Source organism: Carassius carassius, chromosome 48 (genome assembly GCF_963082965.1).
Source record: "Carassius carassius chromosome 48, fCarCar2.1, whole genome shotgun sequence".
In the NCBI taxonomy this organism is placed as follows: domain Eukaryota; kingdom Metazoa; phylum Chordata; class Actinopteri; order Cypriniformes; family Cyprinidae; genus Carassius; species Carassius carassius.
In genome coordinates this window covers 21,382,867-21,527,045 of record NC_081802.1, presented here as the reverse complement: position 1 = coordinate 21,527,045, position 144,179 = coordinate 21,382,867, and the positions used below count along the sequence as shown (strand labels likewise).

Here is a 144,179-nt window from a genome sequence, read left to right as displayed (position 1 = left end):
TAGTCTGTTTCTCTCTTATTCCGAGGTCACCGTAGCCACAAGATCCAGTCTGTATCCAGATCAGAGGGTCACTGCAGTCACCCGGATCCAGTACGTATCCAGCCCAGATGGTGGATCAGCACCTAGAAAGGACCTCTACATTCCTGAAAGACAGCAGACACCAGGACAACTAGAGCCCCAGATACAGATCCCCGTAAAGACCTTGTCTCAGAGGACCACCAGGACAAGACCACAAGAAACAGATGATTCTTCTGCACAATCTGACTTTGCTGCAGCCTGGAATTGAACTACTGGTTTCGTTTTTCTCCATTCTGTCACTGATGGAGTTTCGGTTCCTTGCCGCCGTCGCTTCTGGCTTGCTTAGTTGGGGTCACTTCATCTGCAGCGATATCATTGACTTGATTGCAAATAAATGCACAGACACTATTTAAACTGAACAGAGATGACATCACTGAATTCAATGATGAACTGCCTTTAACTCTCATTTTGCATTATTGACGCACTGTTTTCCTAATGAATGTTGTTCGGTTGCTTTGACGCAATGTATTTTGTTTAAAGCGCTATATAAATAAAGGTGACTTTAAAACTCGCTCTGGGAGGCTTTTAATGCTCCAGTTTAGCGACCAAAGGTGCAGGGACCACAGTTTGGATTGAGAGTGCAATGTTGTCCCGTTCGCTTGAAAGAGGAGCTCAATGGAATGGGAGCTGACACCAGCAGCGGCATTGTCTCTGGTAACCAAAGTTGATTTTTCCAGGGCGGGGTGACCAAGAGAACCCTTTGTACCTGTTTCCTGATTTGACTGTGGGATCAGGGTTATCAGGGCAAATGCGTAAAAGAACAGGTTGGGCCAATCGTGGGCCAAAGTGTCCCTGACATTTGAATAATGAATAGGGCAATGGGGGTTGTCTTCAAAGGCGAAGAGGTCTACCTCGGCCTAGCCGAAGATCTCCTCCGTGGCGACATTGCTCCATGATAACATTTCTGCTGCATGGTTCAATTTGCCCAGAATATGCACTGCCTTTAGAGAGCTCAGGTTGAGTTGAGCCCATTCCAGAAGGCGCTCTACCAGAATGAAGTTAGGCCGTAAACTGTTACGGCCTGTGCCTTGTGAGTTCTTCTCCTTATGTAAAATGTCCTGACTCTGTTTCTTTTTGTTTCTGCATCTGAGTTTGATTGCTAGGTCTGCCCTGTGCACCTGCGCGTCATTGTACACCTGCGTCTCATTGTACACATTGGTGAACGTCGCTATTAAGGATGCTGAACCAGAGCATGATGAGAGAAGGAGAGAGAGAGGAGACTCTCCAGCAAACAGCTTGCTTTTATTTATTTTTTCTTAATTGGAATTTTTGGTTGATTTTCGTTGTCTTTATATTTTGTAAGTGTCTCGTTGTTTGTTTATGTCTATCATAGTTTGGTAATTATTGTAAAAGTATTTTTGTCTTTATTCCGTTATGATATGTGTTTTCCTAGTTTTGTTTATTCTAGCATTTCATTTAGGTCTCACGTGTCCTTCTTTATGTTATGGAACCCTTTAAGGGGTTCATAACATAAATTGGGGGCTCGTCCGAAATGACTTTGTTTAATTGATTTGTGTGAGAAGATCATGATGATGGTGGTGGTACTGAGCGATCTCTGGGTAGGCAGAGTAAACCAGGGGGACCGTGTTTAGCGCCGGTTCTCACTACGGTTTACCGATTTATTATTTTCTTTATTATTTTAGTTTGTTATTTTTGGAGTTATTCCGGGGGAGAGGCTTGCCTCTCAATTGGTACCCTCTGAAGATTAGAGAGCTCTTAGTTAGGTCTTGGTTAGGCAGGTGTAGGTCCGGAGTCGTTTATAGCCTACTATTTTATTATGTTAATTTTCTGCTCATCAATTCATTATGCCGACTTTTGATGTAAATGAGTTTGTAAATCAACCTAGTGTTGTGTAGTTAGAAATGTGTAGAAAGGACGATTTGATCCTTATTGCTCAACATTTTAAAATACCTGTTTCTAGAACATTGCTTAAGAAAGACTTAAAAGCTTGTTTGGTGGCTGGTTTAATTAGTAAAAGGGTGTTGCCTTCAGTGGAGGATGTTCCTACAGCAGCAGAATTGGTTGCAGCTGTTATGGATGAAGAGGAACAAGCCCCACTACGTCCTCTTACCTTACGGCATTCTCTTGTTGACGATCCAGTTACTCCGGGTGCCGGTGGTGGTGCGAAGGTAGGACCACCTCTTTCTTTGCCTAAATTTGAGCCTTTTTCCCTCTCTACTGAAGCGTCACCCACAGATCTTGGAGATATGCATTTCAAATTACGGTTGGCTCGATTACAGTTCAAGACGCCGGACAAAGCTCAAGCACGGAAGGATGAATTGCAGCATCAGCTCCAATTGCACTGTATTGACGTGGAGATGAAAGTTAAAATGCGGCTAGAGTTAGAGGCTGTTTAAGACGTTGAACATTGTAATAGTGCCACCATTTCGTGAGAAAGAAGTTGAGGATTATTTTCATTTTGTCATTTGAGCGAATGGCTTCAGCTTTGAAGTGGCCAACTGATGTCTGGTCATTAATCTTACAATGCAGGTTAACAGGGAAAGCGTAAGAAGTTTTTGCTTCTCTTCCTTTGGAAGAAAGTGTTCAATATGAGACTGTAAAAAATGCGATTATCCATACCTATGAGTGCCTAAACATTATAGACAATGGTTTCGTACCATGAAAAAATCTGCTTCCCAGACATATGTCGAGTTTGCCCATGAGTAGGGTATACATTTTGATCGATGGATAAAAGTGCATAAAGTCATGAACTATCAATCTTTGTGTGAACTTTTGTTCATTGAGCAGTTCAAGAATTGTGTTCCGGAGCATACTGCTTTGTACCTAAATGAACAGAAGTTTAGTACTGTGCAACAAGCGGCTGTCCTGGCAGACGAGTATGCATAAATTCATAAACCTGTGTTTGTAAAGCATCCGAGGGACTTATAATGGAATACACCTCCCAAAGGGTGAATGAAGTTAATTCTTCTGACTTTAAATTTAGCCCTAATTCATCTAGTCCAAAAACTCGTAAGGAATGTGGCTCATGTCACAAAATGGGACATATTATCGCTGAGTGTCGAATTTGAAAATGAAAGCAAGAGCCTTAGGATGGTTCAATTCAACCTCGTGGGTCAGTTTTAGTAAGTTGTGTCTCAGCAGCCCACGACTTCTGTAGCTCCTGACGAGTGTTTTCAACCTTTTGTGTTTGAGGGTTATGTATAGTTGATGGGTCGTGCTGGGGATCAGAAGGGGGTTTCCAGTCCTTCCAGACCGAAACAGGAAACAGGGCAAGGACAGGAACACAGGAGCACGAACAGACATCAACACGAGGACCTCAAACAACGATCTGACAAACAGGAGACGAAAGACAGGGCGTTAAATAGGCGGTTGGGATGAGATGCACCTGCCGCTGATCAGGCAATCAGTGGCAACACCCACATGAACCAATCAACATATAACAAATAACATGGCTACAGCTGGAGACGGTGCATTCACGAACCGTGACAGTACCCCTCTCCTCCTAAGGATGCCTCCTGGCGTCCCCAGAATCTCTTACCTGTCGATTGTAATCATCGATAAGGGAGTGATCCAGGATGTCCCTAGCAGGTACCCAACTTCTCTCCTCCGGACCGTAACCCTCCCAGTCCACCAAGTACTGAAATCCGCGTCCCCTCCTTCTGGAGTCCAGAATTCGATTTACCAAATAGGTGGTCTCCCCATCTACGAGACGCGGCGGGGGAGGGACCGGGGTAGGCGGATTAATGGGAGAATGAAATACGGGCTTAATTTTGGACACATGAAAGGCGGGATGAATTCTCCTGTACGTAGGAGGGAGTTTAAGGCGGACTGCCACCGGACTAATGATTTTGGTGACAGTAAACGGACCAATAAATTTGGGAGCCAATTTATTAGATACGGACCGGAGAGGAATATTCTTGGTAGAAAGCCACACCTTTTGACGCACGACGTATACGGGAGGCCTAAACCGGTGGCGATCGGCCTTGGCCTTGGTGCGCACCCCCACTTGGAGTAGAGTCTCACGGGCTCTGGTCCAAGTGCGCTGGCACCTCTGGACGAAGGCGTGAGCGGAGGGGACCGCAACTTCGGATTCCATACTGGGAAAAATAGGTGGCTGGTAACCTACACTACACTCAAAAGTAGATAGGCCCATAGCTGATACTGGTAAGGTATTGTGGGCGTACTCCACCATAGACAATTGTTGGCTCCAGGAGGAAGGATTCTTGGAGACCAAACATCGCAACACCCTTTCCAAATCTTGGTTGGCTCTCTCGGTTTGACCATTGCTCTGGGGGTGAAACCCTGAGGACAGACTTACAGTCGCTCCCAGTAGTCTACAGAATTCTCGCCAAAATTTAGCCACAAATTGGGGTCCCCTGTCGGAAACCACGTCTATCGGGAGGCCATGTAAACGAAAGACGTGGTCTACGACGGTCAACGCTGTCTCCTGTCTCCGCCTTCGAGAACCGGTCCACCACGGTTAAAACTACCGTGTTGCCCTGGGAGGGCGGGAGGGCGGTAATAAAATCTACAGCGATGTGGGACCAGGGTCTCGAAGGAACCGGCAGCGTTTGGAGTAACCCATCAGGGGGCCGATTGTAAGTCTTACCAGTGGCACAAACCGAGCAAGCCAAAACAAAACTGTGAATGTCGCGAGCCATAAGTGGCCACCAGAATCGTTGCTTGACTAAAAATCTAGTACGGTTAACCCCTGGATGGCAAGCTACATTCGAGCAATGTCCCCACTGGATAACGTTGGACCTTAATCCCTCTGGCACAAATAAACGGTTCGGTGGGCACGCGGGCGGAGGCGTTACCCCTTCTAAGGCCGTTCTGACCTTCGATTCGATCTCCCATGTGAGAGTGGAGACCACTAATGTCTCAGGAAAAATACACTCGGGAGTGGACGGGCGTTCGGATTGGTCAGAAATACGCAACAAAGAATCGGGCTTGATATTTTTGGAACCCGGGCGGTACGAGATAGTAAAGTCAAAGCGTCCGAAAAAAAGTGCCCACCGAGCCTGCCTGGAGTTCAACCTCTTGGCGGTGCTAGTGTACTCTAAATTCTTGTGGTCAGTCCATACTATAAAAGGATCCCCCGATCCCTCTAACCAGTGTCGCCATTCCTCCAATGCCAACAATTCTCGGTTACCAATATCGTAATTTCGTTCTGCCGGAGATAAACGATATGAAAAATACGCGCAAGGGTGGACCTTGTCGTCTAAGGGAGAACGTTGAGATAACACCGCTCCTACCCCCACCTCTGATGCGTCGACCTCCACCACGAACTGACGTGTAGGGTCAGGGGTAATCAGAATAGGAGCTGAAATGAAACGGCTCTTCAGTTTGGCAAACACAGCCTCAGCTGTGTCTGACCACCTGAACGCAGTCTTGGCGGAGGTCAAGGCGGTCAGAGGTGCGGCTAATTGGCTGAAGTTGTGAATGAAACGGCGGTAGAAGTTAGCGAACCCCAGAAACCTCTGTAGGGCCTTACGGGAATCTGGGCTTGGCCATTCTACCACAGCCTTAACCTTCTCGGGATCCATGCGTATTCCCTCAGTCGACACGATATACCCCAAAAATGGAATTGACTATGCATGAAATTCGCATTTCTCCGCCTTGACAAAAAGCCCATTCTCTAGCAACCTCTGAAGCACTCGTTGGACGTGCTGCACATGTTCCTGGAGAGAAGAAGAAAAAATCAATATGTCGTCCAGGTAGACATAAATGAACTGATCGATCATATCTCGCAGCACGTCGTTGACGAGTGCCTGGAAGACCGCTGGGGAGTTGGAGAGCCCGAAGGGCATAACCAAATATTCAAAGTGCCCTCTGGGGGTGTTAAATGCGGTCTTCCATTTATCCCCCTCCCTGATCCGAACCAAATGATACGCATTGCGTAAGTCCAGTTTTGTGAAAATTGACGCTCCCTGCAACCTCTCGAAGGCCGAAGACATCAACGGCAAAGGATAAGTATTCTTTACCGTGATGTTGTTCAGTCCCCGGTAATCAATACAAGGTCGCAGAGATCCGTCCTTCTTTCCCACAAAAAAGAACCCCGCCCCCGCAGGAGAAGAGGAAGGGCGGATGAATTTAGAAGCTAGAGAATCAGAAATATATTTCTCCATAGCCTCCCTCTCTGGAACAGAAAGTGAATAGAGTTTGCCCTTAGGCGGAGACTTACCTGATAGTAAATCTATGGCACAGTCGTAAGGACGATGCGGAGGAAGAGAAGCAGCCCGAGACTTACTGAACACTTTCTTCAGATGGAGGTACTCAGCGGGTACGTTAGACAAATCCACCGCCTCCTCCTGCAACACAGACACAGACACATACGGACAGGCAGACACTAGACAAGACTCATGACATCTTTTACACCAAGACAAAATGGAGTTAGAGTGCCAGTCAATGCTAGGGTTGTGGAGGAGGAGCCAAGGGTGTCCGAGGACAATGGGTGCCAGGGGAGAGTCAGGGATGTGAAAAGAGATGGTCTTGGAGTGATTGCCAGAGGTGATGAGTGTAATGTCTTCAGTGATGTATGATATGATGGGAAGTTGCTGACCAGTGAGGGCGTGAACCGTGATGTGGTGCGGAAGCGGTCTGAGGGGAATGTGGAGCTTGTGGGCTAATGTGCTGTCCATGAAGTTACCTTCTGCCCCAGAATCCAGTAGTGCCTGACAGTGATGTGTCTGTGCTGACCACCGCAGCCATACCGGGAGGAGCGTAGAAGATGATGGTGATGATGATGATAAGGTCTTCTCGGCGGAGATCCCACCCGATAGTAGCCTCATACGTACTACCGGGCCTGGCCTTTTACCGGACAGGCATGGGCTTGATGTCCGGCTCCCCCGCAGTAAAGGCATAGGCCCAGGGACCTCCGCCTCTCCTTCTCCTCCCGGGAAAGCCGAGCTCGCCCTACCTCCATGGGCTCGTGATCGTAGACGGGGCTGGCCACGTCCCCGCCGCTGAACCGCACGTCTGCCGGTCCCCTGGATGGGGTGTTGAGTAGCCCCCTCCTCTCCATCCGTGCCAGACGTGCTTCGACCCGAAGGGCCAGCTCAATAAGTCCATTGAGCGACGGGGGAAGGTCCAGGGCGTAGATCTCCCTCTGGACGCGGTCAGCCAGCCCATGCAGGAACATGTCCCACTGCGCCTCCTCGTTCCAATGGCACTCCACCGCCAGGGTCCGGAACTCGATGGAATAGTCCGAGACGGATCTCTCGTGCTGGCGTAACTCCGCCAGCTTCCTGGTCGCCTCCCATCCTGCGGCGGCCCGATCAAAGACCCGTCTCATCTCGGCGGAGAGCGCCTGGAACGAGGCGCAGCATGGGTCCTGGTTCTCCCACACCGCTGTTCCCCACAATGCCGCCCTCCCAGAAAGCAGGGTCAGAACAAAGGCCACCTTGGCCCTCTCACTGGCGAAAGTTCTAGGCTGGAGGGCAAAATGCATATCACAACGGTTAAGGAAAGCTCTACAATAGTCGGGCTCACCCGAGTACGCTTCCGGAATCGGGAGGCGTGGTTCCGGCTGGGAGGGGGCCTCCGATGGTGCTGGTGGAACAGGCGGTGTGAGTGGCGCAGTGGGAGCTCGTAATAGCTGGAACTGCTGGGTGAGCTCGGACACCTGCGTCACTAAAGCCTGAACCGCGCGACCAGTGTCGTTAAGAGTCCTCTCCTGGGAGTCCATCCTCCGAACACTGGCGCTGAGGAAATCTTCGAGGGAGGAAGGTTGATTACTTGCTACCTCCATGTTGGTCAGATCAATCTGTGACGCTAACAATGGAGGACAGGAGGCAGATGCAAGTAAAGATAGTTTATTGACAGGAGGTGTGATGGATGAATGCTGGTGAGTGACGCAGGAACCACGATGGCAGCACAGACAGGTGAGTAGGTGATTTGAGTGCGTTGGTAGCGATGACGGTGGTGGTAGATCGGTGATCTGCGGTGATAGTCCGTGAGTGACTGTGATAATCCAAAGGAGACCGAAACAGGAAACAGGGCAAGGACAGGAACACAGGAGCACGAACAGACATCAACACGAGGACCTCAAACAACGATCTGACAAACAGGAGACGAAAGACAGGGCGTTAAATAGGCGGTTGGGATGAGATGCACCTGCCGCTGATCAGGCGATCAGACCACATGAACCAATCAACATGACATAACATGGCTACAGCTGGAGACGGTGCATTCACGAACCGTGACAGAATGTGTGTCCCTTTTTTATCTATGGGGTCGCTGTTCATTGTGGTTGCTTGCTTCTAGCCTCAGCAATATCCATCCTGTGGTTCCAGTGTCTGGTGCTGTCCTGAAGATTGTGGCTATCCTCGAACCTCCCTCTACGCTCGCTAATGTTGCCTGAAGGGCCTTAACTATATTTTATCACATTGCAGTGTGTGTTACCTCTGGTATCTGTGATGTTGGTGGTCATTCTTGGTGCTTTATTTCTAGCTTTTGGCTTATCCACTTTGGGGTTCTGGGCCCAGTGCTGCTGTGAAGACTGCCTTGGTTATGCCGGAATCTCCGTCAACGTTTGCTGCCTAGAGTATTGTTCCCCTGTGGGTCTGATGACTGCCGTGACCCTCTGGATGTGTCTGCTCAACTGTTGAGGGGAGGACAGCTGCAGTGAACTACCTAGAAGCCTCCAGTCACTGAAACCTGACCTCTTTAAAGGGTTTTAGAGACTTGATCTTAGAGGACTTTCCTTTACATTAGTATTTAGTGCTTACTGGCCCATTAATAGTGCATTTTGTATTTCAACTTTGAATGTCTGTTGTGTTTCTGTGGCTGGGACAGTCAGTTATTTAACATTGGTAACTAGGTGACAACTGTACCTCTTTATCACGTCTGGGTGTCGTCTGAATTTGTCCCTGGATGTTTTAATGTAGCGGCTCGTTCTTACCTACCTGTGAAAGGTATTGATTTCATCATGGGAAATGATATAGCTGGAGGCAAAGTAATGCCAGTTGTGCATGTTACTAATTCTCCATTTACTGATCAACAACCTGATGTGCTTGCACAACATTTTTCAAGAGTTTTTGGTTCTAGTGTAGTTGCAACACGCGCTCAGGAAAAAAAAGTATTTTTTCCCCAGAGATGTTTGAGAAAAACTTTCTGAAGGTTCGGATGTTAACCCAATCAAAAAGTCTGTTTGTCCAGATCCTGACGTATTTTTGCCTATTTCGTGTGATGTTCTTATTGAAGCTCAGAAAAGTGATCTTACGTCAGAGAAGTGTCGTCTCAGTGCTGACAGTGAAGTGTCACCATCACATGGTGGATCAGCACCTAGAAAGGACCTCTATTGCCCTGAGAGACAGCGGAGACCAGGACAACTAGAGCCCCAGATACAGATCCCCTGTAAAGACCTTGTCTCAGAGGACCACCAGGACAAGACCACAGGAAACAGATGATTCTTCTGCACAATCTGACTTTGCTGCAGCCTGGAATTGAACTACTGGTTTCGTCTGGTCAGAGGAGAACTGGCCCCCCAACTGAGCCTGGTTTCTCCCAAGGTTTTTTCCTCCATTCTGTCACCGATGGAGTTTCGGTTCCTTGCCGCTGTCGCCTCTGGCTTGCTTAGTTGGGGTCACTTCATCAACAGCGATATCGTTGACTTGATTGCAAATAAATGCACAGACACTATTTAACTGAACAGAGATGACATAACTAAATTTAATGATGAACTGCCTTTAACTCTCATTTTGCATTATTGACACACTGTTTTCCTTATGAATGTTGTTCAGTTGCTTTGACGCAATGTATTTTGTTTAAAGCGCTGTATAAATAAAGTTGACTTTGACTTTGACATAACCATCAGTTTTATTGGAACAACACTGTGTTAATGCGTAAATGGAATGCTCGTTTATCGAGTGTTAAAAATTCAGATGATTGGAATGTGGTCCATCAGAGTGTGGTACCCTCGAAAGTTTGACAGGATATTTTGAGTCTGGCACATGATCATCCTTGGTCTGGGCACCTTGGTATAAATAAAATGTACAATAGGGTGCTCCAACACTTCTTTTGGCCTGGGTTGAAAGCTGATGTGTAGAACTTGCCATACATGTCAAGTGGTAGGAAAGCCCAATCAGACTGTGTCACCAGCTCCACTTCGTCCTATTCCGACTGTAGGTGAACCATTTGAATGCGTCCTTTGTAAATTGCATTGGTCCACTTCCACAAACTAAGTATACTTTCAGTATATTTTAACAATTATGTGTACTGTCACACGATTTCTGGAAGCAATACCTTTAGGGAATATAACTGCCAAATCCATCACCAAAAACATTCGGATTGCCGAAAATTGTTCAAATGGATAAAGGTATTAATTTCTTGTCTAAAATATTCCGAAATGTGTTGAAAGCTTTGAGTGTCACATGTCACCTCCAGTGCCTATCATCCAGAATCGCAGGGGGCTCTGGAGTGGTGGCATCAGACACTGAAATCTAGTTTGTGAAAATATTGCCTGGAGGTGGGAAATGAGTGGGATGATCGAGTCCCTTTGGTTTTATTTGCTCTGCGTGAAATGCGACAAGAGTCACTTGGTTTTAGTCCGTCTGAATTGGTCTTTGGACATAATGTACGGGGTCCTTTTAAAAGTAGTGAATTTTTTTTTTGCTACCGGCTAGACTGAGAAACGTAATGTGCTCTCTTTTGTTTCTCGTACTCGTAAACTATTGCGAACGGCTTATGCTGTTGCGAGAGAAGCTCTTTCTCTCGCAAAAGAAAACAAAGTGTTTTGACAAGCGAGCGGTTGTGTGGAAGTTTGTGCCTGGAGAAAGAGTATTAGGTATATGAGGTAATATAACTGAGGTATATTAAAATGCTCATTTTAATATACCTGCCATACATTGTCAATTTGTATATTGTCAATCCTTACCCACCTATTTGTATTTTTTATTCCTTATTGTGTTTTTTGTTCTGTCGCTGTTATGTTGCACTGCGGAGCTCTGTCACGAAAACAAATTCCTCGTATGTGTGAACATACCTGGCAATAAAGCTCATTCTGATTCTGATTCTGATTAGTGCTGCTTCCTTCACCTGGTTCTGCTCTAGCTGCACGATTTGCAGGTCCTTATGTGATTTAAGAGTAAGCTGAGTAACACTGATTATATAGTCCATACCCCTGAACGACGGCAGAAGATACGTTTGTGTCATGTAAATATGTTGAAACCATATGTAACCCGAATGGAGAAAACTGATGAGGTGAGTAACTTGTCTAAGTTTGAGATACAGACTGTGTCAAACGTGAAACGAGTGTCTTTGATGAACCATAAAATGAATGCTGAGGATGTAGATGATGGGTTGAAGATATCCACGGAAATGTTAAATGGTGGTCACTTAAAGAATTCTGAGGTTTTAAGAGTTTTACCATCTCATTTATCTTATTTATCTAGTGACCAGCATCAGGATGTTATTGACTTGGTAGAAAGTTATCCTAACCTGTTTAGTGATGTTCCTTCTGGTACCTCTATCATCCAGCATGATACTGAGGTGGGTAATGCAGTTCCACTAAAACAGCATGCCTATCACTTTCCAGTAGGTAAAAGGGAGATCATGAAATGTGAAGTGAATTATCTGGTCCAGAATGGTTTTGCCAAAAAGAGTAATAGCCCTTGGAATTCATCATGCATTTTGGTACCTAAAGCTGACGGTTCATTCCGTTTTTGTACTGATTTTGCAAAGTGAATTTTGTTACTGTACCAGATGCATTTCCACTGCCTCACATAGAGGACTGTATTGACAATTTTGACACTGCTCGGTACATTACGAAACCTTTTAAAAGGCTATTGGCAGGTGCCATTGACTGAAAGTGCTTCTGACATTTCTGCCTTTGTGACTCCCGATTGTTTCTTACAATATACGCGGACTACGAAACGCACTACGAAATGCACCGTCAACCTTTCAAAGATTAATGTCTATGGTTTTGGGTGTTGTTCCAAACTGCAACATTTATCTTGATGACATAGTTATTTATTCTTCCACGTGGACTAAGGACATTTCTACCTTACACAATTGTCTTGTCGATTGACAGCTGCCTACTTAACGTTAAATTTGATGAAATGCGATTTTTGCAAAAGCCTCAGTCACATATTAAGGAAAACAGGTTGGAAATGGTCATGTACGTCTGGTAGATGCAAAGAGACTCTCTCTCCACTGCTTTCCATCTAAAAATCATGGATTTGATAACTGGTCTCTCCAAGCAATTGACACCATCTTTTTGGTTCGGGGGAACCTGACTACCCTGCCGGAATGTTCGCAGCTGGGTACATGATGGACACGTGGGAGAGGTGGCGGGTGGTGTGTCTGGTGGCTCTTTCCGCGGAGGACATTATATCTACCTATTCGGAACCATTATAACAGGTATGCTGCTGATCGGATTAGGCATTGCCCTGGTTTATCGAGGAATTCAGAAAACGGTGACAGCTGTCAAAGGCTTACAAGGCTGCCCATCATGATCGAAGCAGTGGGCAGAGTGGTCAGCATTGAGACTGAGACTATTAACTGCAATATGGATAACAACATGGAGATGAAATGCAAGATGGATAAAATCATGGAGAAGCTCACTGCTTTGGAAAAAGCAATTGGATCGATCGGAGACCAGAAATGGACAAATAGAATAGCCGTGGAATTGGAATGCGTTTACTCGCCCCAAGACCAAACAATTGCAATCTTATCTTCTTTCGGCTTCCCTCTAACAGCACTGGTCTCGGCCAAGGCCACTGCTGGAACAACAACAACAACCCTGGAAGAGCTCTGGAGCTCTGTCTTCCACCTGAACAAGGCTGTCTCCATGGCAACTTGCTCTGACGCTATCACAATCCGTGGACTGAGGCACCTAGATTGAATCGCAACTCTCCATGCCTACAAATACATGAACTCTAACACACACACAGATACAGATATACATTCACCCCCAACCTCCCCCCATCCCTCGCCTTCGCTGCTTTGTACCGCCAGTCTGTCAAGCGGGTCCGTGACCAGCGCTTTAATAGCTGCAGGGTAAGACGGCTGCTGCCTGCACTGGATTACCTCGACCCCCCCAATTTCCGTCCCCAGTTGCAAAGTCTTGTGTTTATGGTGTATGTGCTTTTGTTGCTGAGGTGTTTTTTCGGTTCCCATACTGTACTCCCAAAAGGAGCATAGTCTGGGTGTTGTTGTTTTTCTCCTCACTTCCCTAATGTTATGCTGTATTTCTTCCTTAATTTCCTGTCTTCCTGTTCTGTCTACCACATTGTATGTATGTTGTGTATGTATGGACAGGTTGATGGCTAATTTTGCTGGTACTTGTGACTAGTGACAATAAAGGGCTACTACTACTACTACTACAATGTTTAATAGGTAGCCAGTGCAGTGTTGACAGAACTGGGCTAATATGGTCATCCTATCTGGTTCTAGTAAAAACTCTAGCTGCTGCATTTTGAACCAGCTGGAGTTTGTTTATTAGGCATGCAGAACAACCACACTATAAAGCATTACAATAATCTAACCTTGAGGTCATGGATTAATACTTCTGCATTTGACATTAAGAGCGTAGGTCGTAATTTAGATATATTTTTGAGATTGAAAAATGCAGTTTTACAAATGCTAGAAATATGGATTTCTAGTGAACGAATGCTATCAAATAGCACACCTAGGTTCCTAACTGATGACAAAGAATTAACAGAGCAGCCACCAAGTCTTAGACAGTGTTCTAGGTTATTACATGCAAAGTTATTAGGTCCTCTAATTAACACCTCTGTTTTTTTTATATTAGTAGTATCCAGTGATTTTTCAGGCCTAAAGCCTCTATATAGCAGTTTAGAATATGGATGGATGGATGAAGTTTTTTTTTCTTTTTTTTTCACCCAGATAAATTAAAACCCACTCATTTGAACCAGTAAGTATTACTGTATTACTAAGAAATAAACATCATATATAAAACCTATTAATATATATTAAACAATCTCTAGATACATTGTCTGATATTGACAGTATGCCAATGTAGTGAAAGCCACTGGCTGGTGCAGAGAAGCACACAGAAATGCTGTTCCTCTAGTTGGCAGTATACTCTAAAAATGATTTTTTTTAGGAAAATGCCTCTTTTTCCAATAAATGGCAGCATAGACTTTTTAGATGGAGTTCAAATTTTATCTCACATCCTCATTTAAAATTTCTTTGCATTGGCATTATCAGCTAATACTTTGATGGGTCTTTTGTGGTCATTGTCTTTTTTTACTAGGAATTAAAATATGTACGAGTATGATTTTACACTGTAGTTTCAGTTGCTGGGAAAATAATAATAATAATAATAATAATAATAATAATAATAATAATAATAATAATAATAATAATTATTATTATTATTATTATTATTATTATTATTTTTACTATTATTATTATAAATTATAATAAACACTACTAACTGAGTTGTGTGAATAAAATATATATTTTTTCATAATTATTAGTATTTATTACCTCTCAAAATTGTACACAAATGATTTTACATATTTATCATTCATATACTGTAGGTCAAATCTATGGTGTAAAATGTAAAGTATGACATTTGCAGATGTTACTATAATATAAGTTTGAGACCCTGCCAAGTTTGTTGTCTCTTTTAGTGCCCTAGGTGTGTGGACCCCCTAATTACAAAAGGAAAACTGTAAAACCCCACCTCAGGTTTTGCTTGGTATTCTGTAGCTCTCTCTCTCACCAGAAGACACTTTTCTGGAGAATATAGTCCGTCCCTCTAATGGTGAGAAAAGCCTTTCACAATTTCTTACTGAAGTAATATTTTCCTCTGCAACATTACTGTCAACTCACTCCACGTGCTTTAGCTGTGCCTTTGGAGTTGATCATAATCACATATATAATCTTTCAGTTCTCTGGGTTTCATAAATCAGTTTATACTGTTGTATTCCAATGATTTCTTTCATATCTTTCATATGGGAATTCATGCAGTAAATTATCTGTTCATTGAGACTACATATAGTTTATCATCTTTTATAAATAATTATAAACCACTGTTATATACTAAACGGCGTATACATTTGTATGCAGTTTTAAGATTTAGGGTTGATTGATTTTGGAATAAAGAAAAAGTCAAAATACTTTCAACAAGTTTATTGCTGTAACTCACTTTTTCCTTTCAACTTTTCAGTTTGGACATTTTCTCATAGACAGACAGGTATACTAGCTGACGTTTTAATGTGATTCAGTCCCATCCATTCGTATGTGCTTCTGCTGCTGTTCATCACTGTTTGCTTTGACATATGTAGTTTTTAGATCAGTAGAAGTGATTTCTGTTATCTTTTAATTCACTCTCTGCATATTATGTTTTTTATTTGTTCAATTTTCTCATAGTTTCTAATAGAGATGTATGCTCTGCACTAAAGAGTGATAATGCCGTAAAATGATAAGCTATTTCTATAATCATGCCTGCTGGTGAAATCACATTATCGTACAAAATTATTTTTTTTTTTTTACATAACACCTGCCGCTATCCCTTTTCGTCCGAACCATTCTTCCAGTAAGCCATGTACGGGATCATGCAGAGCCAACCACTCGATCCTTCATGGCCTTTGCGAGGACGCGGATTAGCTCAGCATCTGGCTTTGGCCTCGGCACCTGAGGGGCAGGGCTGTTTCTGGCTCCTCGCCGTAATCACCCCAATCCTCTGTTTTTGATGCCACCAAGGACAATGAGTTGTCGACGATGTCATCGATGATGATGTCCTCCTCAGACATGCCAAATGAGACCAGAGGGCCACAGGTCCTCATTCACAAAGCACACCGGCATAAAAGGACGCAGGGAGGGTAGGGCATGCGGGCACTGAGCCGACCTGACACTGAATAATTAATATATTAGTCCGACCAGAAACCAGGCTCAGTCGTGGAGCCAGTTCTCCTCTGGCCAGATGAAATCAGCAGTTCAATTCCAGGCTGCAGCAAAGAGTGCAGAAGAATCATCTTTTTCCTGTATGAGGAAGGTCTTTACAGGGGATCTTTATCTGGGACTCATCTAGTTGTCATGGTCTCCTTTGTCTTTCAGGGGTGTAGAGGTCCTTTCTAGGTGCTGATCCACCATCTGGGCTGGATACATCCTGGATCTGGTGTCTATGGTGACCTCGGAATAATAGAGAAACTGACTAATATAAGCGTAGATGCTGTAAGGTCCAGGCACTCGGCCCAAGGAAGGTATCCGGTGCTGGATGAAGGTTTCCTGTGTGTTCGGTCTTTCAGAGCGTAGAGTTATTCAATTTAGATTAAACTCAAATCTGACTCCATTATTTATTTAATCTGATTCCATTTTAGTATGACCTCGAATTTAGGTTGGAATGCAAATTGGTTGTACGTCTGTTTCTAATTAGTAGGCCTATTCTTCTGACATTTGATTATTCTAGTTAAACTCTTTAGTTTATATTAACTTGTTCATTCGGGTGCTCATGTCTCTAACAAGGATTCAACGTAATTATTCTACTAGAGTCAATAATTACAGAGTAAAACAGAATAAAATCAAATGTAACAATTTATTATCAGTCAGGTAAATATGAATTCTGCCAATTACATATCCAATTGAAACACATCAAATCATATCAATACAAAACATCAAATTCTCAAAGATGAATCTAAAAGTAAAATATGCATACCTGACCTTAGAAAATACATAGTATGAAGTGAAGAGACACACAACACACTACGGGCTTTCTGGCTACAGAAATCGCCCTGATCCTTTTGCTGCAATCCTTTAAATACCTCAGACCAAGACAAACATCCCCCGAGATGAAGACAGAAACTAACAATTGGAATTTGATTAAGTCAGGTCCCAGACCAGGGTAGTTTACACCTCAATGGGAACAGAAGGTAATTTACATGGAAGACCCTGGAAAATGGCACTCCCATTACAATAATCAAATTATCTCTTTACTCTTAAGATCTGTATCAAAGGCAACCTGCAAGCGTAGACGGGAAAGGCTTATGTTCTCCCAAAAAGAGCACGAGCCCTCAGCAAGTGAGTGCCCATCTCCATCGTGCAAGAGCCCCTTGCATGAACCATACTCGTGGTGCAACATTTGGAACGCACTGAAAGTTTGCTCTTTGGAAATTGCTTTTTGCTCGGATGTTGGATACCTGCAGTTGGGAGAAACCAGGCTCAGTCGTGGAGCCAGTTCTCCTCTGGCCAGATGAAATCAGCAGTTCAATTCCAGGCTGCAGCAAAGAGTGCAGAAGAATCATCTTTTTCCTGAATGAGGAAGGTCTTTACAGGGGATCTTTATCTGGGACTCATCTGGTTGTCCTGGTCTCCTTTGTCTTTCAGGGGTGTAGAGGTCCTTTCTAGTTGCTGATCCACCATCTGGGCTGGATACATCCTGGATCTGGTGTCTATGGTGACCTCGGAATAATAGAGAAACTGACTAATATAAGCGTAGATGCCATTCTTCTGTAGCAAGTACATCGGGTTTTATGAGAATTGTTCCGGTTCTGGTTTACCTAATTTAATGCAGCCTGCCTAAAAATCCTTTAATTGATTTGGATATTAGAAGCGTATTAGTGTGTTAAACTAGATTTAAACTGCAAAAGCGTGTCTGCCTCCCGAACAGTGTTAAGTAGGTTATTCACAATCTTTCCTTAGAAAGCCACGTTTCTAGCATTTGTAAAACTGCATTTTTCCATCTCAAAAATATATCTAAATTACGGCCTATGCTCTCAATGTCAAATGCAGAAATGTTAATCCATGCTTTTATGACCTCAAGGTTAGATTATTGTAATGCTTTATTGGGTGGTTGTTCTGCACGCTTAGTAAACAAACTACAGCTAGTCCAAAATGCAGCAGCAAGAGTTCTTACTAGAACCAGGAAGTATGACCATATTAGCCCGGTCCTGTCAACACTGCACTGGCTCCCTATCAAGCATCGTATAGATTTTAAAATATTGCTTATTACCTATAAAGCCCTGAATGGTTTAGCACCTCAGTATTTGAATGAGCTCCTTTTACATTATAATCCTCTACGTCCGCTACATTCTCAAAACTCAGGCAATTTGATAATACCTAGAATATCAAAATCAACTGCGGGCGGCAGATCCTTTTCCTATTTGGCGCCTAAACTCTGGAATAACCTACCTAACATTGTTCGGGAGGCAGACACACTCTTGCAGTTTAAATCTAGATTAAAGACCCATCTCTTTAACCTGGCATACACATAACATACTAATATGCTTTTATTATCCAAATCCGTTAAAGGATTTTTAGGCTGCATTAATTAGGTAAACCGGAACCGGAAACACTTCCCATAACACCCTATGTACTTGCTACATCATTAGAAGAATGGCATCTACGCTAATATTTGTCTGTTTCTCTCTTGTTCCGAGGTCACCGTGGCCACCAGATCCAGTCTGTGTCCAGATCAGAGGGTCACTGCAGTCACCCGGATCCAGTATGTATCCAGACCAGATGCTGGATCAGCACCTAGAAAGGACCTCTACATCCCTTAAAGACAGCGGAGACCAGGACAACTAGAGCCCCAGATACAGATCCCCTGTAAAGACCTTGTCTCAAAGGAGCACCAGGACAAGACCACAGGAAACAGATGATTCTTCTGCACAATCTGACTTTGCTGCAGCCTGGAATTGAACTACTGGTTTCGTCTGGTCAGAGGAGAACTGGCCCCCCAACTGAGCCTGGTTTCTCCCAAGGTTTTTTTCTCCATTCTGTCACCGATGGAGTTTCGGTTCCTTGCCGCTGTCGCCTCTGGCTTGCTTAGTTGGGGACACTTCATCTACAGCGATATCGTTGACTTGATTGCAAATAAATGCACAGACACTATTTAATTGAACAGAGATGACATAACTGAATTCAATGATGAACTGCCTTTAACTATCATTTTTTCATTATTGACACTGTTTTCCTAATGAATGTTGTTCAGTTGCTTTGACGCAATGTATTTTGTTTAAAGCGCTATATAAATAAAGGTGACTTTGACTTTGACTTTGACTATTCCTGATAGGGCAATATGCTAAATAGGAAAATGATCTGCTGCCCGCAGTTAATTTTGATATTCTAGGTATTATCAAACTACCAGAGTTTTGAGAACACAGTGGATGTGGAGGACTATAATGTAACAAGAGCTTGTTCAAATACTGAGGTGCTAAACCATTCAGGGCTTTATAAGTAATGAGCAAGATTTTAAAATCTATATGAAGCTTAATAGGTAGCCAGTGCAGTGTTGATAGAAATGGGCTAATATGGTCATACTGTACTTCCTGGTTATAGTAAGAACTCTAGTTGCTGCATTTTTGACTAGCTGGAGTTTGTTTATTAAACTGTTAACCTGCACCCAGATGTAGGCATCCTCCCCGTGTTCGCACGTGTCAATATTTACGAATAGATTAAATGAAACGGGACAAATTTAATCTTGACAAACTATATATCATCTATCATAAAGATCTAAGCCTCAAGCATAGACGACAGATCGCTGTTTTTCAATGGAAAGCTTATAAAAAGATATATTTGCTAAATTTGAGTAAGCAGTACACATCGAAACATGAAGAATGAAAACGCAGTACATACCAGAGTCGTCATAATAACGAGTCATAAACACATCCACAGCTGTAAATCATGATTTTGATGGTTAAAAATTCAAAGATGCTGGAAACTGAAGAATCTGCAGGACTTTAAAATTTTTTCTGAAGAACAGTTCTCAGTTTAACTGTTCAGAACAAACAAGGGACTGATGCACAACCATCACAAAACAGAAAGACAGTCGTGGATCATCCAGGTGACCACACACAGTATTAAGAACCAAGGGTTCCCAAACTTTTGAATAGGGTTATTTTATTAATTTCAGCATTTTGTATGTGTGTGTGTGTGTGTGTGTTGTGGACTAAATGTAAACATCTTTTATGTACAATATCTTAATCAGGACAGAACTAAATAAAAAATTATTCACATTTTCACAGGGTTCCCAAACTTTCGCATGCCACTGTTTTTTTGCAGTTTTACAAATGCTAGAAATGTGGCTTTCTAAGGAAAGATTGCTATCAAATAGCACACCTACTGTAGGTTCCTGTCACAGTTCATGAATGCACCGTTTCCTGCTCGTCTCATGTTACGTCATGTTGATTGTTTCATGTGGGTGTTATCTCTGATCATCTGATCAGCGGCAGCTCCAGCTCATTCCACCAGCCTACTTAATGCCCTGTCTTTCATCTCTTGTTTGTCAGATCGTTGTTTGAGGTCCTCCGTGATTCTTGTCTGTGTTCCCTCTGCTCAGCTATGTTTGTGTCTTGTTCCTGTTCGGTCGCTATTGGAATTAGCAGTCATCATACGGATCCCTCACCATCACCCACCTGTGCACTCAATCACCTCCTCACCAGTCTGTGCTGCCATCGAGGTCCCTGCGTCACCCACCATCAACCCAGCCTGGCAATACTTCTCTAATAAACATCATTTACTTGTAGCTGCTTCCTGTCCTTAATTCGAACGTGACAGAACGATCTGACCACCCATGGAAGCAGCGAGTAACCCATCATCGGCGTTGGAAGAGTTCCTCAGCGCCAGTGCTCGAAGGATGGACTCCCAGGAACGGAATCTTAATGAGACTGGTCGCGCTGTTCAGGTTTTGGTGGGGCAGGTGTCCGAGCTCACCCAGCAATTACAGCTTCTGCGAGCCCCCACTGCGCCGCTCACACCGCCCGTTCCTCCCACACCATCGGAGACCCCCTCCCAGCCAGAACCACGCCTTCCTATTCCGGAAACCTACTCGGGTGAGCCGAATTTCTGTAGAGCTTTCTTCACAGGATGCGATATGCACTTCTCTCTTCAACCCAGGACCTTCTCCAATGAGCAAGCCAAGGTGTCATTCGTGTTGACACTGCTCACTGGGAGGGCGGCATTATGGGGAACGGCGGTGTGGGAGAATCAATATCAATGCTGCGCCTCGTTCCAAACACTCTCCGCTGAGATGAAGCGGGTCTTTGATCGAGCCGTCGCCGGGAGAGAGGCGGCTAGGAAGCTAGCCGAATTATGTCAAGGAGAGAGATCAGTTTCAGACTTTTCTATCGAGATCCGCACCCTGGCAGTGGAGTGTCAATGGAACGAGGAGGCGCAGTGGGACATGTTCCTGCATGGGCTGGCTGACCGCGTCCAGAGGGAGATCTACACCCTGGACCTTCCGACCTCACTCAGTGGGCTCATTGAGCTGCCACTGAGGGTAGATGCACAACTAACACGAGTAGAATGACGTAACCTACCCAGTCCCACACCGAGAGCCACTACGGATTTTCGAGCTAGCAGCGGGGACGCGGTCAGCCCCTCCTACGATCACAAGCCCATGCAGGTAGGGCGAGCTCGGCTTTCCCGGGAGGAGAAGGAGAGGCGGAGGTCCCTGGGTCTGTGTCTCTACTGCGGGGGGACCAGTAATCACGCCTACATCTGTCCGGTAAAAGGCCAAGCCCGGTACTAAGTATGAGGCTACTATCGGGTGGGATCTCCACCGAGAAGACCTCATCATCATCTACGCTCCTCCCGGTAAGACTAAGATGGTCAGCACGTCTTCACGATTGTTAAACACATCTGGACTCCTGGGCTGAAGGTAATTTCATGGACTTTGCACTCGCACGCAGACTTCAAATTCCCCTCAGACTCCTCACTCACCAGATCATGGTTCACGCCCTCAATGGACAGAGACTGCCAGTCATCTCACACATCACTGAAAACATTACCCTCATCACATCAGGCAACCACTCAGAAATCATCTCATTCTACATCCTTGACTCTCCCCTTTCACCTATAGTACTTGGTCATCCCTGGCTCCTCCGTCACAACCCCAAAATAGACTGGCAATTGCATTCCATCCTGGCCTGGAGTAACAAGTGTCATGAGTCTTGTTTAGTGTCTGCTTGTCCGTCTGTTTCTATGTCTGTGTTTCAGGAGGACGCAGTGGATTTGTCTAACGTGTCCGCGGAGTACCTCCACCTGAAGGAAGTGTTCTGTAAGTCTCGTGCTGCTTCTCTCCCTCCGCATCGTCCCTATGACTGTGCCATAGATTTACTGTCAGGTAAGTCTCCGCCTAAAGGCAAATTATATTCACTTTCTGTCCCAGAAAGGGAGGCTATGGAGAAATATATTTCTGATTCTCTAGCTTCGAATTTCATCCGCCCTTCCTCTTCTCCAGCGGGGGCGGGGTTCTTTTTTGTGGGGAAGAAAGACGGATTGCTGCGACCTTGTATTGATTACCGGGGACTGAACAACATCACGGTAAAGAATACTTACCCTTTGCCGTTGATGTCTTCAGCCTTCGAGAGGTTGCAGGGAGCGTTGATCTTCACGAAATTGGACTTACGTAATGCTTATCATTTGGTCCGTATCAGGGAGGGGGATGAATGGAAGACCACTTTCTACACCCCCAGGGGGCACTTTGAATACTTGGTCGTGCCCTTTGGGCCTGACACCTTAAACTTCCTCCAGCGTACAGGAGAATTCATCCCGCCTTTCATGTATCTAAAACAAAGCCTGTATTTCATTCTCCGATTATTCCACCTGTCCCGATCCCCCCCACAAATCCCCCCCGCCCCGCTGCAACTCGTAGATGGGGAACCTACTTATTCGGTCAATCGTATTCTGGACTCAAGACGGAGAAGATGCGAATTTCAGTACTTGGTGGACTGGGAGGGTTACGGTCTGGAGGACAGAAGTTGGGTGCCTGCTAGAGACATCCTGGATCACTCTCTTAACGATGATTACAATCGACAGGTAAGGGCGTCTGGGGATGCCAGGAGGCGTCTTTAGGAGGAGGGGTACTGTCACGATTCATGAATGCACCGTTTGCTGCTCGTCTCATGTTACGTCATGTTGATTGTTTCATGTGGGTGTTATCTCTGATCATCTGATCAGCGGCAGCTGCAGCTCATTCCACCAGCCTACTTAATGCCCTGTCTTTCGTCTCTTGTTTGTCAGATCGTTGTTTGAGGTCCTCCGTGATTCTTGTCTGTGTTCCATCTGCTCAGCTACGTTTGTGTCTTGTTCCTGTTCGGTCGCTATTGGAATTACCAGTCATCATACGGATCCCTCACCATCACCACATGTGCACTCAATCCCCTCCTCACCAGTCTGTGCTGCCATCAAGGTCCCTGCGTCACCCACCATCAACCCAGCCTGGCAATACTTCTCTAATAAACATCAATTAATTGACAGAGCAGCCATCAAGTCTTAGAGAGCGTTCTAGGTTATTACATACAGAGTTCTATAGAGAAAAATGGTATATGTGAGGATTTCCAGTCAGGATTTAGACCGTATCATAATACTGAGACTGCTCTCCTTAGAGTTACAAATTATCTGCTCTTATCATCTGATCGTGGTTGTATCTCTCTATTAGTTTTATTGGATCTTAGTGCTGCGTTTGACACAATTGACCACAACATTCTTTTGCATAGACTTGAACACTTTGTTGGCATTAATGGAAGTGCATTAGCATGGTTTAAATCGTACTTATATGACCACCATCAGTTCGTAGCAGTGAATGAAGATGTATCATATCGATCACAAGTGCAGTATGGAGTACCTCAAGGCTCAGTACTAGGGCCGCTACTCTTCACGCTTTATATGTTACGCTTTATATGTTACCCTTTATATGTTACACACCAATTTGAAAAACTAATGGAATGCATAGTCAATATAAAAAACTGGATGACGAGTAATTTCTTACTGCTAAATTCTGAAAAAACAGATGTGTTAATTATAGGACCTAAAAACTCTGCATGTAATAACCTAGAACCCTGTCAAGTCTAAGACTTGATGGTTGCTCTGTCAATTCTTCGTCATCTGTTAGGAACCTAGGTGTGCTATTTGATCGCAATATTTCCTTAGAAAGCCACGTTTCTAGCATTTGTAAAACTGCATTTTTCCATCTCAAAAATATATCTAAATTTAGGCCAATGCTCTCAATGTCAAATGCAGAAAAGGTATTTGATCGCAATCTTTCCTTAGAAAGCCACGTTTCTAGCATTTGTAAAACTGCATTTCTCCATCTTAAAAATATATCTAAATTACGGCCAATGCTCTCAATGTCAAATGCAGAAAAGTTAATCCATGCATTTATGACCTCAAAGTTAGATTATTGTAATGCTTTATTGGGTGGTTGTTCTGCACGCTTAGTAAACAAACTACAGCTAGTCCAAAATGCAGCAGCAAGAGTTCTTACTAGAACCAGGAAGTATGACCATATTAGCCCGGTCCTGTCAACACTGCACTGGCTCCCTATCAAACATCGTATAGATTTTAAAATATTGCTTATTACTTATAAAGCCCTGAATGGTTTAGCACCTCAGTATTTGAATGAGCTCCTTTTACGTTATAATGCTCTACGTCCGCTATGTTCTCAAAACTCAGGCAATTTGATAATACCTAGAATATCAAAATCAACTGCGGGCGGCAGATCCTTTTCCTATTTGGCGCCTAAACTCTGCAATAACCTACCTAACATTGTTCGGTAGGCATACACACTCTTGCATTTTAAATCTAGATTAAAGACCCATCTCTTTAACCTGGCTTACACATAGCATACTAATATGCTTTTAATATCCAAATCCATTAAAGGATTTTTAGGCTGCATTAATTAGGTAAACCGGAACCGGGAACACTTCCCATAACACCCGATGTACTTGCTACATCATTAGAAGAATGGCATCTATGCTAATATTAGTCTGTTTCTCTCTTATTCCGAGGTCACCGTAGCCATCAGATCCAGTCTGTATCCAGATCAGAGGGTCACTGCAGTCACCTGGATCCAGTACGTATCCAGACCAGATGGTGGATCAGCACCTAGAAAGGACCTCTACAGCCCTGAAAGACAGCGGAGACCAGGACAACTAGAACCCCAGATACAGATCCCCTGTAAAGACCTTGTCTCAGAGGACAACCAGGACAAGACCACAGGAAACAGATGATTCTTCTGCACAATCTGACTTTGCTGCAGCCTGGAATTGAACTACTGTTTTCGTCTGGTCAGAGGAGAACTGGCCCCCCAACTGAGCCTGGTTTCTCCCAAGGTTTTTTTCTCCATTCTGTCACCGATGGAGTTTCGGTTCCTTGCCGCTGTCGCCTCTGGCTTGCTTAGTTGGGGTCACTTCATCTACAGCGATATCGTTGACTTGATTGCAAATAAATGCACAGACACTATTTAAACTGAACAGAGATGACATCACTGAATTCAATGAACTGCCTATCATTTTGAATTATTGACACACTGTTTTCCTAATGAATGTTGTTCGCAATGTATTTTGTTTAAAGTGATATATAAATAAAGGTGACTTGACTTGACTTGACTATAGAGTCCTATAATTAACATCTCTGTTCTTTCAGAATTTAGCAGCAAGAAATTACTCATCATCCAGTTTTTTTATATCGACTATGCGTTCTGTTAGTTTTTCAAATTGGCATGTTTATATAGAGCTGAATATCATCAGCATTACAGTGAATGCACTTCAATTAATGCCAACAAAGTTTTCTAGTCTATGCAAAAGAATGCTGCGTTCAATAGTTTTGCATGCAGGGCTAAAATCCAATAGCATTAATAGAGATATACCAATCTCAGTACTATGATACGGCCTAAATCCTGACTGGAAATCCTCAGAGATACTATTTTTCAGTAAGAAGGAAAGAAGGAATATAATTGTGAGGATGCTACCTTGTCTATTATCTTGGACAGAAAAGGGAGATTAGAGATCTGTCTGTAATTAACTAGTTCTTTGGGTTGATGACTTTCTTTTTTTGATGAGAGGCTTAATAACAGCCAGTTTGAAGTTTTCGGGGACATATCCTAATGACAATGAGGAATTAATAATAGTCAAAAGATGATCTATGACTTCTGGATGCACCTCTTTTAGGAGCTTATTTATTTAATTGGGTCTAACATGTTGTTGGTTTAGATGATTTAACAAGTTTATACAATTCTTCCTCTCCTATAGAAGAGAATGAGTGGAACTGTTCCTCAGGATATACTGATATAGAGATCTATATTGTCTGATGTGTTACTGTAGCTGACGAATGAATAGTTAAAAATTTTTCTCTAATAGTATCGATCTTAGAAGTAAAGTAGTTCATAAAGTCAGTTCTGCTGTGCTGTTTGGAAAATGACAACACTTGTTGATGCTTTATTTTTCCTTAATTTAGCCAATGTATTGAACAAATAGCTAGGGTTATGTTGGTTTTCTTCTAAAATATACGAAAAGTAATCAGATTTTAATGCTTTTCTGTAGAATAGATTACTTTCCCGGCAAGTAATACGAAGTACCTCTAGTTTTGTTTTCCTCCAGCTGTGCTCCATTTTCCAGGCTGCTCTCTTTAGGGTGCGAGTGTGCTCATTATACCATGGTATCAGACTTTTTTCCTTAATCTCCCTTAAGCGTAAAGTAGCAACTGTTTTTAAAATGCTAGAAAAGAGAGAGTCCATACTTTTTGTTGCATCATCAAGTTGTTCTGAGGTTTTGGATATGCTAAGGAATTGGGATACATCAGGAAGATTACTTACAAAATCTTTTGAGATAGAAGTGATGGTTCAACCATACGAAGTAGAATGTACAGTTTTAGCTATATGAAGTTTGCACAAAACTAAATAATGATCTGAGAAATCATCGCTTAGCTGCATAATTTCAACACAATCAATATCAATTCCATGTCACAGTATTAAATCTAGAGTATGATTTCGACAGTGAGTAGGTCCTGAGATGTGTTGTCTAACCCAAATAGAGTTCAGAATGTCTATAAATGCTGATCCCAATGCATCTTTTTCATTATCAACATGGATATTAAAATCATCAACAATTAAAACTTTATCTACAGCCAGCACTAACTTGGATATAAAATCAGCAAACTCTTTAATAAAGTCTGTATGTTGCCCTGGTGGACTGTATACAGTAGCCAATACAAACAACACAGGGAATTTATCATTAACACTTGTTATATGAATGTTATATGAAGCACCATTACTTCAAATGAGTTATACTTGAAGCCTGCCCTCTGAGAAATACTGAAAATATTTTTATAAATTGTAGCAACATCTCCTTTACCTTTTGGACGTGGCTCATGTTTATAAAAGTAATCTTTCATCAATTAACAATTACATTAGAATTACAACTACATTAGAATTAACTCAAATGATATATAGGGAATTTTAATAATTAATCAGGAATATGATTAATATATATATATATATATATATATAGATATATATATATCTCATATGACCGTTACATTAAAATTATTGAAGATGAAAAATAGGTCAATTGTATACATCAATAACTCATCACTGTAATTTACTCATTAATGTCAATATTCCATTCTTCATATCAATTATAGTGATATCTCTTACTGTAAATTACCGCAAATCAAACAGTGGTTTGTCCAGCAAACGGTCGTAAGATTAACTTATCAACTTTCAATAAAGTTATCACTTCTTATAATTCAAGGAAAAATATTCTCTGGCCATGAAAACATTATCCTATCATTATGAAATTTCGGTTACTAAAAGTAAAGAGCTTGTAGCTAAAGATCAGACATTTCATTGACTCGTGATGTGAGGCTTAGACAGAGGCAATAATGAATATATATTGTTTTTTAATTAATTGAACTTATAATACATCAAACTACAAATCACACAGAGTAAATACGCGTACGACAATACAGACAGTAAACTTTGTACAAGACATAACGGAATCCAAATGAGGGATAGAGAGAGAGAGAGAGAGAATGAGTGAGAGAGGATGAATGAGAGAATAGGCGTGATCACAGAATTACGCGCTCAGATATGCAAACTCACAGACAGTAACCCTTGAAAGACAACAACGAATCAAATCACCTTGAAAAGGTAATAGACAAACTTTAAGCAGCATTTAAATCTCCATAGAGAATGATACTTGCATGTGGTCACTTTGTAACTCGCCAGACTAGCGTGCGTGTGAGCGTGGTCCTTTGTAGCTAGGCGTGTTCTTTCGTGTCTTCCGGGGCTGCTGCGGAATCTGCTAAGTGATAGAAACACGACGTTACATTCATATGCAGAATTACACACATTTAAAGTTTGATTAACACATGATAAAACTGCAGATACTCCAATTTATATGGGGAAACATCTACTGCACAAAAGGCTATACTCAATACATTTAGAATACATTGAGAAAATAAAAGGGTACTATTCTCTTTTCTAAGAGTTAGCTTTCCTGTCCTGTTTGTTAGGTCATAAAGTTTTACGACCTGGTCAAGGGGGTAGGGTTACAACTCATGATTCTATTTGAGAACATTAAAATTAGGAGAAACATATCCAATTTACAAGTCAGCAACTTATAATCCTCGCATAAAAGGATTAACCACTTTATGCAACACACCATATATATTCAAAATACATATTATTAAGGACTTACATGTGGTGATTAGGTGTGTTTCCTATGATCGTCCTCTAGATGACAGTAATACCTAATAGAGTGAACAATTACCTAAAAGGGTCACAAAGAAGTGACAGGGAGCTAAGCTCATGTTAGAATTGTATGTTCTGATAATAAAGAGGCTACACGCCAGTTCAAACAATTTATTTGTTCAGAGTGTTTGATCAATAAACACTACATGGTACCAGGAGTGAACTGTCCTGTGATACAACAGAGATGGATGCTGTCAAACCCCCGCAATCGCTGAAACTCACCGGGAGTGTTGATAGCAGCTGGCGGACATTCAAGCAGCAATTCACGCTATATATGCAGGCTGTTGGTCTGGATGGTAAGGCGGATTCACGGAAAATAGCGTTGCTCTTGACTGTTGCTGGACCTCAGGCGATTGAAGTATACAATACTTTTACGTTCGCGGACGCTGCGGACAGAGAAAAATATGATGAGGTCATAAAGAAATTTGACGAGCACTGCTCACCCAAGAAAAATGAAACATACGAAAGGTATGTGTTTCGTTCACGCATTCAATCTCAGGGAGAAAGTTTTGACTCATTCTTGACGGACTTGAAGCTAAAGGCAAAAACATGCAACTTTGGAGTCTTAGCTGAATCAATGATCAGAGATCAAATTGTTTTCGGAATCGATGAAAAGAAAATAAGAGAAAGACTGCTCAGAGAAACAGAGCTGACATTAGAAAGTGCTATTAAGATTTGTCATGCGAGTGAGCTCGCTCTGTTGCATTCTAGGACTTTCACCGGTAAAGAAGGCATTACAGGTGCTGACTGTCCAGTAGTTGGTGCTGTTACCCACAAAATGAAAAGGCAGAGTAAAAAAGCAGTACCTAAGGCTGGCACAGATTCATTTTGCTGTAAAAGATGTGGCTCAAAGCATCAGCCTAAACAATGCCCAGCATATGGAAAGCAATGTGCAAAATGCAAAGGCATGAACCACTTCGCTAAGCAGTGTTTTTCGAAGAATAAAACAAAGCAATCGTCATTTGTTCATGTTGTGGATGAGACAGAGTTGTCTGACACTTTCTTTGTGGGCATGGTCAGTGGAGACACAGAAAATATTCAGCAAAAACAAGAAGAAAATAAAAAAAATGACTCCGATGTGAACTGTGTATCTGATGACAAATGGATTGTGTCACTACAAGTCAATGGAACCATTGTGCCTCTTAAACTTGATACAGGAGCAAAGGCCAATCTCATAAGCATAAGTGACATAAAGGAAATGAAAATCAAGCCTCAGATAAAAAGAAACACTGTGTCGCTCAAAACCTACAATGGACAGGAAATAAAGACTCAAGGTGTGTGCAGACTCCGAGTATGTGTCAAGAACAAAATTCATCACCTGCTCTTTGTTGTAGTTCCAGATAATCATCAGTCTCTCCTTGGTGACAAAGCCTGTGAGGAATTAGGACTGGTAAAAAGAGTGTACTGTATCAATAGTCATGGTGTAACAGCAACACAGCAGGAAACTACAGATGACATTGTTCGCAGATTTGATGATGTTTTCAAGGGACTGGGAGCTCTACCATTCATTTACAAAATTCATCTCAAAGAAGATGCTCACCCTGTAGTTCACGCTCCGAGAAGGGTTTCTGCGCCACTGAAAGAGAAACTAAAAAAGGAGCTGGATAAGATGACAGCTCTAGGAGTAATTAAGAAAGTGGAGGAACCCACAGACTGGGTGAACTCGATGGTCTGTGTGAAAAAGAAAAATGGTGATCTGAGAGTATGCATGGATCCTCAAGACTTGAATGCGAGCATAAAAAGGGAGCACTACCAGATTCCCAAACGTGAGGAGATCACGAGTGAAATGACTGGTGCACAGTATTTCAGCAAGTTGGACGCTTCACAGGGATTCTGGCAATTGAAGCTTCATGAAGACAGTACCAAGTACTGTACGTTCAATACTCCATTTGGACGGTATTCATTTCTTCGTCTACCCTTTGGCATAATTTCAGCCTCAGAAATCTTTCATCGTGCCATGGAGCATATCATAGAAGGACTGGAGGGAGTTCGTGCATATGTCGACGACATAGTCGTTTGGGGATCCTCTTTGCAGGAACACAATCAGAGACTTTTCCAGCTACTTCAGAGAGTTCGGAAATATGGCCTCAAGTTAAACAGAGCCAAATGTCTGTTCGGTGTCACTGAAATGACCTTTCTAGGTGACAAGTTGTCTGGATGTGGTGTTGAACCTGACAAAAGCAAAATTCAGGCGATTCTGGACATGCCGAGTCCTGTGGACAAAAAAGGTGTGCTGAGGATAATGGGAATGGTAAATTTCATTGGCAAATTCATACCAAACCTCTCCGCAAAAACTGCGAACCTCAGGGAACTGTTGAATCATAAAGCTGAGTTCAAGTGGACAAGTAAGCATGAGCAAGAATGGAAAATGCTCAAGTCAACCTTGACAAATGCACCAGTGCTAACCTACTTTGATTCCTCTAAGTGTATCAAAATATCCACGGACGCATCAAAAGATGGTCTAGGTGCAGTCTTGCTCCAAGCAGATGTTGATGGCTGGAAACCGATAGCCTATGCCTCTAGAACAATGACACAATCTGAGTGCAGATATGCTCAGATCGAAAAGGAATGTCTTGGACTTGTTTTTGGATTTGAGAAATTTCACGAATACGTCTATGGCTTATCGTCATTCACAGCAGAGACGGACCACAAGCCTTTAATTGCAATCATCAGAAAGAATCTGAATCAGATGTCTCCACGTATTCAGCGTCTAATGATGAGACTGCAACGTTATGATTTCGAATTAGTCTACACACCAGGGAAATACATAGTCCTAGCTGATGCGCTGTCCCGTGCACCATTAACATGCACATCCTCAGATGCGAGTTCCACAGAAGATGATGTGAACACACATGTGAATCTTGTTGTTGAATCTCTTCCCGTGTCTGATCAGAAGCTCAAGCAAATAGCTGAGGAGACAGCAAAAGATCCAGTTCTCCAGGCTGTAATTGAAAATCTGAACAATGTCTGGGTCAAAAGTTCCTGCTCGCAATTCTACAATGTTAGAGATGAGCTCAGTGTGGCAGATGGCATTCTTCTGAGACGGGACAGAATAGTTGTTCCACTAGCGCTGAGAAAAGAGATGCTTTCCAGGATACACGAGGGACATCTTGGGATGGAAAAGTGCAAGAGGAGATCCAGGGATTCAGTTTATTGGCCTGGAATAAATTCTGACATTGAAAAAATGGTCAGTACTTGTGAAGTTTGTCTGAAGCATCAAAACAAGCAAGCAAGAGAACCAATGATCACAACAGACCTACCTCAGCATCCTTGGCAGAAAGTAGGTACTGATCTGTTTCATTTCCATGGTAAAGAGTATTTGCTGGTAGTGGATTATTTTTCAAATTTTCCAGAAATAGCCCTGCTGTCTAGCTCCTCAAGTGCATGTGTGATACAGTAGATGAAGTCGATTTTTGCCAGGCATGGCATTCCTCTGGTTGTAGTGAGTGACAACGGCCCGTGTTACAACTCAAAGGAATTTCAGGACTTTGCTGCTCACTATGATTTCAGACACGTGACCTCAAGTCCCCATCATGCTCAGTCTAATGGGAAGGCAGAAAAAGGAGTGCATATAGTAAAGCAATTGTTGAAGAAAGCATCTGAAGGAAGGTCAGATCCATATCTAGCTCTTCTGAGCTATCGAGCAACCCCTCTGGAACATGGTGCATCTCCTGCAGAGCTCTTAATGAATCGCAAGATAAGAACGACACTTCCCTGCCGGATTGACACAAAACAAGACATGATGAACAGTGCAGCAATAAAGCAGAAACAGAAGGCTCTTCAAAAGAGACAAAAAACAAACTATGACAAGCAAACCAAAATGCTGAAAGTGTTATCAAAGAATGACATTGTGAGAGTGGAAGATACCAACTGCTGGGACAAGAAAGCTGTTGTTTTGGAAGAGGTGAATCCGAGATCATATGTTGTCAGAACAGAGAATGGGCAGGTCCTTCGGAGAAATCGCAGAAGTCTTCTTAAGACGCAAGAAACGAGCCAGACACTGACTGACATTAAAGGAGAAGAAGTTCTGGTCTCACCTGAAGATGTAACACCACCCAGCATGCAGTCTTCTTCATCTTCTTCCATTCCCCTGGAAAATGGTCATTCTGTAAAAACAAATGACCCTCCTATAATAAGAAGATCATCACGCATAATAAAGAAACCTGATCGACTTAATTTGTAAATAACTCTGCTCAGTTACCTTTGAAATGTGATAAACAAATGTGTTGTTTTGAAATTTCTGTTTAGTGTCAAATGGATAATTGTGTTATATTATTTCTATTGTTTCATGCATTTTAGTTTATATTTTTCTTCTAAAGGAAAGGGGATGTGGTGATTAGGTGTGTTTCCTATGATCGTCCTCTAGATGGCAGTAATACCTAATAGAGTGAACAATTACCTAAAAGGGTCACAAAGAAGTGACAGGGAGCTAAGCTCATGTTAGAATTGTATGTTCTGATAATAAAGAGGCTACACGCCAGTTCAAACAATTTATTTGTTCAGAGTGTTTGATCAATAAACACTACATTACATAAAGAGCGTAAATTGTGTGTGTGTGTGTGTGTGTGTGTGTTGTGGAATGTGTTTCGTTTCTCCTTTGAGGCTGCTCACGTGACTATGGAATTTCTCGTCCAGTGTCGTAAATAACTTAATTCCAGCCAGGCTGGCGCCAGGCCAGGCATTTAGTTTAGAGAGAGTTGGGTTTATATGCCTGAATTCAAAATCTACAAGCTTTGGGTTTGCATTGTTTTAGATTCAACGAACCGTGATTCATTAGTTCAGAACCCATGAATCGATGAACTGCCAGGTTTCTGTGAAACAGAGCACATCTAGGTTGTGGATCCGGTGGCTCCGGTTAAAATATTCTTCTGCGTGATGCATGCAGTTCTGTTTATTAATCCCTAGAGCACTAAAAGCTGCATAGTGCTGCTTAAAAGGAAAATCTGGTCTAATCATCTAGTGTACGTTCAGAGGATTCTAAAGCTAAAAATGGGTTGAAACAGTCTCCATGTCTGTGGATTCCCCATGGTTTTAAAATCGGTCAAGATTTGAAAATCATCTAGTGTGTCCCAGGCCTAAGGCTGGGGCTGCAGTTGTAGTTCTTGTGTTTCTCTTTTTTTTCTGTGATTCTTCTTGATAACAGCAGCTGTTCATCATTAATGCTCAATCATCACTTAATCACTTAATTATGTCAATAACTTTAACTTTGCTTCAGTGTTACTTTAACTCTATTTAGAGTGGGACCAAATGGTCTCTTAGCAGAATTTATTTAACTCTGGGGATTTTACTGTGTAGAAAATTACAAAGAATTTTTTTCTTTCTTTAAAATAATGTGCATAGATGTATTACTAAGAGCAGGAACTGGAAGTAAAAAAAATAATTGGGTCATTTTCAATTTCATGTAAAATTTAAGCACACAAACACACACAAACTGTCCTTGGTCTTGGTTTTAGCGCAGACTCGTTTATTTAATCCCTTGGAGGAAGTTCAGACTCAAAGCCATAGTTTTTCTGGGGCTTTACGTAGCTTCAGTAGCAGAGCCTGTAGCGGCAAAGGAGTGTCAGAGCAGGAGATTAGAGTTCTCTCTCTCCATCTCTCTCTCTCACTCTCACACACAAACACGATTCTGTTTCCCACAGCAGCAGCAGAGAACACCTGTGCTGGGCTTGTCAACATAAGTTATCCATTCTTTCTTGCTGCTGGCAGAATACAGTTAAAGCCTAGACAGTGTGATAAAGGGTTAAGGTGCTTCTGCAGCGTAATGAGGCAAATGAAAATGAAAATTCAAATTTAGGTTTAGTGTAGATTAAGTAGACATGTCAACATGACATGACAAGGTAACGAACTACATGGACTGACTAGCCAGTAAAAATGCAACATGAAATTAAATATTGAGCAACGTAACATGATGCTAAAGCTTAAATACCATGGACCATGGAGGCAAAAGGAAGGAATTGGTATGTGGAAATGCCAATTTCAGAAGCATGATTCATCTTGCTCTATTTGTTTACCACTAGTTCATACAGATGATGTTTGTTTTTCTGTGCTAACTTGTTTCATAGCCTATGATTCAATAGGTGTCATCATCACACAGTTTATATACATGTCATATCCAAGTTTATTAGATCCAAGTTGCAGTGTTCTTTAAATGATCTTATAAGATAGCTAAAATTGCAGTCGGTAGAAGGCATAAGACCATTTTAGGACTGGCTATAATAAGTGTCCTGTATCATAAGTCACGATGGGTAAAATATCTTCTAAATATAAATTATTGATTAACTACTTCTTTCCTTTCTTGCAGGGCATCAGCAGCCTCTTCAGCTCTCTGAAGGTGGTACGTTTGTTGCGACTTGGCCGTGTGGCCCATAAGCTGGATCATTACATTGAATACGGTGCGGCGGTGCTTGTGTTGCTGGTTGGTGTGTTCGGCCTGGCGGCCCACTGACTGGCCTGCATCTGGTACAGCATTGGTGACTATGAGGTCATAGATGAAGCAAATAACATGGTCCGTAGGGATAGCTGGCTGTATCTTCTGGGAGAATCCGGTGGCACACCATATCGCTTCAATGCCAGTGGCACAGGAAAGTGGGAAGGAGGTCCAAGCAAAGATTCAGTCTACATCACATCATTGTACTTCACCATGACCAGCCTGACCAGTATCGGCTTCGGGAACATCACCCCCACCACTGATGGAGAGAAGATCTTTACCGTGGCCATGATGATGATTGGCTGTGAGTAAAATCCAGTTTTTTTTAGCTCTGCATGACTTTGGCACTACGTAACCTGTATATTTTAGAACAAAAAGACATGAGAGATCCATTACTTTAAGGATCAATTTCCCCAAACAACAAACAGTCAGAGAAAGATACTAGGCTTTAAGCTATCAGTTATAGTTCAGAAAAAATCCTGTAAAGATGTTAAACTGTGTTTGTTGTAAAGCTTTGGACTGCAGGTGTGTTCTCACACTCTCAGTGGAATATCAGTTCTATATAGAGCCATGTCATGATCTAGATTACATTCTGTCCAGACTGTGGCCTGGAGAACACTATGATGAATTAAATAATTGCTTAGTTTTGGGAAAGCTCTAATTTCCTGTACGGCAGAATTCAGAAATACTTCAGAAAAGCCATTAACAGATTTACAAGCCAAATTCCAGATTAAATACAACTGGGCTGCATCTGTGACATGCTGTGACTACCACAGTAAATACAAGGTCACACTTTATTTTAGTGCTTCATTAGGATAAATTATTACAGAGTAATTCTAATTAACTACATGTATGGGTAACAATTTATTTCCCCTTTAGAAATTTGGTTGACTATTAGTAACTTTGCATCTACATGTCAGCCAGCAGTCATCAGAGTATTAATAGACTGTGAATAGATCTGCTAACTTGTTGTTATTGCATCATGCAGTGTATTCCTGAAGTAAATGCATATTTTATTACTGAATTTTACCCACTTCAAACCTAAATGTGCTAATGCGTACAGGCCTAGTTAGTGCGGTTGTGTGGGGTCTCTGTGGGTTTACCCGTTCAAGGCTTGAGTGATGCTGTTGGCCGCCTGAGGGTGACGGTGATGTGGAGTGTCATAAAAGTGGGTTGAGACTGACAGAAAGACAGAAGATCACAGTGTGAACCTGCTGATGCAAAGGAAACACTGCAGGCACACATTCACTGTGACAGCGCTTTAGCCACACACACACCTGGGGAGAAGATGCTATTAGATTCCACTAAAAGAAAATTAAGTCTTTTGCATTACAACAATGAGTATTTGAAATTAATTTAGGCTTCATTTTATTTATGCTAAGCTCTCTATATTTCTCTCTCTCTATAGACTATGGAATGAATTGTAAATAAATAAATAAATAGCAGTGATCAGTGTTTTTTCTGTTCTGCTGTTTGTAAACAATGGAACAGTCGGTTTGTAAATGGGAGCAGCAAAATTGCAAGGGCCATTGCAATAATCTGTCTGAATACAGGACAGGACTAACTAAAGTCGACATCTCTCTCTCTCTCTCTCTCTCTCTCTCTCTCTCTTTCTCTCTCTCTCTCTCCCCCCTCCCTCTTTCTCTCCCTCAGTTGAACAAAATTTTATTTGTGCTTTATTGGCATGACAGTTGTTATAATGTATTGTCACAACATACTGTTTACACAGAATCTAGAACATATATAAACCATGAATATAGATTTAAGAAGTAGAAATAAAAAAATCTACATTTTAGTATTCTGTGAACAATTAAAAATCCAATGTGGTTTGTGAGTGCATCACTGATTTGTTGACCCCTCCCACTTGTGACAGGCATCAATGTATATTGCTGCTAGTAATAACAGTCTCTTTTTTCCCCCTAATGAATATTTAAGTAGTGTTTTATAATTTAATATTTCAAAGACGGCAAATTTTGGATGAAACGTATTTCTTATTTTTTCATAGTTGTCTATCGACCCCCACGACCACTGGGTAACTTTTTGGATGAATTAGATGTGTTGCTCTCAACCTTTTCTGAGGATGGTACTCCCCTACTTATGCTTGGAGATTTCAACATCCATCTAGATAAACCTCTGTATGCTGATTTCCATACTCTGCTTGCCTCTTTTGATCTCAACCGAGTGTCAACTACTGCTACTCACAAATCAGGCAACCAACTAGACCTTATTTATACACGACACTGCTCTACTGATCATGTTCTGGTTACTCCACTGCACACGTCGGATCACTTCCTCCTCACTCTTAACCTCAACATGATCCCTGACACATCACTTACCCATCCACATGTCATCTTCGACGTAACCTATGCACACTTTCACCCTCCCGGCTTTCTGCAATGGTTTCATCTTCACTTCCTTCCCCCAAACTGTTTGCATCTTTGAATGCTAACAGTGCTACTGATACTTTCTGCTCCACTCTAACATCTTGTTCAGACACGGTTTGTCCCTTATCTTCCAGGCCAGCCCGTAACACCCCTTCTTCCCCTTGGTTATCTGATGTTCTACGCGAACACCGTTCTAAGCTTAGAGCTGCTGAAAGGGTGTGGCGCAAATCCAGAAATACTACTGACCTTAATATGTATAAGTCACTCATATCTTCTTTCTCTGCTAATGTCTCCACTGCTAAAATGACATACTACCATAACAAAATTAACAAAACTCTCGCATGCTTTTTAAAACATTTTCCTCACTTTGTCCTCCTCCCACCTGTAATGATGAGACAGAGACGTTCGGATCCATGTGCAGAACTTTAATGATGAGAATGGTCAGACAGGCAGTGATCAGTAACATCAGGTATGTAGGGATAACCAGAATCGATAACAGAAACTGGCAGATGTCGGGGGCAAGCAGCAGAGAATCAGAGTTGGTATAAACAATCCAAAGGTCAGGTACAGAAGGAAAACACAAGGAAAACGCTCGGAAATGTCAGACTGTCTAAACAAGACTTCGCAGAGAGTGGGAGTGAGTGTGCTGCTTTTATGTGTGTGTAAATGAGGTGCAGGTGTGGCAAGGAAATTGGCTGATGAATGATGTGCAGGTGTGGCAGGGTGATTGTGATGCGGTGATGGGCGGTGGAGCGGAGGCGGAACAGGGGGAGGGACGGAGGGCCAGGTCCATGAGGAAGTGCAGTGGTCGAGGACCGGGGCAGAGCAGGCAGAACTGGGCCTAACATGGAGATCAGGAGCCTCTCCTGGACCTGACATGGGAAACATGGGCCCTTCCTGGGCCTGACAGGGGAAACAGGGACCCGCCATGGGCTTAACTCGGGAACAGGAACCCGCCATGGGCCTAACTCGGTAACAGGAACCCGCCGTGGGCCTAACTCGGGAACAGGGGTCCACCAAGGCAGAGCAGGTGGCATTGGAGCCCACCAGGGTGGGGCAGACGACCACCACAGCTGAGAAGAGGAGACAAAAGCCCTCCAGGGCAGAGCAGACAACCACCACAGCTGAGAAGAGGGGACAGAAGCCCACAGGGAACATAAACAGGTTAATAGCGGCCTCCGTGGCCGTGATGAGATGGTAGCTGGCCTCCATGGCCGTGACAGGGCAGGCGGTGAGTTCATGGAGGACCTCTGTAGCCATTACCGGAACGAATGAGAGCTCATAGATGGCCTCCATGGCCGTGACAGAATAGGACGAGAGCTCTGGAAGTGCGGCTAAGATGTGATGAGGCTCTGGTAGATCAGTGGTGATTTGACTGGATTCATGAAGATCGACTGTGACTTGACTGGGTTCCTGAAGATTGACTGTGACTTGACATAGTTCACAGATGTTAATGGTGACTTGGCTTTGCTCATGAAGATCATTGGTGACTTGCCTTGGTTCCTGAGGATCAACTGTGACTTGACTTGGCTCAAGGAGGTTAATGGTGACTTGACTTAGTTCATGAAGATCAACTGTGACTTTACTATGAAGATCAACTGTGACTTGACTTGGTTCATGAAGATCAACTGTGACTTGACTTGGCTCATTAAGATCATTGGGGACTTGACTGTGCTCTTGAGGATCAACTGTGACTTGACTTGGTTCCTGAAGAATGACTGTGATTTGACTTAGTCCTTGAAGATCACCGGTGACTAGACTCTTGAAAAGCGTTAGCACTCGTTAGCTTGTCATTAGCGTCTTCATTCGAACCTATCGCTGTTTTCTTTTCTCCTCTCCCTCGCTCCAGTTTTTCACAAGTTCATCAAACAACCGCAGTAAGAATTTTCATCAAGCACGGTGAGTAATGGCTTCTCCTATCATTGTTTCTTGCACCTCTTGCCACATGTACAGTTTATCTATCTCTGTCGCTGATGAGGGATTCACATGTGATAAATGCAGGGAAATAGTTAGGCTGACAGAGAAGATTTCAGAATTAGAGACACGCATCCAAACTTTAATTGAGGACAGTAAAAATGTTAGGGCTCTAGATACGGCTTTGGATGCGTCTAGCTCAGGGATTCCTGTACATTGTTCGGTTCTGGAAACAGAGCCCCAGCAGCAGGGCAACTGGGTGACGGTGAGGCAGCGTAGTCGTGGGTCAAAACACCGCTCTTCTGTTCCGATCAAAACATTAAACAGGTTCTCCCCACTCAGTGATGCACCCACTGAGAAACCTGATGAAAGTGCTCTAGTTATTGGTGATTCTATTGTACGGAACGTGAATATAGAGACACCAGCCACCATAGTCAAATGTTTACTGGGAGCCAGAGCGCCTGACATCTTGGCAAATTTAAAAGTGCTGGCTAATGCTAAACGTAAATACAGTAAGATTGTTATTCATGCCGGCGCTAATGATGTTCGACTTCGCCAGTCGGAGATCACTAAAAATAACATTAAAGAGGTGTGTGAACTTGCAAGCACGATGTCAGACACTGGTCCCCTCCCTGCTTACCGTGGTGATGAGATGCATAGCAGATTGTCATCACTCAATGGCTGGATGTCTAAGTGGTGCCCACAGAATAACATAGGTTTCATAGACAATTGGACGAGCTTTTGGGGCAGACCTGACCTGTTTAAAAGAGATGGTCTTCATCCGTCCTGGGGTGGCGCCACTCTTCTCTCTAGAAATTTGGCAAATAGTCTTAGTGTTTATACTTGACTAACTGGGGCCCAGGTCAGGAAGCAGACAGACTGGCTAAACCGACCGTCTGCTAGCTGCCTCCCGTCACAGAGGTCAGTTAATTCTCAGCACATAGAGACTCTTTCACCTAGATATCACACTATAGAGACTGTGTCTGTTCCCCGAACTAGAAAAAACAAAAAACGTCCAAACCAAGTTAAGATTAACAATTTAATTGAGGTTCAACAAATAAAAAACAGAAGCAATATGGATAAACAAATGATAAAGCTTGGCTTATTGAATATCAGATCCCTTTCTACGAAAACACTTTTTGTAAATAATATGATCACTTATCATAATATAGATGTACTCTGTTTGACAGAAACCTGGCTAAAACCTGATGATTACATTATTTTAAATGAGTCCACCCCCCAAGATTACTGTTATAAACATGAGCCACGTCTAAAAGGCAAAGGTGGAGGTGTTGCTTCAATTTATAACAACGTTTTCAGGATTTCTCAGAGGGCAGGCTACAAGTATAACTCGTTTGAAGTAATGGTACTTCATATAACATTATCCAAAGAAACAAATGTTAATGATAAATCCCCTGTTATGTTTGTACTGGCTACTGTATACAGGCCACCAGGGCACCATACAGACTTTATTAAAGAGTTTGGTGATTTTACATCTGAGTTAGTTCTGGCTGCAGATAAAGTTTTAATAGTTGGTGATTTTAATATCCATGTTGATAATGAAAACGATGCATTGGGATCAGCATTTATAGACATTCTGAACTCTATTGGTGTTAGACAACACGTTTCAGGACCTACTCATTGTCGAAATCATACTCTAGATTTAATACTGTCACATGGAATTGATGTTGATGGTGTTGAAATTATTCAGCCAAGTGATGATATCTCGGATCATTATTTAGTTCTTTGCAAAATTCATATAGCCAAAATTGTAAATTCTACTTCTTGTTACAAGTATGGAAGAACCATCACTTCTAACACAAAAGACTGCTTTTTAAGTTATCTTCCTGATGTATCCAAATTCCTTAGCATATCCAAAACCTCAGAACAACTTGATGATGTAACAGAAACTATGGACTCTCTCTTTTCTAGCACTTTAAATAAAGTTGCTCCTTTACGCTTAAGGAAGGTTAAGGAAAACAGTTTGACACCATGGTATAATGAGCATACTCGCACCCTAAAGAGAGCAGCCCGAAAAATGGAGCGCAGCTGGAGGAAAACAAAACTAGAGGTATTTCGTATTGCTTGGCGGGAAAGTAACATATCCTACAGAAAAGCATTAAAAACTGCTAGATCCGATTACTTCTCTTTTAGAAGAAAACAAACTTAACCCCAGGTATTTATGCAATACAGTGGCTAAATTAACGAAAAATAAAGCCTCAACAAGTGTTGACATTTCCCAACACCACAGCAGTAATGAGTTTATGAACTACTTTACTTCTAAAATCGATACTATTAGAGATAAAATTGCAACCATTCAGCCGTCAGCTACAGTATCACATCAGACAGTGCACTATAGACCCCCTGAGGAACAGTTTCACTCATTCTCTACCATAGGAGAGGAAGAATTGTATAAACTTGTTAAATCATCTAAACCAACAACATGTATGTTAGACCCTATACCATCTAAGCTCCTGAAAGAGGTGCTTCCAGAAGTCATAGATCCTCTTCTGACTATTATTAATTCCTCATTGTCATTAGGGCATGTCCCCAAAACCTTCAAACTGGCTGTTATTAAGCCTCTCATCAAAAAACCATGACTTAACCCCAAAGAACTAGTTAATTATAGACCAATCTCGAATCTCCCTTTTCTGTCCAAGATACTTGAAAAGGTGGTATCCACACAATTATATTCCTTCTTAGAGAAAAATGGTATATGTGAGGATTTCCAGTCAGGATTTAGACCGTATCATAGTACTGAGACTGCTCTTCTTAGAGTTACAAATGATCTGCTCTTATCATCTGATCGTGGGTGTATCTCTCTATTAGTTTTATTGGATCTTAGTGCTGCGTTTGACACAATTGACCACAACATTCTTTTGCATAGACTTGAATACTTTGTTGGCATCAGTGGAAGTGCATTAGCATGGTTTAAATCGTACTTATATGACCGCCATCAGTTCGTAGCAGTGAATGAAGATGTATCCTATCGATCACAAGTGCAGTATGGAGTACCTCAAGGCTCAGTACTAGGGCCGCTACTCTTCACGCTTTATATGTTACCCTTGGGAGATATCATCAGGAAACATGGTGTTAGCTTTCAATGTTATGCTGATGATACTCAGCTCTATATTTCTTTGCAGCCCAGTGAAACACACCAATTTGAAAAACTAATGGATTGCATAGTCATTATAAAAAACTGGATGACGAGTAATTTCTTACTGCTAAATTCTGAAAAAACAGTGGTGTTAATTATAGGACCTAAAAACTCTGCTTGTAATAACCTAGAACACTGTCTAAGACTTGATGGTTGCTCTGTCAATTCTTCGTCATCAGTTAGGAACCTAGGTGTGCTACTTGATCGCAATCTTTCCTTAGAAAGCCACGTTTCTAGCATTTGTAAAACTGCATTTTTCCATCTCAAAAATATATCTAAATTACGGCCTATGCTCTCAATGTCAAATGCAGAAATGTTAATCCATGCATTTATGACCTCAAGGTTAGATTATTGTAATGCTTTATTGGGTGGTTGTTCTGCACGCTTAGTAAACAAACTACAGCTAGTCCAAAATGCAGCAGCAAGAGTTCTTACTAGAACCAGGAAGTATGACCATATTAGCCCGGTCCTGTCAACACTGCACTGGCTCCCTATCAAGCATCGCATAGATTTTAAAATATTGCTTATTACTTATAAAGCCCTGAATGGTTTAGCACCTCAGTATTTGAATGAGCTCCTTTTACATTATAATCCTCTACGTCCGCTACGTTCTCAAAACTCAGGCAATTTGATAATACCTAGAATATCAAAATCAACTGCAGGCGGCAGATCCTTTTCCTATTTGGCGCCCAAACTCTGGAATAACCTACCTAACATTGTTCGGGAGGCAGACACACTCTTGCAGTTTAAATCTAGATTAAAGACCCATCTCTTTAACCTGGCATACACATAACATACTAATATGCTTTTATTATCCAAATCCGTTAAAGGATTTTTAGGCTGCATTAATTAGGTAAACCGGAACCGGAAACACTTCCCATAACAACCTATGTACTTGCTACATCATTAGAAGAATGGCATCTACGCTAATATTTGTCTGTTTCTCTCTTGTTCCGAGGTCACCGTGGCCACCAGATCCAGTCTGTGTCCAGATCAGAGGGTCACTGCAGTCACCCGGATCCAGTACGTATCCAGACCAGATGCTGGATCAGCACCTAGAAAGGACCTCTACATCCCTGAAAGACAGCGGAGACCAGGACAACTAGAGCCCCAGATACAGATCCCCTGTAAAGACCTTGTCTCAGAGGAGCACCAGGACAAGACCACAGGAAACAGATGATTCTTCTGCACAATCTGACTTTGCTGCAGCCTGGAATTGAACTACTGGATTCGTCTGGTCAGAGGAGAACTGGCCCCCCAACTGAGCCTGGTTTCTCCCAAGGTTTTTTCTCCATTCTGTCACCGATGGAGTTTCGGTTCCTTGCCGCTGTCGCCTCTGGCTTGCTTAGTTGGGGACACTTCATCTACAGCTATATCGTTGACTTGATTGCAAATAAATGCACAGAAACTATTTAACTGAACAGAGATGACATAACTGAATCCAATGATGAACTGCCTTTAACTATCATTTTTGCATTATTGACACTGTTTTCCTAATGAATGTTGTTCAGTTGCTTTGACGCAATGTATTTTGTTTAAAGCACTATATAAATAAAGGTGACATTGACATTGACATTGACTCTGTCCTTGAAGATCACCAGTGACTTGACTCTGTCCTTGAAGATCACCAGTGACTTGACTCTGTCCTTGAAGATCACCAGTGACTTGACTCTGTCCTTGAAGATCACCAGTGACTTGACTTGACTCTGAAAGGTCAACGGTGACTAGCCTCAACTCTGGAAGGTCCACAGGAACTAGCCCTGACTCTGGAGGGTCAACGGTGACTAGCCTCAACTCTGGAAGGTCCACGAGCACCTGACTTGACTCTGGAGGTTCCACCGGAACCTGACTCAACTCTGAAAATTCAACGGTCACCTGATTCGACTCTGGAAGGTCCACAAGAACTAGCCCTGACTCTGGAGGGTCAACGGTGACTAACCCTGACTCTGGAGGGTCGACGGTGACTAACCCTGACTCTGGAGGGTCCATGAGCACCTGACTCGACTTTGGAGGGTCCACGAGCACCTGACTCGACTCTGGAGGGTCAACCGGAACCTGACTCAACTCTGGAAAGTCAATGGGCACCTGACTTGACTCTGGAAGGTTAACCGGAATCTGACTTGATTCTGGGGAATCAACTGGAACGTTACTCGACTCTGGAAGGTCAACAGGAACTAGCCCTGACTCTGGAAGGTCAAAGGTGACTAACCCTGACTCTGGAAGGTCGACGGTGACGACTAACCCTGACACTGGAAGAACGCACAAGGAAAACGCTAGGAAATGTCAGACTGGCTAAACAAGACTTCGCAGAGAGTGGGAGTGAGTGTGCTGCTTTTATGTGTGTGTAAATGAGGTGCAGGTGTGGCAAGGAAATTGGCTGATGAATGATGTGCAGGTGTGGCAGGGTGATTGTGATGCAGTGACTCATGGGGAATGTAGTTCGGGTGTGGTGCAACAGATGAGAGGTGCTAGAGTCCGAGTGACATCTGGTGGTTGATGTGGAATGGTCCTGATTGGAGTGCCCTCTACTGAAGTTCATGGGCACTCCATCTAATGATCGTGACAGTCCCCTTCCTGCTTCATCTCTAATAGCTGACGAATTTGCAACGTTTTTCATTAATAAAATTAAACACATTCTCTTCACTCTCTGAGTCAGAAGTCTCAAAACTCATCCTTTCTACTCACCCTACAACTTGCCTGCTTGATCCTATTCCATCTCATCTCCTTCAAGCCATTTCTCCTGCGGTTGTACCTGCACTCACTCACATCATCAACACATCCCTCCACACTGGTGTTTTTCCCTCATATATTTAGACAGGCACGTATAACTACACTACTTAAGAAACCCAACCTCCACCCATCTCTTTTAGCGAACTACAGACCAGTTTCCCTTCTTCCTTTCATTGCAAAAACACTTGAACGAGCTGTGTTCAACCAAGTCTCTACATTTCTCACACACAACAACCTCCTTGACAGCAACCAATCTGGCTTCAAAAGTGGACATTGGCAGCTGAGAGGACAGCCTTTTCATGGCTCCTCCGGGAGCATTTATCCTCCCAAGGCCGCGCAGAGGGACGAGCAGAAGTGCAGAAGCGAAAGGGCAAGAGAGTAAGAAAGCCGGGAGGTGCTTCCTGTGTCAGTCCTTTATATCTTGAAATGGTTCACGCCTCTGTTCACGTGAACAACCAATGACCGTCCGCGATCTGAAGCCGGAAAAAGTTCCTTTGTCTCTGGGGAAACACCCACTTCAAGTGAGTTATGGTACAGTCGAGTTCAGCAGTTTTATTCCAGCAAGTTGGTAATTCCAGAATAATACATTTTACTGTAATTTCCTTTATATAAGTGAGTCCGTCAAAGCATGACGATTAAACAGATACCAAAAATAACATATATAAATGATAAAAACATGAAGTTACATTCAAATGCAGAATTACACACATTTAAAGTTTGATTAACACACGATAAAACTGCAGATACTCCAATTTATATGGGGAACATCTAATGCACCAAAAAGCAATAGTTAATACATTTAGAATATATTGAGAGAAATTAGCCAGTGAGCTGGCTTTTTCCTGTCCTGTTTCCCAGTGGGATCACTTTGTTTTATGAGCTGGTCAGGGGTAGGGTTACAACCCATGGTTCTATTTGAGAACATTTCTCCAAAAACATTTCCCGTAAAACTCAAAGTCCTGGTTTACTCACGTTCTGGTCTTTGAGTGCAGAATGTGTTAGAGTTAGGATTCATTAATATGGAACAGATGGCTGAAATACCATCAGCTCATTAGTGTTACTCCTGTCCGCTGCTTTTGACACGGTTAACCACCAGATCCTCCTATCAACCCTACTGGCAAAAGGCATCTCAGGAACCACACCTCAATGGTTTGAGTCTTACCTCTCAGATATGTCCTTCAAAGTATCTTGGAGAGGTGAGGTGTCCAAGTCACAACATCTAACTACTGGGGTGCCTCAGGGCTCAGTTCTTGGACCACTTCTCTTCTCTGTCTACATGGCATCATTAGGTTCTGTCATTCAGAAAAATGGCTTTTCATACCACTGCTATGCTGATGACACTCAACTCTACCTCTCATTCCATCCTGATGATCCGACTAAAGCTATTCGCATCTAAGCTTGTCTAACAGACATTTTTTCCTGGATGATGGACCATCACCTTCAACTCAACCTTGCCAAGATAGAATTGCTTGTGATTCCAGCAAACCCATCGTTTCATCACAATTTCACCATCAAGTTAGGCACATCAACCATAACTCCTTCAAAACAGCTAGAAGCCTTGGAGTTATGATTGATGATCAGCTGACTTTCTCAGACAACATTTCAAAAACTGTCCGATCCTGCAGATTTGCTTTATTCAACATTAAGAAGATCAAGCCCTTTCTTTCAGAACATGCTGCACAACTCCTTGTTCAAGCTCTTGTTCTGTCCAGGCTGGACTATTGCAATGCCCTCTTGGCAGGTCTTCCAGCCAATTCTATCAAACCTTTACAATTAATTCAGAACGCGGCAGCAAGATTAATTTTTAATGAGTTAATGAATACATGTCACACCTCTGTTTATCAATTTGCACTGGCTTCCAATAGCTGCTCGTATAAAATTCAAGGCATTGATGTTTGCCTACAAAACTACCACTGGCTCTGCACCCATTTACCTAAATTTGTTACTTCAGACTTATGTGCCCTCTAGAAGCTTGCCTTCTGCAAGTGAACGTCGCTTGATTGTGCCATCCCAAAGAAGCAGAAAGTCACTTTTACGGACTTTTAAATTAAATGTTCCCTCCTGGTGGAATGACCTCCCCAACTCAATCCGGACAGCTGAGTCCTTAGCCATCTTCAAGAATCCGCTTAAAACACATCTCTTCCATCTTTATTTGACCCTCTAACTTTAACACTCACTATTCTTATTCTATTCTTTAAAAAAATCTGACTACCTTTCTAATCTTTTTGTATTCTATTTTCTTTTCATTAATTATGCAATTGTATGTGTATGTGTGTATGTGTAAAGACCTCTAACACTAGCTTGCTCTATTCTTTTTTTTATTCTATCTGTTTTCTTTATATTATATTATTTGAAATCCCATGCTATGTGTACTGTGTTAACCTAACTGAGACTTGTTATAGCACTTATATATCATTGCTCTTTTTGTTGTTTTTGATAGCTTCCACTGTCCTCATCTGTAAGTCGCTTTGGATAAAAGCGTCTGCTAAATGAATTAATGTAAATGTAAATGTAGTTAGGGGAACCACTTCTCCGTGGTTACAGTATGGGCAGATGGAGCTCTCTTTAGGCAGCCAGTGCTGTCAATATCTGCCTGTTTCTGTAGTCAGAGTATGATTGCTCTGTCTGTACCTCGTTATCTGTCTTCTTCATTTACAGTTTGTTAGATAGCTGTTGTTACTCATGTTAGTTTGTTTTTGCAGCTTCAGGATCTGAATCAGGGGACATTTATCAGTGTTCATTTCATGGGTATAAGGGCTTTAAAATGGTAAGAGCTGGGGTCACTCATGTCTAGGTGTTTCCAAAACTTGAAGGCTCTTTTCTCAGAGCACATTACTGTTGTCAAGTCAAGTCACCTTTATTTATATAGCGCTTTAAACAAAATACATTGCGTCAAAGCAACTGAACAACATTCATTAGGAAAACAGTGTGTCAATAATCCAAAATGATAGTTAAAGGCAGTTAATCATTGAATTCAGTGATGTCATCTCAGTTCAGTTAAATAGTGTCTGTGCATTTATTTGCAATCAAGTCAACGATATTGCTGTAGATGAAGTGACCCCAACTAAGCAAGCCAGAGGAAACAGCGGCAAGGAACCGAAACTCCATCGGTGACAGAATGGAGAAAAAAAAACTTGGGAGAAACCAGGCTCAGTTGGGAGGCCAGTTCTCTGACCAGACGAAACCAGTAGTTGAATTCCAGGCTGCAGCAAAGTCAGATTGTGCAGAAGAATCATCTGTTTCCTGTGGTCTTGTCCTGGTGGTCATCAGACAAGGTCTTTACAGGGGATCTGTATCTGGGGCTCTAGTTGTCCTGGTCTCCGCTGTCTTTGAGGGCAGTAGAGGTCCTTTCTAGGTGCTGATCCACCATCTGGTCTGGATACGTTACTGGATCCGGGTGACTGCAGTGACCCTCTAATCTGGATACAGAGTGGATCTGGTGGCTACGGTGACCTCGGAATAAGAGAGAAACAGACAAATATTAGCGTAGATGCCATTCTTCTAATGATGTAGCAATAGGGTGTTATGTGAAGTGTTCCCGGTTCCGGTTTACCTAATTAATGCAGCCTAAAAATCCTTTAACGGATTTGGATATTAAAAGCATATTAGTATGTTATGTGTAAACCAGGTTAAAGAGATGGGTCTTTAATCTAGATTTAAAATAAAAGAGTGTGTCTGCCTCCCGTACAATGTTAGGTAGGTTATTCCAGAGTTTAGGCCAAATAGGAAAAGGATCTGCCGCCCGCAGTTGATTTTGATATTCTAGGTATAATCAAATTGCCTGAGTTTTGAGAACGTAGTGGACGTAGAGGATTATAATGTAAAAGGAGCTCATTCAAATACTGATGTGCTAAACCATTCAGGGCTTTATAAGTAATAAGCAATATTTTAAAATCTATACGATGTTTGATAGGGAGCCAGTGCAGTGTTGACAGGACCGGGCTAATATGGTCATACTTCCTGGTTCTAGTAAGAACTCTTGCTGCTGCATTTTGGACTAGCTGTAGTTTCTTTACTAAGCATGCAGAACAATCACCCAATAAAGCATTACAATAATCTAACCTTGAGGTCATAAATGCATGCTTTAACATTTCTGCATTTGACATTGAGAGCATAGGCCGTAATTTAGATATATTTTTGAGATGGAAAAATGCAGTTTTACAAATGCTAGAAACGTGGCTTTCTAAGGAAAGATTGCGATCAAATAGCACACTTAGGTTCCTAACTGATGACGAAGAATTGACAGAGCAACCATCAAGTCTTAGACGGTGTTCTAGGTTATTACAAGCAGAGTTTTTAGGTCCTATAATTAACACCTCTGTTTTTTCAGAATTTAGCAGTAAGAAATTACTCGTCATCCAGTTTTTTATATCGACTATGCATTCCATTAGTTTTTCAAATTGGTGTGTTTCACCGGGCCGTGAAGAAATATAGAGCTGAGTATCATCAGCATAACAGTGAAAGCTAACACCATGTTTCCTGATGATAACTCCCAAGGGTAACATATAAAGCATGAAGAGTAGCGGCCCTAGTACTGAGCCTTTAGGTACTCCATACTGCACTTGTGATCGATATGATACATCTTCATTCACTGCTACGAACTGATAGCGGTCATATAAGTACGATTTAAACCATGCTAATGCACTTCCATTAATGCCAACAAAGTGTTCAAGTCTATGCAAAAGAATGTTGTGGTTAATTGTGTCAAATGCAGCACTAAGATCCAATAAAACTAATAGAGAGATACACCCACGATCATATGATAAAAGCAGATCATTTGTAACTCTAAGGAGAGCAGTCTCAGTACTATGATACGGTCTCAATCCTTTCTGGAAATCCTCACATATACCATTTTTCTCCAAGAAGGAATATAATTGCGAGGATACCACCTTTTCTAGTATCTTGGACAGAAAAGGGAGATTCGAGATTGATCTACAGTATAATTAACTAGTTCTTTTGGGTCAAGTTGTGTTTTTTTTTTTGATGAGAGGCTTAATAACAGCCAGTTTGAAGGTTTTGGGGACATATCATAATGACAATGAGGAATTAATAATAGTCAGAAGAGAATCTATGACTTCTGGAAGCACCTCTTTTAGGAGCTTAGATGGTATAGGGTCTAACATACATGTTGTTGGTTTAGATGATTTAACAAGTTTATACAATTCTTCCTCTCCTATAGTAGATAATGAGTGGAACTGTTGCAATTAAGTAGCTGACGGCTGAATGGTTGCAATTTTATCTCTAATAGTATCGATTTTAGAAGTAAAGTAGTTCGTAAAGTTATTACTGCTGTGGTGTTGGGAAACGTCAACACTTGTTGAGGCTTTATTTTTCGTTAATTTAGCCACTGTATTGAATAAATATCTGGGGTTATGTTTGTTTTCTTCTAAAAGAGAAGAAAAGTAATCGGATCTAGCAGTTTTTATTGCTTTTCTGAAGGATAGGTTACTTTCCCGCCAAGCAATACGAAATACATCTAGTTTTGTTTTCCTCCAGCTGCGCTCCATTTTTCGGGCTGCTCTCTTTAGGGTGCGAGTATGCTCATTATACCATGGTGTCAAACCGTTTTCCTTAACCTTCCTTAAGCGTAAAAGAGCAACTGTATTTAAAGTGCTAGAAAAGAGAGAGTCCATAGTTTCTGCTACATCATCAAGTTGTTCTGAGGTTTTGGATATGCTAAGGAATTTGGATACATCAGGAAGATAACTTAAAAAGCATTCTTTTGTGGTAGAAGTGATGGTTCTTCCATACTTGTAACAAGAAGTAGAATTTACAATTTTGGCTATATGAAGTTTGCACAAAACTAAATAATGATCTGAGATATCATCACTTGGCTGCATAATTTCAACACTATCAACATCAATTCCATGTGACAGTATTAAATCTAGAGTATGATTTTGACAATGAGTAGGTCCTGAAACGTATTGTCTAACCCCAATAGAGTTCAGAATGGCTATAACTAATAACGCTAATTTTTGTCATCACTAAAAATATAAAAACATTGTACATTTTACCAGGATCGGGAAAAAAATATATATTTTAACAGGCCAAACGGTAAAGGTTATCCCCGACATGTCCGGACATGTCAAATGTTTTATGGAGGCTTTACACTGACATAATTCAAATCAAATTAAATTGATGCAAAGCAGTTTCTACATTATATTTATATATTTATATTTACATTATATTAATTAATTTTATACACTATTATCCCTGAAAGCTACCCATCACAGTAAACTTTCTAATTTTCAGAAACATATTTTTTTATAATTTCTAATTTAGAAAAGCAAACAAACATTTGGAGTATTAATACACTCCACTGTGACATTCCATAGACATAATGATTTTTTTACTATACAAACTGTATAGTACACCTATCCATCACAGAAATTCTACAAACAAACATTTTTAGTTAAATATTGTTTTTAAGTGATCTGAATTATGAGAGCTCAAGAAATTTCATAAACTACATTTACCTTTGTTATGTTAAACTTGTGTCATTATAGAAATTGTTGCTTTGATAAATCATATAAACTAGCACACACATATGTAAACTCTACAGGCTAAACGAGACCCATCCCCGTTTTAAAGAACATGACAACATGTTACTAAAGCAAATCATTTTCAACATTTATTTATTAAGTTTATTGAACTTATAAAACACATTTTAAATTAATATTTTAGTTTTTCACTAACTAAGCATAAACATTGTTTTCACAGAAACATAAACATGTACAATCATGTCAAAACATATCCAGTGCACCAGTGATTGAACATAGCATGCTTTATAAAATAAACATTTACCTTTTTAAATGCTTTACATTATTAAGCCAATGACATTCTTACCCTCGGGTAAAATGTTTTAAAAAATATTAATAAGTTGGAAAATTAAACACACACACAAACTCACACACACACACACACACAAACTCACACACACACACACACACACACACACACACACACACACGCACACTACTTTGTTTTTGTTTGCTGTGGACGTTCCATAGGCATAATGATTTTGTACAGTAGAAACACCTACCATCACACAAAACATTCTACATATGCTTACATTTTTTTATGTAATATTGTTTGTAAGCAATCATAATTATGAGGACTCAAAATTTTGAAATTTCATCATAAACCAAATTTACGTTATTATATCAGTGTAATAGCCATGTCATCATACAAATTTGCGTCCTGATAAGTCATTATGAACAAGCACGCACATACATAACCATTTTGAATTATAGAGAGGCTTATCTCTATTTTAAATAATAAAACATATTTTACATCCTAGTAACATGTTACTGAAGCAAAATCATGCATTTAAACATATATTCAACATTTATATAAGCTTATTGGTCTTATAAAACACACTATTCTCTTCTTTTAAAAAAGATAGTAAAATATATATATAATACGCTGTATAAAATAAACATTTAATATAATTTTAGGTCACAATAAATATGAAAAATTATACCTTATATTTTTAAGAGTGTTAAGAGATTACTAAAATGACATTACTCAACAACGTCGAAAACACGGATGAGTGATTTAGAAAATAAAAAGTTTAATTTGAATCATAACCAAAACCTGGCAGGTCCTCCCTAGGGGAGTCCCAATGTAAGACTGATGGGCCCACTCGGAGACGGGTTGGTGAGGGAGGAGTTAGACCAGATGATCTGAGATGTAGTCTGTTGACCCTTTTCCAGATTGAATCTTAAGATCTTAAGAGTTTAAATAAGATCTTTCAAAAATTAAAAGATTGTTTAGATGAAATCGTAAATGTTTTAAATAAAATATTTTACTCATTTACTTTCAATTTAACCTAAATTATGAAATGTACTTAGTTTTATTTCAAATCATTTTACCGCTTAAAAGCCTAAATAAAAAAGCTATATCAGACTTTTCTGAACAGTCCTTTATCAGTGTGATATATATAATATACTATCAATATACTATTGGTTATCCACTGAAAATATATGTAGAAATTTACAATATGTGATGTATCCACTTTGTATGCTGGTCTTTTTTATGCTGGTATTTGAAGAGGGTTAAAGTAAACTACAGACCTCTGAAAAGACTTTCCCAAAACATCCATGACACGCATTCTTTGGATACCTGTTGAGTCGTAAACTGTGCTTGAATGAAAGAGCACATGTGAGAGACTTCTGGATTCACAGGGACTCCTGAGAATATTTAATTGCACACCCCACTAGACTCCTGATGTCCTGTGGTAGAAAATACCTAATCCGTTAAAAACTATATACAATATAAGGTTTACAATATTTTTTACTTACATATAGAATAGTTACAGAAAAAACATTATTGTCCATGAATCCCCTCTATACAGATCCCTTACAAGTTCTAGGGGGGCACAGTTGTAAATTCCTAGTTACTCAGAAAGTGTATTTCATTTAAGAAATGGGTCATAATGTATATACTACAGAAAAGCCTCTTCTCGATCTACAGTGGCTGTCATTTTACTAAAGCAGATTATCAGGAAAACAGATGATATTGTACAAATTTTGTTTGTTTATAGTCACTTTATGTGACTGTAGGCGAAGCCTTCTTTCTAAGACCGGCCATTATTCAGCATTTATAGAAATACATTAAAAAAATTAAGAAAATTTCTACTTGAGATTGTTTGACTATGCAGATATTTTTTTTTTGGACAATTGCCATTTCCATATTACTACAATGAATGAATCGTCAACACGAAAAGTAAGTCTTGTTGTTTTACACATACGACTATTACAATTGGAACACATCTAGCCAGTTCTCTAAAAGCTAAACCATCAGTAAAGTTTGAAGTTGTACACCCTCTTGAAAAGGCTACAGAGACAATATATTAAGGAATTTTTGTACAAACAAAGTCCCTTTGTAACTGAAGAACCCAAAACACGAAGAAAATCTTCATATGAATACAGAAAAACCACTTGTGATCATTTTATAACTCGTACTTCTATGGTAAAAGTTTACTATAAATCTGAACGTAGTTTGGGAAGGGATCTACATACCAACTTTTCACAATCATTAAACTGTTTGATGTCAAAATAAAAAACAATAGAACAAAAAAATTGGATTTGCTTTGTAGAGATATATTATGAAAAAAACAAAAACAGTGAAATGCACAATAATAAACCCAAAACAAATTAATATACCCTAATCCAATAATATAAATGAATCAACCAACCATTAAAAATACAAAATACATAGTCATGGTGATATGAGCATGTAATGTCGGATGTAATGAATGTGGGAATACTTAGGCTATATGCCACAGTCCATAGTTGAAAGAAGAACTCTTCTAGACAATGTAGATGTACCCAATTATTCAATCCTTGGTAACAGTCCAGACCAAATTCAATACTCCACACAGCAATTCCAGACAAAAGCAGAAAACAGTTCTTATCCTCTTCAATTAATATCCCATTTCGGTGACCCAAGGCAAAGCTGGTAAATTTGTCATTTCTATTTCCAACATGTACCATGAAATAGAAAAATGGACCATTGGTACAAAAGAGGGTAGGTAAAAGGAGTCCTTCTACAAACAAAATATTAAACATTATAAACCTCACCAACAATGGAACACAATTTATTCAGCCACCATTGAAAAAAAGAACCTTACTTTGATTGAGCATAAAACGGTACGTTTCCCAATCAGGACATCAGTAGGGGTAAGGTTACCAGAGGGAAGCCATGCTTTCCTCTTACCAAACAGCTCTTTCTTTTTCTATTTCTTACCTGTATTTAACCTTAGCATAAAGGAACAACAGTGTCCCCCTAATGGTGGGTAGTAGAATAACACCATAAGTAACTTTGAAACTGTTACATACCCCCCTGATCAGAAAGAGACTTGTCATAACCATAACAAGTTTTCAAATTCTGCACATGATGAGTCTCAACTCATCTCTCGAAGAAGGGTTTTTAATCTACCGAGATGACCGCTTAATGGGTTATCGTGTACATATTGCAAGAACTCTTTACAAAAACACCTTGGTATGATGAGCTGTAGTTTCTGTCCCTTGTTTCCATCAGGTACAGGTAATGTACTCTTGAAAGGTCCTGAGAAGTTTGTGAGCTAGCCTTTTTACATAGCTCCTGGATTTCCAAATCATTTTGTTGTTCGATAGTGATCTGATCAAGATCTACAAGTAAATTTGTTGGACAAGCAGTCGACCTGGTAGCTTTAACTACAGCAAGCAGCTCTGATGATCCTGGATGTTCTTGGTTTCCGGACAACACATCCGCTACAACATTACATATACCTTTTCTGTATTTAACGGTGAACTGAAAGCCTTGCAGACGTATAGTCCACCATGTGAGACGAGAGTTTGGTTTAGGATGCTGAAAAACCCATGTGAGAGCTGCATGATCTGTGACGACTTCAAAAGGTTGCCCTTCCAAGTAATGTCTCCATTTCTCAACAGCCCATACGACAGCCAAACACTCTTTCTCTGAAACTGAATAAGCTTTTTCTGCTCCTCTTAATAACTTAGAAGCATAGACTACCACACATTCCTCTCCTTCTATTTCCTGGGTTAATACAGCCCCCAATCCAATCTCACTAGCATCGGTCTGTACCTTGAATGTCTTATTGAAATCTGGAGGGGTTAGCACAGGTGTTTGTGTAAGGTCTCTCTTTATTATCTCCAAGGCACGCTGACATTGCTCAGTCCAAATCCATGAAGCTTTCTTTTGTTTAAGAGCATGTAAAGGTGCAGCTTTTTCTGAGAAATTTGGGATAAACCGGTGGTACCACCCTGCAAACCCCAAGAAACGCTGAACATCCTTAATCGATTGGGGTATCGGAAAATCCTGGACAGCAGCTACCTTTGCTGGATCAGTTTTTACTCCTTCCCCTGAAACAATGTGACCAAGAAAAGTCAGTTCTCTTTGGATGAAGTTACATTTTTTTTGATTGAGAGTGAGGCCAGCATCCTGTAGACATTTGAAGACCTGGTTTAAATGTTGAAGATGCTCCATTTCGTTCCGAGAATACACCACCACATCGTCTATGTATACCAGACAACATTTTCCTCTTAAATCTCGTAGTACATGTTCCATCAATCTTTGGAATGAAGCAGCAGAGTTTTTCAATCCAAAAGGAAGGTGTAAGAATTCAAATAGCCCTGAGGACGTCACAAATGCTGTTTTCTGGATACTATCTGCTTCCATCTCCATTTGCCAATAGCCACTTTTAAGGTCAAGTGTGGAAAACACAGCAGCTCCATGTAGTGACTCTAAAATGTCCGGAATTTGTGGCATGGGGTAAGCATCAAGATGTGTCTTCATATTCAGTCCTTGATAGTCAATACAGAATCTTGATCCACCGTCTTTCTTTGGAACGATTACCACAGGAGAGGCCCAAGGAGAGATTGAAGGATGCATGATTTCTTTGGCTAACAACTCTTTGATTTCAGTACCTATGATCTGCTGCTTATCCCTAGAAACGTTATAGGCTCTTTTCCTGACTGGGATTTCATCGGTGGTAATAATGCGGTATTTTATCAGGTTTGTCAATGTCAATGTCAATGTCACCTTTATTTATATAGCGCTTTAAACAAAATACATTGCGTCAAAGCAACTGAACAACATTCATTAGGAAAACAGTGTCAATAATGCAAAAATGATAGTTAAAGGCAGTTCATCATTGGATTCAGTTATGTCATCTCTGTTCAGTTAAATAGTGTCTGTGCATTTATTTGCAATCAAGTCAACGATATCACTGTAGATGAAGTGTCCCCAACTAAGCAAGCCAGAGGCGACAGCGGCAAGGAACCGAAACTCCATCGGTGACAGAATGGAGAAAAAAACCTTGGGAGAAACCAGGCTCAGTTGGGGGGCCAGTTCTCCTCTGACCAGACGAAACCAGTAGTTCAATCCAGGCTGCAGCAAAGTCAGATTGTGCAGAAGAATCATCTGTTTCCTGTGGTCTTGTCCTGGTGCTCCTCTGAGACAAGGTCTTTACAGGGGATCTGTATCTGGGGCTCTAGTTGTCCTGGTCTCCGCTGTCTTTCAGGGATGTAGAGGTCCTTTCTAGGTGCTGATCCAGCATCTGGTCTGGATACGTACTGGATCCGGGTGACTGCAGTGACCCTCTGATCTGGACACAGACTGGATCTGGTGGCCACGGTGACCTCGGAACAAGAGAGAAACAGACAAATATTAGCGTAGATGCCATTCTTCTAATGATGTAGCAAGTACATAGGTTGTTATGGGAAGTGTTTCCGGTTCCGGTTTACCTAATTAATGCAGCCTAAAAATCCTTTAACGGATTTGGATAATAAAAGCATATTAGTATGTTATGTGTATGCCAGGTTAAAGAGATGGGTCTTTAATCTAGATTTAAAATGCAAGAGTGTGTCTGCCTCCCGATCAATGTTAGGTAGGTTATTCCAGAGTTTGGGCGCCAAATAGGAAAAGGATCTGCCGCCTGCAGTTGATTTTGATATTCTAGGTATTATCAAATTGCCTGAGTCTTGAGAACGTAGCGGACGTAGAGGATTATAATGTAAAAGGAGCTCATTCAAATACCGAGGTGCTAAACCATTCAGGGCTTTATAAGTAATAAGCAATATTTTAAAATCTATGCGATGCTTGATAGGGAGCCAGTGCAGTGTTGACAGGACCGGGCTAATATGGTCATACTTCCTGGTTCTAGTAAGAACTCTTGCTGCTGCATTTTGGACTAGCTGTAGTTTGTTTACTAAGCGTGCAGAACAACCACCCAATAAAGCATTACAATAATCTAACCTTGAGGTCATAAATGCATGGATTAACATTTCTGCATTTGACATTGAGAGCATAGGCCGTAATTTAGATATATTTTTGAGATGGAAAAATGCAGTTTTACAAATGCTAGAAATGTGGCTTTCTAAGGAAAGATTGCGATCAAGTAGCATACCTAGGTTCCTAACTGATGACGAAGAATTGACAGAGCAACCATCAAGTCTTAGACAGTGTTCTAGGTTATTACAAGCAGAGTTTTTAGGTCCTATAATTAACACCTCTGTTTTTTCAGAATTTAGCAGTAAGAAATTACTCGTCATCCAGTTTGTATGTCCAATGTCATGGGTACAAACGGTTGGCCAGTCTAACATAACATTTTCTAGATTCCTTTTAATCCAGGGTTGAGTGTCAGCCTTTTGACCAAGTTGCTGAACAGTCTGCAAGGTGGCATCAGTAACTGGAAGATTGGGTATAGCAAGATAAAAATGCACTGTGGAACAGACATCATTGTTCAAAAACAAAAAAGAAAGATCTGGCTTATCTCCTATGGTAGAAGGCAACACACTGCGCTTTTTGGAAGTCTAACATGATTCCCGTCATCAGTAGAAAATACATGCCTAAAATGACTGGCACAGTCAAATCAGTGTCTCTCATAATGAACAATACCAGGTCCACTTGCAATCATTGAATTTCACCTCTCTAATTTACCTTTCCCAAAGCTGTCTGCTTCTGTCCATTGGCTAACATGAAGGACTGTCCTTGGCACTGCTGGTATGGATCTGCTTTACACAATTGTTTCCAACAGGATTCCCGGATAAGGGATAAAGTACAACCCGAATTCCGGAAAAGTTGGGACGTTTTTTAAATTTTAATAAATGAAAACTAAAGGAATTTCAAATCACATGAGCCAATATTTTATTCACAATAGAACATAGATAACGTAGCAAATGTTTAAACTGAGAAATTTTACACTTTTATCCACTTAATTAGCTCATTTAAAATTTAATGCCTGCTACAGGTCTCAAAAAAGTTGGCACGGGGGCAACAAATGGCTAAAAAAGCAAGCAGTTTTGAAAAGATTCAGCTGGGAGAACATCTAGTGATTAATTAAGTTAATTGATATCAGGTCTGTAACATGATTAGCTATAAAAGCTTTGTCTTAGAGAAGCAGAGTCTCTCAGAAGTAAAGATGGGCAGAGGCTCTCCAATCTGTGAAAGACTGCGTAAAAAAATTGTGGAAAACTTTAAAAACAATGTTCCTCAACGTCAAATTGCAAAGGCTTTGCAAATCTCATCATCTACAGTGCATAACATCATCAAAAGATTCAGAGAAACTGGAGAAATCTCTGTGCGTAAGGGACAAGGCCGGAGACCTTTATTGGATGCCCGTGGTCTTCGGGCTCTCAGACGACACTGCATCACTCATCGGCATGATTGTGTCAATGACATTACTAAATGGGCCCAGGAATACTTTCAGAAACCACTGTCGGTAAACACAATCCGCCGTGCCATCAGCAGATGCCAACTAAAGCTCTATCATGCAAAAAGGAAGCCATATATGAACATGGTCCAGAAGCGCCGTCGTGTCCTGTGGGCCAAGGCTCATTTAAAATGGACTATTTCAAAGTGGAATTGTGTTTTATGGTCAGACGAGTCCAAATTTGACATTCTTGTTGGAAATCACGGACGCCGTGTCCTCCGGGCTAAAGAGGAGGAAGACCTTCCAGCATGTTATCAGCATTCAGTTCAAAAGCCAGCATCTCTGATGGTATGGGGGTGCATAAGTGCATATGGTATGGGCAGCTTGCATGTTTTGGAAGGCTCTGTGAATGCTGAAAGGTATATAAAGATTTTAGAGCAACATATGCTTCCCTCCAAACAACGTCTATTTCAGGGAAGGCCTTGTTTATTTCAGCAGGACAATGCAAAACCGCATACTGCAGCTATAACAACAGCATGGCTTCGTCGTAGAAGAGTCCGGGTGCTAACCTGGCCTGCCTGCAGTCCAGATCTTTCACCTATAGAGAACATTTGGCGCATCATTAAACGAAAAATACGTCAAAGACGACCACGAACTCTTCAGCAGCTGGAAATCTATATAAGGCAAGAATGGGACCAAATTCCAACAGCAAAACTCCAGCAACTCATAGCCTCAATGCCCAGACGTCTTCAAACTGTTTTGAAAAGAAAAGGAGATGCTACACCATGGTAAACATACCCCGTCCCAACTATTTTGAGACCTGTAGCAGAAATCAAAATTGAAATGAGCTCATTTTGTGCATAAAATTGTAAACTTTCTCAGTTTAAACATTTGCTATGTTATCTATGTTCTATTGTGAATAAAATATTGGCTCATGTGATTTGAAAGTCTTTTAGTTTTCATTTTATTAAAATTAAAAAAACGTCCCAACTTTTCCGGAATTCGGGTTGTACTACCAGTATCCACCATGGCTGAGAAATATCTGTCTTTGATAACTATGGGAATATAAACAGTATTAATGTCTAGTCGTGTTGAATTTCGAATAGATTGCACGACTCTGGTATTAGCTATATGAGGTTTTCGTTGAGGTTAACGAGAGGTCTGTGTCCTCCTTTGTTCTTCACCATTCACCTGACTCCAGTATCTTTTAGACTCATCAAAATCTCGCTCTATCTGTGTGCCAATTTTTACCAGTTCCCCCACATCTATCACAGTACCTCTCATCAGGCTTGCTAACCTTGGATTACAATTCCGTAGTATAGCTTGTACTACTTCTCTTTCAGTCATCTCCTTTTTCCATCTCATGCACAAAGCACGGTAGTGAAAGGCAAAGTCTCGAATATTTTCCTTGACTCCTTGCTTCCTTTCTAATAACTTTCTTGCAGCCACTTCTTCATAATCTTCACTCAGAAAGAGAGTAAGAAAGTTTCCTTAAACTGCTTCCAATTTCTGACATGCCTTCTTTCAGCCATCCACCAATCTTTAGCTGTTCCCTTCAATACCGTCGTTAGGGCAGCCAGGATCTCGGGGTCAGAAAGAGGACGAACAGCAAAATACTCTTCACATCTTTCAATAAACTCTACGGGATCTTCATCTTGAGTATTGCTAAAGTCAGGAAAATCGATTTTTACAGGAGGGTTGTATTGCATTGACGACTCATGTACTGTTATGGGACTAGGGAGCTTCAAATCAAAAGTTTGATCTCTTACATTCTTGACTGAGGTGGGTAATGCGGAACTTAGATGGGGTTGTTTAGGAGTAGACATGTTTGACAAGAGATTTAAAAATTTTGATCAAGCTGGATATCTCTTCTTTTTAGACAGTCTACCATGGATCTTCCTATATCTTGTATGGAGAATTCAAGCTTTTTCTTAATTCTGTCACATTCCCGTTCTACAAAATAATGCAATCTCTCTTCGATGGTTTTACATTTGTTTTCCATCTCATCCTGAGAGACACATTCATCCACTCTCTGATGACAGTCTTCAACTCTCTTCTTTCATCCAGTCGTTCATTAAAAGGTGTAACAGAGGGGATTGCCTGTCCTAGTTCTTCAAGTGGAGGAGGGGGTGGTAAAGGAAAATTATCCAGATCCTCACTGGAGCGATCCTCCTCATCTTCCTCAGAGTCCAGGTATAAATCACTGAATGTATTGATTAGTTCTCTGAGCGGTTTTCTGTGAGCATTGAAGGACTCCGATGCAAAATCCAGGCTAGGTACGGCCCCATCCTCACCCAGAGCATTATGGCTTGTCATTCTTAATAAAGACTCTAAATCTGAACATAGTTTGGGGAGGGATCTACATACCAACTTTTGACAATCATTAAACTGTTTGATGTCAAAAAAAAACAATAGAACAAAAAAATTTGATTTGCTTCGTAGAGATATATTATGAAAAAAACAACAACAGTGAAATGCAAAATAATAAACCCAAAACAAATTAACATACCCTAATCCAATAGTACAAATGACTCAACCAACCATTAAAAATACAAAATACATAGTCATGATGATATGAGCATGTAATGCCGAATGTAATGAATGCGGGAATACTTAGGCTATATGCCACAGTCCATAGTTGAAAGAAGAACTCTTCTAGACAATGTAGATGTACCCAATTATTCAATCCTTGGTAACAGTCCAGACCAAATTCAACACTCCACACAGCAATTCCAGACAAAAGCAGAAAACAGTTCTTATCCTCTTCAATTAATATCCCATTTCGGTGACCCAAGGCAAAGCTGGTAAATTTGTCATTTCTATTTCCAACATGTACCATGAAATAGAAAAATGGACCATTGGTACAAAAGAGGGTAGGTAAAAGGAGTCCTTCTACAAACAAAATATTAAACATTATAAACCTCACCAACAATGGAATACAATTTATTCAGCCACCATTGAAAAAAAGAACCTTACTTTGATTGAGCATAAAACGGTACGTTTCCCAATCAGGACATCAGTAGGGGTAAGGTTACCAGAGGGAAGCCATGCTTTCCTCTTACCAAACAGCTCTTTCTTCTTCTACTTCTTACCTGTATTTAACCTTAGCATAAAGGAACAACAGTGTCCCCCTAATGGTGGGTAGTAGAATAACACCATAAGTAACTTTGAAACTGTTACAATTTGGTTATATTTTTGTTAACAGTGTTTTACTGTTTTTTCTTGCACCAATATATTTAGAGCTCTTGTTCAGATAGCTGATGACAATGTTTGCATTTTATTTGTCGCACTCATTTTTTTCAACAGTCCAGCTCGCCATTAAAGCCTAGGACTGAGTGTACTTGCCATAGGTCATAATTGTAATCATCTAGCGAGTGCTACATTTCTTCTGTTTTGTCCACTTTTGACAGATTTGGTAGCAGGCCATGTCGACTTTTTGTAATGCCATCACAATTAAAAACTTTGAAAAGGTTTTAGGCATATTCATTTATACAGTGGAAATATGTTTTCACAACAGAAATATGTATCAGTATAACAAATACTTGATATGTAAATCCTCTCTTCTAAACTATTGTGAAAGTTTTAATGTGTGAAAGGGACATCCTCCCTGACTGCAGGTGTCGCTGTTGGACAGTGTTTTCTCTACTTCCTGTTGGCCTGCTGGAGCTAATCGTAGCTCCGTGTAGCTGTTTATATTTTTTTCTCTAGAATCTTTATCTTACTATCACTCTCTGTTTTTTTTTAAGTGATAAAATATAACTTAATTCACACCATATTTCTGATATTATCGATCAATCTTGTCAGATTAATTTTGATCGTTCACTTTTATTTCATATCCGTGAGTGCAGTACACCTGCAAAGCGTTAGCACTCGTTAGCTTGTCATTAGTGTTTTCATTCTAACCTATCGCTGTTTTCCTTTCTCCTCTCCTCTCTCTTGCTCCAGTTTTTCACAAGTTCATCAAACAACTGTGGTAAGAATATTTCATCAAGCACGGTGAGTAATGGCTTCTCCTGCTATTGTTATTTGCACCTCTTGTCACATGTGCAGTTTATCTATCTCTGTCGCAGATGAGGGATTCACATGTGATAAATGCAGGGAAATAGTTAGGCTGACAGAGAAGATTTCAGAATTAGAGACACGCATCCAAACTTTAATTGAGGACAGTAAGAATGTTAGGGCTCTAGATACGGCTTTGGATGCGTCTAGCTCAGGGATTCCTGTACATTGTTCGGTTCCGGCAACGGAGCTCCAGCAGCAGGGCAACTGGGTGACAGTGAGGCAGCGTAGTAGTGGGTCAAAACACCGCTCTTCTGTTCCGATCAAAACATTAAACAGGTTCTCCCCACTCAGTGATGCACCCACTGAGAAACCTGATGAAAGTGCTCTAGTTATTGTTGATTCAATTGTACAGAACACCAGCCCTCATAGTCAAATGTTTACCAGGAGCCAGAGCACCTGACATTGGCAAATTTAAAAGTGCTGGCTAATGCTAAACGTAAATACAGTAAGATTGTTATTCATGCTGGTGCTAATGATGTTCGACTTCGCCAGTCGGAGATCACTAAAAATAACATTAAAGAGGTGCGTGAACTTGCAAGCATGATGTCAGACACTGTAATATGCTCTGGTCCCCTCCCTGGTTACCATGGTGATGAGATGCATAGCAGATTGTCATCACTTAATGGCTGGATGTCTAAGTGGTGCCAACAGAAGAACATAGGTTTCATAGACAATTGGATGAGTTTTTGGGGCAGACCTGACCTTTTGAAAAGAGATGTTCCAATGTTCAATACAATCAACATTCATATTGCAGAAAAGAGCCATAAGAATAATACATAATACTGGTTACAGAGAGCACACAAATTTACTTTTCTTAAAATCAAAAATATAAAAATTCATTGACCTGGTTCATTTTCAAACAGCACAAATCATGTACAAAGCAATACACAAAAATTGTTTTTTAACAGAGAGGGGAGTTATAACCTGAGAGGGGAGTTTAATTTAAAACATCAGCGTGTACGTACAACAATAAAAGGTTTTTGTGTTTCTTTTTGTGGAGTGAGGTTGTGGAACAGTTTGGGTGTGGAGGTTAAGCTATGTCTAAGCAGGACCCAGTTTAAGAAGAGGTACAAACATATGGTTTTCACAAGGTATAGGGATGAGCAAAGGATTTAGCAATCGGTAAATAATTTATGTATTTGTTTTCTTAATTTATTTATTTTCTATATTTTGTAGATAGGTATTATGTAAATATGTTTATTATGGAAAACTGATTGTTTATTGAATAGTGGAGAAGGGGTAGGTTTTAATAAGCTTATGCTTCATCCTACTCCTTTTCGGACATGTTGGTTTCATATTATTATCATTAATTGTTTGGTTTGTTTGTCTTTTTATTTTCAATTTACTTTCTTTTGTTACTTGTTTTATGTTTATGTTCGAAATAAAGCATTCATTCATTCATCTTCATCCCTCCTGGGGTGGCGCCACTCTTCTCTCTAGAAATATGGCAAATAGTCTTAGTGTTTATACTTGACTAACTGGGGCACAGGTCAGGAAGCAGACAGACTGGCTAAACCGAGCGTCTGCTAGCTGCCTCACGTCAGAGGTCAGCTAATTCTCAGCACATAGAGACTCTTTCACCTAGATATCACACTATAGAGACTGTGTCTGTTCACTGAACTAGAAAATACAAAAAAACTTTCAAACCAAGTTAAGATTAACAATTTAATTGAGGTTCAACAAATAAAAAACAGATCCAATACGGATAAACAAATGATAAAGCTTGGCTTATTGAATATCAGATCCTTTTCTACGAAAACACTTTTTGTAAATAATATGATCACTGATCATAATCCAGATGTGCTCTGTTTGACAGAAACCTGGCTAAAACCTGATGATTACATTATTTTAAATGAGTCCACCCCCCCCAAGATTACTGTTATAAACATGAGCCGCGTCTAAAAGGCAAAGGGGGAGGTGTTCTTTCAATTTATAACAACGTTTTCAGGATTTCTCAGAGGGCGGGCTTCAAGTATAACTCGTTTGAAGTAATGGTGCTTCATATAACATTATCCAGAGAAACAAATGTTAATGATAAATCCCCTGTTATGTTTGTACTGGCTACTGTTTACAGGCCACCAGGGCACCACACAGACTTTGAGTTTGGTGATTTTACATCCGAGTTAGTTCTGGCTGCAGATAAAGTTTTAATAGTAGGTGATTTTAATATCCATGTTGATAATGAAAAAGATGCATTGGGATCAGCGTTTATAGACATTCTGAACTCTATTGGGGTTAGACAACACGTTTCAGGACCTACTCATTGTCGAAATCATACTCTAGATTTAATACTGTCACATGGAATTGACGTTGATAGTGTTGAAATTATTCAGCCAAGTGATGATATCTCAGATCATTAATTAGTTTTGTGAAAACCTCATATAGCCAAAATTGTAAATTCTACTTCTTGTTACAAGTATGGTAGAACCATCACTTCTACCACAAAAGACTGCTTTTTAAGATATCTTCCTGATGTATCCAAATTCCTTAGCATATCCAAAACCTCAGAACAATTTGATGTAACAGAAACTATGGACTCTCTCTTTTCTAGCATTTTAAATACAGTTGCTCCTTTACACTTAAGGATGGTTAAGGAAACCAGTATGACACCATGGTATAATGAGCATACTCGCACCCTAAAGAGAGCAGCCTAAAAATGGAGCGCAGTTGGAGGAAAACAAAACTAGAGGTATTTCGTATTGCTTGGTGGGCAAGTAACCTATCCTACAGAAAAAGCATTAAAAACTGCTAGATCCGATTACTTTTCTTCTCTTTTAGAAAAAAACAAACATAACCCCAGGTATTTATTCAATACAGTGGGTAAAATAAACGAAAAATAAAGCCTCGACAAGTGTTGACATTTCCCAACATCACAGCAGTAATGACTTTATGAACTACTTCTAAAATCGATACTATTAGAGATAAAAGTGCAACCATTCAGTCGTCAGCTACAGTATCGCATCAGACAGTGCACTATAGACCTCCTGAGGAACAGTTCCACTCATTCTCTACTATAGGAGAGGAAGAATTGTATAAACTTGTTAAATCATCTAAACCAACAACATGTATGTTAGACCCTATACCATCTAAGCTCATAAAAGAGGTGCTTCCAGAAGTCATAGATCCTCTTCTGACTATTATTAATTCTTCATTGTCATTAGGATATGTCCCCAAAACCTTCAAACTGGCTGTTATTAAGCCTTTCATCAAAAAACCACAACTTGACCCAAAAAGAACTAGTTAATTATAGACCAATCTCGAATCTCCCTTTTCTATCCAAGATACTAGAAAAGGTGGTGTCCTCACAATTATATTATTTCTTAGAGAAAAATGGCATATGTGAGGATTTCCAGTCAGGATTTAGACCATATGAAAGTACTGAGACTGCTCTCCTTAGAGTTAGTAATGACCTGCTCTTATCATCTTATCACAACATTCTTTTGCATAGACTTGAACACTTTGTTGGCATTAATGGAAGTGCATTTGCATGGTTTAAATCGTACTTATATGACCGCCATCAGTTCGTAGCAGTGAATGAAGATGTATCATATCGATCACAAGTGCAGTATGGAGTACCTAAAGGCTCAGTACTAGGGCCGCTACTCTTCACGCTTTATATGTTACCCTTGGGAGATATCATCAGGAAACATGGTGTTAGCTTTCACTGTTATGCTGATGATACTCAGCTCTATATTTCTTCGCGGCCCGGTGAAACACACCAATTTGAAAAACTAATGAAATGCATAGTTGATATAAAAAACTGGATGACGAGTAATTTCTTACTGCTAAATTCTGAAAAAACAGAGGCGTTAATTATAGGACCTAAAAACTCTGCTTGTAATAACCTAGAACACTGTCTAAGACTTGATGGTTGCTCTGTCAATTCTTCATCATCAGTTAGGAACCTAGGTGTGCTATTTGATCGCAATCATTCCTTAGAAAGCCACGTTTCTAGCATTTGTAAAACTGCATTTTTCCATCTCAAAAATATATCTAAATTACGGCCTATGCTCTCAATGTCAAATGCAGAAATGTTAATCCATGCATTTATGACCTCAAGGTTAGATTATTGTAATGCTTTATTGGGTGGTTGTTCGGCACGCTTAGTAAACAAACTACAGCTAGTCCAAAATGCAGCAGCAAAAGTTCTTACTAGAACCAGGAAGTATGACCATATTAGCCCGGTTCTGTCAACACTGCACTGGCTCCCTATCAAACATCGTATAGATTTTAAAATATTGCTTATTACTTATAAAGCCCTGAATGGTTTAGCACCTCAGTATTTGAATGAGCTCCTTTTACATTATAATCCTCTATGTCCGCTACGTTCTCAAAACTCAGGCAATTTGATAATACCTAGAATATCAAAATCAACTGTGGGCGGCAGATCCTTTTCCTATTTGACGCCTAAACTCTGGAATAACCTACCTAACATTGTATGGGAGGCAGACACACTCTTGCAGTTTAAATCTAGATTAAAGACCCATCTCTTTAACCTGGTTTACACATAACATACTAATATGCTTTTAATATCCAAATCCGTTAAAGGATTTTTAAGATGCATTAATTAGGTAAACCGGAACCAGGAACACTTCCCATAACACCCTTTGTACTTGCTACATCATTAGAAGAATGGCATCTACGCTAATATTTGTCTGTTTCTCTCTTATTTTGAGGTCACCGTAGCCACCAGATCTAGTCTGTATCCAGATCAGAGGGTCACTGCAGTCACCCGGATCCAGTACGTATCCAGACCAGATGGTGGATCAGCACCTAGAAAGGACCTCTACTGCCCTGAAAGACAGCGGAGACCAGGACAACTAGAGCCCCATAAACAGATCCCCTGTAAAGACCTTGTCTCAGCGGACCACCACGACAAGACCACAGGAAACAGATGGTTCTTCTGCACAATCTGACTTTGCTGCAGCCTGGAATTGAACTACTGGTTTTGTCTGGTCAGATGAGAACTGGCCTCCTAACGGAGCCTGGTTTCTCCCAAGGTTTTTTTCTCCATTCTGTCACCGATGGAGTTTCGGTTCCTTGCCGCTGTCGCCTCTGGCTTGCTTAGTTGGGGTCACTTCATCTACAGCGATATCATTGACTTGATTGCAAATAAATGCACAGACACTATTTAACTGAACAGAGATGACATCACTGAATTCAATGATGAACTGCCTTTAACTATCATTTTGCATTATTGACACACTGTTTTCCTAATGAATGTTGTTCAGTTGCTTTGACACAATGTATTTTGTTTAAAGCGCTATATAAATAAAGGTGACTTGACTTGACTTATACCCCAATTAATTCTTGCTGAAGATATGGTTTCAAACTCTCTTAATGTTTTAATAATAAATCCACGTCACTTTGTTTATTAAGTATAATGACCACATCATCAGTGTATGCTGACAAACACAAAGTGCTGTTACAGGCTTGTAAAGATACCCCTTCTAAAACTTTTCTCAACTTATTTAAAAGTGGTTCTATTGCCAAAGTGTAAAGTATTCCTGACAGAGAACACCCTTGTCGTACTCCACGACACACTTTAAAAGATGTGCAATAAAATCACATTAAAATGCTTTTGTTTAACAAACTCATAGATCTATTTTATGCTATCCCTTGCTCCATTGACATCAGGGATGCAATATTAATGTTACTCATATTAAAAGAAAAGAAAAACAAAAACAAGCCCCATACAAGCATAGCAGCTGGGACCGTGGAAACCAAAAAGTGACTTCTTGATGACTTCTTCATTATTACTATTTTCGATACTCAGCTTTCTGACAATTTTCTTCAGTCGGTACACTTCCCTATCAGTAAAACATCCCTCATTCATTAAACTCTGTGATGTCTCCACAAACAACATAGTGTTTTGAAAAAATTCTCAACATTTACATTTCGTTTCTTTCTTGTGATTTTCAAAAACAGTTTAATGCCTTGAATGTCATAACCCTGAACTCGATACTCAGATTGAGACAAAACACCACTAGAATCAGATGAATATTCATCACTTTCATCTTCTTCGACTGCCATCTCACTCACATCTACTTTTTTCACTATCTTCACAGCCCCTTCATTTTTTGTCATCTTCCTTTTCAGGGGTACCTTAAAAGACTGTGAGGTTTCTGTTTCTATGAGATTCACATCAGAAACAAAAACAGAGGCTTACTTTCCCTCTTGAACATTCCTGGTTTGTATTTCACTTTCCATTTGTACAACCAAACTGTCCATTGGTTCTGTTTACTGTTTACAGTCTCTGGTACACTCTTATCAACATTCACCTTCACAACTGATTCTTCTTCTGCATCTTTTGTAACATTTACATGAAGCATATCAACACCTGTTTCTAGCATTAATTCTGATGAGGTTTGTGGTCTAAATCTGTGGTTTCATCATTCACAGCATTTTCTACTTTGTCTGGGCATGAACACACCAGGTGACCTGCCCTGCCACAGCCAAAACATCTCATCTTATCAGTCGTTGAACCACATGTTTCAATTAGGAAAAAAACATTTCCAAGTGGTATCTTTTTAATTGTTGAAACCAATTTTCCATACTGAGATAGCATATTTACTAAGAAATCGTCCTTTACAGAAGGTGGCACATTTGACAAAGTCACTTTCTTAGACGGCATTGAAAGGGGAAGCACGGGAGTGAACGCATCGTTTAATACTAAACCACGCTCCACTAAATCATTAGCTTTTTCCACTGTACTCAAAAACATAACGATGGCATTGTTCATTCTGGATGCCGAACATGGTATAATAGAGTCATAACCCACCACTTTACCTGCCGCTAAACAACATTCTTCTATACTTGTAGCGGATGTTACTTTCACACCATGACGCCTAGTAAGTGACTCTAAAACCACCGAGCTGGCACCCGCCATGCTTTCGCGAAACCGAAAGCATGTATGTTTGTTTTCTTCTAAAAGAGAAGAAAAGTAATCGGGTCTAGCAGTTTTTAATGCTTTTCTGTAGGATAGGTTACTTTCCCGCCAAGCAATACGGAATACCTCTAGTTTTGTTTTCCTCCAGCTGTGCTCCATTTTTCGGGCTGCTCTCTTTAGGGTGCGAGTGTGCTCATTATACCATGGTGTCATAATGGTTTCCTTAACCTTCCTTAAGCGTAAAGGAGCAACTGTATTTAAAATGCTAGAAAAGAGAGAGTCCAAAGTTTCTGTTACATCATCAAGTTGTTCTGAGGTTTTGGATATGCTAAGGAATTTGGATACATCAGGAAGATAACTTACAAAGCAGACTTTTGTGGTAGAAGTGTTGTTTCTACCATACTTGTAACAAGAAGTAGAATTTACAATTTTGGCTATATGAAGTTTGCACCAAACTAAATAATTATCTGAGAAATCGTCACTTGGCTGCATAATTTCAACACTATCAATATCAATTACATGTGACAGTATTAAATCTAGAGTATGATTTCGACAATGAAAATATGTCCTGAAATATGTTGTCTAACCCAATAGAGTTCAGAATGTCTATAAATGCTGATCCAAATGCATCTTTTCATTATCAACATGGATATTAAAATCACCAACTATTAAAACTTTATCTGCAGCCAGAACTAACTCGGATGTAAAATCACCAAACTCTTTAATAAAGTCTGTATGGTGCCCTGGTGGCCTGTATACAGTAGCCAGTACAAACATCACAGGGGATCTATCATTAACATTTGTTTCTCTAGGTAATGTTATATGAAGCACCATTACTTCAAACGAGTTATACTTGAAGCCTGCCCTCTGAGAAATCCTGAAAACGTTGTTATAAATTGAAGCAACACCTCCCCCTTTGCCTTTTAGACTTCACACAAGTATTTCACCCCCCAACCCTTTTGAATATATTTGTATATAATTTTATTCTTTATTTCGTTTACGGTTTATATTGTATACATTATTTTATAGGTTGTAGTTTTATAGGTTAATTTAATTAATTAATTTAAGTGCAATTAACCAAACTTTAGAGTATTTTATACCCATTTAAGTATAGCACTTCAGTACAACATTATAAATAATTAATTATAAATAAATAAATAAATGTAATTCTATTGTCTTTGAAAAATGTTTAAAGTGTTACTGCTGAATGTACTGACAAGCATTTATGGTAAACTAAAATCATACCTTATTGTCATTTTTTTGAAACGTGTATGTGATATACTATTTCAATTTCAATTTAAAATATATTAATTGTAATGAAATTACAGTTAACACTTTATGGTTAAAATTATAATCAAATATTTTACCTGTGCTTTGGTAAGTTAGTCAACACACTAAAGCACATGTACAGTACTGGATTACAATTTTAACTGAAGTGTGTTACATAACATAACAATAATATATTTTTATGTTTTTAATAAACTGTACTAAACTTAGATGTACTATATTTTTTAATGTACTGAACTACAACTTCACATCATTCTAAATGTGTAATTCCTTTTAAAAGTATTCTGAGGTGTACTTTAGCTCAAGAAGTTTTGTGTTTCTTTCTTTTAGCTCTCCTTTATGCCACCATCTTTGGTAATGTGACCACCATCTTCCAGCAAATTTATGCCAACACCAACAGTTACCATGAGATGTTAAACAGTGTGAGAGACTTCCTGAAGCTATACCAGGTTCCCAGGGGCCTCAGCGAGAGGGTCATGGACTATATTGTCTCTACATGGTCCATGTTCAGAGGAATTGACACAGATAAGGTACACGGAACAGAGTGCATTTGCTGTAAGCTTTAGATTATGTGAGATCACAAAGCATAATATGTGTATTTGATTGTTTTTTTTTTGTTTTGTTTTGTTTTTTTACATTGCTCTGCAGGTTTTGCAAATTTGCCCCAAAGACATGAAAGCAGACATCTGCGTTCATCTCAACAGGAAGGTGTTCAAAGAGCATCCGGCTTTCCGACTAGCCAGTGACGGGTGTTTGAGAGCGCTTGCCATGGAGTTTCAAACCATCAACTGTGCCCCAGGTGACCTCATCTACCACGCGGGTGAAAGCGTGGACAGCCTTTGCTTCGTGGTTTCAGGGTCTTTGGAGGTCATCCAGGATGATGAAGTCGTTGCTATTTTGGGTGAGTGTATTTCTACCAATCCTCTGACATCTACTACTTGAGCATCACATCATGAAAATATAATGCTGCTGGTCAGTTTACATTTTCCCCCACTCTTAAATAAAATTGCAAAAAATGTGCTTTTATGTATAATAGGTTCTAAATGATTCTTTAATGATAATGGTTCTTGCTTCAGTGCCTTTTAAAGATTTTGGCAACAAAATTATTACAATTAATTATTCTTTTATTCTGCATTTACTATGCAAGTTTATTTTGGAGTGGTGGACAAAGTAAACCTAATAAAAGAATGCTCCATTAACAGTATAAGTACACTCAATAAAATAGCTTAATAAAATTATGACACACATTTCCACACATTTAAATAGATTTATTTGAACTTAAATTAAGTTAAATGTACTGATGAGTAAAATGCATGCCAATTTAATGATATCACACTATTTTCATTTGACAAATTCTGTGAATGTTCCCTGAACATAATTCACACTTGTTGATACAACCAGTGTTGTTGCTGTTCAGACAGAGTTGTGTGAGTTTTCTGCATTTTTATGAAAATGGAAAGGCCTGTTAGAGTTTAAGTTTTTAATGAGTTCAAACAACATAAAATTATGTTTTTTTTGGTTACCATTGTGGTGAAGAGTAGAGCTTGTGCTTAGGTTGTCTATAGATGTCATGCACACACATTAATGTTCCATGATCGTTTGATTGTGAAGAGTGAAAATCACGTGCTGGCTCTCAAGCTGACTTTTAATTCTCATATTTGTTCTTATGAGAATGTAACAGACAACACAACACTTGTTCACATGCTAAGTACAATTTTTGTAGCATGAAAGTAATTATGGAAGCAGATTAATCTCAAATATAATTCACGCAAAAAACATGATTCACACATGCGTAGACAATTTTACATGCATGAAACCTAATTCACGTACACACAAAAAAATATCCACGTGCGTGAAAAAAAAAAATATTCACAAAAAGCAATTCACATGCGCATAATAAAATTATATACTCATAAAATACATTTCACAAATGCAAAACACAATTCGTAGATATACAACTGTGCACAAAAACCTTTGAATGTTTAAAATGTATGAGTGTATCCTTGCATTTGAATGTGCAAATCGTCATTCACGTACGAATCGCCTTAGATATGTGTGTGTGTGTTTTTGAGACTTTCCTGGCAATGTTGAATATATTGGTAACAGTCTACAATAAGGTACAATAACTCGTTAACATTAGTTCATGTATTAAATAACCATGAGCAATACATTTGTTGCTGTGTTTGTTAATCTTTGTTAACGTTAGGTAAAAATACAGCTGTTCAGTGTTGGTTTACAGTGCATTTACTAATGTTAACAAGATTTTAATGAAGTATTAGTAAATGTTAACATTAACAAAAAATAATAAAGGCTGTTCACGTGCAGTTCATTGTTAGTTCATGTTAACTAATTAAACTTTTTATAAAGTGTTACCAGTGTTGGGAAGGTTACTTTGGAAATGTAATGGGTTACAGATTACAAGTTACCCTGTTTAAAATGTAATAGTAGTGTAACTTTTTCAATTACTTTATTAAAGTATTGTAACTAATTACTTTTGGATTACTTTTCTAAATTTGTGAAAATTAAAGAATAATAAATAAAAGCATATACATCAACTTAAATACAGTTATCTAATAAGCATGTGACGTATTCTGTGTAATAAACTCCTGAAACATTGGTGTTTTTTTTAAACTGCTGTCTCTGTATATGATGATAGTTTTCTCAAAATAAGTAAAATGCACATGAAGTGACACAGAGCAGTTCTAGAAATTATGTGCTCGTGTACTCCTATATTGAGATGGTAGAGGTTGAAAACACTGCGAGCTTCAGTAGGCCTATGTGTAGTAAATGAAACCATGTCTTTGCCATTAATTTACAGGAGGGGCGGACTGGGAAAAAAATTCAGGCTGGAAAAATCAAACTCATACAAACAAATTCATGGACAAAACTATTTTTTGTATAGACCTGACATAAAAAAGGTTTAAATCTTTAATTTGGGGACATGCAAAATAATTAAAAGTTCTCTCCTCAACTGCACCTTCACTTCCATTTTTCTCTTCAGTCTCTTTATTTTGCCCTGTTATCCATCTCTCTCATGACTTTAATACTCAAGATTGAACAAAACTATACTTTACAATACAATACTCTACAGTACTACAATATCTTTATAGAAAAATCCTAATACTGTACACGAGTCATGTTTTTCCCTTACAAAAAATTACCATGCTTTTATTAGCCTATATAAACGTAAAATAACCTTGTTTTGTTTTTGTTTTTTTGCAAATGGATTTGTATTTATTTTTAAATAAATACATTTGTAAAATAATTTTACATTTTTGGTTATCACAGTTAAACAATAGTAACCATTTTCTCTGGATTTATAGTTAAATATTAAAATGTTAATTTTCGTAAGGGTTGTGTTATTGTCTGTCGTAGCTCCCCCTAAACCTATAAAAAAAAAATCTGATTTTTTTTTTTCAGCTAAATTACTACTGTAACATTACAACAGATAATAATGATGTCCTTTATATAGTATTTTGAGTGATGACTGATGAGCAACGTGCTGCTGCTTGATTAAATAAAAAATAAAAAAAGACAAAAAAAGCATCTTTACAGATGAAACTGACCTGAAACCCTGAACAGGAGTTCTGCTTCTCTGCTCCAGTAGTTCACTCTATTCTATTCTATTCTATTCTATTCTCTCTATTCTCTCTATTCTCTCTCTCTCTCTCTCTCTCTCTCTCTCTCTCTCTCTCAGTCTAATCCAAACCGTTTGGCGGAGGCGCGGAGAGCGCGCGAGTCATGACAATTCATGACTTATTAGAGATTTAATTATCAAATGGCGGATTCGCAAATGATCGCTTTAGTACATTCGGCAGGCAATTATACAATAATGAAATTAAATAGTGGGGCAAAATCGGCTGCCAGGCCACCGGGAATTGTCCCGGTTCTCCCGGTGTCCAGTCCGCGCCTGATTTCCACAGACACGCAGAATGTGCAAGTCATATATTGCATTTTTGGGGCTTTATATTCACAGACACTAGTCGATGTCATGTTTTGATTCAAGTGTACTGACCTACTTTTAATTTAGTCATCCAAAATGTGGCATATTCCGTCCGCGTTAGGCATTTCGTTTTTAAGACTGGATTCTACGAACCAGACTGTATTTCCGCATCCCGGAAATTATTAGGGCGGTATGTCTCAGAATTGTCAGTGCAATTTGGGAAAGAAATCAGTTAAATCTGTATGTGGATGTGTGTAAATATTCAAATGTAATCCCCTTTGTAATCGTAAAAAAATTCATAAGTAACTGTAATTTAATTACTCATTTTTTCTTAGTAACTGTAACTAATTACAGTTACAATAATTTTGTAATTAAATTACGTAACACCGTTACATGTAACTAGTTACTCCCCAACACTGAGTGTTACCAATTAAGACATAAATACAAAAAAAGTATAAAAGAGAATATAAAGAAACAACATGAATTAAGATGTTCGTGACTGCTATCCAGATGTCACACCAAAGGTGAGTAATCCTGAAAAATGCAGGGAAACAAGTGTTAATAATAATTTAACATCATACACAAATGGCAAAAAAAACACTGGCTGCTCATTAAAATAGGTCTATTCACTATTTAAAGAACAATCTAGATGGGTATTGACCACAGATGATTGTTTTGCAATCATTAGCGTGATTGTAGCTGTGAGAGCTGTCTGTACCTTCAGCTAAAATACAACAAAACAAGCATCATTCTTCTTCATTTTTGACACGATATGGGACATCTGATTACAACAACACTTGCTTACATCAGTTAATAGTTCATAAACTATTGCTTCAACTGATCTCGAACTCTTTAACTTCAGTCAACACAGAAATGAACGATTAACTGCACTTACCTCTGCTCAGCCATGAACTGGTCGAAAGCTGATGATGTAACATGCAGGTAGGCCCGCCCTCACGTGATACTGATTGGTCGATTGGTAAGCTTAAATCTGATTGGCTAAAGAGTACGACTGCTCTGTGTTACGAGTGTTATGCTGCCAGGAAAGTCTCAAAAACAGACACACACATATCTAAGGCGATTCGTACGTGAATGACGATTTGCACATTCAAATGCAAGGATACACTCATACATTTTAAACATTCAAAGGTTTTTGTGCACAGTTGTATATCTACGAATTGTGTTTTGCATTTGTGAAATGTATTTTACGAGTATATAATTTTATTTTGCGCATGTGAATTGCTCTTTGTGAATATATTTTTTTTTCACGCACGTGGATATTTTTTGTGTGTACGTGAATTAGGTTTCATGCATGTAAAATTGTCTACGCATGTGTGAATCATGTTTTTTGCGTGAATTATATTTGAGATTAATCTGCTTCTATAAGTAATGATCAAGTAAAAATGTTCTCATGACAATAGCACAGTTACAGCTCATGTTGGCTATAGCCTAACCACAAAGTATATACTTCACCATAATCGTAACCTAACAACAAACTTTACAGTAAGTGCCCAACCAGAGTGTGCGTTCTACCAGCGCGAGCGCTGTTGGGTCCGCAAAGTGCATTTGCAGCTTTTGACCGCTGAGTGACGCTTTAACCACAAGTTATCAAACAACGTATCACAGCAAATAGCCGTCAGTTTTGACTCGCTGGTGTTTTACATTTGACAGCTGCGGTTGGCGGAAAATGAAAAAAAAATGTAATATTCACCGATGAAAATTTAGTAGCCTAATTATGAAGTTATGTTCGTTTCTTAGAACGAATAAAACAGATTAAAACACGCAGATACTTTGGTATTCGTTACCTGTCCTTTATTTTGACAGAACTACTTGGGGAAAAGATATCTATCTGTACACTAAGAAATTGTTGCGTGTTTTATAAATTATTTGCATTATTTTAGTAAAACATGAGGCTCTGAATAATTTCGCTCCCATTATTAAGGCCAAACTAAAACAAGAAATTAATAAATTATTAAGCATGTGGATATTTATTAAACATGACCACGATTTAGCTAAATCACTGAAACTGAAAAGAATGGACGGATGAATAAAATCTGTTTAAAATCCTCACGTTTCTCCCATTATAATCAACAAAGTGCACATGATGTAAAAAAGAGGTTAATTAATTGACAACTTCAATGATTTTAAAGGGAGCCTTCTTTATTTGCTTTTTATACAATTTAAGTAAAACTAAAATAAAAATTGCAGCGGCATTTAAATTTGTGTATTCTATTCCTTAAAATATCAGAGTGCAAGATTTGTGTGGTGCGCATGATGCAGAATGGGACGCGCAACGTTTATTCTTATGTCAACATATTTTTTCTTCATTACAAATCTTTTTTTTTTTTTTTTTTTGCATGTAAAAATAATTAACTTTGTAATGCTTATGCAAAATGTGAAACTGCAATCTTATTCGCAGTCTATAGCATTTCAAAACTTTTTTGTACAATAATATCTAATTTAACCTGCTTTGTATCTTTATTATTTAATGTAAAATAGATTTATTAAAACAATCAAAATCAACAAATTGGAGCTGCATCAGCCGTTAGATAATTTTAAAACATAAAATAGCCTTTAATTTACAGGTTATGACTGCATCTCGGTTTAGACTTGTGAAGATTTATTTTTAATGCAGATCCCATACGCTAACCTAAAATGAATGTGCTCTATTACTATTCAAGTGTTTGTCCGGAAAATTATTAATGTGCATAATGTGACAGGGAAGCACCCTCGCAATCTTTTTTTTTTCTGATAATGAAATAGCTTAAAATTGGGGTGCCTTACATACATAAGAAATATATCTACAGAAAGCTTGAAATGTCTACTTTTAAACAAACCAATTCAAAATGAAAGCAAATCCTCCCTGATTATGCGCATCCTGTGGAGATGAGAGTCAGCACCATGAATTTCATCTTGCAGCCGACAAACATTAGTTTATTAATAAATCATTAAAATGTCTCCTTCTTCACAATTATTAGGCTATACTGCCTGTGCTTTGTGGCAAACATAATGCATGTGCTTGAGCGTGGAATATATTAATGCTCATTATGGATTAGACTGTGACAAGTCAAGTGAAGTCACCTTTATTTATATAGCGCTTTAAACAAAATACATTGCGTCAAAGCAACTGAACAACATTCATTAGGAAAACAGTGTGTCGATAATGCAAAATGACAGTTAAAGACAGTTCATCATTGAATTCAGTTATGTCATCTCTGTTCAGTTTAAATAGTGTCTGTGCATTTATTTGCAATCAAGTCAATGATATCGCTGTAGATGAAGTGACCCCAACTAAGCAAGCCAGAGGTGACAGTGGCAAGGAACCGAAACTCCATCGGTGACAGAATGGAGAAATTACGTAAAATTATTACATAAATATATTACATAAAACTTACCTGTTTCATTCACGTATGACTGATGCATATTAATCACATTAAGTTTATTGATTTGTTTATGTTAAAACTATGTAATATAAATGGATGGAAAATTGTTAAGCAATTGAATAACAAAACATGTAAATTTAGACCAATTTTTTTTTTTTTTTGAGTGATGATCTATCAAAAATATTATGATCTAGGGCAAAAATGGGCACTAATTTATTGTTATTAGTGTAGTTATGTATGGAGCATAGCTCACAAAGAAGGTCCTTTCAAACCAAGCAGCTTTCTGTTTTTCATAACTGCAAATGTGTGTGACCAATTTGAACCCTATTTGATGTCATCTCTATTCAGTGTAAATAGTGTCTGTGCATTTATTTGCAATCAAGTCAATGATATTGCTGTAGATGAAGTGACCCCAACTTAGCAGGCAACAGCAGCAAGGAACCGAAACTCCATCGGTGACAGAATGGAGAAAAAACCTTGGGGGAAACCAGGCTCAGTTGGGGGGCCAGTTCTCCTCTGACTAGACGAAACCAGCAGTTCAATTCCAGGCTGCAGAAAAGTCAGAGTGTGCAGAAGAATCATCGTTTTCCTGTGGTCTTGTCCTGGTGGTCATCTGAGACAAGTCAAGTCAAGTCACCTTTATTTATATAGCGCTTTAAACAAAATACATTGCGTCAAAGCAACTGAACAACATTCATTAGGAAAACAGTGTGTCAATAATGCAAAATTAATTTTTGGCAGTTCATTGAATTCAGTGATGTCATCTCTGTTCAGTTTAAAAAGTGTCTGTGCATTTATTTTGCAATCAAGTCAACGATATTGCTGTAGATGAAGTGACCCCAACTAAGCAAGCCAGAGGCCACAGCGGCAAGAAACCGAAACTCCATCGGTGACAGAATGGAGAAAAAACCTTGGCAGAAACCAGGCTCAGTTGGGGGGGCAGTTCTGCTCTGACCAGACGAAACCAGTAGTTCAAATACAGCAAAGTCAGATTGTGCAGAAGAATCATCTGTTTCCTGTGGTCTTGTCCTGATGGTCCTCTGAGACAAGGTCTTTACAGGGGATCTGTATCTGGGGCTCTAGTTGTCCTGGTCTCCGCTGTCTTTCAGGGCAGTAGAGGTCCTTTCTAGGTGCTGATCCACCATCTGGTCTGGATACGTACTGGATCCAGGTGACTGCAGTGATCCTCTGATCTGGATACAGACTGGATCTGGTGCCTACGGTGACCTCGGAATAAGAGAGAAACAGACTAATATTAGCGTAGATGCCATTCTTCTAATGATGTAGCAAGTACATCGGGTGTTATGGGAAGTGTTCATCGGGTTTACCTAATTAATGCAGCCTAAAAATCCATTAACAGATTTGGATATTAAAAGCATATTAGTATGTTAAGTGTAAGCCAGGTTAAAGAGATGGGTCTTTAATCTAGATTTAAACTGCAAGAGTGTGTCTGCCTCCCGAACAATGTTAGGTAGGTTATTCCAGAGTTTAGGCGCCAAATAGGAAAAGGATCTGCCGCCTGCAGTTGATTTTGATATTCTAGGTATTATCAAATTGCCTGAGTTTTGAGAACGTAACGGACGTAGAGGATTATAATGTAAAAGGAGCTCATTCAAATACTGATGTGCTAAACCATTCAGGGCTTTATAAGTAATAAGCAATATTTTAAAATCTATATGATGTTTGATAGGGAGCCAGTGCAGTGTTGATAGGACCGAGCTAATATGGTAATACTTCCTGGTTCTAGTAAGAACTCTTGCTGCTGCATTTTGGACTATCTGTAGTTTGTTTACTAAGCGTGCAGAACAACCACCCAATAAAGCATTACAATAATCTAACCTTGAGGTCATAAATGCATGGATTAACATTTCTGAATTTGACATTGAGAGCATAGGCCGTAATTTAGATATATTTTTGAGATGGAAAAATGCAGTTTTACAAATTCTAGAAATGTGGCTTTCTAAGGAAAGATTGTGATCAAATAGCACACCTAAGTTCCTAACAGATGACGAAGAATTGACAGAGCAACCATCAAGTCTTAGACAGGGTTCTAGGTTATTACATGCAGAGTTTTTAGGTCCTATAATTAACACCTCTGTTTTTTCAGAATGTAGCAGTAAGAAATTACTCGTCATCCAGTTGTGGTTTTTTGATGAGAGGCTTAATAACAGCCAGTTTGAAGGTTTTGGGGACATATCCTAATGACAATGAGGAATTAATAATAGTCAGAAGAGGATCTATGACTTCTGGAAGCACCTCTTTTAGGAGCTTAGATGGTATAGGGTCTAACATACAAGTTGTTGGTTTAGATGATTTAACCTGTTAGCCAGCACCCCCCATTATGGGACTCACAGCTGAAAGTGCTCTAACTAACTTATAATTGTAATAGTTTCCTACTTCAGGTTGTTACAAACATAATTGTGGTGTCTTTAGAAAGAAGATGTCACGGTTCATTCATTCACTCTCTCTCTCTCATCTTGCGTGCTGTTGTGTGTGTGTGTGTCTGTGGGCGTGGTCACTGATCAGCGATGATCAGCAGCGCCAGCTGGTTTCAATTGTTTGTTCCCTTTATAAGTTCAGTAACCTGTGTTTCATGTTGTTAGATCGTTGTTCTCCCTGGTGTGTTCCTGTACCGGTTACCGTGTCTGTAGTCCTCTGCTGGAGTCCCCGTGTTGTCGTCGTTCTTCCCTGGATCTTCACTCAGCACTGGATCACCGAGCACCGTCACTAGGATTATTCACGCACCGGGATTCAATCGAGGGATCATCACTGGACTGAGCACCACCATCCGTTGTCCACCGAAGTCCCTGCGTCACCATTCCACTCTTCCTTGTGTCCGCCCGCCTGTGCTGCTGTGCTACTTTGTCAATTCTGATCTTTGTGCTGTATTAATAAACTTCGCCTTGCATTTACAACCTGTTTCTGTCTTACGTAACAGAACGATCTGACCCGTCATGGATGTAGCAGGCGCTACCACGTGGGACAAGTTTGCGGCTCGAAGCATCGCTAGGATGGACACCCAAGAGGAGAACATCTCTCTCACAGGAAGGGCCCACCCACACCGCCAACTCCACCCACTCTACCAGAGCCGCAGCCACGGCGATAACCGAGACTGCCGACACCAGAAGGATATTCAGGTGAACCAGAGTTTTGCAGAGCTTTTCTGACCCGATGTTCTATGCACTTTGCATTACAGCCCCAGACGTTTAATCAGGAACGATCCAAAGTGGCGTTTGTGCTGACGCTACTATCCAGTTGCGCCTCGTCCAGCTGCGACTCGTTCCAGGCACTCTCCGAGGAGATGAGGAGGGTTTTCGATCGGGCGGTGGCGGGTAGGGAGGCGGCCAGACTACTCGCCGATCTCCGCCAAGGTCACGGGTCGGTGTCGGAATATTCCATCCAGTTCCGCACCCTGGCTGCAGAGTGCCGATGGAACGAGGAGGCGCAGTGGGACAGATTCCTGCATGGGTAGGCTGACCGTATTCAGAGAGAGATTTATATGCTGGACCTTCCCACTAGTCTCAATGGACTGATCGAGTTAGCACTTCGAGTGGATGCTCGGCTGAGCAGAATGGGCCGGTTCCAACAAGACCATCCGTTTCGCGGCACGGAGACCAGACGCTTTAAGAACCTGGATACGGTCAGTCCCCTTTACGACCCGGAGCCCATGCAGGTGGGTAGAGCTCAGCTTTCCCGGGAGGAGAGAGAACAGCGGAGATCCCAAGGACTGTGCCTTTACTGCGGGAGGGCGGGCCACTTCATCCACTCATGCCCGTTAAAAGATCAAGCCCGGTAGTAACTATGAGGCTACTATCGGGTGGGATCTCCACCGAGAAGACCTCATCCTCACCATCAGCATCTACTCTCCTTCCGGTAAGACAACCCACACACACAACACCCAGGCTTTACTGGATTCGGGGGCAGAAGGTAACTTTATGGATTTAGAACTGGCTCACCATCTTCACATTCCTACCACCCCCCTCATGTACAAGATATCTGTCAACGCTCTCAATGGACAACAACTTTCCAGTATTTCTCACACCACAGAACCCATTACTCTCATCACGTCTGGCAACCACACCGAGACTATAACATTCCTTCTCATGAACTCACCCCTGGCACCTATCGTACTCGGTCATCCTTGGTTCACTCAGCACAATCCTAGAATCGATTGGGGGCACAATTCTGTATCCATGTGGAGTAATACGTGTCATGAGTCATATCTAGTGTCTGTGTGTTCGTCTGCACCTGTGTCTGTTTTTCAGGAGGAGGCAGTGAATTTATCTAACGTGCCCGAAGAGTACCAGGACCTGAGAGAAGTGTTCAGTAAGTCTCGGGCTGCTTCTCTTCCTCCACATCGTCCCTATGACTGTGCCATAGACTTAGTACCAGGTGAGTCTCCGCCTAAGGGCAAGTTATATTCACTTTCTGTTCCAGAGAGGGAGGCTATGGAGAAATGTATTTCTGATTCTCTAGCATCCGAATTCATTAGACCTTCCTCATCTCCAGCGGGGGTGGGGTTTTTTTTTTGTGGGGAAGAAGGATGGGTCTCTGCAACCGTGCATTGATTATCGAGGGTTGAACAACATCACGGTAAATAATACTTATCCCTTGCCGTTGATGTCTTCAGCTTTTGAACGATTACAGGGAGCATCCATCTTCACACAATTGGATTTACCTAACGCTTATCATTTGGTTCGCATAAGGAAGGGAGATGAATGGAAGACCGCATTTTATACCCCCAGGGGGCACTTTGAATACTTGGTTATGCCCTTTGGGCTATCCAACTCGCCCGCGGCCTTCCAAGCACCCGTCAATGACGTGCTGAGAGATATGGTTGATCAATTCATATATGTTTACCTGGATGACATATTGATCTTTTCCTCCTCTCTCCAGGAACACGTTCAGCATGTCAGACGAGTGCTTCAGAGGTTGCTGGAGAATGGGCTTTTTGTCAAGGCAGAGAAATGCGTTTTTCATGCACAGTCCATCCCCTTTTTAGGGTACATCGTCTCGTCTGAGGGAGTGCGTATGGATCCTGACAAGGTTAAGGCTGTGATAGATTGGCCAAGTCCAGATTCCCGTAAGGCCCTACAGAGGTTTCTGGGATTCGCCAATTTTTATCAACATTTATTCGTAACTTCAGCCAACTAGTTGCTCCTCTGACTGCCTTGACCTCCCCCAGAACGACGTTCAGGTGGTCTGATACAGCGGAGGCTGTATTTGCCAAACTTAAGAGCCGCTTCGTTTCGGCTCCCATCCTCGTTGCCCCTGATCCATCACGTCAGTTCGTGGTGGAGGTCGACGCGTCAGAGGTAGGGGTAGGAGCAGTTCTTTCCCAACGTTCTGCCACAGACAATAAGATTCACCCTTGCGCGTTTTTTTCTCATCGTTTATCACCTGCCGAACGTAATTATGACATTGGTAACAGAGAGTTGTTGGCAGTCAAGTTAGCACTGGAGGAATGGCGGCACAGGTTAGAAGCGTCAGGAGTACCTTTTATCGATCACAAGAAAATAGAATATATTAGAACCGCCAAAAGACTCAACTCTAGGCAGGCTCGGTGGGCACTTTTTTTCGGACGTTTTGACTTTTCTCTTTCGTACCGCCCGGGTTCCAAGAACATCAAACCCGACTCTTTATCTCGTATTTTTGACCATTCCGAACGCCTGTAAAAAAAGTAATCGGATCTAGCAGATTTTAATGCTTTTCTGTAGGATAGGTTACTTTCCCGCCAAGCAATACCAAAATACCTTGTTTTCCTCCAGCTGCGCTCCATTTTTCCGGCTGTTCTCTTTAGGGTGGGAGTATGCTCATTATACCATGGTGTCATACTGGTTTCCTTAACCTTCCTTAAGCGTAAAGGGACAACTGTATTTAAAATGCTAGAAAAGAGAGAGTCCGTAGTTTCTGTTACATCATCAAGTTGTTCTGAGGTTTTGGATATGCTAAGGACAGAGCAGCCATCAAGTCTTAGACAGCGTTCTAGGTTATTACATGCAGAGTTTTTAGGTCCTTGAATTAACACCTGTTTTTTTTTTCAGAATTTAGCAGTAAGTAATTACTCGTCATCCAGTTTTTTTAATGAGAAAGAACCAAATTGCCTATCACAGCTATGCTGATGATACCCAGATTTACCTAGCCTTATCTCCAAATGACTACAGCCCCATTGATTCCCTCTGCCAATGTATTGATGAAATTAATAGTTGGATGTGCCAGAACGTTCTTCAGTTAAACAAGGAAAAAACTGAAGTCATTGCATTTGGAAACAAAGATGAAGTTTTCAAGGTGAATCATACTTTGACTCTAGGGGCCAAACAACTAAAAATCAAGTCAGGAATCTTGGTGTGATTCTGGAGACAGACCTTAGTTTCAGTAGTCATGTCAAAGCAGTAACTAAATCAGCATACTATCATTTAAAAAACATTGCAAGAATTAGATGTTTTGTTTCCAGCCAAGACCTGGAGAAACTTGTTCATGCCTTTATCACCAGACGGGTGGACTATTGTAATGGGCTCGTCACCGGCCTTCCCAAAAAGACAATTAGACAGCTGCAGCTTATCCAGGACGCTGCTGCAAGGATTCTGACTAGAACAAGAAAATCTGAGCGTATCACACCAGTCCTGAGGTCCTTACAATGGCTTCCAGTTACATTTAGGATTGATTTTAAATTACTTTTACTCATATATACGTCTAGATGACCTAGGACCGAAATATATTGCAGATATGCTCACTGAATATAAACCTAACAGAACACTCAGATCATTAGGATCGAGTCAGTTAGAAATACCAAGGGTTCACACAAAACAAGGGGAGTCCGCCTTTAGTTACTTTGCCACCCGCAGTTGGAATCAGCTTCCAGAAGAGATCAGATGTGCTAAAATAATAGTCACATTTAAATCTAGACTTAAAACTCATCTGTTTAGCTGTGCATTTATTGAATGAGCACTGTGCAATGTCTGAACTGATTGCACTATATTTTCACAGTTTTTTATTATTATTTTCTTTTTATTTTTTTCATGTAAAATCATTTTCTAACTGTTTTAAATTCATTTTAAATGCTTGACTTCATTATTATTTTATGTTCTTTTATGTAAAACACTTTGAAGTGCCATTGTGTACGAAATGTGCTATATAAATAAACTTGCCTTGCCTTGCCTTGCCTTATATCGACTATGCATTCCATTAGTTTTTCAAATTGGTGTGTTTCACCGGGCCACAAAGAAATATAGACCCTGAGTATCATCAGCATAACAGTGAAAGTTAACACCATGTTTCCTGATGATATCTCCCAAGGGTAACATATAGAGCATGAAGAGTAGCGGCCCTAGTACTGAGCCTTGCGGTACTCCATACTGCCCTCTTCATTCACTGCTATGACTTGATGGCTGTCATATAAGTACGATTTAAACCATGCTAATTCGCTTCCATTAATGCCAACAAAGCGTTCAAGTCTATGCAAAAGAATGTTGTGGTCAATTGTGTCAAACGCAGCACTAAGATCCAATAGAACTAATAGAGAGATACAACCACGATCAGATGATAAGAGGAGGTCATTTGTAAATCTAAGGAGAGCAGTCTCAGTACTATGATATGGTCTAAATCCTGACTGGAAATCCTCACATATACCAATTTTCTCTAAGAAGGAATATAATTGTGAGGCTACCACCTTTTCTAGTATCTTGGACAGAAAAGGGAGATTCGAGATTGGTATATAATTATCTAGTTCTTTTTGGGTCAAGTTGTGGTTCTACTATAGTAGAGGAAGAATGAGTGGAATGAGTGGAACTGTTCCTCAGGGGGTCTATAGTGCACTGTCTGATGCGATACTGTTGATCTGATGTTGGGAAATATCAACACTTGTTGAGGCTTTATTTTTCGTTAATTTAGCCACTGTATTGATTAAATACCTGGGGTTATGTTTGTTTTCTTCTAAAAGAGAAGAAAAGTAATCTGATCTAGCAGTTTTTAATGCTTTTCTGTGGGATAGGTTACTTTCACACCAAGCAATATGAAATACCTCTAGTTTTGTTTTCCTCCAGCTGCGCTACATTTTTCGGGGCTGCTCTCTTTAGGGTTCGAGTATGCTCATTATACCATGGTATCATACTGGTTTCCTTAACCTTCCTTAAGCGTAAAGGAGCAACTGTATTTAAAATGCTAGAAAAGAGACAGTATGTATAAACCTATTTAATATTCTCCTGAAATTACATTCACGACCTGTTTCATTCTGAAGTGCATATTGTGCTTCCTGTGATCCATGAAAATGTGTACCTTTGCACGAATCCAGGTCATTTTCCTGAAGGTATTAGAAAGCCAAATGAAATTAATTCTTCAATGTCCCCCTCTTTTTTTTCTCTCAGGAAAGGGAGATGTGTTCTGGGATGTGTTCTGGAAAGAGGTGAATTTAGCTTAGGCTTGTGCAAACGTTTGTTCACTGACCTACTGCGATCTTCACATCATCAAACGGGATGCCTTACATAAGGTTCTGGAATTCTACACAGCCTTTGCCGGACAGGAAAAGGGTGGGTACCCACTTAAAGAAAAGCTTAAACACCCAAATTCCAAATGTTCTGGCATGTTCTGCCCATTGGCACCCTTGTTTAACCCTAGTTAATTCATTAACTGACTAACTCATTATATAGTGGCCTATGCTGTTTATATAGTCTATCACACACTAAGCTTGGATATTTAGCATAAAATCAACTGTTCTTACAGCCATTAAGATGCAATTATACACCACATCCAAAGTATTTGTAAAACCTGTTATGGCAGTCATGACCTTTAAGGAAATAACCTTTAATCGCTGCACCAGTTTCTTCAACCCTGATGAGGAGAAGCTTTAGTTTCACTATCTGTTCAAATTGCCAGTTTTTGAGCAGTATGTGGAATGAGTTGTAATTCATAGCTTCCGTAAAACAGTAGGAGAAAAGTACCTGGATGACCTACTACTTTGGCTGATTCTGAAGTAAGCATCCAGTGGACACTTTACTATCCCATGAGACTACGGGAGACGAGTTCTGAATCAAATGAAAGGAAGTAACTGACAATGTAGGTCACATGACAAAACCTGGTGGATGTAGTACATACAGAATTCATTTATATTATATTGAGCATACAGTGCCTTGCAAAAGTGTTCATACCCCTTTCTATGTTGCTGCCTTACGTTAAATTCCTTCAAATGAACTTTTTCCACATCAATTTATACTCTATACACCATAATGAAAAAAAACTGAAACAAAGTAATTGCATTACTATTCATACTCAATACTTAGTTAAAGCATATTTACAGCCTCAATTCTTTTTGGGTTAAATGCAACAAGCTTTGCACATCTGCATTTGGCAAATATCTGCCCTTCTTCTCCTCACTTCTACACCTCTTAGGCTCTGTCAGGTTGGAGGGGGGCTGATGGATACTTTCAGGTTTCTCCAGAAAGGTTTGACTGAATTCAAGCTCAGGCTGTTGCTGAGCCACTCAAGGACATTCACAGCATTGTCCTTGAGCCATTCTTGTGGTGTGTTAGCTGTGTGATTTGGGTCATTGTGCTGTTGGAAGGTGAACCTTCTGCCCAGTCCAAGGTTCTAAATGCTCTGGACTTGGTTTTCATTAAGGCTATCTCTATATTTTACTGTGAGCTTTCCTTCTGCACTGACGAGTCCCTCAGTCCTTGCTGCTGAAAAACAGCCCCTCAGCATGACCACTATAAAGACCAGTTTGGAGGAGTGTTTAATGATTGTCCTTCTGTAAGTTTCTCCATATGATCATGGAGCTCAACTAGAGTGTCCTTTCACTTCTTGGTCACCAGTCTAACCAAGACCTCTCTCAACTGATTGCTCAGTTTGACCAGAAGGCCAGCTCTAGGAAGAGTCCCGATGTTTCCAAACTTCTTCCATTAAGGAGAATGGAGGCTACATGCTTCTGTGAACCTTCAATGCAGAATACATTTTTTTTTTCTGAATTATTCCCCAGATAGCTGACTTGACACAATCCAGTCTTTAAACACTACAGGCAGTTCTTTTGACCTCGGGGCTTGGTTTTTGCTCTGATCTTTTTATTTCCAGATCATACCCAATCAACCCAACAGGTTAATGCCACTTGAGGTGTAATTAAATCTACTAGCATTACGAATGCTCCTGAGCTACATTAAATTCCAAGTGTCCCAGAAGAAGGTATAAATACTTATGTAATAAAATGTTTCAAACCTGTTTTTGGTATTTTTATTATGGTTTATTGAGTGTAGATTAACATAAGCAGTTTCACATAAGGCACTAACATAACATGCAAAAAATGAATACTTTTGCATGGCACTGTACTTTTCTGACTTTTGCTAAGTTTGCTCCTGTTACGATCCCCTTTCCCAGTCTAGGGTTGGGAGTGGGAGTAACAGATTAACTAAATCTTATAAAGGAATAAATTAAAGAAAAATGTGGAGGAATCACCTCAGTCCTCTGCTCCAGAAAATACAACCACCACTTAGTAAGTAAATAAGTAATTTATTTATAAAGGGAAGCAATAAATGTCTTCAGGAAAGGGCCTGGCCAAAACAACAAAGAAAACAGCAGCTGACTAGCAGGAGGAGTACTAAATAATCTATCCAAGTAAAAAAAGAAATCAACAACAAAAGCTTTCCTCAACTCCCTCACTAACCAAAAACAGGGATAAACAGGAGTACAAAATAAAATGGCACCCTCTTCCTACAGCTTCCAATACTAACGATAAATCAAATAAAGTGAGTTACAATACATCTTAATACCTTAACAGAAATAAAAATAGAAAATAAATGTGCTACACTCTGTGGCTTCAACCCACCACTTGTGCACAGGAATACAATTTCAGTTTCGGTTCAAATCACTTAACTATTTTAATATTACACCATCAACGGAGGAACACAATGCAGGTCTGAAGCAGGGGAGAAGTGAGCCTCTCCCAAGCAGTGTTCCCTCTGCTCTTTTGTAGCAGCCCCGATTGCAGCACACACTCGGATGATTACCACCTGTGGGCAATTTGAACTGCCTATCAATCAGAGAGCGGTAGAGAGTGAGAGAAAACACACAGGATACATAACCACACCCCAAAGGGTGGGAAATACATACCTCAACAATTAATAAAAAAAAAAAACATACATCCTAGGGATGTAACACCCCCACCACCAAGAATACAAACCACAGTTTGTAGTAAACACATTCACAATACCATTTACACTTGTATAGAGGATACAAGTGTCAGTGTCGGAACAATTTCATACTCTGGAGAGAGCATCTGCCATAAGATTTTCAGCACCCTTCTTATGACGGATGTCCAGATTATATCCTTGGACAGCGAGAGACCACCGTAGTAATCGCTGGTTGGAACCTGACATACGGGATAGGAACACCAAAGGGTTATGGTCAGTGTATACAACGATAGGATTGGAGTTACTCCCTACATATACATCAAAATGCTGAAGAGCAAGTAATGAGGCCAAAGCTTCCTTTTCGATTACACTATAGTTCTGTTGTACTCTTGAGAACTTCTTAGAAAAGTAGGAAACGGGATGTTCAATATGGTACTCATCCTCCTGTAAGTACCCAGATAGCAAACTGACTCCGCAACGGATCCGCCCCAGAGGTATCACAAGCTCCAGAACGGATCCGCAAAACGGGTCCGGAACGGAGTCTACTTGCACAGCGCAGCGGATCCGGAACAGATAAGGATTGTGGATCCAGATCAGATCCGGGGCAGACCTGCCCCGTGTCCGCCGATAAGGTAGTTCATCCGCCGCAGATCTGATCAGGAGCCGTTTATGAAGCACCTGATCCGCCACAGATCCGATCTGGACCCGTTTATGAAGCACCTGATCCGCCGCAGATCTGATCTGGACCCGTTTATTAAGTGGGTCATTTGGTCTGGATACCTTTCAGATCACTCTCGAACTAGTTTTCTGGTCACAACTCGCTACACAGAAATATTTAAAATCTAAATGGACCAACATCAGATAGACTGGATTGCTCTATAAAAGCTTGAATATTTAATGTCTGCCTTTATTAATATTAATAAAACATGATGAAATCTTTAGCCAGTTACAATAAAACTATAAAAAGACTGTAAATGCATTTACAATCTGTAATTACTGTTATTATTTTTAGTTTAATTATGTTCATTAATTTGGTATTGAATAGAATTATTACAGAAAATGAAATGCAACCATAAATTGTACCAATTTTTTTTATTATTATTTAATGAAAAATAAGACTTTACAACATTAAGAAGAGTAAATATTTGAGCAACATTTTTTTGTTAACAGTTGTACTGCTTAATTTTTTTTATTTAATTTTTTGTAGAAACTGGATTTCATTTAATTTTCTTTGAATAGAAAAATAAAAACAAGTTGATTCTTTGAATAAAAACAAAAACAATAAAAAAAATTTTCTTTTTTATCTAAAATAGTAACCTTGTACCTTTATTTGATTGTAACTGTTCAAAACACTGAAGGTAACAATGAAGCTCTGAAGAACTCTGCTGCTGGGTGCTCACAGTGGGACGTTCCTTGAGCTTCCCTTATCAGCTGCCAGGCTGACCCACTATATATTGTGTGTTTTGTGATTTCTTCATCAGTGGTGGCATGTGATACATGGCTCTCTCACAGCACCTGTAATACACAAGCGGATTTTCATTTAAAAAAATTAAAAAAGGTTTTTTTTTATGTTTTTTTTTAAAGGATACAAATAACCACTGCCTTTAAAACAAGTGTACAACCTGACATTTATTAGGTACAATATGTAACTTTTGGCGCTCTAGCATAGCGCTGTGCAGATAAACGATATTATATTGAATTGCGATAAAATATGTCGATAATGATGAGAAGCCCTAGGCATTTTTACTCGATATGGATTAATATAAGAGCCAATCATACAGCAAAAATATGCGACAACAGCCAATCAGCATGCAGCTTTAAACGTTCATGTCAAATAACAAAGTCAATTCCAAAAGCATCCTAAGTCGATGAATCAGTATATCATGTATATTAATGTGGCTGACTCCCTGATCAGTGCCCTGACTACTGAACTAGGGAACTGATTGAGACGCAACCATAGACTTTACTTGGGTGGGTCGCCCAGGTATATTTGGAGACACATTTATGCTTTTATTACTTTTATCCTCTCAGACTTTTGTATCCGGCCAAGATAATGAAACCATCTGCGATTGATTAACTAGTGGAAAATCTTCCCTCGCCCTATGCGTTTCGTACCTGCTCGTTATGTGTGCGTCAGAACTGTTTGCTCCCGCTGACATTCCCACATTTACTTACACAGGAGGAACTTCTTGGACTCCGTCTGGCTGAATACTTTTTTCCCCCATTCACACCCTTCCAGTTGATCCGCTTCCCAACATCATCATGGAACATGCTGGAAAGGATGTTCCACCTGACATGTTTTGTGTCATGGCCCCCAACAGTTGCAAGGGAAGAAATCTAAAATGTAACAAAAATCCTGTCAATTTCTTATATATTAAAAGGTTAGTTCACCCCAAAATTAAAATTCTGTCATTAATTACTCACCCTCATGTTGTTCTACCCACGTAAGGCCTTCATTCATCTTCGGAACACAAATTAAGATATTTTGATTAAATCCGATGCATGAAAGTGAAACCAACAAAGTAGGTTGTAAACCTAAAAAGTAGGTTTTTAAACAAAAACTTCTCTGAAAATTCTTTGTATACTATGTACACTCCATCACTGCTTTCCACAGTGTCATATATAATGCAAATCTCGTTTCCAATAACAAACACAACCTAAGAAACAGCCTAAAACGTAGGTTTTTAAACTTTTAACCTTGTATGAATCTTTAGAAAACAAATGGCACGTGTATTACATGTTAAAAGTTGTAGTGTGGACCATTATAAGTAGGGCTGGACGATTATGACCTAAAATCAAAACCTCGATTAATTAAACATTTTACCTCAATTATTGAGCATGAGCACCGAGCTCGATATAATACACATCGGATCATAAAATCGTTTGAATGTCTAAACTGGCAAACCGTAGGCTAATACACAAACCATAAAACACATACAACTGACAGAGTTTAGTGAAGACGCAAGACTCACTGCTCCTGTGCCATCTCTGTGTTTTACTTTCAATTGTGTCGGTTAGAGGTTCTGAATTTCGGTTTCGAGTACTTTGATTAATCGTCCAGCCCTAATTATGAGTATTTGACAAAATAGCTGGCTAAATCCAGTTTAAAACAGTTCTTACTTTAAATCTTACTTTACTCAGATGTTCGTTTAAGATAAAATCGAAAGATGCAATACTCCAAAAACACACTGGCGGCACTTGAATGAGCTGTAAGCTGCAACAGAACACACACACAAACAGTAACTTATTAATTATGAATTAATATGGTAAGAAATAATGGTATGAATCTTTTGAAATGGCACATTTATTACATGTTAAAAGGTGTAGTTGTGGACCATTATCAGTATTTGACAAAATCAAGTTTTTAATCTTACTTTCCTCAAATGAAAGATGAAATAGAAAGAAGAAATACTCCAAAAACACACTGGTGGCACTTGAATGAGTTGTAAGCTGCAACAGAACACACACACACACACACACACACACACACACACACACACACACACACGGTAACTTATTATGAATTAATATGATATGAAATAATGATCTGAAACAACATTACATGAGGTGGAGAATAGTCATATCATATGTAAACAAAAAAATAGACTCAAACAACTAACATTAGAAGTTCAGTGAAAAAAAAACAGCTAACGTTAGGCCTAACATTAGCTTGCCTGCTATTTTACTCGAAAGGAGTGAAAATTTGCGTTTAGGTCACACTGGACTGAAACCTTATTTAAAAAGCTTATTAAATCTTTTACTTTTTACTCAAATCTGAGTTAACGCTAATGACACTGAAGAGCTAACTTGGCCACAGTCATTTTTTTTAATTACAAACATTCAAAAAAATCAATTAATGGTAAAGTTACTGGATACAACTGTTCAAATAAAGCATATTTTAACTACTCTTACCGTGTTCAGTCTTCACCGACCTGTCGGCTCCAGCTTTTCCACAGCGAGGAGAAAGATTCAGTGATGATGATAATTGAAAAAGGCGTGTCCGGTCAGTTAATCCGCCCAGCGTCTGTGACGAGCCCGCAAACTGACAGTGCGCTGTGCGGAGGCGGGGCATATTCTGTGCGCGTTGTCGAATTGAATCCGAGCGTACAGTGGAGCAGGCGACTTGAAGGCGGATTCGCCCCGGAGTCTGTTGCTATCTGGGTAGGACCGCACCAGCTCCTGTAGCACTTGCATCCACTTGTAATCTAAAAGGCAATTTGAAGTTTGGGGCAGACAGGACAGGGGCATGACAGAGCAGATCCTTAGCAGCCCCAAACGCAAGTTGACAATCACCAGTCCACACAAACTTCTTGTTTGTACTAAGAAGGTCTGTGAGTGGAGAGACAACGGGAGAGAAATTGGGACAGAAACTCCGATAATATCCAGTCATACCAAGGAAGCGTCTTAATTCACGTTTGTTGCAAGGCACAGGAAACTGGAGTATGGCTGAAATTTTTGCCTCAACTGGTTTAACCATTCCCTGGCCTACTTGCTTGCCCAAATACAAGTCCTTCTCAAAAATTAGCATATTGTGATAAAGTTCATCATTTTCCATAATGTAATGATAAAAATTAAACTTTCATATATTTTAGATTCATTGCACACCAACTGAAATATTTCAGGTCTTTTATTGTTTTACTGATGATTTTGGCATACAGCTCATGAAAACCCAAAATGCCTGTCTCAAAAAATTAGCATATTTTATCCGACCAATAAAAGAAAAGTGTTTTTAATACAAAAAAAAGTCAACCTTCAAATAATTATGTTCAGTTATGCACTCAATACTTGGTCGGGAATCCTTTTGCAGAAATGACTGCTTCAATGCGGCGTGGCATGGAGGCAATCAGCCTGTGGCACTGCTGAGGTGTTATGGAGGCCCAGGATGCTTCGATAGCGGCCTTAAGCTCATCCAGAGTGTTGGGTCTTGCATCTCTCAACTTTCTCTTCACAATATCCCACAGATTCTCTATGGGGTTCAGGTCAGGAGAGTTGGCAGGCCAATTGAGCACAGTAATACCATGGTCAGTAAACCATTTACCAGTGGTTTTGGCACTGTGAGCAGGTGCCAGGTCGTGCTGAAAAAGTCCAAAAGTCCAGTGCTGCTTCTCTGTAGCCCAGGTCAGGCGCTACTGCCGCTGTTTCTGGTTAAAAAGTGGCTTGACCTGGGGAATGTGGCACCTGTAGCCCATTTCCTGCACACGCCTGTGCACGGTGGCTCTGGATGTTTCTACTCCAGACTCAGTCCACTGCTTCCGCAGGTCCCCCAAGGTCTGGAATCGGTCCTTCTCCACAATCTTCCTCAGGGTCCAGTCACCTCTTCTCGTTGTGCAGCATTTTTTGCCACACTTTTTCCTTCCCACAGACTTCCCACTGAGGTGCCTTGATACAGCACTCTGGGAAAAGCCTCAGGAATCTTTTGCAGGTCTTTAGAGTTAATTAGTTGATTCAGATGATTAGGTTAATAGCTTGTTTAGAGAACCTTTTCATGATATGCTAATTTTTTTAGATAGGAATTTTGGGTTTTCATGAGCTGTATGCCAAAATCATCAGTATTAAAACAATAAAAGACCTGAAATATTTCAGTTGGTGTGCAATGAATCTAAAATATATGAAAGTTTAATTTTTATCATTACATTATGGAAAATAATGAACTTTATCACAATATGCAATTTTTTTTTTAGAAGGACCTGTACGTAACAACTCCTTTTGCAAACTCACACTTAGCGAGGTTTAGTGTCAAGGAAGCTACGGCCAGGCGTTCGAAAACCTTTTCAATGGTTTTTAAGTGGTCACTCTGTTATCAGTTATCTGAATAAACCACAATATCATCCAGATACACTTCATTGTTTGGTACATCGAACAATATTCGACTCATCATGCGCTGAAAGGTAGCAGGCGCATTTCGCATCCCAAAAGCTAGGACTCTGTTTTGCAGAAAACTATCAGGGGTGACGAAAGCAGAAACTTCCGAGGCACGTTGTGTGAGGGGCACTTGCCAAAAGCCTTTTAACATATCTAATTTGGTAACATATTTTGCCAAGCCAATTCTATTAACACAGTCTTCCAATCTATGTAGGGGAAAAGAGTCAGGTTTTGTTACGCTGTTGACCTTCCGATAATCAGTGCAAAACCGAAAGCTATTATCAGGCTTTGGTACAAGCAAGCAAGGGGAACTCCAAGGAGTCTGGCTGGGCATAGCAATTCCATGATGCAGCATGTACTCAATTTCGGTCTGCATGACCGCACGTTTCTGTGGATTACCCTGTAAGGATGTTGTTTTATAGGGGTTACATCACCAACATCAATGTCATGCACACACACAGTTGTTCTACCGGGCACATCACTAAACAGGGTGGGAAAAGCATTCGGTAACTTGATTGTCATCTTTCTGTTGAACAGGCTAAAGATTTAAAGGAAACGGAAAAGGTTTTTCAGAACAGCAGAATTCTTCAGAGGAGTAGAGGAAATTGGAACATCAAAGCACATCACGCCATCCTCCTCCAAGGAGTAATTTGCCACTACACCCACAGTGGCAATAGCGGCAGTCAGCGGTGAACCCTCGGTTTGATCTGCATTCACTCCATAGTGAGTTCTGTCTACATATGTCTTAAGTCGGTTTACATGACACACACGGCTCTTACATTTTCTATCAGGAGTAGCTACAAGGAAGTTGGTGTCATTTAACTTCTTTTCAACCAGGTATGGACCAGAGAATTTTGCTTGTGAGATGGAACCAGGGGTTGGAAGTAGAACCAACACAGAATCACCAGGGCGAAAGTCTCTTTTTACAGCCCTTTTGTCGAAACGCGCCTTCATCTTAGTCTGAGTAGAGGAAAGATGAAGTTTGGCAAGACTTCGGGCTTTGTGCAACCTCTCACGGATAGAAGTGACATAATCGTCGACAGGAACCGGTTTAGAACTTTGTTCCAACAATTGTTCGCTTAACAACTTCAGAGGGCCGCGAACTGTATGGCCAAACACAAGTTCAGATGGGCTAAAGCCAAGAGATTCTTGCACGGACTCTCTAATTGCAAACATTAGGAAAGGGAGACCCTCTACCCAATCTCTCCCAGTTTCCACACAATAATGACGCAGCAGTGTTTTCAGGGTTTGATGAAATCTTTCGAGAGCCCCTTGGGACTTAGGATGATACGCTGTAGACATTTGGTGACTTATGCCAAGTGTTTCGAGAGCCTGTTTAAAAATTCTCGAAGTAAAATTTGACCCTTGGTCACTCTGAATTACTTTTGGCAATCCGAAAGTGGTACAAAATTTGAGCAATTTTTTTACAACAACTTTAGATTTCAATGTACGTATCGGAACTGCCTCAGTGAAACGGGTTGTAGCACATATAATGGTCAATATATACTGCTGTCCTGATTTGGCTTTGGGCAATGGTCCAACACAGTCAACAATTAAGCGTTCGAACGGATCACCCAGAGATTGAATAGGGCACAGGGGTGCTGGTGGAATCTTCTGATTGGGTTTACCTGCCATCTGGCACACATGACAAGACTTACAGAATCTGGACACGGCTGACTTAAGAGCAGGCCAGAAAAAGTACCTGGTAATTCGCTGGTAGGTTTTTGTTATACCCATATGACCAGACAATGTATTTTCATGGGCAAGTTTCAAAACTTGTTGCCGATAACCAGCAGGTAAAACAATCTGCCGCACTTCCTGCCAACCTAAATCCTCTTGCTGGGGCTTCCACCTACGCATCAACAATCCACCTTCCCAGAAGTAAACCACCCCTGAATCAGATGCATGGGTAGCGCTGCTAGCAATTGATATACACTCGGCTAGGGAAGGGTCTGCTTTCTGTGCTGCAGCTAAGTGTTCTCTATCTACCTTCAGTGGGGTTTCAGAGTTTAATTTCTCAGGAGCTACAGCAGGGTCAGGGTTAGGGATTATAGACAGGACACACTCCACTTAGTTAGGACCATTAACCAAAAAGGAATCTGAGAGATCCACCATCTCCTCAAATTTCTTTGACTGGGCACGGGTAACGGCACAAGCGGGAAATGCAGAGGGGAAATTCACTGCCAAATCAGGGTTGTTTGTGGTACTAGGTTTATAGGATACAACTGGCCTAGGAAAGACAGTGCCACCCACAAGGTCATTTCCCAGAATCAGATCAACCCCCTCAACAGGTAATTGTGGGCGCACAGCTAAGCTGACCGGCCCACTCACAAGGTCAGACTTCAGATACACAGTGTGAAGTGGTACATTCACACGGTGCATATTAATACCACGAATTAAAATGTCGTTACCGGTAAACGAGTCAGCGGAAAAAGGCAAGACGGCTGCAGATATGAAGGACTGGGCTGCACCAGTGTCACGCAAGATTGTTACCGATTTACAACTAGAATCGGGAGCTAGAGAAACTGTGCCTTCAAACAAGAAAGGCTGATAACTCTCTTCACTAAGAGAGCTCACATTACCTAGAGTTTGTACCAGTGCTACATTTTTGGGTTTGGAAGCCATTCTTTTCTGTTTCCAAGCCTTACAGTCTGAAATTAAATGGTTTGGATCAAGGCAGAAGAAACAGACACGCCTTTCTTCACCGCTCGCAAACTTACGACCAACTTTAGACTGCGTCTCACTTTTAGACGAGCATGCATCTGCATGCATCAACGGAAGTTTGGCAGATGTGTGGGCTGAGAAGACATTTCTGTGTGTCAGCACAAACTCATCTGCCAACACTGCAGCACTAGCTAGCATCGACACTTTTTGTTCATTTAAGTGAACAATAATCTCTGTAGGAATAAAATTTTTGAAGTCCTCTAACAAGATCAGTTCCTGCAAGTCCTCCAAGGAAGTAACCTTGCAAGCCAGGCACCACTTTTCAAAAAGAATCCTTTTCTCGCTCACAAATTCAACATAAGTTTGGTTGACTGTTTTCGAATGAGTGCGGAATTTCTATCTATAGGCCTCAGGGACAAGTTCATATGCTCGTAAAACTGCAGACTTAACGATGTCATAGTCAAGAGAGCTTTCGATAGGAAGGGCAGAACAAACTTCCTGTGCTTTCCCCGTTAGGCTACACTGGAGTAACAGAGCCCACATATCTTTTGGCCATCTCAACTTACCAGCGACACGTTCAAATGCAACAAAGTAGGAATCAACCTCCGTCTCTTTAAACGGAGGCACAAGTCTTATGTACCTACTAACATCAAAAGTATCACTGGAGGGCGAATGAGAAAACTCCTGCGTATCTGTACTGCCAGAAGATTTTAAAGGTGATGAGAGGGATGGAGGCGTAGTACGCGGGGATGGAACTGGCTTTTGAGCTAATCGCTTTGCTTCAAGATCCAGTTTACGTATTTGGATGTCTCGGTCAGCCTGAGTCTCTACTACACGAAGCCTAATCATTTCTGCCTCACATTCCTGTTTTTTAATCAAAAGCTCCATTTCCTTTAACTTAAAGGCAATCCTAGGATCATGAGACACAGAGCTGAGATTCACATTTTCAGCAGCGGTTTCCGCTACCTCGTCAGACTGAACCGCAACACCACCCTCAGAGTCCTCTGGCAAAATACCAGCATCTACCAATTTCCCAAACAGGTCATCCTTAAGCACTTGTTTTGTAACATCTTTTCGAATATCAATATGGAAGAACTCCGCCACCAAAATAAGATCTTTTTTAGTACAACGATTAAAGGCCTCTGTTGTAGGACAAAGAGTAAACTCAGTAAAGTCAAACTCCATTATGCCTATGCCTGCAACACTTTCCTCCCCACCTACATTTGAAAACAGTCAAACAATTTGAGAGAAAGAGTACTTACCAATAGACAGTTAAAAGACGAGCAGACGAGCCCCCACTTGTTACGATCCCCTTTCCCAGTCTAGGGTTGGGAGTGGGAGTAACAGATTAGCTAAAACTCATAAAGGAATAAATAAAAGAAATGTGGAGGAATCACCTCAGTCCTCTGCTCCAGAAAATACAACCACCACTTAGTAAGTAAATAAGTAATTTATTTATAAAGGGAAGCAATAAATGTCTTCAGGAGAGGGCCTGGCCAAAACAACAAACAAAACAGCAGCTGACTAGCAGGGGGAGTACTAAATAATCTATCCAAGTAAAAAAAGAAATCAACAACAAAAGCTTTCCTCAACTGCCTCACTAACCAAAAACAGGGATAAACATGAGTACAAAATAAAATGGCACCCTCTCCCTACAGCCTCCAATACTAATGATAAATCAAATAAAGTGAGTTACAATACCTCTTAATACCTTAACAGAAATAAAAATAGAAAATAAATGTGCTACACTCTGTGGCTTCAACACACCACTTGTGCACAGGAATACAATTTCAGTTTCGGTTCAAATTACTTAACAACTATTTTAACATTACACCATCAACGGAGGAACACAATGCAGGTCTGGAGCAGGGGAGAAGTGAGCCTCTCCCAAGCTTCTTCTTCTTCTTCTTCTTCTTTTGTTTTATTGGCAACCACACTTAACAGTGCATTACTGCCATCACCCGGTAGCTTGGATCTTGGATCAGAAACATTTCTAATCACCCACCCCCCCACCCCCCAAAAAAAAAAAAAAAAAACCACTGGCGCTGCGTGTTCAGCTCCTCCAGCTTCCACCCCACTTCCCTTTAACTCCCGTAACCTTCCGTAACCTTATTTACCTCCAAATCTACTTACCCTGTCTCACACTATACTCATCCACATCTACCTCTCCCAAGCAGTGTTCCCTCTGCTCTTTTGTAGCAGCCCCATTGCAGCACACACTCGGATGATTACCACCTGTGGGCAATTTGAACTGCCTATCAATCAGAGAGCGGTAGAGAGTGAGAGAGAACACACAGGATACATAACCACACCCCAAAGGGTGGGAAATACATACCTCAACAATTCATTAAAAAAAACATACATCCTAGGGATGTAACACTCCTCATCAAATTTCGCGATGAATTTTGGATGCAGCTATTTAAAATTATGTTTCCAAAAAAGGCATACATTTTCCATAAAGGCTATAAATATGTGTGAAAGCCCCAACCCTAGCTGCTGTAGTCAGACTAAACTGTAAAAAAATGATCTAACCTCCTTTATATGAACTTATTTGAATGATCAAATCCCTTCAGCTTTGTGACTTTTCATTCGTTTTTATATTATTATTATTATTATTATTGTTGTTGTTTTCCTCTTGGCTGTCAAATCTTTGTCCTTCCTTCTGCTGTTGAGGAGTCGTTCATTTACCGCTTTTTTTCCGAGAATGATTTTGACAGCTTTTCATTAATATTATAGCTGGTGTGGGTGATAGCTTTTCTATTTCATCTGCTTTTGTTTTAGAGTTTGTCAGCTACATTGCGTCCATGTGGAGATGGGGCTGAAGCCAGGCTGCACACTGCTTTGTTTAAATTCACGTCTCGTTTCTCTGTGTAAGCACTTTTTACATTGAAGTGATTATGAAGCCAACCGAGCTGGAAGATCTATACCCTCTCCCAAACACAATCCCTATAGCACTCCATTACTCATGTGGCAGTTGTAGGGACAGTGAGCTTCTCTGAATACTAAATGCACTGGTGTTCTGACTGTGCTTTCATGTTCGTCTGTTCAAATGTGTTACTTTTAAAGGGATAGTTCACAAAAGAAGAAGAAAAAAAAAAGAAAAGAAAATTAATTCATCATTTACTCAACCTCCTGTATGCCTTTTTTTCAGGGTTATTATTGTTAATTAAATCTTAAATTAATAAAAATGTTTTTGTTAATTGAAAATAATAATAATAATAATAAAACATTAGATTAAAAACAAACATTAATTTAATATTTACAATTACATTTAAATTAAGAGTGCAAACTAGAAATAAATAAAAACAGAAATAAAAATGAACCTGAAAATTATTAATAACGAAATCGCTCACAATTAAACTAAAAAACATAATTTTTTTAAAATTAAATGTCATATATAAGACTGCATATGTATGGATTCTCAAATCAATAAAGTGAGGGGAAATTTGATATAGAATAGAATAGAATAGAATAGAATAGAATAGAATAGAATAGAATATGAACTATATAGCTGTTTGTCTGTAAGCCTGTTCACAACAAGGATGATTACTATAACGAAAAAGTTTCAATAACAATTCTAATTCTATGTGAATAATGAAGTTCACAAGAAATACAATGACAAAAGACAGATAATGACAGAAGAAAGATAATGTTGGAATTTTTTTAAATAATTAATACATTTTTTAGCTGAAATATCAAAAAAAATATATACATATATACTGGTCAATCATATTTGCAGGTCTTATTTATTGAGGTTTGCTCAAGTTCATTCCTGAATTATACTGTCTACCTACCTACCTATATATCATAGACAGACAGACAGACAGACAGATAAAAAGATTGCACTCTAAAAACTGCTGGGTTGAAAACAACCCAATTTGGGTTATTTTGGCAACCAAATGCTGGGTTATTTTAACCCAACAAGTTAGATTATTATGTTCAACCCAGCATGCTGGGTTGCTTTTTTATGGTTTAAAATGACTACATTGCTGGGCTAAAATGAACCCAAATTGAGCTGGGCATTAAACCTACAAATCTTGTTCATTTTAAAATCAAAAGGTAAATATTTATTAAAAATGAGAAAACATTCAAAAAGTAACATGCATGTAAGAAGAAATGCAGAAAAGTATGGCATTAACAGCTACATTGTTAAATATAGTATAGTATAGTATAGTATAGTACAGTACAGTATAAATAAAGCATTGAACATTTGTTGAATATAACTTTTAAAATCAAATTAGTCTTTTTTGTTAAATTTGATATATTGTATAGGGGTGACCCCGAATAGTCGACGAATCGATGCTTTGATTCGAGGAGCCTGATTCGACTACCAATCTAACAGTCGAATATTTGCGGGGTGTTATTGATTCTGCCATTTTGACTATATGGGGGAGCTCAAATGTCTGATTTCACATAGAACTACCGGTTTTATCCCAATATGTTAATATACAGCTTATTATGATAAAGCTGTAAGAATCTAAAAAGAAAGAAGCTTCAAATTAATATTTTAAAGTTCGTGAATAAATCCAACCACCCCTATAGATTTATGTTTAACTCTCCATAATCCGTGACCGACAGAGGAGCATTTTGACGTAAGGGATTTAAAACACAGAGCTGGATTTTTTTCTTAAACAGGCAGGGTACAAGTGATTTCAAAACATTTCAGCTGGTGTATATATATTGTGGATATATTATTTACATTATTTTCAATGCTCTGTGTGAATGAATAAATGGCAGAGACGTGCGGGTTTGTTTACTACATAGACTGAAATATAACATAAATACATAAACAACATCACCAGACCTGTTCTGAGTCACTTCACAAGCATTTTATAGTTTCATTTGAGTAAAACCAGTGTCAGTTAAAAGGTACTTTATTTTTACATAAAGGCATTGTGCTACAAATATTACTTTTATTTAGTAGAATGTATGTGATACTGCTACTACTGTTGAAAAAATATATAAAACTTATTTTTTAAAGAAATAAATCACACAATATTTCTTCCATGTTTACATTTTAATAGCAAATCCCCTTTATTTACGAAAAAATAAAATGTGTTGAAATTTTATTAATAAACCCTTAAGGATCCAGGTTTTTTTTTGGAAAAAACGCTGTATTTTGACTTGAAAGGGCTTAAAGATAGAGATCTACTGTCAATTAGAAAAATGTTTGGCATGATCGAATGTTTATGTGGGGTGTAAATATACTAATCTAATTTGCATATTATGACATCACCATCTCAAATTTCATAATATTCAGGAAATATTACATATTGAATTGATGTTAGAAATTATTTGCATGTTTTTTTGTGTGTGTGTGTGTGTGTCTTTTTCATCCTCGTTCCAAATGATCAGAAAACAGGAAGCCAACAATAAAACAGGAGAAAGTATTATATTATCATTACTACACTATATAGTAGTAAAACGCATGTGAACAGTAGCCTACTTTTTGATCAGTTCATCAGTAATATTCAGGAAATAATAGATATTGAATGGATGTTTGAACTTATTTGCAAGGTTTTTTATTTTTTATTTTGTTTGTATTTGATTGTTGTTGTTTTTTGTTGTCTTTTTATTCTCATTCCAAATGATCAGAAAAATATATTACTGTGCCATAGTAAATTACATGTGCCTATTTTTTGATCAGTTGACCAGCTATCTGCACAATCAGGAATCTATGTGACACAGTTCGTAGACAAATTACATTTGGGTGAAACTTGTTTACTGTTTTTCATAATTATATTACTTGTAGAAAAACACAATTGTAAATAAGTATAAAGAATGTGTCACGCTTGTAATGGAGGACAGGAGGCAAATTCAAGTAAATGAAGTTTATTGAAGGGAGGTTGTGATGAATGGATGTTGGAGAGTGACGCAGGGACCTCGACGGCAGCACAGACAGGTGAGTGGGTGATTTGAGTGCGTTGGTAGAGGTGATGGTGGTGATAGATCCGTGAATGGTGGCGGTAATCCAGAAGCGGCCGAACAGGAAACAGAGCATGAGCAGGAACACTGAAGGGCGAACAGACATGAACAGCGAGGACCTCAAACAACGATCTGACAAACAAGAGATGAAAGACAGGGCATTAAGTAGACTGTTGGAATGAGCTGCAGCTGCCGCTGATCAGATGATCAGCGGTAACACCCACATGAAACAATCAACATGACGTAACATGAACACAGCAGGAGATGGTGCATTCATGAACCGTGACAGAATGGTATTGGTTTTATTTTTATTGCAAATTTTTATTTTATTTTTTATTTTTTAGCATATTTTTGTGTTTTGCTTTGGTGCTGAAATTGGTACCAAGAACTGTGGATTTTCACTGGTATCGGTACAAATACTGAAATTGTGGTACCGTGACAACACTACATGCAAAGCATTACTTTTAACAATTACCACTTCAACAGCCTCAAAATAATTATGCTAGTCTTTATTACATAATTTAGGTTAAACGCGAAAAATAAGATAAATTACCATGAGTGTAACTGTAACCATAACAGTCTATTAACACCTCAAAAAGTGCAGATATTGTACAATATTATGTAAATATGACAAAAGACACTCACAGATGTTATATTAAAAGTATCTCTTCCATTCAGTAAAAGAGGCCATTAAGACCTCCGTTTCTGAGGCGAAAACCGCGTCCGCGCATTTTTCAATATAAGCTCTTTTATTTCCGCCTTTCATGAAACCTTAAAATACTCCCAGACATAAACAATGAATGATAACATTACATTTGAATCTTTACTTACCATAATGTCTTTCACTCGCTTCTCGCTACTTTCACGCTGAGAAAATGGTGGCTTCTCCAACTGGTGTCGTCCTATGTTGATGTGACGTGCGTCAGAGAGCTGCACGGGTCCGATTTTATAAATCCGCACCCATCCGTACCCGCAGTGCTTAAAACCGCATCCGACCTGTTTTCCGACAGCAGCACTAATTAAAATCCGCACCCGACCCGACCCGCTTAAAATAGAACCGACACCTGACCCGCACCCGAAATCAAATCAGTTAAGCCAATCACATTAGACACACTTTTTTCAAATTTTATTGCCAGGTCATACAGAAGTTATTACATGGCCTTTGGCATTAACACAAGGACAACCTCAGCCGAAGCTGTCAAAAAAACTGGTACATAAAGAACATGGCTAACGTTACCACAAAACTGAGTAACGCAATTTCGTCTAGCCTACATCAGACAATTTTGGGTTCAAACAAGCCCTGTTCAGCACACATAGGCTACTTAGCAGTGTTAAATTAAACAATAACAACAGTGTAGGCTATGTGATGGGCTTCTTTTAAATGGAAGAAAAGTCCAGTTGTATGCAAATCCTAACAAACGCTACATACACCGCCTGTGAATTATTTCAGGACTCTAACGTGCATGCTCTCCTTCACATTCCCCACCCAGCGCCGCTGGGTTATAATCAAGACCAATTTTCAACCCACTTCCTACCCAGTGGTCTCAACCCAGCATTTGGGTTGAAAAAACAACCCAGCATTTTTAATGAGTACACATTTACACTCACCTAAAGGATTAGTAGGAACACCATACTAATACTGTGTTTGACCCTCTTTCACCTTCCGAAGTGCCTAAATTCTATGTGGCATTGATTCAACAAGGTGCTGAAAGCATTATTTAGAAATGTTGGCCCATATTGATATGATAGCATCTTGCAGTTGATGGAGATTTGTGGGATGCACATACAGGGCACGAAGCTCCTGTTCCACCACATCCCAAAGATTCTCTATTGGGTTGAGATCTGGTGACTGTGCCATTTTAGTACAGTGAACTCATTGTCATGTTCAAGAAACCAATTTGAAATGATTCGAGTTTTGTGACATGGTGCATTATCCTGCTGGAAGTAGCCATCAGAGGATGGGTACATGGTGGTCATAAAGGGATGGACATGGTCAGAAACAATGCTCAGGTAGGCCGTGGCATTTAAACGATGCCCAATTGGCACTAAGGGTCCTAAAGTGTGCCAAGAAAACATCCCCCACACCATTACACCACCACCAGCCTGCACAGTGGTAACAAGGCATGATGGATCCATGTTCTCATTCGGTTTACGCCAAATTCTGACTCTACCATCTGAATGTCTCAACAGAAATCGAGACTCATCAGACCAGGCAACATTTTTCCAGTCTTCAACTGTCCAATTTTGGTGAGCTCGTGCAAATTGTAGCTTCTTTTTCCTATTTGTAGTGGAGATGAGTGGTACCCGGTGGGGTCCTGCTGTTGTAGCCCATCCGCCTCAAAGTTGTGTGTGAGTGGTTATTTCAGTCAAAGTTGCTCTTCTATCAGCTTGAATCAGTCGGCCCATTCTCCTCTGACCTCTAGCATCAACAAGGCATTTTCGCCCACAGGACTGCCGCATACTGGATGTTTTTCTTTTTTCACACCATTCTTTGTAAACCCTAGAAATGGTTGTGCGTGAAAATCTCAGTAACTGAGCGGATTGTGAAGTACTCAGACTGGTCCGTCTGGCACCAACAACCATGCCATGATCAAAATTTCTTAAATCACGTTTCTTTCCCATTCTGACATTCAGTTTGGAGTTCAGGAGATTGTCTTCTTCTTCTTCTTCTTCTTTTGTTTTATTGGCAACCGCACTTAACAGTGCATTACTGCCATCACCCGGTAGCTTGGATCTTGGATCAGAAACATTTCTAATCACCCCCCCCCCCCCCCCCCCCCACAAAAAAAAAAAAAAAAAACCCACTGGTTTCAGCTCCTCCAGCTTCCACCCCGCTTCCACCCCACTTCCCTTTAACTCCCGTAACCTTCCGTAACCTTATTTACCTCCAAATCTACTTACCCTGTCTCACACTATACTCATCCACATCTTCTACCTTTCTCTACAAGCCTAAATACATATTAATCCTATATTCTCTTCATTAAACCAGTATTATTCAAAAACTGAAACAACACATTAACCATACTATTTCCTATATCTGAGTCTAATATATTCTTTAATGTTAACTCTTTCCCTTCATTCTTCCATAATTCTTCTCTTAACACTTCTCTTTCTTCATCATACCCATTACAATTAATAATCACATGTTCTACAGTTTCACTCTGTCCACATTTCTCACACAAACCTGTTGGATGCTTAGATATTAAGTGTAATGTTTTATTCAAACCGGTATGTCCCACCCTTAGTCTTGTAATTATACTTTCCTCCCTTCTATTTCTCCCTCTTTTTCTACCTTTTCCCACTTTCTTTTGTATTGCATATAAATGTCTCCCTTTACTCTCATTATCCCAATATTGTTGCCACTTTTTACTCATTTTCTCTTTTATTACTGATTTAATTTCTTTTAAACTATGTTGTAACTCAATGTCTACCATCTCTTCATCTACTGCTTGTTTAGCTAATTTATCTGCTTCCTCATTGTCTTTAATTCCCACATGCGCTGGGACCCACATAAACTGTACCTCTATTTTAATTTGGTTCAATTCAAAGAGATTTTGAAGAATTTCCATGATTAAATCTGGTCTTGATTCTGACTTTTGATTATCAATACTAATTATTGCTGAATAAGAATCTGAACATATGACTGCATTTTGAATTTTCCTTTCCTTAATTATTTGTACTCCTAGCAGAATAGCCATCAACTCACCTGTATACACCGACAAATGATCACTAATTCTAGCTTTTTTCTTCACCATTAACTTTGGCACATTGACTGCCACTCCTATTCTACTTCCTTTTTTAGAAGCATCTGTGTATATCTGTATATTATCTCCATACGTTATTCTTAAATACTCATTTGCTCTCATTACTTCCATCTCATTATTTCCTTCATTCTGTCTTATCTTCAGTAATGTTAAATCTACTACCGGCTGAGGAATAATCCATATAGGAGTATGCATATATATTACTCTTGGTACACATCTATAATTGTCTATCCCCATCTCCTTAATATCTTCTTCTACCACCCACCCAAAACTCTTATGTTTCTTCATTCCTTGTTCCCAACATTTTCCTAATACTTTCCTTGTTGGATGTACCTCATTCTGACTATTAAGATTTGTCCAATACACAGCCATTAACTGTTGTCTTCTAATATTAAGCGGCATTTCATTTATCTCTATTTGCATTGCTGCTATAGGTGTTGTTGGATATGCTCCACAGCAAATTCTCAATGCCTGTGCTTGAATTCTATCCAATTTCTCTAACTGTGACTTTGCTGCCAACCCATATGCTATACTTCCATAATCTAGTACAGATCTTATCATTGCTATATATACTGTTTGAAGTGCCCCTCTATCTGCTCCCCACTCTTGTCCTGCCATACATTTCATTATATTTAACACTCTTTTACACCTATTCACTATCTTATCAATATGTTCTTTCCATGTAAGTCTAGTATCTAGCCACATTCCCAAGAATCTAACTGATGTTACTCGTGCCATATTCCTGTTATATATCCTTAACTTCCATTCATTACCTACTTTCTTGTTGGAAAATATTATAACTTGTGACTTCTCCACCGATAGCTTAAATCCCCACTTATATGACCATTTAACTACCTCATCCACAGCCTTCTGCATTTTCCCCATAATGAACTTATTGTTTCTCCCTCTGAACCACAAAGCCCCATCATCTGCAAACAGTGATCTACCAACACTCCTATCCACCTTACTAAATATATCATTTATCATTATTATAAAAAGTACTGGACTTATCACACTTCCCTGAGGAGTACCATTTTCTATTATTCCTGGAGATGATATAGTATCTCCTACTCTCACCCTTATTACTCTTTGCTTAAGAAAGTCATTAACCCAATTAAACATTCTTCCGCCTACCCCCATCTCTTCCAACTTAATCATCAGACCCTCCCTCCATAACATATCATAGGCTTTTTCAATATCAAGAAACACAGCAATTACTGAAAAGAGGAGCGACGACAGTGAAGGACGAGAGAGGACCAGGCCTGGGCTTTGTTTTGTGTTTGGTTTTGTTTGTGCGCGGCAGTTGTCCGTGAGGGGCTGTCGTGCTGTTTTGTGTTTATTTTATTATTAAAGTTTAATTGGAATGTCTGCCGGTTCCTGCCTCCTTCTTACCGTGATTGTGAAGTTTTTATATTGTTACAGTATGGAAGCCAAGATTCCTTTGACAGTGGCCTTCAGCTCATCTGCATTTTTTGGTCTCTTGTTTCTCATCTTCCTCTTGACAATACCTTATAGATTCTCTATGGGGTTCAGGTCTGGTGAGTTTGCTTGCCTGTCAAGCACACCAACACCATGGTCATTTAACCAACTTTTGGTGCTTTTGGCAGTGTGGGCAGGTACCAAATCATGCTGAAAATTTCTTGGTAAACAGGTGCAGTGACTTTGGTTTTCAAAAAACACAATGGACCAACACCAGCAAATGACATTGCACCCCAAATCATCACAGACTGTGAAAACTTAACACTGGACTTCAAGCACCTTGGGCTATGAGCTTCTCCACCTTTCCTCCAGACTCTAGGACATTTGGTTTCCAAATGAAATACAAAACTTGCTCTCAACTGAAAAGAGGACTTTGGACCACTGGGCAACAGTCCAGTTCTTCTTCTCCTTAGCCCAGGCAAGATGCCTTTGATGTTGTCTATGGTTCAGCAAATTCCTTGACACAACTCTGTGTGGTGGCTCTTGATGCCTTGACCCTAGCCTCAGTCCATTCCTTGTGAAGTTCACTCAAATTCTTGAATCGAATTTGCTTGACAATCCTCATAAAGCCTGTGGTTGACTCGGTTTGTTGTGCATCTTTTTCTTCGACACTTTTTCCTTCCACTCAACTTTCTGTTAACATGCTTGGATTTAGCACTCTGTGAACAGCCAGCTTCTTTGTTAATGAATGTTTGTGGCTTACCCTCCTTGTGAAGTGTGTTAATGATTGTCTTCTGGACAACTGTCAGATAAGCAGTCTTCCCCATGATTGTAGCCTAGTGAACCAAACTGAGAGACCATTTTGAAGGCTCAGGAAACCTTTGCAGGTGTTTTGAGTTGATTAGCTGATTGGTATGTCACCATATACTAATTTGTTGAGAATGTGAGCCAAAATCATCACAATTAAACTACTTCAGTCTGTGTACATCGAATTTATTTAATACAAAAGTTTCAAAATTTGAGTTTTACTGAAATAAATGTACTTTTATACGACATTCTAATTTATTGAGATTCACCTGTATTAGAAAACCTGGCACAGAGCAGGATTAAAGCTTAAAATAAATATTATTCACATACACACACACTATATATTTAAGCTTTAATTCCTGCTTTGTGCCAGGCTCTCTAATACTTTAGCTATTAGCAAAATTCAGACCAACGGTCATTATTTGCTTAAAATCTTGCCCTCTGCCCAAGCTCTCAAATATAATTTATGTTGTATTCAACACATTCAAATGCATCTTCTGTATTTTGGTAATCACATGATGTATTTAATGCGAACCTGAAAAAAAACTGGATGTTTTTCAAGTAATTTTCTTCATGTAAAGCTATCATATAATCTGTTCTTTAAAAACTGAGTTCATCCTCATTTATAATATAACCTTCTGTTTGAATCACACAGATCCTCTTCCGTAAAATGAGTGATGCCAAACGGGAGGAAGAGGAAATGCTGCGAAGGAAGAACGAAGCACCTCTGAATCTTCCTCCTGATCACCCTGTGCGGCGTCTCTTCCAGCGATTCCGTCAGCAGAAGGAGGCCCATCTGGCAGCGGAGCGAACAAGTCAGGGAGAGAAGGATTTAGAGAGAGGCAAAGCAGAGACTGTGGTACACAAGATCATGTCAACAAGCATTGTCACAAACACTGAAAGTCCAGCCACACCGATTACCTCTGTGTCCACCTCCTCATCATCTAGAACTTCATGTCGAACCAAACTTCACACTCCTGTGGCCCCTACTGGAAACTGTACAGGAAACAAGTCAGCAGAACCTCCCAAAAACAAAGGCTGGGGTCGGTTTAAAGATGCCACTGCCAAGTCTGATCTCTCCTGGTGTTCTGTGTCCAAAGCCGAGTCCATGGAGATGCTTCCAGACAGAACTAAGTCGCAAGACCAAATGTCCCTCAAGAAGACAGACTCGTGTGACAGTGGCATAACCAAGAGCGATCTGCAGCTCGACAATATGGGAGACGGGAGTGCTAGAACCCCTCAGAATCAGAGCCCTTTGCAGCCCGAGGGCAAGCAAGCCTTTTGCCCCATTCCAGAACAGATTCTTCAGACCTGCTTTATGGAACTGAAGCAGGAGCTGTGAGGAGACATCCACTCGCTCAGCAGCAGAATGAGTGCACTAGAAGGCCAGCTCGCTGAGATGCTCCAAGTTCTCAAAGACAAAACGACCTCAGGATCTTCAAACCTGTTTGACTTTTCAAGGTCAGACTCTCCAGATTTAGAAAAGGATGACAAAATTTTCTCCTAAGTAGGTTTGATGTCTGATGTGGTGGGTTGAAGGGAAACAGGGGTTTGGTCCTGTTATAGTCAAAGCCAAACGGCCCTCAACTAGTATATTTCTTTTTTTTAACCTTTTGCTGCAGCTTTCACATATAAAAAAAAAAATACTGACATCAGTGGTTCCGTGAATAACATTTAAAGCAAAAGTTAACCAAAAAATAAAAACTTATTGAAAATATATTCATTCTCAGTACATACAAGATGTAGATGAATTTGTTTCTTCATGAGAACAGATTTGGATACATTTAGCATTACATTACTTGGTAATGCTGAAATGCTTCGAAAAAATTTTTTGCCCTTAGTGGAACAAGAATTATACACTTAACTTTAAAATCAACACATAAATATATGGATGAATACTGTATATGGAACTTCCATATTATGGAATATAGCAATGTAATGGAAATCAATTTTCACATTTTTGCATTTTTGTCTAAATCTACATATATTTGTATCTGTGAAATGTACAGCTGCCATCTATCTTACTCTCACTTCTGTTTTTACTGTCAAATCATATACTGTATGTCTGATCATTTCAATTCAGTCAAGCAAAATGTGACAATTTATGAATGATTTCAGCTCATATTTTATGGATAGGCCGTTTTTGCGACCTTGCACATGAACATATTGTTAAAGCCACATTTCAAAAGTCTTACTAAAAAAATCATAATCCTGCTTATTGTTATGTTTGGGACTGACTGACTGAGAGCTTGGGTACTGTATGATGAATATAAGTTTTTTCACAGCATCATTTTGGAACCTTTTTTTAACTATAAAATACTGTATCCTGTAAATGTGACTAAATACTGTACTCTGTATAATGGGAACATATGCAATATAGCAATAGTGACAAATGCAAAATAACCAAAATTCCCCTGTCTGTGAATCCTTGGTGGATGTTAAATACATTGCACTTGTTTCAGTTTCATAGCTCTGGTTCTTTTATTTTAGATAAATTTTGGATTAACTTCATTTTTAAAGGAAACGGTTAAGGGAAACTGTTATGCTAAATTTGGGAATATCACAAGGTGCATTTTTGTCCTGTATGTACCATCTTAACAGATGTACAAAGCTAATAAATAAGCAATAATGATAACTGTTTAGGTGTATAAATGAGGCATATGCCATTGTCTGGAGTAATATGAGAACAAATGAGGCATGAAATAAGGAGCAGCAGTGTTATTTAGCATGTGATTTTTAGCATTCTTGACAAAAAAAAATTGATTCCCCATTTATATAGTGTTAAGTCCTTTTTGTCTTGATATTTGCAAGAAACTGTGAGAGAAAGGTATATCATAGCTTGTCTAAAATGTTGACGTGTTAAACACTTGGGCCCTGTTCCCCAAAACGTTCTTATCACTAAGTAGTTCTTAACCTATTCCTTAACCTCTCTCTTAACCTTATGGCACGGTTCCCGACACGTTCGTACGCTAAGTATATCTTCTGTAAGTCACACTTTCGTAAGGTTGGTCTGGACCATTCGTAAGCTCTCTCTTAGCGTTGTTTGAGCTCAAGACGCTAGTCTCCGCCACTGTGCAGCATTCTTTAGACATCAGCGCAGCGCAGTACAAGTCAAACTATGGTATGACAACAATGATTTTATGTTATGGACATTTTAAGACTAATAATAAAATATGTTCGCAATGGATACAGGCCTATTTATGAAGTTGACTTTATTTGGTATCATGGTGGTAATTAGCCTAGGCTATTTCGTAATGTCAAAGCGTTTAAATTGCCAATCACTTTTGATAATTAAAATCTGGCAAACAATTTGGCTCTGAATGGCTAAGATCTATAAATGGGTAAGCATGGTGGTGTCCAGTAAGCGACCAACTATGGCAGCGATCCAACGTGTCCTTTTATTAAATCAGAGACGGCGCCGGCAAAGGAGCCGTTTAGTCCATGTAAATTTTTTTATTCGGCAAAACTTAAGCCCTTTTGACATTTTGCCTGACGTGGCTATATTCAAAAAGTTTCGCCTCCCAAGACAGCTCATTATGGAGCTGCTGGACCTTCTCAGACCTGCGCTTGCCAGGCAAACACGGCGGAATTTTGCTTTAAGCCCTGAAGTCCAGCTGCTTGCAGCGCTAAGGTTTTTTGCTACAGGAGCTTCATCGAGGTCGTGGGAGAGGGCTACGGACTAAGCAAGACCTCTGTGTGGAGGTGCGTCCACACTGTCACCAACGCCCTTCTGCGCCATGCCGGAGATTACATCCGGCTGCCGGCAACACGTCAGGAGATCCAGGAGGTGCACCAGGGCTGTCATGCCATTGCTGGCATCCCCAGAGTCTTGGGCCTGGTGGATGGCACACTCATCCCTATCGCCAATCCATCAGTGCTTGATCAGACGTACATATCGCGAAAGGGATACGCGGCCATAAACATCCAGGTTATAGTGGACCATAGGGGTGTGATCTCTGACCTGGTGGCAAGGTGGCCAGGCAGCACCCACGACAGTTTTGTCTGGGCCAATTCTGCCGTGGGTGAACAAGCAGAGAGAGAGAGGGGTTTGGTCAGAGCCTGTTCCTCGGGGATAGTGGATACCCTCTGAGAACATACCTATTCACACCGCTGACCAACCCACAGACTCGGGCTGAAAGAGCCTACAATGCTGCACACGTTCGCACGCGCAACGTTGTCGAGTGTGCAATTGGCATCTGGAAGCTGCGCTTTCGGTGCCTGCACAAGTCGGCAGGAGGACTGCGCATGAAGCCTCACAGCTCTTGCGTAGTTACGGTGGCAACGGCAATACTCCATAACATGGCTCTGCGTGGAGGCGCACCTATTCCGGAGGGGGAGGAGGAGGAGGTGGAAGTGGAAGCGGATGAGGAGGAAGATGGAGAGGGAGAAGTTGAGGTCCTTTATCCTCCACAGAGGGCTGCCCTGCACGCTGCCGGGGTTGAGGCAAGGCAGCTTTTGATTGCAAACGTTTTGGTTGACTTATATTTACTTTTTGGATTAACTTGCTGAGCTATCATTAGCCATCATCCATGATTGAATGGTTTTTTCTTTTGATTCGTATTATGATGGAATTTTTAGTTTTCTGAAACGGGAGTTTCAAACATTGCATCCATTAAATGTTCTGTGTGTGATTTGAATTCTTTACTCTTATCACGTTAGAATTTCGGAGTCAAAAGTTGGCATATGCCCAAATTACCACATCACATTGCTGATTCATCTTCATTCATTTATATTACAGATAATGTACATTACAAACTAATGTCTTTACGCAACCTCTTCAAACGAGTCTTTATATCTGAATGTACAATTAGATTGACACTGCTTAATTTTACTTGTGGATAAATAAGGTATCTCATAGATAGAGCAAGATATGATGCATAGGTTTCCAATGGCATTAGATAATCAGTTGTTGACTCATTAAGGATGACAGAATGACATAAAATCTTGTTGATGATACATTTTTAATGAAAATGCGCATACAAACAGGGACACGGTCACTGGTGTGACTGTTGCTCAGCATCTATAAAAGACAAACACATACCAAAATCAGATTAGGAACTGTGAGGAAAGGATAGGAACATCAAAATCTATAAACCAAGAACAACTGGCTCACCTTCAGCTGGCAGCAAGATTGGCACGGGGATTGAGGGCCTGTTGAATTGCGCCTCTGTTAGGGCATGCTGCTGCTTGGCCAGTTCCAGCTTGGCTCTCTTCAGCTCCAGAGACTGGCGAGCGAGCTCATTTCCTTCGGTCAACTGGTGCCAAATGTCCTGCAACACGACCAACTTCTCCTTTTCAAGGTTCACCAACTCTTCGCTACACCGACATGGTGAGATTATGGAGCGACGTCATGGTGTCGTGTAGCGAAGTCCTGGCGAAGACGTGGGAGGTGGTGGCGTAGTGCACCCTTCCGACTCGGTGCTGCCAGGTGAGGAGAGTGCTGCAGGTGGCTCGGTGTCTGGGGAGCATGGCACATTGGGGGGTGGCGTTTATCTGGAACATGAGGCCTTTTCAGCGTCACCTCTTCTAACGTCAATCCCCCCAGGGATTCCATGTGAGGCTGTGTCTCCCATGATCGCCAGTGCCTTCTCCTCATGTGCTGTTAATGGTTGCACGGAACTTGCACCCGCACCTGTCCTCGCTCGGTCTCTACGGACAGCAGAACCTCTCACCTTCACCTGGCTTGAAAAATCATGCCATTTTTTTCCTGACGTCCTGCCAGGACCTTGGTGTGCCTGATCCGCAAGTAGCCATCTTCCTTGCTATGTCGCTCCATAACTCTATTTGTTGCGGTTGCACAAGTTATTCAGAAAGCTGGAAAACAGTGTCACCTTGTGCAAGCTCACCTCGTCCAGCAAAACATCAAAAGGTGCCCTTTTTTTCGTTGCTTCCCCACCATATTCTGTCTCTAACTCTCTCTCTCTATGTTCATTGTAGATAGGTTGCTTTTTATTGAAAAAAATTAACCAATGGCAATCAATACCGCATTAAACAGAAGTAACTGCAGCTGCTTGCAAATCAATTCTGATTGTAAAGTACTTTACCATTAATATAAAAGTGTATTACATAATTTTTATAAGTCGTTAAACCCATGTCAAGAAGCGGCACAAGTGGCACAACAGGATAAGGAGGGTGGATGATTAGCGAGGGATACCCGGTTCGTCTACCCGTCACAACATATCGTGTGAACATATTACTGACCCTTTTATAATTAAATTTATAGTCTATATTTTACTGATACCTTAACCACATCAACTCTGGGGACCCACCGGTGGGTCCAATATTGCATATGCCTAATTCTCAAAAAATCAAAATAACAGCTGAAGTGGTTAAACTATGTTAAAATAAATGTTACTGTAATAATTTGAGGAATGTTTCATTTGCATAGAACGTGTTGTCTTTCTTAACGCTGTATTGCACCTTCGCGTGAAGTGGAAAATCGATTCATGAGCAATCGATGCCAACTAATTCAGCACCCTGACTTTGGACAGCGCTCTTGTAACGTCGGACGTAAGAGGCAGCGTGCTAAGAAGCTTCCTAAGGGACACTTCGGGGAACACACTTAGAAACATCAACAACTTTGGTAAGATATATCTTTAGATGTCTTCTTAGCGCGCTAAGAGTGACCGTTATCGGGGAACCGGGCCTTGAACGTTTTAGAAAAATTTGCACTGCACATCTTTAATGTTTGATTACATGTATATTCCGAAAGCAGACTGAATTAGAGAGTGTGTATACTGTGAAATTGACTTGATGGGATTTACTGATTATACTTTTATTTTACTCAGATTTTAATCTGAAGATATTGAGAAAATTGAAAATCTAAATATTTCAAAGCTTGAAATAGTAGTTGTCTTACATTAGCTTGGAACAAATCCGGTCTTTTTTTTGTAAGATCCAGCTTCAGCTAAAGTAATAGACATACTTGGTTATGTAATATAAGATATATAAATATGATATATCTAAAGGGAAAATAACATTATTAAAAACCTTACTTATGTTTGATTCAGCAAATTGATATGTATGGTTATGTATGTTTTTTATTTATTTAATTATGTCCACTTACTTGACTATGCAGATATACAGTGCCCTCCATAAGTATTGGAACAGTAAAGGCAAAATTGCTTTCTCTGCTGTGGAGTCAAGACATTTGCAAATATGATTAAAATATGAATATGCAACAAAACTACAGAATGTCATATTTTATTATTAGGTCTTTTCGACACATACGTGTTTTACCAAATTAAAAGGACAGCACTTTTAGAGTTCATCCCACTATTTGATGTGAGCATAAGTATTGGGACAGTTGAATGTAAGGCAGATGTAAAAGATTAAAAGCTAATATTTAGTTGCAGATCCCTTGCATGCAATCAGAGCAGTGAGTCTGCAACCCATAGACATCACCAGACTCTTGGTCTTCTGCTTTGAAATGCTTTTCTCCAGCCTTTAATGCAGTCAATTCCAACTGTTGCTTGTTCTGGGAAGTTTCTGTCTTTAGTCTCCTCTTCAGCTTGAAATTAATGTTCAATCGGATTTAAATCTGGAGATTGATTTGAGCAATCTAAGACTTTACATTTCTTTGCCCTGATAAAGTCCTTGACTGAACTGGCAGGGTGTTTTGGGTCATTGTCCTGATACAATATGAAGTGCTTTCTAATGAGTTTGGTTGCATTCTCTTGAATATTGGCAGCCAAGATGATTTTGTACCCTTCCAAATTCATTCTGCTACTGCCATCATACATTAAGTCATCATTAAAATTAATAGGTCCTGTTCTTGAGACAGCCATGCATGCCCATGCCATGACACCACCTCCACCAAGCTTCTATGCTTATTTATCTATCATTTACAGTTCCCTTTTTTCTCCACTAAGGTTAATCTTTGTCTCACCGGTCCATCAGCTCAGTTCCAAAACTATACTAGCTCACATTTGTGAAGAATCTTGCCTTCCTATTTTTGGTGCCAATCAGAGGTTTGCATCTTGCCGTGTAGCTTCTGTAATTCTGTGTCAAATTCTCCTGTGGACTGTAGATTGACAGTGCATCACCCCAGCATTCTGGAGGTTGTTGGTGATTTCACAGACATGAATTTTAGGGTTAATTTTCCCAGCTTTTATGATTTGTCTATCATCAGGTCATCGTTGGTTTGTTGATGTCACCGTTAGTTTCCAAACTCTTGATTTCTCCATGCCCTTTGTTTTTCCTATGGTTCTAATTGACTTCCTCTTTTCTTTTAGCATCCAAATTGCTTGCTTTTCTTTCAGAGTCAGCTTCCTTGTCTTCACCCTGGTTTGTGTGTGTCATCATCGAATGCAAGACTTAGAATGCAGAAGCAATGGATATAACTGATAAGACACATTCCCTGCTTTTAATATCTGAACAATTAATGCAACAGGACACAGCTGAACACTTAGAAAGACCTGTGAGGCTGCTGTTCCAATACTTATGCTCACATCAAACAGGGAGATGAAACCTAAAAGTGCTCTTAAAAAGCTTCTTAGCTGATAAAACATCTTTGTGTTGAATTACCCAATAATAAATTGTGAAATTCTGTAGTTTTGTCTCATATTCATATTTTAATCATATTTACAGATTTCTTGACTCCACAGTAAACAGAATTATTTTGTCTGTACTGTACTTATATCGAATTATATACACACACACACACACACACACACACACACTTATTATGTGCAAGGACGTTGATTTAACTTTTATTTTTATTTTTAATTTTATTTTATAAATTCTTGAAAATGTAGTTATTTAAAATGTTCTTCTTAGTTTGTTTGATCATAAGCATTTTATCATTTCCATAAAGACAATCACAGCAAATACAGATAAATAAAGACAGAATAACATTTATGTAGAATTAAATGAAATACTGAATGTTTGAAAACCTTAAATAAACAATGGGAAAATCATTTGTTTGTTGATGTGATTTTTCACATTATTATGTGCAAAAATATGCATTTTTTTATTTAAGTATTTCATGCGATATCACTCATTCATCATGGTCATGAGCCTTAAACAGAGTTTTGATTTCTTCTTAATTTATGTTAAAATAAATAATGATTATAGAAATTGTACTTATACAGTATATATATATATATATATATATATATATATATATATATATATATATATATCACAGGGTATAAAGGACAGGAAGCAACTGCAAGTAAACAGGTTTTATTGTAGTAACAAAGTCAGATGGGGTTGATGGTGGATGACGCAGGGACCTCGATGGCAGCACAGATCGGTGGAGTGGTGAGTTGAGAGCGTTGGTAAAAGGGGATGATGAATCCACAGATTGACAAACAAGAACGAAGACACAAGGATGAACGCTTGAGCAGAGAAGACAGACAAGAAGCACGGAGGACCTCAAACAACGATCTGACAAACAAGAGACGAAAGACAGGGCGTTAAGTAGGCCGTTGGAATGGGCTCAATCCAAAAGTTCAATCTTTTGGCAGTTCTAATGTATTCTAAATTATTATGGTCGGTCCATACTATAAAAGGAACCCCCGAGCCTTCTAACCAGTGGCGCCATTCCTCCAATGCCATCTTGACTGCCAACAATTCTCAGTTACCAATATCATAATTACGTTCGGCAGGGCATAAACTGTGGGGGAAAAATGCGCACGGGTGCACCTTGTCGTCTGAGGGAGAACGTTGGGATAACACCGCACCTACCCCCACCTCTGACACGTCGACCTCCACCACAAACTGACATGAAGGATCAGGGGTAATTAGGATGGGGGCCAAAATGAAGCGACCCTTCAGTTTGGCAAACACAGCCTTGGCTGTGTCTGACCACCTGAACGTAGTTTTGGGGGAGGTCAAGGCGGTCAGAGGTGCGTCTAGTTGGCTGAAGTTGCAAATTAAACGCCGGTAGAAGTTGACCACCTGAACGTAGTTTTGGGGGAGGTCAAGGTGGTCAGAGGTGCCGCTAGTTGGCTGAAGTTGCAAATAAAACGCTGGTAAGAAGTTGGCGAATCCCAGAAACCTCTGTAGGGCCTTATGGGAATCTGGACTTGGCCACTCTACCACAGCCTTAAAGGGTTAGTTCACCCAATAATCAAAATTATGTAATTAATAACTCACCCTCATGTTATTCCAAACCCGTGAGACCTCAGTTTATCTTCGGAACACAGTTTAAGATATTTTAGATTTAGTCCGAGACCTCTCAGTCCCTCCATTGAAACTGTGTGCACGGTATACTGTCAATGTCCAGAAAGGTAATAAAAACATCTTCAAAGTAGTCCATGTGACATCAGAAGGTCAGTTAGAATTTTTTGAAGCATCGAAAATACATTTTGGTTTAAAATTAGCAAAAGCGACGACTTTATTTACAGACAGTCGCAATTAAAGATGTCTACTTTCTTTGATGGGTCTCATAATCTGATTAGGGCCACAGAGCCTGTCTCATCCTCAAAGTATTGTGGGACAGATATTTGATTAAAGTGCGAATTGATGTCTTATGCTAATCACCTGCATCATGCGTTTTTCGCTACTAAAGCCCTTTAATTAAATTCCTTAAAAGATAAACTAAATGAGCAATTAATATTCATTACACAAAGGGCCATTTGATGTCAGAGTTTTAGGCAATCTAGTATCAGATTATGCTAATGCTAACTTTAACCAGTAGAGTACACATTTCCAGTTCAGTCAGATTAATCAGATGGTGCAGGCTGATACAGTAGGTAATTTATATGCAATTTATTAGCAATCACATCATTTAAAACACGTGCAAGCTGATCGGCCTCTGTTGATTCTGCAGCCAATGACCTTGATGGCTCAGAATTTAAATAGCATGGCTCAAGTGTTCCCTGTAAGCTGGTCCTGGTTCAGAGTTTGTCTAAAACCCTCCACATCCCACCTGTCTAGACTCTAGATCTGCTATGGGTTTTATCTATTCATGCAGCAGCAGCAGCATGTCTTACATGCTCACAGCAGTGTGTCTATGTATGAATTGGCAATATCAAGTCAACACTATTTTGCAGCATTAGCAGCAACAGTGTGCGTATATCAGATCAAGTCCACCAAGACCAAATACGTTAACATTATCATACCTAATAACATGATAAAAAACTATTCTGAGAGTTAACAATATTAAAATATGTGAAATTTCTATTTCAGCATATGAGAGTACTAAAATTTCTAATTGTCTCTTTCTAAAATTGATCTTCTTTAGTAACTATACTTCTAGTAACTATACTTCGATATGGAATAATTACCTTTTATACATTTTTGAAAGAAAGCTCTTATTCTCAAGAAAGCTGCATTTATTTTAATAAAAAATAGTAAAATTGTTATATTGTGAAATATTTATCTAAAATATTTATTTAAAAGAACAGTTTTGATTTTAATATCTTTTAAAATGTAATTTATTCCTACAAAGGCAAAGCTGAATTTTCAACAGCCATTATTCCAGTCCGTTATCAGAAATTTCAAAAGAACAACCTTTATTTGAAAATTAAAATTTTACTAAAGATTCATAAAAGTGTCCTATATAAATAGATTATTCCAAAATGTTAAAATAAAATAATGTTTACGAATAAAACAAAGATGCAAAGTGTTTCATTCGTCCAATTAAAAAAAAAATAGGGTAATGTTTCACATGACACTTATTTAGTCTCACTGGTAAATACTTTTTTTTATTATTTAAAACCAAATTTAAAAATAAAACAAATACTGAATGCTGATTAAGAAACCTTTTATTGAATGTGTGTTGATTGTGTTGTTTGGATTGTAGAACTATGCAGTTGTTGCCTTTAATTTCACATGGTTACAGTTAATCTTTTCTATTAAGGCCAGTTCTATGTAGTTTCAACCCATTTCATAAACAAAAGCTAAATGCTGATGTCTGGTACCATCTATGTTTGTATTGAATGTAGGCTACTTAATGTGCAGTTACTGCCATTAATTTCAGATGGTTACGATTGTTTTCAATAGCCAAAAGCCAGTTTGGTCTATTAAATACCAAATAAACATATTGTTTATCCATACTTTCCTTCCTTCTTGTTTGTTGCTTAAAGAAAAAAAATCGGAAATCTGTATCAGAATCGGCCAGTTTGCTTGTAAAAAAAAACGGTATCGGAAATGGCCATGAAAAATCATGATCAGTGCATCCCTAGCTATGTGTAAACCAGATTAAAGAGGTGGGTCTTTAATCTAGATTTACACTGACAGACTGTGTGTCTGCCTCCCGAGCAATGTTAGGTAGGTTATTCCAGAGTTTAGGCACTAAATAGGAAAAGGATCTGCCACCCGCAGTTGATTTCGATATTCGAGGTTTAATCAAACTGCCAGAGTTTTGAGAAGGCAGTGGACGTGGAGGACTATAGTGCAATAAGAGCTCATTCAAATACTGAGGTGCTAAACCATTCAGGGCTTAAGTAATAAGCAAGATTTTAAAATCTATACAATGTTTGATAGGGAGCCAGAGCAGTGTTGACAGAACCGGGCTAATATGGTTCCTGGTTCTAGTAAGAACTGTAGCTGCTGCATTTTGGACTAGCTGGAGTTTGTTTATTAAGTGTGAATAACAACCACCCAATAAAGCATTACAATAATCTAACCTTGAGGTCATGAACGCATTAATTAACGTTTCTGCATTTGAGGAAATAGGTCATAATTTAGAAATATTTTGATAGATTGCTATCAAATAACACACCTAGGTTCCTAACTGATGACGAAGAATTGACAGAGCAGCAATCAAGTCTTAGACATCGTTCTAGGTTTTTACATGCAGAGTTTTTATGTCCTATAATTAACACCCCTATTAATTTTAATTTTTTCAAGATTTAGCAGTAAGAAATTACTCCTCATCCAGGTTTTTATATTGACTATGCATTCCGTAAATCTTTCAAATTGGTATGTTTCTCCGGGTCTCAAAGAAATAAAGAGCTCAAGAGCACGAGTCAGGTTAAGTCACCACTGATCTTCACGAGTCAGGTCAAGTCACCGCTGACCTTCAAGAGTCAGGTCAAGTCACCGCTGACCTTCACAAGTCAGGTCAACTCACAGCTGATCTTCTGAAGTCCAGTGCAGTCACGATTGATCTTCATGAGTCAAGGCAAGTCACAGCTGCTGATCTAGGGTCTCATTACGCCTCTGCTGATCTTCCAGAGACTTGTCAAGTCACAGCTGACCTGCCAGAGCCTCGTCAAGTCACAGCTGATCATCCAGAGTCTTGTCTCATCCTGTCTGTTGCACCCAGATATTCAAGGTCAGTCCTTTGGTATCCCAGTCTGGGTTCCAGTGTGAGGGATACACTGCTGGTATCTGCACACGCAGCTGGTATCGTTTATGAACTCTCGTTCTGTACTGTTATGGCTATGGAGGACGTTTATGAAATCTCGTTCTGTCCTGTCACGGCTATGGAGGACATTTATGAACTCTCTGTGTTCCCTGCCTTGGTCCCTGAGACCAGGAAGGGACTGTCTGTGTTGTCTGACTCTGCTTTCTCTAGACCCCAGTCTCTGCCATGGGTCCCAGCCCATCTGCTCCACCCTATTGGGTCCCTGCTCTGCCGTTGAAATCTTCTGTTCCACCCTGGTGGGCTCCAGCTCCATCTGCTCCAGCCTGGTGGGCTCCAGCTCCCTGTGCTCCAACCTGGTGGGCTCCAGTTCCATCTGCTCCACCCTGGCCTCCTGCTCTGCCTCGGTCCCCGGCCACTCCACTTCCACGTGGCCCAGCCCTCCTTCCCTCCCCCTGTTCCACCTCCACTCCAATGACCTCCTAGATTGTTTTAGAGCATCTAGAAGCCGCTCTTTGGGGGGGGGGGGGGCTATGTCATGATCTGGTCTATGAAATTCCATTTACTCACCACCAGAGGTCACCCTCTCACTACATGGACTCTTGCACCACACTATCTGTTGCACATCCGGATGTCACAATCACTACGGATTACAGTTCCCATCATCCATTGCACTAATTACAAATAGCTGAAGACACTGATTACACACACACAGTTGTATGCACTGATTGCACACAATTGTGATTGTAACCCATCACACATTCACTATATAACACTCACTTAGAGATCACTTTCAAACTGCCAAGTATTGTTCAGCACTTATCCCACTCCCAGCGATAGCTGCAATTCAAAGAAATTCCTTGTTAGTTTTCATAGTCTTGTTTCAGTTTCTAGTTTTCATAGTCTTGTTTCAGTTTATGGTTTTCATATTCTTAGTTTTCATAGTTTAGTCTTTTTCCTGCCTTGCCCTGTATCTCGTGTTTTGATCCTTTGTTCTGGATTCTGGATTACCCCTCTTGCTTAGCCCTCTGGATACTTTTTGTTCATTGAAGACCCACACTTGCCCTAGGAATATTCTTTGTCTTGCCCTCTATATACCTGTTTGCCAGTGTTTGACCACATTTCTGTGTAATAAAAGCTTGCACATGGATCCGCACGTCTCACGACTTGTCAGCCCCATTACAAGAATCATCAGCATAACAGTAAGAGCTAACACCATGCTTCCTTATGATATCTCCCAAGGGTAACATGTAAAGCATGAAATGTAATGGCCCTAATACTGAGTATTGAGGTACTCCATAGTGCACTGGTGATCAATATGATACCTCTTCATTCACTTCAACGAATTGATGGTGGTCTGATAAGTAAGATTTGAACCATGCTAATGCACTTCCATTAAAGGCAGCTAAGTTTTCTAGTCTATTCAAGAGAATGTTGTGGTCAATATTGTTGAATGCAGCACTAAGATCCAAAAGCAGCTAAGCGTTGCTTTTAGCTTTGTGCCTTGCTTTTGCCCTGCTTGCAGTGACTTGGGCTTTTGCCTATGGTTTGTGCTGACCTTTCCATCGTCCAGAGTGTACGGTTCAAACCACCAAGAGCTCATTCACAACTCATCAACTCTTCCGTAAGATCCTTCGATGAACTTCGTACAAGAAAACCCTCTCAGAGAAACTCCGTTGCATAGCAACCTCCAGGAAGTCTCGCGAACGAAGCGCCACCCGGCAAAGCCAACCAACCACTCACCATCGATTGCTGTCCCTCCGAACGCATCATCGACCGACTGCCAGCCAAACAGCGCCAGAGAGTCCCTCTCCAGCAACTTCGTTACAGAAAGGAACGTATCCAAAGCCAACAAGGAGCATCTAAATGCAAGTACAAAATATCTCCTAATTCTGTCTGAAACTGGTGCAAATCTTATTAAGAAAATGAATTAAAGTGCAAGTAGATTGATTCTCTCAGGTTGTGGTCAAGAAGTAGTGTCTAACGCTAGACATTTGGGACTCCATTCACCCTCCGTTAATAACATCACTTTTCTCTGTTACTGTTTGAATGAATGTTTGTGTGTTTTCGTTAGTTTAGTTTTTGTGTGTATTAGAGTAGTTTAATAAAGCTTATTTGATTTTACATACCAGTGTCTTGTGCTGTGTGCTTACAAGTTACTGCCTTAAACTGTAGATTCTGTTACCTTGCTCATAATCAGTTATCATATTTTCTTGATATTATTACCGTAGGCCACGCGATAATATTTTGTCCAGGATTGATAAAATACCATAACCTCAACTTATCGGTGGACGAATAGTTGATAAAGTGTTAAATATTAATTCTGAATAATTTGCATACTAATTTGGTTCTTATTCACTGTAATTCAATCCCCTTTGAGTTATATTGATCTTAATTCCCTTATTAATCTTAAATTTTATGGTGGAGAAAATTTTGGGCAGTTGGGCACAAAACATGTAATTTGTGATTGTATCTAATCTACTGGTCCGGAAAGATAGATTAGAGACACAGGAAAACAAGTTTTTTATTGTTGATGTGTAACGTTAAGAGTGCATAACAGGGCGTTGTGTGAATGAATGGAAATCTAAACTCACGTTTAGTTTTGATAAGTGTTTTGTTGTTATTGTTGAAACTGCAGTAAACTAATTAAAAATTGCCTGTTGAGACGAAAGAAACTCGCCATACAGCGCACCAAGACAGAAGTGAGCGTGTTCCTCACTTTCTTCCTAAAAGGCCTTGTTATAGCTAGATTGATTAATTATTGCGTGTTCCAATGTTAAATCAACTAAGCTGTCTCCCTAGGTTGACATTAGATTAGCTAACTAATGTACCTGTTTGTATCGACTCACTGGAAGTTAAGATACAGTTATTCGTGAAACACTACATGTGTCTGAGTCCGATTTGAATGGGAGTATTTTGTTAATCTTGATAGTAATTGGTGCAGTAAATCCTGCAAGCTATGTTGCGTGTCCACAGAAACTGACACAAAGAATTCCGATCCGTGGAACATTATTGTTTTAACCGTAGTGCATCTGCAGTGCACAAAATATTTTGCCTCACTCACAAAGAGCTGAGATTTATCGAGCACTATATCGTAAAGAATAAGCGCCCATTGTTTGTGTAATACTGAAATGCGCTGCCAATTCATGTAATGTTTTGAACTTTGTCTGCACGCAGACATACCCACGTGCGTCTTGAACTGTATTGCTGTGCGTCACCATAGTAACAGTCGTGACACGGAAGTCTGAAAAGATTTTCCGGTTGATCCTCAAGTGTTCACGGAAGTCTATGCTAAAGCCATTAGCCTCATAGGTTAGCGCAAGCATTGTTGTGGCTCGCTGAAGCTAGATGCAGTGTGTTTCGTAGCAGTGTTGAAATGATTTAACCTTTTCACATCTCCACTCTAACAATCTGTGAACATTTCCATCTTATGTATTACTCTTTTTCATCTCCCTCTTCCCATTTAATGAATATTGACTCAGAAGTAGTTAATTTGTGACGAATCTACAATTAACTAGTTAAATCTAATCGTAATCACCAATATCCTAAGCATTACATTGGCAATAGCTCTTCAATTGTGTAATAGGATATCTTGACCTTCAAAGTTAAGTATACCAGTTACCAATAAGATCAGCCATTCTAATTTTCTTCACTTTTGTATTATTTTATTTTTCTCATTTATTTTTATTCCTTTATTTTACTTTATTTATTTACTCTGTTTTATGGTTTATTTCACCTTTTCATTTGTTTTCTCTCTCATTCTATACCGTCATGGGCAGTTCCTTTGCATGTTAATTAATATTAACGCTTGGATTACACTGTCAGTCTCATTTCTTTTAAATAAATAACAAGAAACTTCATCGTTCATTTGTTTTAAATAAAGAGATGACAATAATTACAATTTAGTTTATTTTCTTTTAATTTTACTTTAATTTTTTTCTTTTCTTTTCATTTTCTTTTCTTTTTAATTTTGTTTTCAAAATCTCTTATTGCCTGTGTTGTTTTCCCTTCCGCTCCATTTTCCCTTCTCCTATCTTCAGTAGGAGCAGTAATGTATGTATATATTTATTGACATAAATGTATAGATAAAACACTCTGCGAGTTTAATGATAAAGTGGAAACAACTCCCTTTTGACATTGTTTTATTTAGGTGTGCACCAAATAAAAGCAGCCTTTAATCGCAGCAAGGCTTAGTGGATTAGCATATAACCATAGCATAACTATTCATAACTAGATAGCATAACTAGATCCACATGCTAATTGAGTCAGTATTCCTTCCCTCACTTGCTTTTAACTCCTTCCTTGTCTTTTCTGCTCTTCTCTCTTCTACCCATGATATTTCTGGAACTGAACCTGTGAGAATCAATCAGTAATTCAGGAAGTTTTCAGAAGAAACTGTTCGCAAACATTCTGAAGTTTTCAACAGTTGTGTAAATTCACCCTCCTTGCACCGCACACTACCCTCTCAGATTTTGGCATCCTATACGGTCTAAGCCAATTAAATTGATAGGAGGAACAATAAACTATTACACGCTTGAAAAAAAAAAAAAAAAGCACGTGACAGGTGTATGGTTTCAATCCTATAAGAAGGAGCACGATTATTGTCATTAACACTTTCTTTCTACCAGGAGGAAGTTATAACAATAATACACAGAATTAAGAGATTCCAGGTACCTTTCAATTTGATCTTCATTGAAATATCTCTATAGAGTTATTTACAAAAAATAACAATAATTCCTTCCCTTCCATGAGAATATTACTATTATTTTATTTGTAGTTCTTTGTTTCACAGCTCTGATTGCTATCTGCTATCTTTGAGTATCACCTTGCTTTGTCTGGTCTTTGCTCACTCTCCCTCTCCTTAGCTGTATCCTCCAAGCTGTATGCACTATTTTCTCCCACAGAGACTACGAGTAGCAGTGCATGTCAATGGAGGCCCACAGTTCCAGCAAACCACACTTAACTACCTATCACATACTTAGCTCACACACACTTTCACAGATCTGTGCCAGTCTCTTTTCCAGGTTTCCCTACCGTGTGCCATCACCCACTGGGAAAACTTAGAGAACTGGTTAAGTGTTGTGACATGCAGCCTTGTGCCCAAAGCTGCAGACAACCTATGACAGCACATGCAAGAACAACTGGATGCCAACATCTCCGACATCATGAAACAGAATCCATTCCGCAGCTACAACCACAAAGAGATTGCAAAGATCACTGTCCTCCTGAGTCACACGCTAATAGCCTCACTCAAACTGAGCGATGAGCAAGGAGCTCACCTCCAGGAGAAGCTGACTCGTGCAAAACTGGAAGCACGGGACCAACAGGAAGGGTCCGATGAGGTGGAGCCAGGCGCCAAAGAGGAAATTGGAAGGCTTCAAGAAACATTGACAACCACCAGCCAAGAATTAGAACAAGCTAAGGCTGCCAAAGATGATCTGGCCAACAAGTTACAGTATGCAGAGCAGCTACTGGAAAAAGCCAAGGCTGACTTCAGAGACAAGAACAGCCGAATAAAGGCCCTTGAAAACCATCTTGAAAGGTCATGAAATCCGATCAGCAGCTTGACTCAACAGCTCGACTATGTAAAAGAAGAATCCGACTCAATCAGAGAGGAACTCAAGCACGCTTATGAGCTGCACCCTGAGCCAACCAGGACAAGGCATCCTCTGGTCTCACCCCTGACCAGCAGAGCTGCATCCCCTATCCTGGGATTGCCACATCAAAGAGAAAGTGAAGAATCACCACCAAAGCCCTATTCAGCTGTCATGGAGGAGCGCTACCCTGCTGACAAGAGAAGGGGGTCTCTCCAAACCAACTATGAAGCTGTACATGACTTGGAACTCAAAGACCTGCTGAATCGCTTTGAGCCCTTAATAGACTTTAAGCACCTACAGATATGGGCCAAAGTTCGGGAGCATCTTCCCTTTCACTCACAATGCTCCACAGAAGCGCAGTGTCAAGTCACAGACACTGGTTCCAGCTCACTGAGCGAAAACTCAAACCCAAGACCAAAGCAAGTCTCAAACTTGGTGCCACATGGCAAGAGTCAAACTTCTCTTCTGTGTGCATTCAAAACCACAGAACCAGGCTCAAATGGCTTTGAACTGAAGACAGCTATAGACATTCAAGGCATGACAGTACCTGACTCTGTGCTAGCCCTATGGGCCGAAAACTCAGCCATCAGCCTGAAGCTCTTCAGAGCCTTAAAGAAAGACAAGCCTGAACTGCCACATGCCACCAAGCATAACCGCTTCCCTCTGAATCCATGCTCCTTAACCATGATTACCTCTAAGACTGTCTGTGCCTTAGACATGTGTTGGAACGACAGACACCTAAGTCACTACTTCCTTGTTGTCCCTGACCTGCCACATGATATCAACATCGGAGACAAAGTGTGGTACTACATTTTTGTGCAGTCACAACAATCGGGTCCCCATCGCCTATCAAAGAAGTTCCTGCCTCGCTGGACAGGACCCCATGAAATCGTGGACAAGCTCTCACCTGTCGCATACCGAATCAAGATGAACCAAAAGCACAATGAGCCAGTCATACGTTGGGTCCACTGAAACCAAATAAAAGGGCACTTGGGCTCCAACAGACAAGAAAAGGGGAAAACCAAAAGTGACTCACACAGATAAATTTCACCACACACTACACCCCATTTAATGAAACAATCAATTGTCTTCATAAACACCTTACTCAGTCATTAAAATGATATGCACCCACTCTTTTGAGATTGCCCCACTAACGAGAAGTAATTAGTATCCCACCGGTGTCATAACTAATGCTCACTTTCTTTATTCCCTTCCTTCTCTTTCATTCTCCACTACTCTCACCTAAACAATCTTACACCTACAGAAACTTGGTATAGGGCCTGATGATAGGATTGACTCACTACGTCCACTGTGCAAAAACGTGGATTGCAGAGTCCCGTGAGCTACCCATCACGGCACTCTCGCAAACGATCAAATAACTATAAAAATGCAGTTCGACGTAGATCCTTTATACCGATGATTTACTTTTCAATCACCTATCAGGCGACGAATCTCAAACAGAATGCGAAAATCTAGAAAATATTTAAAACAACACTCTATTAATCCATCAGGGTAATGATGGAGGAATAAAGGAGATGTCATCCCCCTCTTCTCCTCTCTTCTCTTCTCTTCTCGTGCCTGTCTAATCTCATACCAGCGACGTCAGGACAGCAGGAAAAGATTTATCTTTGTTCCCCAAACTTAAAATGACCAAGAACCCCTGTGGTGACCCCAATGCATAAATTCCCAGCCTTATCAGAAAACAAAGGGTTCTAAGGCATTCCTTTGGCCCAGGATCACCAAAAACCTTAAACCAGGTAACACCTCCTGGTTAGTATATCAGATCCCTTTCTACGAAAACACTTTTTGTAAATAATATGATCACTGATCATAATATAGATGTACTCTGTTTGACAGAAACCTGGCTAAAACCTGATGATTACATTATTTTAAATGAGTCCACCCCCCAAGATTACTGTTATAAACATGAGCCGCGTCTAAAAGGCAAAGGTGGAGGTGTTGCTTCAATTTATAACAACGTTTTCAGGATTTCTCAGAGGGCAGGCTTCAAGTATAACTCGTTTGAAGTAATGGTGCTTCATATAACATTATCCAGAGAAACTAATGTTAATGATAAATCCCCTGTTATGTTTGTACTGGCTACTGTATACAGGCCACCAGGGCACCATACAGACTTTATTAAAGAGTTTGGTGATTTTACATCCAAGTTAGTTCTGGCTGCAGATAAAGTTTTAATAGTTGGTGATTTTAATATCCATGTTGATAATGAAAACGATGCATTGGAATCAGCATTTATAGACATTCTGAACTCTATTGGTGTTAGACAACACGTTTCAGGACCTACTCATTGTCGAAATCATACTCTAGATTTAATACTGTCACATGGAATTGATGTTGATGGTGTTGAAATTATTCAGCCAAGTGATGATATCTCAGATCATTATTTAGTTCTGTGCAAACTTCATATAGCCAAAATTGTAAATTCTACTTCTTGTTACAAGTATGGAAGAACCATCACTTCTAATACAAAAGACTGCTTTTTAAGTTATCTTCCTGATGTAACCAAATTCCTTAGCATATCCAAAACCTCAGAACAACTTGATGATGTAACAGAAACTATGGACTCTCTCTTTTCTAGCACTTTAAATAAAGTTGCTCCTTTACGCTTAAGGAAGGTTAAGCAAAACAGTTTGACATCATGGTATAATGAGCATACTCGCACCCTAAAGAGAGCAGCCCGAAAAATGGAGCGCAGCTGGAGGAAAACAAAACTAGAGGTATTTCGTATTGCTTGGCGGGAAAGTAACATATCCTACAGAAAAGCATTAAAAACTGCTAGATCCGATTACTTTTCTTCTCTTTTAGAAGAAAACAAACATAACCCCAGGTATTTATTCAATACAGTGGCTAAATTAACGAAAAAAATAAAGCCTCAACAAGTGTTGACATTTCCCAACACCACAGCAGTAATGACTTTATGAACTACTTTACTTCTAAAATCGATACTATTAGAGATAAAATTGCAACCATTCAGCCGTCAGCTACAGTATCACATCAGACAGTGCACTATAGACCCCCTGAGGAACAGTTCCACTCATTCTCTACCATAGGAGAGGAAGAATTGTATAAACTTGTTAAATCATCTAAACCAACAACATGTATGTTAGACCCTATACCATCTAAGCTCCTAAAAGAGGTGCTTCCAGAAGTCATAGATCCTCTTCTGTCTATTATTAATTCCTCATTGTCATTAGGATATGTCCCCAAAGCCTTCAAACTGGCTGTTATTAAGCCTCTCATCAAAAAACCACAACTTGACCCCAAAGAACTAGTTAATTATAGACCAATCTCGAATCTCCCTTTTCTGTCCAAGATACTAGAAAAGGTGGTATCCTCACAATTATATTCCTTCTTAGAGAAAAATGGTATATGTGAGGATTTCCAGTCAGGATTTAGACCGTATCATAGTACTGAGACTGCTCTCCTTAGAGTTACAAATGATCTGCTCTTATCATCTGATCGTGGGTGTATCTCTCTATTAGTTTTATTGGATCTTAGTGCTGCGTTTGACACAATTGACCACAACATTCTTTTGCATAGACTTGAACACTTTGTTGGCATCAGTGGAAGTGCATTAGCATGGTTTAAATCATACTTATATGACCGCCATCCGTTCGTAGCAGTGAATGAAGATGTATCCTATCGATCAAAAGTGCAGTATGGAGTACCTCAAGGCTCAGTACTAGGGCCGCTACTCTTCACGCTTTATATGTTACCCTTGGGAGATATCATCAGGAAACATGGTGTTAGCTTTCACTGTTATGCTGATGATACTCAGCTCTATATTTCTTCGCAGCCCGGTGAAACACACCAATTTGAAAAACGAATGGTTTGCATAGTCGATATAAAAAACTGGATGACGAGTAATTTCTTACTGCCAAATTCTGAAAAAACAGAGGTGTTAATTATAGGACCTAAAAACTCCGCTTGTAATAACCTAGAACACTGTCTAAGACTTGATGGTTGCTCTGTCAATTCTTCGTCATCAGTTAGGAACCTAGGTCTGCTATTTGATCGCGACACGTTTCTAGCATTTGTAAAACTGCATTTTTCCATCTCAAAAATATATCTAAATTACGGCCTATGCTCTCAATGTCAAATGCAGAAATGTTAATCCATGCATTTATTAAGGATTTTTAGGCTGCATTAATTAGGTAAACCAGAACCGGAAACACTTCCCATAACACCCTATGTACTTGCTACATCGTTAGAAGAATGGCATCTACGCTAATATTTGTCTGTTTCTCTCTTGTTCCGAGGTCACCGTGGCCACCAGATCCAGTCTGTGTCCAGATCAGAGGGTCACTGCAGTCACCCGGATCCAGTACGTATCCAGAACAGATGCTGGATCAGCACCTAAAAAGGACCTCTACATCCCTGAAAGACAGCGGAGACCAGGACAACTAGAGCCCCAGATACAGATCCCCTGTAAAGACCTTGTCTCAGAGGAGCACCAGGACAAGACCACAGGAAACAGATGATTCTTCTGCACAATCTGACTTTGCTGCAGCCTGGAATTGAACTACTGGTTTCGTTTGGTCAGAGGAGAACTGGCCCCCCAACTGAGCCTGGTTTCTCCCAAGGTTTTTTTCTACATTCTGTCACCGATGGAGTTTCAGTTCCTTGCCGTTGTCGCCTCTGGCTTGCTTAGTTGGGGACACTTCATCTACAGCGATATCGTTGACTTGATTGCAAATAAATGCACAGACACTATTTAACTGAACAGAGATGACATAACTGAATCCAATGATGAACTGCCTTTAACTATCATTTTTGCATTATTGACACTGTTTTCCTAATGAATGTTGTTCAGTTGCTTTGACGCAATGTATTTTGTTTAAAGCGCTATATAAATAAAGGTGACTTTGACTTTGACTTTGACCTCCTTGCTGCAGCCGTAAATTCCAGAGACTTTCCAAATTCCAAATTCCAAATTGCTTCCAATAAGTTGAATTGATTACAAGTTTTTACCTTACATATATTTTAAGAATCATGTATGTTTTATATAATCTGTTGAATTATTTCTGTGTGTTTAACTTTCATTACAGCCTATTCGTAGGGTTTTCTACCTCAGTTATAGGAACTAATCACCAGAAGTTGCCTCATACATGTGTATTCTCTGTATTATGCATGCTTTATATTATTAGTCAAGTTAATTTTGTGTGTTAAACACTTATCATGGCTAAATCCTTATTTACTTCCACCTCAACTATGGGAAGTATATGTATTTTGGTACCTACTTGATGGGTAAATGATTTTTAGAATTTTGATATAAAGTAGATGTGTGTAGGATGCACCATATTTAAACTATTAAGTTTGCTTATTAAAGCATTTAAACTAAACTCACAGAAGTTTGGACACACGCGATCACGTGGACATTAATTACATGCAAGAACCGGAGAATGGGGCATAGGCCCCGCCCAAGACAATATCTGATTGGCTGTCGCACTAAGAAGGAGGGGTCAGATGGACACGCTTATAACCCAATGACAAGCAGCTATGCGTTGCTTTTAGCTTTGTGCTTTGCTTTTGCCCTGCTTGCAGTGACTTGGGCTTTTGCCTATGGTTTGTGCTGACCTTTCCATCATCCAGCGTGTATGCTTCAAATCACCAAGAGCTCACTCAAAACTCATCAACTCTTCCGTAAGATCCTTCGTTGAACTTCGTCCAAGAAAACCCTCTCAGAGAAACTCCGTTGCATAGCAACCCGCAATCCAGGAAGTCTCGCGAACGAAGCGCCACCCAGCAAAGCCAACCAACCACTCACCATCGAGTGGCTGCCAGCTGCCAGCCAATCAGTGCCAGAGAATCCCTCTCCAGCACCTTCGTTACAGAAGGGAACGCATCCAAAACCAACAAGGAGCATCCAAACGCAAGTACACAATATCTCCTAATTCTGGCTGAAACTGGTGCAAATCTTATTAAGAAAACGAACTAAGATTAAAGTGCTCATAGATTGATTCTCTCAGGTTGCAGTCAAGAAGTAGCGTCCAACGCTAGACACTTGGGACTCCATTCACCCTCCGTTAATAACATCACTTTTCTCTGTCACTGTTTGAATGAATGTTTGTGTGTTTTCGTTAGTTTAGGTTATGTGTATTAGAGTAGTTTAATAAAGCTTGTTTGATTTTACATACCAGTTTCTTGTGCTGGTGCTTACAAGTTACTGCTTTAAACTGTAGATTCTGTTACCTTGCTCATAATCAAGTTATCATATTTTCTGGATATTATTACCGTAGGCCACGGGATAATATTTTGTCCAGGATTGATTGACAGAAAAGGAAGAATTGAGATTGGTCTGTAATTAACTACTTCTTTGGGGTTAAGTTGTGTTTTTTATGAGAGGCTTTTGGTTTTGGGGAGATATCCTAATAACAATGACGAATTAATAATAGTCGGAAGAGGATCTATGGCTTCTGGATCCACCTCTTTTAGGAGCTTAGATGTAATAGGGTCTAACATACATGTTGTTGGTTTAGATGATTTAACAAGCTTATACAATTCTTCCTCTCCTATTTTAGAGAATGAGTGGAAGTGTTCCTCAGGGGATCTATCGTGCACTGTCTGAAGCGATACTGGAGCTGATGGCTGTATGACTACAATTTTATCTCTAATAGTATCAATCTTGGAAGTAAAGTAGTTCATAAAGTCATTACTGCTGTGCTGTTGGGAAATGTCAACACCTTTTGATGCTGTATTTTTTTTATTTAGCCACTGTAATGAATAAATACATAGGGTTATGTTTGTTTTCTTCTAAAAGAGATAATAATAATAATAATAAAAATCAGATCTAGCAGTTTGTATTGCTTTTCTGTAAGATAGTGTACTTTCCCGCCAATCAATACAAAATACCTCTAGTTTTGTTTTCTTGTTTGCTGGTATTTGTTGTCTAACCCCAATAGAGTTCACAATGTCTATGAATGCTGATCCCAATGCATCTTTTTCATTATCAACATGGATATTAAATTCATCAACAGGTAAAACATTAAAACTCGGATATAAAATCAGCAAATTCTTTAATAAAATCTGTATGGTGCCCTGATGGCCTGTATACAGTAGCCAGAACAAGCATCACAGGGGATTTATCATTAACACTTTTTTCTCTGGATAATATTATATGCAGCACCATTACTTTGAACGAGTTATACCTGACGCCTGCCCTCTGAGAAATACTGAAAATATTTATATAAATGGTAGCAACACCTCCAAGATGTCAGGCGCTACGGCTCCCAGTAGACAGTGTACTATGGTGGCTGGTGTCTCTATTTTCACGTTCCGTACAATAGAATCACCAATAACTAGAGCACTTTCATCAGGTTTCTCAGTGGGTGCATCACTGAGTGGGGAGAACCTGTTTAATGTTTTGAGCGGAACAGAAGAGCGGTGTTTTAACCCACGACTATGCCACTTCACAGTCACCCAGTTGCCCTGCTGCAGAGGCGCTTTAGGCAGAACTGAACAATGTACAGGACTCCCTGAGCTAATCGAATCCAAAGTCTTTCTACAGCCCACATATTCTTACTGTCCTCAAATAAAGTTTGGATGCATGTCGCTAATTCTGAAACCTTCTTTGTCAGCCTAACTATTTCCCTGCATGTATCACATGTGAATCCCTCGTTGCCGAAAGAGAGAGCTAAACCAAACATGTGGCAAGCGTTGCAACAACAATAGCAGAAGTAGCCATTACTCACCGTGATTGAAGAAATTCTGACTTACCGTACTTAATCGTATAGATTTTAAAATATTGCTTATTACTTATAAAGCCCTGAATGGTTTAGCACCTCAGTATTGGAATGAGCTCCTTTTACATAATAACCCTCTACTACCGCTACGTTCTCAAAACTTGATAATACCTAGGCAATTTGATAATACCTAGAATAGCACAATCAATTGCGGGCGGCAGATCCTTTTCCTATTTGGCGCCTTAACTCTGGAATAACCTACCTAACATTGTTATGGAGGCAGACACACTCTTGCAGTTTAAATCTAGATTAAAGACCCATCTCTTTAACCTGGCTTACACATAACATACTAATATTCTTTTAATATCCAAATCCATTAAAGGATTTTTAGGCTGCATTAATTAGGTAAACCTGAACCGGGAACACTTCCCATAACACCCTGTACTTGCACTTGCTACTTTATTAGAAGAATGGCATCTACGCTAATATTTGTCTGTTTCTCTCTTATTCCAAGGTCACCGTAGCCACCAGATCCAGTCTGTATCCAGATCAGAGGGTCACTGCAGTCACCCGGATCCAGTATGTATCCAGACCAGATGGTGGATCAGCACCTAGAAAGGACCTCTATTGCCCTGAAAGACAGCGGAGACCAGGACAACTAGAGCCCCAGATACAGATCCCCTGTAAAGACCTTGTCTCAGAGGACCACCAGGACAAGACCACAGGAAACAGATGATTCTTCTGCACAATCTGACTTTGCTGCAGCCTGGAATCGAACTACTGATTTCGTCTTGTCAGAGGAGAACTGGCCCCCAACTGAGCCTGGTTTCTCCCAAGGTTTTTTTCTCCATTCTGTCACCGATGGAGTTTCGGTTCCTTGCTGCTGTCGCCTCTGGCTTGCTTAGTTGGGGTCACTTCATCTACAGCGATATCGTTGACTTGATTGCAAATAAATGCACAGACACTATTTAACTGAACAGAGATGACATCACTGAATTCAATGATGAACTGCCTTTAACTATCATTTTGCATTATTGACACACTGTTTTCCTAATGAATGTTGTTCAGTTGCTTTGACGCAATGTATTTTGTTTAAAGCACCATATAAATAAAGGTGACTTGACTTGACTTGACTTACCACTGTTGTTTGATGAACTCGTGAGAAACAGCGCGAAAGAGAAAAGAAACTAGTCAAAAGAAAAAAAAGATAATGTTAATAGACACAAATAGAAATGCAGATTAAAACATGAATGTCAAGCTAACGGGCTAATGAATGCTAGCGAGCTGTAGGTGCGCTGCACTCGTGATTAAAATTTTTAAATTGAACGGTCAGACTAGTGAAATTAGATTGATAAAGATAATGGATATATGGAAAGATATATGGTGGGAATTACATTTGATCACTTTAGACAACAGAGAGTGATAGTAAGATAGAGATTCAACAGAAAAGCGGAGCTACAATCACAAACCACTCTGCAGTACACAGACAGGAACCGGAAGACTCTATTAACCAGCAAATCAGCATATTAGAATGATTTCTGATGGATTATGTGACACCGAAGACTGGAGTAATGATGCTAAAAATTCAGCTTTGCATTACAGGAATAAATTATATTTTATAGTACATTCACATAGAACACAGTTATTGTAATGAGGTTGGTGAGCATATGAGCATATATATATATATATATAACTATTCCAAACTATTGACTGGTGCTGTAAACTATTACCTAGTCATTTTCTTTTATGTTTCCACATCGGTATACCATTTGTTTGTTTTTCCATGTTTCCACCTCCGGATACCCATCCGAATGTCACTGGATTCTGTATTCCAGGCCTAGCCTCACATCCCACTGCCTCCCCTTCTGTGCTGCTGAGTAACAACTGCAAACCACAGCTGACTCCAGCCAGACATTGACGGTCTTCACTGACCACCGTATGCATCATTACAGTCTGGAAGACGGACTCCAAAAACAATTTACTATACTGCCCTAGCGCCGGCACCATTCCAGTCATTTAGAATGATTTTCTAAAGGCTATGAATCCGTGTACGCCTAGCAACTAAAGTTTATAGCAGCCAGGTAGTGAGGGATTTCACAGACTACTGCTGTTATTCCTCACAAATTAATCATTGTCCTTGCAGTTTGTATTTTGTCTTATTAACATATTGAAAAATTAAATCAGTTTATTTTATTAAAGCATACTGCATTTAAAAATATAATTGGGTAAATCTGCTTCCTTACAAGGGTTTTTCTTCCGCTACCTTGTCGATTTTTTTTCTTTGCCACAGTTGCCTTTGGCTGCTTTGGGGGCTTTTTTAAGGCTTAATATATCCATGCATGATTTTCTGTAAAGCTGCTTTGAAATGCATTTAGAAAAATGCTGAACTGAATATTACTGGACTTATTTTTCTGGCTAGGAGTCCATGGAAGCCCATTGAACTGTATGAAAAGAGGTTTTAGCATAGTAATGGAGAAATTCCTAGTGACAAATTTGGGGTCTCTATCTCAAACCATCAAAAGTTGTATCTCAAAAGCTGTACTTGTGCTTCTATTTCATATGTGACCTACAAACAATTTACTTTTTTTTAAATTGAAATTTGCCGAAATCCTGAGGATTTTTTGATCTCTTCAGATTCCTTATCAACCCAAATCAAACAGTTTTTAAATTATTATTATTAATTTATTTGATAAATCAAACAGTATAAAATACTTTTTTATATTACTATTATACATTTACTCAATTTACCTGCTAGGTGTGGCAAAAAAAGTCAATTTTGGACCTGGATACTTTATATATTAATCAAAGTTGCCACATGCTAACATGAAGGACTATGAAAGTGTGGTAAAACTGGAAAATCAGTAATTACTTCAACTTGCAAGACTTTAACCACCAATATTCATAAATAGAAGTGGCCAGTTTTTCCACTCTCAATATAAAACCAAAATATTAATCAGCTGAGGCAGACATTCATATTCACTTCCCCTCTTCAGAGGGAAGTTGTACTTCTAGTGGAAATTTTCTACTGACAATATTCAGTCAACGGGTCATTATCATTATCAGGATACATGTAGGTCTTCAACCACTCTAAATGTGGTTTATTTTCTGTTAATGACTATCCTTATTACAAAGATAACTTCCAAATATATTCAAATATATATTCGGCTAGCATATTTAGCCACAAATTGGTGCTAACCCGATGTGGAAAAAAGAAAATACAACCTAATTTTCATAAGATCCTCGTGAGAGCGTGTTAGTGTGTTCATTAGCACAGCTGTAGTTAAGTTGTCCTTGAGACAGCTATCAAATGTAGTTTAGTGATCATTACACACACATTGTTTTTATATCATCCAATCAAACTTTCAAAAAACTTCATTCTGTATGATTTATAAGTTGTTTCCTCATAGGGTCCAATAAATGTCCCTGCAAGGTCAAAAATGGCACATACAAGTGACTGACAAAGTATTCCAGAGAATGATAGATACTCAGAACTTCACATTTAGTCCATTCGTTCCTGATGCTTATGCCACAGGTTCTCATCAACATTGCATTGAATGTTTTCCCTTGCAACGCAGTAAGGGAAATTGCTTCTTGCATGGCATTTCCATCCTTGGCAGTAGTCTCGCCTATTTCCAGGCAACCAGCATTCATTGTCTCCAGGAGGGACATCTTCTCATATGATCCATTGTGCAGAGTAGAGACCTTTATTAATTATATCTTAACTTTGTGAGGTCACGATGAACTAAGATGAGTGACTGCTTTTAGTGATTTTAAAGGGAAAGCTCTTATGCAATAGCAATGGACGGCAAAAAAAGCAAGAGCTTTAGAAAGCATATGGCTACTTGTGTGTTTGAATTGCTCCCGTGGTACTTTGATGTCGTACAACGATCGGTCTGTGCTGAGCCACTTCAAATCCAAAGCGACTATGGCCAATGGTTCAACGCACCAAATGGTTCACCAAATTCGTTCAAAATGTGGATTAAGAAATGAAATGCAGCTGTGGGTTGCTAAGAGATGAACAATTCTGCTTTGTCTTTATCTTCTGGTTGGCAAAATGTAGCAAAACAGACAACATTGTTTCTAAAATAACACAATATTAATGAACTATTGTATAAGATGAGTATCACATTTGCACTTGTGTGATATTGCACTTAGCCTACTTCTCGTGGGACATTTCTAAACTATGTGATGTAAATATGAGACAAAATTACAAACGGGTATTTTGCCACATATCTTGAATTTTAGGGATATTCTCTAGGCTCCATCATGCAGTAAGTTGTTGCCCTGCTTCATATTAGTCATCAATCGACTGTTTAAAATGGCAGATGATCCGCATTGGTCTGGGGCGGGACAAGTGCCTTAACTGTATTTTTCTCCATAAATAATTAATCTAATTAACGCGTTTAATATATATTTAAAATATATTAGTTCTGTCAATCGATTCAAAATTACTAACCAATTAATCACAAATCACAAAGACAACATTTGTTTAATGGCATCTCTTTTTTTTAATGACTGAAGGCCAGTTTCAATGATACCAATACTGATTTCTCTATAAAATCGAAATTGAAGTTATCAATCACTAAATTCTAAATTAAATATAGATGAATCCTTAAAGCTATGAAAGTCATTTTTTTTCTCTGTCCTTTGATTAATAGACAACACAGCAGCTGGTTATTAGGTTGTTTTGGCTGTTATTTCTTTAAGAGCTGCCACTGCTGAACGTGATGTGGATCAGACACGCATCATATTTTCTTTTAACTCTTTTTACCTTTTCTGACCCACTTCAGGTTTTAAAGTCTCTATTAATGAACTGACGATGTAATTCGGCAGTGTTAGATGAGGGAGAAAGTTTTGAAAACCATTTCAGAGCTGGCACAATTGCTGGATAAGACCCAAATTTACAAAACCACTCTGTCATGAGGACCTGAGCCAAGATAGAGGCCCTCTGATGCTGAGTAGGTATGGCCAAATTTAAATTTACTAAAAATCATTCATAACCAGCACATTTTCCAAGCCATGCTGGGTAGGTTCCAGAACTGTAAAAACCAGGGCTAGAATCTCATTGGGTCATGAGGCTAACAGATGCCCCATAAAACTAAGGACAGAAAGGTTAGTATCCTTAGCCACTTGCATCTCTCATAATCTTGACACAAGTGCTTAACCTCAGAAGTCATTCCAGGCCAAAAACAATGCTGGTGGACCAGTTCAGTCATCCCCTCTACCCTTTGATGTCTATGATCTTGGTGTAACTGAGTGAGTATGTCCCACTTCAAAGAGGCTGACAGAACTACTTGAAAGACCTCCTCGCCACCATTAGGTCGAAGAGTCTGACAATGCCGTACACCAATCCTCTCCACCAGACAATCCCTTTGCCGCAACAGAGCCAGAGCCGAGGTGGGTACCACTTAAAGGTCGACAAACTAGGGTGCCTCTTCTGCCTCAAAAAGGGTTAAAACAGCTTGAAATTCAGGATCAGCCCACTGCAGATAACACATATCAGAGGCAGAATGATAATGTAAAACAAAAATGATGAGCTCGCATACATGCATGGGCCTCCTCGACCTACTCGTTGATACAAATACTGGAACTAACTTGGAACATAGGACCCTTTCTATACCGTGGAACAAGAACAAATCTCTCGATAACAGTTGCAATAACTTCAGCAGTCACAATAGTAGATGGCCTTGAAGCACTGTTGTCACAGAGGGCCGGAACAGAGTGTTATAGAGTTACTGCAGTGGCCACCTGCTCCTGGTGCAAATATTCATTTTCAGCTCTCAGTTGTGCCACCATATCTCAGAGTTCTGCCAGTTGCCTATTGATACTTCACTCGTACTGCGTCTGCTTAAGATGCTTTGGGAAAAACTCATTTTTCTCTGAATACTGAAGCCTTTTTCAAATCATTTAGTGTAACTGCACAGCCATTGGTCCATCCAGTGTATTAAAAATTAGCCATGTGGTCTTCCGGGTTCCCTGCCGCTATTCTGCAACTATAGATAGCAAATTTCTGAGCAAATTTCCGTTGTTGTTATAAATACCACGCCGGGAGCCCTGCACACCACTGACGGTCATGGCAAGTGCGAGGGGAGAGAGACACCAATGATCTTCTCAGCTGCTCTCACTATGCGTCGCAGAGTCTTTCGGCCGGACGTGTTGCAGGCGCCATACCACACAGTGATGCAGCTCGACAGGATGCTCACGATGGTGCTTCTGTAGAAGGTGTACATGATGGGGGATGGGGCTCTGACTCTCCTCAGTTTGCAGAGGAAGTAGAGACGCTGTTGTGATTTCTTGGCCAGTGCTGCGGTTTTTTCAGTCCAGGAGAGGTCCTCTGTGATGTGCTCACCCAGGAACTTGGTGCTGCTCACTCTCTCCACAGTCGCACCGTTGATGGTCAGAGGAACGTGCTGAGTGTGCGCTCTCCTGAAGTCAACAGCAATCTCCTTCATCTTCTCCATGTTCAGAGAGAGTTTTTTTGTCACTGCACCACTTGGCCAGGCGGCTAACCTCGCTCCTGTAGTTTGTCTCATCTTTGTTGCTACTGAGACCCACCACAGTCGTGTCATCTGAAAACTTAATAAAGAGGTTGGAGTTGTGTGACGGTGTGCAGTCATGGGTCAGCAGAGTGAAGAGGAGTGGGCTCAGCACACATCCTTGGGGGGCCCCAGTGTTCAGTGTGATGGTGCTGGATGTGTTGCTGCCGACCCGTACTGCCTGAGGTCTTCCAGTCAGAAAGTACAACAGCCAGTTGCACAGCGAAGTGTTGAGCCCCAGCTGGATCAGATTGTAAATGAGCTGTTGAGGGATGGTTGTGTTGAATGCTGAACTGAAGTCAACGAACAGCATTCTGACATATGAGTCCTTTTTGTCCAGATGTGTGAGTGCTGAGTGGACGGCAGTGGCGATGGCATCATCGGTTGACCGATTGGACCGATATGCAAACTCGAAGGGGTCCAGAGAGGGGGGAAGGGCAGACTTGATGTGGCGCATGACTAGCCATCCAAAGCACTTCATGAGGATGGGGGTAAGTGCAACAGGACGGTAGTCATTGAAGCAGGATGGAGATGGCTTCTTCGGAACTGGAATGATGGTGGTAGTTTTGAAACATGTGGGAACAACAGCCTGACTCAGTGAGATGTTGAAAATGTCTGTGAAGACATCAGTGAGTTCTGCTGCACAGTCTCTCAGTACACGCCCAGGGATGTTGTCAGGACCTGGAGCTTTGCGTGCATTCATCCTGCTGAAGGAT

At 40.0% G+C, this 144,179-nt stretch overlaps 1 pseudogene; it reads left to right on the top strand.

Annotated features, from left to right (window-relative positions):
• Window positions 1-29,678: 29,678 nt before the first annotated feature.
• On the top strand, window positions 29,679-111,876 carry LOC132131859 (potassium voltage-gated channel subfamily H member 1-like; annotated as a pseudogene).
• Window positions 111,877-144,179: the final 32,303 nt, after the last annotated feature.